A 144,179-nucleotide genomic window follows, 5' to 3' on the forward strand; every position below is an offset into this window, starting at 1 on the left:
TAAAATACTTGCCAGTTGATATTCTGTCAATTGGCTCATCAAAGTCGTCAACTATCAACTAATAAATTCAGCTCTAACAGCACTGATCTCAAATATTTAATCATTCTCATAATAACCCTATAAACCATCTTGCATGTCACTGTGGTGTTTGACCAGTTTTTAAATGTTCAGTTTGGTTCAAAAACATATTTCACAGTTCATCAAATCACCAGCTCATCTCCTTGACCTTTACGTGTCATCATGCTGCTGCGGCTGCTGTGCAAAAGGCTCTCGCAGCCTTTACACAACATTTGCTTATCATCCTGTTTAGCTGCACCCCATCATCATCACATTATGTGGTTACGTTGCATCATAGCCACTGCAATACCTCATCCCAGACACGCTGACAACAAGATAATCCAATAATTAATGCTGGAAACATGCTGTGCAAACATCACGGCCCCAGCTACAACTTCACCCAACTATTTTTATAACTGATTGATTGTTTGAAAGGAATTGTTTTGGGAAATATGCTCATTCACTTTCTTGGCGAGAGTTAGATGAAAAGATTGATACCATGCTCGTTTCTGCAGGTAAGCGGCTGGTTAGCTTAGCTTAGCATGAGGACTGGAAAAAGGTAGCCTGGCTCTGTCCAAGAGTAATATCATTTGCCTTCCAGCACCTCTAAAGCTCCTGAACGAACACGTTATAGCTTGTTTCTCTGTACAAAAACTGATGTGTCAAGACAGTATATTTTGGTTTTACAGGTGGTTTGGAGTGTTTTTCCAGTCTTTATCCAATCTCCTCATCTAACTCTAACTAAGAAAGTAAAGGAACGTCGTTCCCAAAACATCAAATTATTCTTTGAAGTCATTTTTCGAGCAAAAAATGCCAAACATTTGATTGTTCCAGCTTCTCGACGGTTGATTGAGGGATTGTTTTCATTATGAGCTAATCTGCTAATATGTTTCTGTGATCTGTAATCTATTTTTTTCAATTAATCAATTAATTAGTCTATAAAGAAACGAGTAAACTAGGAAATCCTACACTTCAGATACCTGTCCAAGTCTAAAATCCAAAGAGAAAGAGCAAATTCTTACATCGGAGAAGCCTGAACAAGAGAAAGTTAGGCATATCTTTGATAAATGACCGATTAACTGATTATGAAAGAATCTGCCAAATAATTTAATTTTCTGCTGATTGACTCATCAATATCAGCTACCCTCAGATTGCTTCAGCCCTAGAATAATCCTTGGTAGCAGCTCTGAGACTTCACAGACAATAATCCGTGTAGATTTAATGTGGGCAAATGATCAGAAAATGACAGCAAATCACTTTAAACTCGCTGTGAGGAACCACACACACACACACACACACACACACACACACACACACACACACACACACTGGGTCCCGCAGGACTACTGTAGTGATTTTTCAAGTCAGAGGCAAGTTGAGCAGACTGGAGAAGCTGCTGCTGCACAGCGCCTCTAGGGCCGTGCATGTGCTCACAGAGGAGGAGGGCAGCGGGGAGAGAGGTGGGAGCGCAGAGACAGAGAGCAGTCATTGTGCGTGAAAGCCCATGACAGTCCGGAGCGGCAGGAGTTAGAGGAGAAGACGGAGCCTGTAACCGGACCCGTCACCTGCAGCTGAAACCAACGAAACCCCGCGACGGAAACATGCGATGTGACAGAGCTTTGCGCGCCCGTGGCTCACTTGTGCCTTTGCAAACACCTTCAGGGAGTTCACATGCTCCTGCGCGTCGACGCGGAGCCAATGTTTAGGCGCAGACGAGCGGCGGAGCCCCGCTGAGTTTGGATGTGTGTTTTCGTAGCTTGTCCGATGTAAGAAGAGCGACTGTAGAATCAGGAGAAACTGCGACAAAGGGGCACCGCGAATGTAGCCTTCGGGGGAGAAAGCGAAACACTGTACCAGCCAGTGTCTTCCCGCGGTCATCCTGCCTTGTGTTTCGGTTTCTCGCAGTGCTGTGTGGGTAAAAAAAAGTAAGAGAGGATGCAGGTGAAGAAGCACCGGGACTCGGACCGGAGCGGCGGGGACATGCTGGAAGGAGACGGCCTCCGCAAAAACTCCTCATGCTTCTCAAATATCAAGATATTCCTGATATCGGAATGCGCCCTCATGTTGGCACAGGGCACCGTCGGAGCATACCTGGTGAGTGCAGCACAGCCAAAGCTCATGCAGGACTGTGGGCTCAGACCCTGTTACCGTAGACCGTAGGCAGACTCGTGTGATCCGGGTCTGGGCTTCGCGTGTGGGGTTCCTGCTGCTCTTGCACGCTTTGAACTAAATAACGTGCAGCAGAGCAATGACAGGACATAGAAACGTCTCTGCTGCACAGTGAAGTACAGCCTGCAGGACACGTTACATGCTGCTCAGTTTGTTAGTTATAAGAAAATATGCTGCTGTTTGTGTGTCGTTATGTCTTCATTTTTCTTTATCACAGTTCAAACTGAGCCCTTTTTTAATCCACCAGGCAGCAACAACTAAAGGGCGACCTTAAAGCTCTGGTTAGTATTAATGATAGTAGTCTTAGAATGTTTAAAGAGGCAGTAATTGGCTGATTTTACCAAAAATGTCATTCAAGGTCAAGGACTCCCCTCCCATCTCTTTTATTTCCTGTTTCTTTTTTAGTTTTACTGTCCCTTTCACTTTAACTATTATCCACACTGACAATATATTACATCACTTTATACAAATAAGGCTTTAAATGCGTCTTCTCTTTATATGAAAATGTGTGTTTTCATGATTCGGTTACAGGGAAAACATCAAAACAGAAAAATCAGAACGCATGCTGAGATTTTAATATAGTTTTTGTGGGACAAGGCTCCCAGAAGTGCTCCAAAATATTCCTCTAAGTGTCCCAGAGGAGCTCCTCTGCCTCCGGCAACCACTGTGAACATTTAGTTTCAACATTAACAATGTTTATTCTCCAAGAATCACTCGCAATTAATAGACTAAACCCCCAAATGCCTTGGCCATATTTGGAGTGGAACATCTTATCTTCTCTGTTAAGTGGACCTGCTGAGCATCAAGCATCCCGCAGTGACAGAGCACGGCGGTGCAGCTCAGAGTCAGCTATAGAGGACGTTCTTCCTCTTTATCAGCTGTTTCTGATGAAACAGGCAGTGTCGTTGTTCTGCTTTTTTATGGCAGGTTGGTTTTGGACACCTGTTCAAACACTTTGAACAATAAACCTGGAGCTTCAGGTGAGGTTTGGGATCATTTCCGCACACAAACACACAAGTTCTCTGGCCTCTTTCTAGCTCATTTACATTGAGCTTCATTTACATTGGGTAGGACATTAGGTGCCGAGTTCAGTGACAATCTGGTTAACTGGTGTCGACCTGCATGAGCTACGCTATTTCTGATTGGATGATGGGACTTAAGAGTTTGCTGGCAGTGAAGGGACAAAACTCAACTATCATAGTCTCCTTGCTTTCTCTGAGCTGCTTACAGCACAAGACACTTAGCAGCATGCTGGGTGTCCTGATTTAGCAGCCTGACTGCAAGTGAACAGACAGTAAACCTGCACAGGAGTGAGTGCACCTCTCTGCTTGATTTGGGGTTTTGTGACAGGAGAGTCACTTTGTGTCAGTAGGAGAGAACTGATGGCCTCTTGATTGAAAATCGACATCTGAGCTAAACAATTTCATGAATGAGTCATTTCAGCAGGTGGTGACCTGGTTGGTCTGTGCTGTGCAGATGTAGTTCGCGCCTCTGAATATTTTATTTAGTAGCCTTTTGACACCAGAGGACTCTAAAATGTACCGAAAGAAGCCGTTTACATTCAAGCATCAGTGTTGCCCAACTCACACTTCTCTTCGGTAATTGCATCAGCCTGGAATTGAAGGCGTTGGTATGAGATTTTAAGCCCTGGTAAGCTCTATTTGTGACTTTTGAGTATGCAGCACCTGAGCGTCTAAGCTCTGTTGGTTATTGTAACACTTCCATGATAAGAACCAAATCTGACACTTCAGAGCTTGAGCTGCAACGTGCAACTAACACCTGAACCTGAACTGTACTCGTCTCAGCTGAGCAAACCTGTCAAACCGTGGTCGCACTGAGTCAGCTGAGAGTCAGACAGAGAGAGAGGTCCACATTAGATATCAATATTAATACCTGTGGTCTAATAAAAAACATCTGTTTGTTCAGAAATGGCTTAACAAGTCATTTTATTCATTTATTAATGATGTTTATGGTTATATGTCCAACAATTCGTTGTTGTTTCAGGTTAATAGAAAGAATATATCAAAACATACATCATCCAGGGCCTTTATTATTGGTGTTTCAGCCTTGGGCTTTGTCCACTGAAGAGCGTGAAGGTGTAGCCATTACCAGATTACCTGACGTCAGGTGCCCTTGAGAAAGTGATGAAAGTCCAAAGTGATGAGTGAGCAGTCACATTATCGATGTTCAGAATCAATAATTAGGCAGTTTTTCAAAATCTACTAATAATTTATCTGATGTTTTTCTCACACACATATGCAAGAACTAAAGAATGTGCATGTGTAAAGTTTTCTCGTGCACCAAAAATAAGGTTAAAGGAAGCTTAAAAGTATAAAATACACTGCACGGACACAGGTTAGACTATAGATGAAGCTTCTTTTAGACTGCTGTAAAACAGCTCTTTAAAATGGCTTTTTCAGAGCCGTTAAAGTACCTTTAGCTAACCTTTAGTCAACCTTCAGCAGGTTACACCCCATAAAACTGAGTGGAAATGATTCAGAATAGCCAAGGCTTCGGTTATTAACAGCTGCTTTGCCTTCACAAATAGCACCATTTCAGCAGTTTCACGTCAGTGCTAAACGTTAATGTGCTGAAGTGAACATCGGCATTGAGCTGCTTTTTTTCTGCCAGCTGATAATACAGACCCTGTCGGTAGAGACTGATACAGTTTGTGGAAGCTGGGATTCCTGGTGCTCAGACTCGTTCCTCTGCTAGCTGATGGGATGTCACACAGCATGACGTGCTTTGTTTTGTTGCCATGCAACAGATTAAACATTTCCACAGTTTGAGAAAATGTGGCTGTGACCACTGACGAGTATGCGCTCGATTTTTCCTATATAATTTATTCTTGGTTTAATCCTCCTGGAAAGCTGCCCGTTTAAGTCAGAGTGGAAGTGGACAAACATGTTGAAAGTGGCTTAACTCATCCCGAATGTTTCCACTGCTGAGCTGCGCCGAAGCCGTCAGTCACACCGCTCGCTCGGGCCTCCCATAACGGGATGGGATGTGATTGGATTGGATGACGGCTTCTCTGCTATACCTTGTTGCAGTGTTGCTGTCTGTGGGGAGCTGAAGCCACAGTGTCAGCAGGTTGTTGGGGCTTGGCATCGTTTCGAAGAACTGGATGAGACAGTGTTGCGATCGGACCCCAGCCGGGCGGAGCCGGCCAGGCGTAAACGCCGTCCGTCCAGTGTGTTGCATTTGTGAGAAGGAGCCACCCAAGGGGCAGAGACGTCATGACTCATTCTGAAGTTTTCTATCCACTCAACTTCACCAGAGGCACCAAAGGCACGAACCGCTCCTAACAATCATCCTCCCCACGCTTTGATCTGCTCTGAAGGAGTCACTGCAGTTGTGTTCAGAGCAGCTGCAGGAGTGACCTGCTGTCACTTCTGCTTCCCGAAAGTCACAGAGGACAACTTCTTTTCAACTCTAATGACAAAGCAAACAGGATGTACAATGTTTGTTATTGTTGACAATGACGTCTGCTCATCTACTAGCCTTTTTGTGCATTAAATCAGGTCTCAAAGAGGAGTATAGAGAACAGACTGAAGTATAGTCAGCGTTGAAGCATGCGGCAAGGGTGTGATCAGGTGTATAAATGTTTGGATAGCATTTTTAGTAACAGATCATATTTTAATAACCGGTGTCAGAAGGGACTGAAGGGTACAGAGTTTCTTCTCTGCCTCAGTACAGACTGTAATGTCAGAGGAAAACTTAATCCTTTATAACCTCTTGCAGCAAAGTGTGACACTTCATGTCGAATTAAAGGTACAATTCAAGTGTAACTGCATGACAAAAACCAGTACTTTTGATCTGTCACCTCCACGTCGGCAAAACCAACGAGCTGATCATTGTTTTTTAGATAAAGGAGGTGAAGTCATAGGCCCCAGTGTATATTAACAGAGCGGGGTGGAGCAGGTGAACAGTTTTCAGTTCCTGGGAGGACCCTGTCAAGGTCGCCTCACGTCTCACGCCCTGTTTAAGAGAGCTCAGAACTGGCTGTATCATCATTCTGAAGCCCTAGTCAGCTTTTACAGAGGAGAGATAGAAAGCACCCTGACTGGAAACATTAAGAATTGGCATGGTTTGTGTCGCAGCCCAGGACAGCAGGGCTCTGCAGCAGGTGATTAAAATCGGCCAGAACATCATTGGTAGGAAGTGTCTGCTACCACCAGACTACAGGGCAGCTTCTTTCCTCAGGCTGTGAGACTCCACTCATCCTGCACTCCACCATAAAAATAGTTTTTCTTGTGTATTATAAAAAGGTTGTAACTTCCATTTTATTGTGCAACCCTGTGTTGTAGAATGACAAATACATGAACCTTGAACCTTGTAAAAGCACGACGCCTCAAAAGTCATTTCCTTATTTGAACCCATTCAAATCCAATCCAACTGTGTACATATGTTAGCATAATTGAGCAACTGATGGGAAAAGTTTCCAACAGTGAAACCACAAGTTAATTCATCTTGGAGTCCCTCTTTTTAGAAGGGCATGTTTGTGTTGGCAGGACGCTTTTTTTAGAGCTCAATCAAAACGCTTTAACGGAGCCACTTGGGAAATGGAAAATTGTGATGCCCTTTCAAGGACAGTTGGGACAGATCCAAAAATAGCTTGATAACTTTTAAAATGTGAGACAGTGCTTCACATGGCACAGATAGACTGTTCCCACAAGCAAGCACATCTCTGCTTCACAACAGATTCATGATGAAGTCTTTACTTTGAAATATAATGATGGACTTAAAGCTGTGCTAGTTTATTTTTAGCGTCACTGGGCAAAAAGTCCATAATAAACTTTCAGCATATTGTAATTCAAGTGGTCTGAGAGAAAACTAGACTTCAACAAGACTTGGAGCCAATTACAGGTCATTTCAGAGAGAGAGCATCCCTATTGGCTGTTCTGCAACCCTTGGACATCCCTTAGCCTAGTCTTGCATAGCCAGACCTATCTATCAGAATGTGAAAACCTGTTTTAACGGCAGAAAATGATACAACTTTGATAAATAAACATCCAGTATGTCCTATGTCTGCAACAGCGTATCGTACAAAATGTGTGCGACCACTCACAGCGCCGGGCTCATTGCGTTCGATGTCTATGGCGTTTGTATCGACAAGTAGCAAAGAGGCGTGATGGTGAACAGTGGGGAATAACTTTTGATGGGGAGCAGTGATGTGTGTGTGGTGTACTTCCCTCTCATGCTGCTGTTAAACAGCGTAGCGGTCGCCTCTGAAGCCTGGGGCACTTTGCCTTCTGGCCATGAAGTGCTGGAGGGGCGTCTTTGAGAAGACAACTCATGGCGAGAGTTACCGGGGTCATGTTGAGGCTCACGCCGTGGAGAACAGACCCTACGAAGCATGAGGTTTCGCAGGGCAGCATTCTGCAACCATTCGAATTTGTGGATTTGGTGGGAGGGGGTTAGCGGAGTGATGCGAGGCAGCTCAATTGATGCCTTCTGCAGCTTTAATGTCTAACACAGTTAACGTGCTCACTGCCTGAAAAGAAATATTGTCCCGTTATTTGATCTCTGACCACTGGCAGTTACAGTTGAACAAAAACCTGAACTGGGGTGAACAGCCTTTTTGTTGTGTCTGCTTCAGCTGGAAGTTACTGGTAGGCTCTGGCTCTTGTGTGGATGACAGCTGGTGAAAGAGAGGGAAGCTCCTGATGAGCCGTTCTCACTGAAGCCATGGAAGTCAGTGCTGCAGTGCCAGGCTAATCAGAAACAGAGGCCTGTTTCCAGGGAGGAGCCACAGTGTGGAACATCTGAACAGCTTGTTGTCCGGGGTATTCCAATGGAAAGGCACAGTTTAAAACGGCGTGACTGATGATGAAAACACGCATGTCCAACAGAATCAAATACAGGCTCCATTTCCACCTGGTGGGAATATGTGCTCTGTATCCGGATACATTATGTTATTATTAAGCTTCTCAACTTGCTGGACGGCTTTCTTAAGAATGTGGTCACGCTGTGCATTCCCATCCGGCCGAGGTGCCAGTCTGACAGCTTTTACATGTGAACTGTCTCATCCAATCGCAGTGTGTTCTGCGTGTATTTACATCTGCATTTAGACATGTTTTTCCTTTTCCAGATAGCACATGCAGATCCAAACTGCAGGTTATTTCCAGGTGTAAAAGTCATAGGGTTCAAATGCTTATGATGCTGTACATTAACAAACCATGGGATGAATTTTCTCATTCTTGGTGACGTTAGATTCCCACGTGTTGGTTTTCTAAATGTTTGTATAAATGCAACCATTTTTGTTTCATTCAGCGTCACTCCCATGAGCCTGGTTTGATTTTGTGTCCCGCTCTTGTTTTCAGGTGAGTGTGCTGACCACCCTGGAGCGGCGGTTCAACCTGCAGAGTGCTGACGTGGGAGTGATAGCCAGCAGCTTTGAGATAGGCAACCTGGCACTGATCCTGTTTGTCAGCTACTTTGGGGCGAAAGCACATCGACCCCGTCTAATCGGCTGCGGCGGCATCGTCATGGCGCTCGGCGCCCTTCTCTCAGCTCTGCCTGAGTTTCTAACTAATCAGTATGAGATCGGGGAAATGCGGAGGACTGACATGGGTCGGGATGTTTGCTCCAACGCCAGCAGCAGTGACGCCCAGCTGGCTGAGGATGCTGCGTGCACCAACAAGGCCAATACCAACATGATGTACCTGCTGCTGATCGGAGCCCAGGTCCTGCTGGGGATCGGAGCCACGCCGGTGCAGCCCCTGGGGGTGTCCTATATTGATGATCACGTGAAAAAGAAAGACTCATCACTCTATATAGGTGAGCCACATTCACAGAACTATATGTACAAAGTGTTAAAAATCCAGATTGTACCTACTCTGTTGGGGGAAAAAAAAAGATTGTTACTGCTGAAGGAATGTTTGAGATTCTTTGCCTGAATGAAATTAGCCTTCAATGAAATGATTATTTCACTGGAAATTGAAAATGCATTGGCTCCAACACTGATTTCTCATGTCAAGTAAAACCGGTACTGCCAAAAGTTAAACATGAACATGTCGGTACATCGTCTTCAGGTGTGATATTTGCATAATTTGTGTCAACACAGTACGCATATGTATGCTCTCCGACTGCACACCATTTCCCTTTGTTACAAGCTCAGGCCTGTTCACGTGAGTGCCAGGTGAGCAGATCTCGGAGCTTTTTAATCTCCATTACAGCGGTTTCAGTGGCGAAGAGGCCACATACAGGTTAAATGTCTCTGCTTCACTCAATCCTCTCTCAAAGGCAAGATGCTGCTGATGTGGCTCTTCGAGGATTAAAGGTGCATTCAAAGTGCTTTCTGTGCAAACTTCTGAATACACAATGGCTGTTTAGGGATATGTGTATTTGCTGTGATATGTATATTTTTCCTATTTTGGTATACAGAAGGTAGCTTTAGTACTTGGCTCATTAAGCCATGCAGAGATTCTCAGTTCTGGAGCCTTTTCTTGGAATCCACATCAGATATTTAGTGAGACGTGTTACTATGCTAATTAAACACATATTCTGCATATAGAAGACCAATAGATAGCTGCTAAAATCATTCACCAGCCCATTTTATCTAATATTTACTCTATACAAAAACCAACATGTAACAACAATAATTTGCAGTTTCACGGGGAATTACGTGCAGGACTATTTCATGGCTGGTAGATGTCTTAATCATAAACTGGCTGCATGCTCCTGCCACATGTTTACAATAAACCCCTTTCACACTTTGCACCACCCCTGAAATGTGCAGGAACATTTCCTGCATGGCGTCGGGTGTGAATGGGAGCAGGGATTGATATTCAGGGTTATTCTCTTCCACCAGTCAGACCAAGCAAGATTTCAGTTAAAATGCTGGTAGGCTGTGTTGTGAAAGAAAGCAGTAACACTGCAGGGACAAGCACATGAAGGGCTACGTCCGTCTGATGGAAGACGCTTTTAGGTGGAGCAAGTGAACCTTTTACTTACTTGATTATAAAATGAATGTTCCTGAAAATAATAAGAGGCATCTTCCGATCTTGCCCCATCTTCTTCTTCTGTTGAGTTTTATGGCGGTTGGTGTCTGTGTTGCATTACAGCCATCTGCTGGAGTGCTCCTTGCCCCATCCTCTCCGGCATTGCCATGGCATATGTAGGAAGGATCAACGTGGAAATGCTCCAGAATGCTGCATGTGTACATAGTGAACATCACCAACACTGCCTTGAAAGTTATCCCACTGAGTAATTGGTAACTGTGTGAAAGAGGCTCAACAGACAGAGTGGTATCAATCGTCTAACTTTTCACAAGAGAGCAAATAAGCATTTTTCCCAAACTATTCCTTTAAAGTTCAGCTCTCAGAGGCTAATGTTCCTGCAGTGTTGGTCATACGGGCAGAGGAGTTACCCGCGAACCACAGCCGCAAATCCATTTAATAGTATGTTTCCTTGTTTTGACGGGGACGTGCTCGTTTGTTGTCCGGACTGCTACATCAGCCTTTGATGGAGTAGATGAGATGTGTCTGCATAGTGTTTGCTGTTTGTTATCAGTGCGGAGCAGAGACAATGAGAGCCTGAATGGAGGATGAGTTCAGGCTGGCACTCACCCTTTTCTGATGCATTCACACAGCAGCTTGCTGTGTGGCTGCCTTTTGTCACTCCAATACAGATGTGACCTGCGAACAAAGGCAGCAGTGTCCTCTGTAATCTCAAGCCCAAAGCTGATTTTCTTAATTGCCATTTGTTGTGTTTATTTGTCCTGAACACGAGTGGCTTTTTACAAAAAAAAGCACCTCGAGTTTTGTTTCAAACAATAAAGTGTCTGAAAAAGTAGACAGTAAAGTAAACAGGCTTTGACGATTTGGCACCACCGTAGTGGCTTGCTAGCAGTTTACGGTGGGAAGTGGTCTGTGAGTGATTGAAGTTTGGCAGGCGTATGGGGGGTTGAGGGAGGTGGGGGGGATTTGGTTCTGTCCTCCTCTGATAAGCTGCAAGGAGAGTTGGAGGAAAAACAAGCGGTGAGCAGCGAGGAACAATGTGGTATTGAGTCGCGCTCAGCTGATCGTCCTAATCCTTCTGCTGCAGGCATGTCATGTGCCCCCAGCTGCATGAATGGAGTAGATTGTGTGAAATTCTCTGAGATTTCCTTTCACATACTGATAATATATTTGGATTATTCATCAGTTTACATCAACAAGTTCACATTGTCAAAGCAGTAACAGAAAGTTTTGTTTAAAAAGACTTTTGCTTGGCATGCAACACTTATTGCATCGCATGCCAAATATTTTTTACATGTTTCCTGTAGGTTTTGCACAACCTCTGTAGGCTTCCACTATTATAAGGCATTTTTAATTCACTGTAAACACACCTGAGGAATAAGTCCCACAACATCACAAGATCATTTGACAAAAAGTAAGATCCGTGTATCTTTATTGGTGGATTTGCCAAACGTGAAAGTGGATCAATCCGTCAGCTCGCTCGTGTTATTTGGTCTCGATTGATAGGTACTGCAGAAGGTTTGAGGGGGAGTTTAAGAGTGGTTTGAAGAAGAATCAGAGAGAAACACACCTTTCAAATCTGACACCAGAAACGTGACACATTTCTCACAACAGCTGCAGACAGATGTGCAGTATGAACACGTGAAGAGAAGCTACCACTGTGCTCTCATTTTAACGCTGCCAGATGACAAATGTGTATCTTCATGCTGTTTGGCATGTGGACTATTTCACAGCTTTAAGTGTTGAACCTTCTTCACACACTCAATGGGAGACAGCAATTCTTTAATTCACTTTAATGATGTGATATCAGATCATTTTAAGTCCAGCACAAGGTGAAAAAAACATCATGATTAACCCCGATTCATGATACACGGCACCAAGTGTAATTGAAGCTGTCCCCCCTCCAACTGTCGCGTGTTGTTGTCAGCGCACATTTTCACCGGGTGATGTGTTAGTCTTACAATTACAGTCTGAGCTAAATGGCCAGGTGAAAAGTGCGAACCTTCAGTAGTCTCAAGTCCCACCCTTTAAGAGCATGGCGGTGCCGGCAGGGCAGAGCCGAGAGGCCTGGAGAGGAGCCATAATTACAGAGCGAGGCAGGAATGCCAACCAGCCAGCCATGAGGTGGGTCTGAGTGGGCCGGGACGCACATGCATACCACACAGGCCTGTGAAAAACAACTCCTCCAGAGGCTGCGACTGCCTCTTTTTACTGTGTATGCTGCAGCAGACACGGCTTACTGCTGTTTAAACAGCTGTAAAACACACTCAAGCAACGTCGGCTGTGACTCTTCAGAGAGCTTTTTGTCTCTGTCTGGTGAAGATGTGTTCAATGTCACTGTTAGGATTTTTTCAGGACTGTGCTGCTAAGTGGTGCATGTTCTTCTTGAAACAAAGCACTTCTCAAAAAAAACATTTTGAACACCATCACCACCACTGTCAAACTTTAAAAGCAGTGTCAAGCATAAACGCATGTATTTTATGGAATCGTGTCGTTTTGGTTTGTTTCCCAAGTCTAGACGTAGGCACTTGTCTCTGGCCAAAGGAAATAAATATGATTGGACAGATTGCGTCAACAGGATCTCTGTTCCCACTGCTCCATGACCTTTCACTATCCACTGCTAATTCTGGCTCTTCCCACAGGACCCCTGACTGCATAAATATACTGTACAGGACACACAGAGACGGCTTTAGAGCTGATGTCGTGTGTCATACAGCGCAAACTCCACCCGCTGCCTCAGCACGTTTCAGAACCTTTTAAACAGCTTCAGTTTCTTCATGAAAGTATAATGTACAGTATGCAGTGCCTGTGGTACAGTGCAGATGGTGGAGAGTGAAAGGATGACATTAATTCATTCATCAGGGTCATGTATAGAAAATCCCACAGATTTGGACATGTGGACGTTTCTTGTTGCATAATAAATATAAGAAATGTATGATCAGATTCAGAAGTACTGATGGAAGCAGCTTCTTTTCCTGGAAAAAGTGAGCCAGTCCTACATGTATATGTCCTGTGCTCACGGCAGCCATGCCAGTGACTCTGTGAGACTACTGAGGCACTGTGGTGCTTTAGGCAAAATGTCAATGTTAGATATTGTTAAGATATTTCACTCTGCACCAAACGGTGGACTGACGGACCAACGTTGCCGTGCCTGCACCCAACAAACTAGTGTGGCACAAAAAAAATACAGATATCAGCACCCAAGGAAAGACATTTACATTTTACGTTCATTGTTTTCATAAAGTGCTTCCTGTCTTTGCATTTGAAAGGTCGTTGGTCCTCCGTGTGCATAGTCAAAGAATGTCTTTATCAAATTAGCTTCTTATAAAGTGTGTTTGCATAAAGCTGCCGGACAGCAGCCATCTCCTTAATACAGAAAGAGCCACCGATTTTGAGCAGTCCAAATGAGCCTTTTAGCCAATATTTCAGCTAATATAACACTCTTTTCTACAGATAAAGACGCATCTTGAGTTACCAAACAAACCTCAGGGAAAGCGTGCGTAGCTAATGTCAGTTTGGCTAGCTCGTAGCCTCATCAGCTGTGGAACGCTGAACAAACATCCCTGCTAATGTCAACGCTGCTGAATTTACACGTTAAATGTTGTGATCCTTGTTCTTCACTACCCCTGCTAACGAAACTACAGTCTGTTCACGTTGTCAGTCAAACACCAGCTCACCCACTCAGAGGCTTGAATGCTGAAGGAGCATTTCTGATATCCCCCAAAGACCTTTTTTCTTCAGTTCCATACTGAATAAATATTAACAGCCAAGAGGATGACTAATTGGGATTTCAGTCGGACTTTACAACTTGGTACAGCCTTGACAGGCAGCAGTCACAGAACGCAGCAGCAGAGAACATGAAGTGCCTCTGAGTTTTACTGTCGAACACAAGCCTGTCAGAGCAGCTGTAGCAGACATGCCTGCTCTCTCTCTCTCTCTCTCTCTCTCTCTCTCTCTCTCTCTCTCTCTCTCTGCTGTCTTTGTCTCTCTCTCTCTCACACACAGCCAAACTACCAAACTAGGAATGACAGACTGGCTGTGGGGAAACACAAAGGTCCTTTTTTTCCGTTGTGGCCTGAGACAAGATAACCGCTTCTACCTGGAAAGGGAAAGCAAAGGAAGAATTTGCCTTTCGTATCCCTGCATTTTTGCTGTTTCTATTTTATTTTCAGGCCTTAGCTTTGGCTTTTACCGCAGCTACTGTGTATTATTTCAAAGCTCCATATTCCACCAATTTCCTAATGATATATTTCATCATGTTGTGTTCACTTCAGCTCTGCGGGGATAAATTTAGTTTCAGGTTTGTTAGGAAAAACCAGTGACAAAGGTCTCAGAGGGATCCTCGAGAGACTTGTCAACATTCCTGCTAAAATGCTCCGACTCCAAACAGTTGCTGCAGTAGGGCGTTTATATAAGCTACTTAAACTCAGCGCATGTTAATGTCATCTTGAAGGATTAGATTCTAAATGGGTTTTTCCGTCCCTGCCATAAGCTGCATGCTGGGTTTGCCTAGCAACACCAGTTTGTTTTATCTCAAGATGATAAACGGCGTTGCAGTAAATGTTCACCAGCCAGCCGCGGCTCCTCTGCATCACTGTAATGAACTGTGTGCGCCATGTGTGACAGCAATCTGCTGTGCTGCGAGCTGAATGACCCAGAGACGTTCACTGTACGGCGTGCTGCAGGCCGGACATGGCGGCCGCCCCCCAGCCTCAGCCTGGTCCTAGAGAGGGCAATGAACATGAGATTAACTTATGTCCAACTGGTCAGCAACATGTTGCTCCTGTCTCCAAGTTAATCAGTAATTATCCCCAAGTACTCCAAGCATCATGTAAAGGTGTCAGACAGGAACTGAGCTGAACAACCTGAACCAGTATTTCTATCAGGTGCCGATACTGATGTGATTCACTCAGCAGATAACAGACTATAAATATAGAATAATGCAATGTTGCAGCACAAATTGATAAATTAAACAGTTCTACCAAGATATCCAGTAGTCGTCCTATTTTTTGTCTCCCAGAATTCTTGGAGAGGGAGCTTGCTCTGGACCATGACCCTGCCCCAATGTAACATGAGACTGTCTGCAACTGAGTAAGCTAGTAGCAGTTGTCTAACTCACCATGCCTTTAGTTTTCAGATATTTTAGTCTTGAAACGCAGAAAAGCAACACAGCAACTTGCTGTATCGGATCAGAACTGGAAAAAGGTGGACTGGTGCATCTCCAGCTAACGTGATCCTGAACAGAGGGAGACTCCACACTTTGCAGAGACCCCGCTTTGATAAATGGAAAGTCAATATGATTGATTAGTGACTGCCCCAAGTTCAGGTTGAATTGAATTTGAGCTGAGGACATTTTTTTGTTTTCAATCTGCTGTCCCACCTTGCATCTGATGCGGTCATCTTTCAGTCCTGCCTGTCCTGTCCTGGCATACAGGGAAAATTCATCAGCTGATAATAATTTTAGATTTTTCAGTAGCCACTGTCTGCAAATGACAAGAGCAGACTGAAGAGTTGTTTGTTTCCATGTGGTTCTGATATGAATCGGATGGGGCGGGTGTTTGTGTTAAATGAGCCTCAGAAGGGTGTGGACTTGGCACAAGCTTGATTTTTACTTTCCTAGATTTCTGCTATGTGTCAGGCCGCGTAGTAGCTTCATAAGGACTCGTCATCTGGCCACTCGTCTGAAGTGACTCACCTCCCCCAGTCAATCTGCTGTGTTTGTGGGATAGTATTGCAGTGACACCGTGATTATGCCAGTGCATGTTTGGCTGTCTGTTGGGTGTCTGGCTGCTCAGATCAGATGTAAATATTCCGCAGTTTCACTAAGTCCCCCATTTTGTTAGATTTTTGACAATGTACACGGAAAATACGTGAACCAGTTTTCTTAATGGCGCCATGAAGCAAAGACACCATAGATAGTATGTTGTCCAACTAAGAAACATGGCTCTTACTTCTCAGTTATCCGGGGTTAGTTATCTAACACTACGGACTGGTCTAAGATGTCTTTGTGAGACTGGCCTCAGCACCGCACACCCGGAGAGTTTGACCCCTTTTAAAGATCATTTCTGAGGTTCCACTGATGAACTTCTCTGGCCTGATGAGCCTTTCATCCCTCAGCTGGACCATGAGGGAACCGAGAAAGTGTGAGTTCGGAAGCCAGTAAATAGGTCAAACCTCTGTAGGAAGTGGATCAGTGTTGGATAAAAGATATGACACCCTCGGGTCGTCTCACCAGACCCCGCAGAGCCGTATGTTGAAGCCTCTTGCTGTTGCCACGAGCATGTTGTCCTTTTTTCTACCAGATCACCATCTGTAACAGTGAGACGAGGCCCAGCAGCCTGAAAGGTGTTCCATGTGACATCCTGCTGCATTGTGGCCAGTATTTTGTCCTGAACATGCTTGTGGCATCTTTTTCTTCTCCATCATGAATCCCTGTGGCCTCAGTAAACCTTACTATGCCATCATGCAGACTTCTTGAAGCAATCTGGGTCAGGCTCTGTCACTGCTGATTAAAAAGGGGATTTTTTTTTTGTCATCCATGGGGGGAGGAGCATGGGGATAAGAGGTGGGAGGAGACGGATCATAAACACAGTAGCATCAGCAAGCCGTTGCCACAGAAACGGCCGGTTGTTAGGCTGTTTTTTTTCTTTACTATTGGATTGAGATGCTCAGTCCTTCCTCTGCTCCCGCTGCGGAGGATGCAGCTGTCACTCTGCTCTGCCCGATCATCAAACCACACCGAGTTTAAAAACCACACGAATGAAGACACAAGGCCGCTGGTCCCCTCCCATCTCAGAAGCCATTCTGAATATGAATTTTTCATTCTGCAAAATGAGCAGTTAAGTTGATTTTTCTTTCTGAAAAGTGAGCAGTTAAGTGTGTGGCAAATCCTGACCTTGGACAAGGACTTTGCTCAGGAAATAGAGATTCACGCTGCGCTCATGGCTTTACCACAAATCCCAAGCCTCATTGATTGAGTGATGTGCAAGTGGTTGTTCTCTGGGCTCTTAGGATTACTCAGAAGCATGTTCAGCACTTAATCCCCATATCAGTGATGGCGGAGGGTGAGGGATAACAGTGCCTAATTAAATGGACTCTGATCAATAGGGTGGGCAGTCATTATAATTAACTGTTTGATTCAGTCAACTTTTATTTGCTCAGTAAACAGAGGTGAGTCTGTGTCTTTCCAGCTTCACGCCAATCCAGCCATGTTGTGCTCCATCTGAGAGCAGTTGGGTTTTTCCCAGCACAATGCAGCTTGATTTACACTGATGGAGAAACCTCACGCTGTAAATCAAACTTTTTCAGGTGATTTTTTTTTTTCCTTGTGTGATATGAAAGCTCGGTTTTTGATCGATGGCTCTGCAGGGCTCAGTCATAATTCAATGATGTTTATCAAGTTTTAGTGGAATCATATTGTAATACTGTGCTTGTGTCACAAAAGTGTGGTAGTTTAGGATCTGGCTGCCAGCCAACAACATACCAGGATTCACTAATCCCTGAGGCCAACAAATCTCTTATTGAATCTTTTAACAATCCTCACTATTCACCCTAACCCCTAACCTTAACCTTTTTATTGTCCAAGATCAATGTACAAAACGTTCAGGTGGCAGGCCTCTCAGTTTTAGCTTCTCCTGTCAAAATGACAACCAACATCTGCAGCTAATTAATGTTAATTCTGTAAATAACTCAAAAGGTCAAAATGAAAGTCTTGGCTGATGTCAGTTTGCTCTCTGCAAGCTAATGTTTGTACTCTGTCCAGGATCATTTGTTAGACATTGAAGACCCGCTATACACATACTTATGGCTCTTTACTTCTCATCCAACTTTTTTCCCTCATCGAACCACCTCCCACATCTGGCCCTCCCCCATTGATTCTCCTCTTCCTCAGGATGCAGCACAATTGGCACACCGTTGTAATTGGTGGCAATCGTCCTTATATTGTGCGCCTGCTTGCCACATGTTCCTGGAGAAAGGGGAAAACAGGCTGTTGGCATCTCTATCCTGATAATTAAGCCAAGCCACCTGCTGGAGAAGCTGTAACCAGCTGCTGTGAAAGAGTCCCAAACCTCTCCGTGCTCCTCATCTTCAATAGAGCAGCTGCAGCTCTCCAGCAGAGACCTACACGCTCTGGACTTGTGCCCTTGCTCCACCATGCCTTCCTCCTACCACCCAACTGCCCAACAAAGGAGACGGTGGGTAACTCTGTCTCAGCTCCAGTAAAACATCTGAAGCAGGATCACAAACAGATCACTGTAGCCGGGCAGAATGACAAGGCTTTGCTCTGTTACATTAACTCCTACTCACTGTCTACCCGCCGCTCTCACCCTCTGTCTCCCTCCCTCTCCCTCCCTCCTCTGCTGACCCGATGCTCACAGAGCTGGCAGTCTGGCCGAGTCCTCTGAGCTTCCAGCATCGCATCATTGCCCTGTTTGAAAACATGCCCGGACTCTTTATGTAATCTTATGGCACAGAAATCATCATTATTATTGTAACAGTGGTCGAAGCTTGCATTGTTTGCAGAGAAGACCTGGCAGCACTGATTCACAGGAACAGTGAATTAAAACGATCGTTATAATGGTGTGTTTCGGTCCTCACAATGAAGATCATTTCATTAATTAGCAGTGTGGATTTAAATCTGTAGAACATGAAACAAAAACAAGTGGACTTCAGTTAGAGCTAACTATTACTGATGACATTTAGGTTAATGAGGGCTTTTACTGTTTCCCGGAATAGTTGGAGAGTGATGACACAAGGTTAATTGGACTCAGAGATTAAGCTAGTGGATGTCAGGTTGAAGCAGTCTAATGCCATTGACCTACGACGTAGAAGCAGAACCTGATTAGAAGCAGACTGAAGACAACGTGAACGATCACAAGAAAATGTTTTGCACGTGTTTTGAGCTACCTTTACTTGACTAGAAAAGTAGAAGCAACACTGCATCAGCATTTTACAGCAGTGTGTTCGACACAAACAGATTTTCTCCACAAAAGAATATGAGCTTCCAATCTGTTTGATCAACGCTATGATTAAATTGTCGTGCGTCTTTATTCAGCTGGTTTTATTATGACCCTCAGGGTGCCTATTTGAAATGTGTGTGTGGACGTATATTACTCAGATTGTGGGGACATAAATCTGCTTGCACAGTCGCCTTACTTACGAGAACATAGTACAAGTCCTCATAATGTAAATCATTACATTTTAGAGTCAAGACTTGGGTTAAGGTTAGAGTAAATCAATGTGATGTCCTTTGCAGTGATGGAAATGTGTGTGTGTGCACGTGTGTGCATGTGTGTGTGTGTTAATTGGCTAAAGGTGAGTAAATAACACCAACAGGATCAAGAGTAGCTTCCATAGCAAATGACATTAGACTAAACTTCTTGAAAAAGGTTCCAGCTCGTATTCACAGCGGCGCTGAAATGTTCTTTCCTCCCATTGATAGAAACGGTTAAAGTACGACTCACTTTGATCAACCTGTTGCACAGTAATGGATACACACATTAAAGTAGCAAACCCATGCTACATCTACACAGGTGATTTGAATTATCTAGGCCTTTTTCACAGCAGGCATTTTGATTCGTCACAGTTTAAAAGCACAGGTGTTACTAATAAGGCTGCCTCTGTTGTGTTATTGTGCATGCTGACAATGAGCCGGCAATACCAAGACCCTGAAACTGAAGCATTTATATCTTCTTCCACTGTGACATGTCAAAATGTCTTCCATGAAAAACACCTATTAGACCACGTCTGAGGACTGTGCAGGGGCGTGTGCAGGCTGTGCTTGACTGACACCTCCCTGACTCTCTTGTCAGCTTTGTTGCACCTTTCAGGTCCAGACCGGTGGCACATTTATCATCCGTAGCGATTCCTGGAGTCTGGTGGCATCTTATAATTCCAGCATGGTGCTCTGCTCACCTTCAAGCTAATAATCAAAATAACTGAAAGCACCTGAGTGAGTGTGAAAGGCCATTAATGTGGTGCTTCACACAGAGCCTTGAAATTCCTTTTGGCTGAGAATGTTTGACCCAAAACAGAGTGTTGGCCCAATAAAGAGTTTGTAAGAAAAAAAAAAAAAAGCTCATCTAAAGGTCAGTTTTGAGTCTCTGGTATTGATCAACAACACTCTTGGTACTGTGTCTTGAACTCTTCATGAACGCTTTTTGGGCAGTCATTCCCATTTTTTTTTTATTTCCCTCATGTCTGTTTGTTGACTTTGCCTTTTTTCTGCTTTTATCATCAAATTAAGTGTCACTCTCCAATATTTATCCGTAAGGAGACCCATACAGAATATGAACACACACACACACACACACACACACACACACACACACACACACACACACACAGAGAGAGAGAGAGAGGTTGTTCTTTTTCCAAAGTTTAATGTGATGGCTTCACTCTGTCTTATATAATGCAAGAGCGCCGGATGTTGATTTCTTTTTTCTTTTTTTCTATTTTCTTTTTTTTTTAGATTAAAAAAGCATTTATTTCCATGACAGGGCCTCACTGTTCCAGCTCCCTCCATAAAACTGTTTTTTTTTTCTTTTCCCATCCCGCTGCAGTGTGTTTTACTTAAGTGATTTTTCTGTGTATTGTCATCCAAAGAGTCATGGGATGTGGCAGCTCGGCTGTCGCAGCCCCTGAATTATAAAACAGGACAGAGGTCTGTTGGGCACCGCAGATCTTCAGTCAGTGTTTACTGCTTTTTTAACGTTTGATATTACGCAGTTGGTATGAATATGATGAAGCGATGATAACAGTGGGGCTGCAACAAATGATTATTTGCACTATCGTCATTAAAAGGAAGTGCAAGGTTATGTTTTTAAATGTCTTGTTTGCCTGAGCAACATAGATATAAAATTTACAATTATAGAAAACTGAGAAAAGCAGCAGATCCTCATATTTAAGAAGCTGCAACCAGAAAATTTGGCCTTTTTGTTTAAAAAATGACAGATTATCAAAATAGTTGATTCATTTTCTGCTGATCTGTTAATCAACTCATCATTTCAACTAATAAACACGTGTTTTAAAAAAAAAATGGCTTTCCTAACCTGGCACAGAAGAGTTGGACAGTATTTTGATCTGTCTGAAAACATTGCTAGTAAATGAAATATTTGTGCTGTAACTTTGCTTTAAATATTACTTCAAGTGGCATTCCCTGGGTTGTATTTATACTCATAGCACACCTCGTGTAGCTGACATGACACAGTGAAGCAGTGGGGATGCTGGCATCTCAGTAGAACAATTGTGTGTTTTGTGCTAAGTTAAAGATTATGTAGTAAAACCATCTGTGTGTACATTTAGGTTCAGTAAAAGCCATCTGATTGCTGTATAAAAATAATCTTGTTATAAGCAGTCTAGACTCAAATCAGGAGTCTGTTAAAACAGACTGCAGATACAATATGATGTCCCAAAGCCTTCAGCGAGGCCCGACGTTGACCTCCCATTTCAGGCTGTGACCTCGCGGAGGCTTAGATTGAGCCAGAGCTCGGCTTAACGTGACAGGGTGTCGAGGGGAAGAGAGCCGCTGAGAAGCCGGTGTGTCGGCCGGCAGCAGAACCGGACAAAGCTCTGCAGTAACCCCACTGCTCATCCTCAGGGTCAAACTGCTAATAGTTTTAAACATGTCCTTAAGCTGCACTTTTTATATAGCGGCCATATGGCATGAGTGAAACTGTTCGAACCCTCGTCTGCTCCAGTGCAAGTTAGACACTGACTAGACTAGAAGACGTTGTTTTGGTATCAGATTGCATACGGACGTGTTTGGAGGGGTGGTTTCAAATTTTACATGATTTGACGCAAGCGGAAGTTAAAGCAGGATGATCCTGACGTAATGCCATTTGAATGTGAGTTGAGAGCCTACTTTAAGCTTTGGCTTGTTATTTAGGTCATGGCTGTGCAGAGCCAACAGGGTTACTGTCGGGTACGACTGACCAACAAGCCATCTCAGTTTTTTTTTTTAGCTTCACTCGTTCATTTAGAGCTGTAACAGTGAGTTGATCATTAATTAGTCGCTCAACAGAGAGATCATCAGGAACCATTTTGCTGGTTATTTTAGCCAAATGTTTGACGTTTTCAGGTTCACAAATGTGTAGATTTGATGCTTTACATAAAGTATATTATAGCGGGATTAAGCTGAATATTTTGGGGGTGTTTCGCTGTTCATCAGATACAATAAGGAAGTCGAATACATCAGCTTTGGCTATTGGAAAATTATGATTTTTTTTCCCTGTATTTCATAAACAAAAGAATGAATCAGGATAATACTCCACTGGTTCATTAATAAACCACAAGCTATAGCCAAATAAACCTTCTAAAATCCGTTGGATTGTCTGAAAAATGCATTGCAAAGCTGAAAACGGGGTTGCTGACATTTTGGAAAATATGTGGTTTTCGTACGACAGATAAGCCATATTCATTTGTCTAACTAAATGTACAAAAGTGCAAACATTTGTTATACAGGATTCCTGAGATATTTTTTAAGGCCCAGTAAGTCTCCCTGCCTTCAGTGTGAATAATGTTTTCTTAGACAACTGATGTTGACGTTGATACTAAAAGCCACTCAGGTGGGCTGAGGCTTCACTTCCTGGGGTGAAAGCTGCCGTCTAATGCTGTTAGTCCTTACTTATGGATCAGTGAAGATTTGGTAGCCTCTAATATCCTCTGTACCTCATCAAAATAGACTTCACCTTAGAGGCGACTTTTGCATGACTTTTACCTTGCATGAGCGAGGCCGGGTTTTACCAAACAGCTATCTAAATAAACTGATGTCATACTCCAATCACGTGGAAGGGCACTTATTCATTTAAATTGTCTCATTTCCTGTCAGGAAGTTTGTTTCTGTTCACAGGATCACATCATGGGTGTCAACTAAATGTCAGCAAGTCAGCGCGGATGAGTCTGCAGGATTAGACTGTCGGTTGTACCATCCAGAGATAAGAGTTAGATTTTCTTTGAGAAATGTAAGATAAGAATTTTCTCAGTTCCCCTTCAGAGTGCCTGAAGACAAATGACTTTGAGAATGAGATCAGATGTGACAGCAAAAAAAGGACAAAAAATAAATGTAAGGAGACAGAACTTTATAGAGGCTGAGCAGCCAGTTCCTTATTTGAAGTTTCATTTCATCCATTCATTTTTCCTAAAAAATATGTAATACACCTGATTAGCATTAAAAGAATTAAGAAATAATTATTCTGATTCTGATTATTGTGATCTCAGTTGAAAACATCATGCAGAGTCAGTATCTGTAGGTGTTTAGCAGAGTCTCACTGTGTTATTAGCGGATGTAGTAGTAGGCAGTAATTTGAGAACCACAAATTATGTCAGTTGGCTCTTATTGACGTACTAAGACCTGATGTCAAAATGCACTTTCTTATGAGATGCTCGCTAAAATGGGACACTTGCTGACGTGAGTCTTTTTAACAGCTTGTGTGCATATAGTTAAGGAAGTCACTGTAATAAGTGGAAAGTACTGGCCTGGTAAAATAAACCCACAGACCAACAGCATGAATTATCTCTAAGGTCAAAGTCTTATGTTCTGTCTTTTTCACAGTTCTGGTGATTTGCCAGATGATACGCTCATGTGGAAGAAGATGACATGCGTGGGCGACTCTACCGTTTTTTGTTCTTTAATGTGTATAATAAATTCATTTAAATATTGTTAGTTATTTTTTTCTCTTTGCAGCCAGTTGAAGCAACTTCTGCAACTAATCCTTAAAACTGAACAGTGTCCTTTGACTCCCTTAAGAACAGAGCACTGATGGACACATTGGCGAGCACTAATCACTCTGATTGTGGAAATTGTGGATGTTTGAAAAATCTTCACCCACACTAGCACATGGATGATAAACAGTAATGGTTTCTTTCACAAACTGATCACTTAAAGTGATGCTGGAAATGACATCAGTAGATTGTATGAAGTTGCTCGGCCACATACATTTCCCTCTCAAGCTTGTGAGGTTAATGCTCTTTATTATATCCAGATAATTAATGGTCATGTTTTATTAGTGATTTTGAGTTTAGAACTCCACATATATTTATTGCCTAGCTTGTGGTAGTCTGGGTACAGTGGCATGGTAAGGACAAGGCTGAAATGTGTTTGTGAGGGACTATGAAAGGTGTGACAAAAGTGCAACCATTTATCGATTAACCTGTGAAAAGTGCCAGAAGCTTTACTCTCCTCATTCAACACAGCTGTCTAAAGCAAGCTATACTCACATCACCAACTATCAAAACATGTTAAGCTAACTAGCATGTTGCCATCACTGTCAGCATGTGGCCCAGCCCATCAATCAATCTTCCCTATCTACCTCCCCTTAACACTTTTTGTCTACAGCATCACCAGCAACACCATCAGCAAACAATATGCTAACTAACACTAATCAGCTGACAACATGCTAGCCAACAGTAAGCAGCTAACATGCAAGCTAACATTAACAGCTTACACCATCAGCTGGCAACATACAAGCTAACAATATCAGCTAACACCATCAGCTGACAGTATACAAGCTAACAATAACAGCTAACAACATGCATGCTAACAATAACAAGCTAAGAACACACAATAACCAGCTAACAACCAAGGATATAATATTAAGAACAGGATACAATGTAACTGGATCCATGAAAAGCTTTGGTCATCAAATGTTAATTTAAAATGCTTGTGCTTTTTCTCAGTGGAAATGTCTTCAATCTATTAAACCCAGTGCACTGTATAGTAGTGTTTCTTTCACAAACCAGAAAACAGTTTACAGTTCCTGTGCAGTTGATGAGAGTAGAGGAAGTATTGCCAGGAAGCAGATGGATGTTGTTAGGTGTGGCGTGTGAGTGAAGAGGTCTAGTCTGAATCTTTTGTGTAACTGTCATTTTGAGTGAAACTTCAAATGCACATGCAGAAAATGGCCTGTGCTCAGTCTGACATCTCTGGCCTGTTTCCACTAGGTCTCTTCAATCTTCAAATGTCTTTACACTTTTACACGCAGAGGATGTTATGACCTGGTGTAAGGCAGAGGAGGAAGACAGAGTTTTTGTTTGAAAGCTGTAACTTTATAGAATGTAACTTTGAAATCTTGTGTCTGCTTAATGCATTTCTTCTGTCCCAAGAGTCAGTTGACCTTCTGACACAAACTCATGTTTAGGTCCCAGAGCCAAGACTCTGGCTCTTAGCTTTATCTTTAGTAATCATTTAGCTCACTCTCAGTTTCAGTCTGGCCCCTTGTGAAAGTGGCACAAGCTGTTTGGCCTCCCACATCGCACTGTCCCTCTGCTCTTATTTAGCTCAGGGGATTACTGAGCCAACTTGAGCAGGATTAATGGAGGAGAAGGAATTCCTTTTGTACAGTGAGAGCAGGAAATAAACTGTGGAGGGTGCAGGAGTAATGCATCTGACATTTCACATACATTTAACTTATAATCTCAAACCCTGGTCTACAAACTGCATTTTGCAAATTCTTAAATGCCCATAATCTTTATGGAGGACCCTGTGTCTGTGTTGAACAGCATTAACTCAGCCTCTCACTGGTTTCACCTGGCTTCACATTAATCTCAGGCGTGATTTTATGAAGAGTGCAGCCTGTCATGGTTATCATCTCCTCTATTACGGTTTAATCTTTGCATAGTGGTTTGGCTGAACCATTACGAAGGTATATAGGGTTGAAGTGCTTGTATGTGGTCATGTACTTAAAAGGAAATGCTGTGTGAAAAGTGTGACGATAAATAGCTTGACACCAATCACCTATTTCGCAAGTGCTATGTGTGAAATACTGACCCTGATCAGCAGCTTACACAGAACAAAAAAACATTCATCTGATTTCAAAGGGAAAGCGTGGGCATTTGTACATTCATTTGTGTATTTAAGGTAACTTTCCAAATGTTCATGTAGGATATGGGATGCATCTGTGGGTTAATTAATATCCGGAAAAGGACGAGGCTCATGGACAGTTGCATTCCCAGCCTTTTCTATTGGTCTCTAAACAAATTAGAGGGAGACAAAAACACTAGAGCTGAGCTTTGTTATTGAATTACATCTGACATGCTCCCCTGAGAGTATAATTCACAGGATACTAAAAGGCTCGGGCGAACTACAACATGAGCAAATTAGTTTGTTTTGTACTTATCTCGTAACAGGACCGCTGGAAGGGAAAGGGGATTTAGAGGCGGTTTGCAGAAGTAGTGTGTTACAAAGATTATACCCACGGCTGTGGTCGTGTATTGTCCTTCATGGAGATTTAATGTGCTTAACTTAGGTTTTCTTTTTTTTCTCCTTCATCTTAACTCTGTTGTGACAAACATGAAATATGTCCCTTTTACAGGCACAGTTGTCTTTTTATGTGTGGCCTGAGAGCAGGGGTCGGTTATTTGAAATACGATAAGGAGAAAGAATAACTGTGGCACTGACATGGATGGGGAACAGAGGGTTGTGATAACAGTATCCAAGTTCGTCAGTATGTGCTGAGGGAAATCCTTCACATGAAACTGTCCGAAGCAGGCCTAATTTATGGTCGCATGACATTTATGTCCTCTCCTCTGCTCCTGCCTGTACACAATAAAAATATACCTAAAAATAACCTTAAATAGGATGATTGAATGCTTATATCTGCATGGAAAGTATATAGCTCGAGCCCGAAGGTAGTTAGCTTAGCTTAGCATAAAGACAGGAAGCAGGGGCAAACAGCTAGTCTAAATGACAGTTATTGGATTTAGGAGAAGTTAGATGTAGGCCTACTAATTGCCGTCACAAAGTGCTGGACGGACAGATAAACTCTTGTTCATCAAATAATGGTCACTAAGAAACTGTTATTTTTACATCCTGTTTCTTGGACAGAGTCAAGCTAACACGTTAGCTGATTCCTCCCTTTTTCCAGTCTTTTGCTAAGCTAAACTAATTTGTGACTGGCTGTTGCTGCATATTTACCTTATTGGTAGCTAGATGAGAAAGTCAGTGTCAATTATCTGTCTGGATGATTAACAGAATTTGGGAAACCGCTTGCTTGCTACTCTTAACAAAAATGACAGGTTATGGTTTTCTGGGGAGGTAATGTGTCTGACTATTTCCTGGCCAGACACAGTGACTTCCTGGTTGCCTCTCAAGCTGTTTACCCCGCTTCTACTTTTTGCTTTTTGTGCTAAGCTAATCAGCTCCCGCCTCTAGCTCTACACTCAATGGACAGACATGAGAGTTATTTTGATCTTCTCACCTAACTCACATCAAGCAAGGAAATAAAGATATTTCCCAAAATGTTGAACTATTCCTTTAAGGCAAACTGGAAAATCTAGCCAGAGATTTGGTCATGTTTGCATGTAGCAGCTCCCAAAAAGGTAAAAAGATTGTTTTTATTTTGAGCACCTCACATTAAGAAGCTTAGGTTCCAGCTGGCAGAGGGAAAACTATACTGAAGCAGTGTTGGACTTGAGGCTTTGCTTATGTTTTGACTACAAGATCCAGTTCATGTTCATGCTAGCTTAATCTCATTGTGAGATAGCCTACTCAACTTGCTGCATGTTTTTCCTCTTCTGGCTTTGACCTTTTTTTTTTGACCAAAAAAAAAAAAAAGTAAAAATAAAAAATATTTTAGTTCATCTTTCATGTGAAGATTACAACCACACTGAAAATTGTGTTCCCCTTGTTTACCGTGCAGAAGCAGCAGCTCGATAAGGACGCACGGCCCCTCATAGATTAGTGATCTTTTCCACATGTGAGGCTCGTGCTGTGGCACAATGTTATCATCAAGGAGACAGAGTTTCTTAAAGTAACCGGTGGCACGGATCTGGGTGGAAACATTAATCCTCTCAGTGGTCGTGGACTCATGGGCTAGCTGAGCCAACATCTCCTGCAAGGTGATTTCACTGACTGTGTTTCCTCTTTGAGGTTTCCTGTGGTGAAAGCAATTGTGATGTTGTTGCTATGAAGAGACAACACTCAGTTTCTAAGGAAACACTCGAAACAGAGAGTGCACAGGCCTCATTTGCAACACCACAGGCAAATTTGCTAGTCACATAACGACTGCGGCCCTCTTTCATGAGAGTGCTGTCAAACTGCACAGTTTCATTGGTGACTAGCCACTGCAGCTCTTTCGTGTATGTCTGCATGTGTCTGTAGTTGTGAAATCATCTGTGTATTTTAGAGGTGCTTCAGCTCTGTCATTTGAGCTCAATTGTTTTAAACTTTGATTTCAGATTTGTCAGTCCGGCAGTCAGAGAGGAAATGAGCCGTAGCCTGGTCTGACCTACCTTCTTTTGTTGTAACAGAACTTCAGAAGGTAGCTAAAGAAAGAGGTAAAAACCTGTCATGCTCTGACGCCTCATGGACGCGCTGTTCATTTCCGTTTTGGTCTGAGTGTCAGCCGCAAAGATGTTTCAGCTGTATACTTGTGAAACAGTAAGACAGCATGTTCACATCCCAAGATGAAAGCCCGTTTCTCTTTTGTTTCACTGCTCGTCTCGTCTAATACCATAGGTAGTGAGCCACACCTGTCTATTTCCTTTATGAGAAGAATAAACTGTGATGTGAAAGAGGCCACAATCATGTCAACATCTTGACTCCCTTCCTATGTGGGTGGTCAAGGCAGGAAGCAGGCCCGGTATTCACTCTCAACACTAGCAGAGACGCACAGAGCTTAGTCACAGTTTCCACGCTTGTTCATTAAGTGGCTGCTCCTGGCACTGGAACAATAATACTGGAGACGCCGTGCTGATAGCAGCGCTGTGCAGGCCAACCTATAGCCAGTAAAGGGGATGTTTCTCATGCTGCAGGGCCAGAGGAGGAAGTGGAATAGCAGAGATGATTTTATCTTATTTTGATGGTAATTTGAAGCTAGCATTGCCGTTCTTGTGAGTAGCAGTGGTCAAACTTAGATCCGGTTTGTCGCTGTGTGCCAGATACAGTCCAACGCTCCATACTGCAGTCTAATAATAGGCCTACGACAGATCACAGGACTTACAGTCAGGGAGAAATTTGTCTCCCAAATTGAGCTTTGAGTCTTCATTATCTGCCTGCAGTCTGAATCACACGCCAGACTCTCACCCCACTGACAGCGCTCTAATGAGGATTTTGGACCAAGCTCCACATTTTATCTCCAGCTGCCCACTAGAGCAGATTAGAACAAAAAAACTGGTTTCTGTTGTCAGGTGTCTTACTCACAGTGTGTTTGCATTTGTTTGTTCGGTGTGTTATCCTGCGAGGATGAGAAAGCTGAACCATGTGATCGTAATGAGCGCACTGACGTGTATTTTGCCACCACTGCTGCACTCCCCTTGTGGTTTTATCTGATTCGCTTGCTGATTTGATCTTTTGTGACAGCCAAAATGTTTGCCTGTTTGCAGTATCATATTCAAGTGGCCAAGACGTTGCTTTGCATTCATGATAAAATGTTGATTTTTAAATGTGTTTTTTAAGTCATTCATGAACTCACTTACTTTGTTGGGTGCTGCACTGGGCTTTAACATGTGTTTAAAATCAAATGTGTCCCACCAGAGCAGGAAGTGTGTCTCGCCAAGACAGGCAACAACAACAATAAAACACTATCCATGTGTTAAACACAACAAGCATCACAAATCATCAGCAGTTTACTGTTTGTGCAGAAGTTCATTCAGTTTATTGAAATCATGAGGACATTGCCTGCACATGGTATAAAGCACCCCTTGTGTATGTTTTTGCTTACCAGAGATGTTTTTCAGCATCATCCAGATTAACAGTATTATACAGAGCATCTCATGATTTTGGTTGGTGACCTGCAGAACAATATTTATGTCTGTTCCCTCTCATTTTGGGGCTTGTTTTTGACGCTATGAACATATTTCTGAGAGTGTCAGGTGAATGAAAGCAACACCAAACATTAAAGTTGGTATTTGTTTTGTGCAGGAATCCTCTTCTCCACGCTGGTGTTTGGGCCAGCCTGTGGCTTCATCCTCGGCTCCGTCTGCACTAAGTTCTATGTGGACGCTGTCTTCATTGACACCAGTGAGTTTACTCTCTCTCCAGTGTTTTTTTTTCCAAGCATTTCTCTGTGCTTGAGGTGTACTGACTTCTGCTGTGCCTCTCTCCAGGTAAGCTGGGCATCACTCCAGATGACCCGCGGTGGATCGGGGCCTGGTGGGCAGGCTTCCTCCTGTGCGGTGCCTTACTCTTCTGCTCAGCTCTCCTCATGTTTGGTTTCCCTCAGTCACTGCCGACCAGGGAGAGAGAGGAGGGTGCAGACAGTGAGCAGGTTATGCTTCCTCCCTCTCTGAATTCAGACTACGAGACTCCCAAGTCCAGCAACGGGGTGGTACGCAACCACGAGCCTGCCAACAGCCCCACCTGCTGTCAGCAACTCAGGGGTGAGTGTGCAGCATCCTGGACTGTACTGTACTGCAGTGTTGTCATGCAAAGAAAATTCACATGCTGTAAATGTAAAAACCTTTTAAAATACAGGGTATATATTGATGAATGCATTTTCTATATTTCTAGATAAGAATTAAAATGTTCAACTATACTTTTTTTTTGGAATTGGTCTAAAAGCGGTCAGACCAGCTCAGTGTATAAGAATTATTCAGCTCCTTTTAATTAAATAAAAGTAGTTATACCACAATGAAAAATACTATGCTGAAAATGTTGAAATGAAAGTATTAGCAGCAAAATTTACTGTACTCATTATGCAGAGTATCCCCAGTCATTATTATATATAGATATTACTGTAGTACTATTACTGCTGATGCGTTAACTAGTATACCAATAGTACTCGTCATTGCTCTGGGAAGCCATTGGTTTATTATTTGTTATTTGATCACTAAACTAATTCAATCAAGTGCCAAAAAAGGCACAACAACAACAAGAGAGTCATATCTGTGCTGCTGATCATCATGCTTGGATATTCATGGTCGATCCCTCCTTGCTTCTTCACAACTAGTGATCCCCAAGGTGACCAAGCACCTCCTGTCGAACCCGGTGTTCACCTGCATCATCCTGGCGGCCTGCATGGAGATCGCAGTCGTGGCTGGTTTTGCAGCCTTTCTGGGGAAATACCTCGAGCAGCAATTCAACCTCACCACCACCTCTGCGAACCAGCTGCTAGGTGTGTGTTCACACAGCATTCACGCACATGCACGGGAGCACGCGTTTGTATATAACAATATAATAAACATGTTTTGGCACCATTTTATTTTTAAGGGATGACAGCCATTCCGTGTGCATGTCTGGGGATCTTCATGGGCGGCCTGCTGGTGAAGAAGCTGAACTTGTCGGCGCTGGGAGCCATCCGCATGGCCATGCTGGTCAACCTGATCTCCACCGCCTGCTACGTCTCCTTCCTGTTCCTGGGCTGTGACACCGGTCCTGTCGCAGGAGTGACGGTCCCATACGCCAACAGGTAAGAGAGAGAGAGAATATGTGGCGGCCATTTGTATTTAAAGTTGAACACAGGGTGAGGCTGTAGTTGTAAGATGAGGAAAAAACACATTTACTTTTTTCTTATAGGACAATAAATAATATTCAAGCCACAAGTAGGCATTTCTTTGTTTTAAGGAGTTCACAGTTTCAACCCGAAAAAGTTGGCAACCACTGGCTTAGGGCAGTATTATTCTGTTATATAAATATATATTTAACTAGTTAAAGTGACTTAATCAGTGAGTGCAACATAGTCACGCTGCCTGAAACTTCTCTGCTTTCAAACAGTCTCACTTCCTGGAAAACTGGTCTTATGATGGCCTGGATTTTCCAGTTAAGCTGCAACAGAATATTTATGTAAAATAAGAAGAAACAGTTGATCCCCAAAAACCAGTGAGATTTAATAACCTATATCATGAAAGAAATGTGAAGGTTTGTGCCCTGTCATAAGGATCCAGTTATTCTAATAAATAAAAATGCGCTGTGAAAAGCTGCTGCCAAGGTTAGAGGACTTTATTGGCATTGATGTGCAGACGGTCTAAATGTGTTAATAAAAATTCTTATCACTGCCAGTCATTGGGCCACAGCGGGCTTACTTTTTATTCAAACAACTTTGTGTCATCTCATGGACTCTATAAAAGATTTTCCATTCAGAAAGTGACCTCGTGTTGCTCCTGGCTGCGCAGACTGAATACGAATGCAACAGACCTCACTGAATCGCCCTCCAGGCCTCTGAAAGAGTTTAGGACCAAATTATTATTCAGCAGGACATTTTGTTGAGTTTAATAATGATTAACTGGTCGACTGTAACTACCGGCTGATTTACATACAGACAGAGGCGCTTATTAATTTTTGTGTGATGATGAATTTCACTCCTTTGTCACTGTCTGCGTTTTTGTTGTTTATTTTAAAAACCCTGTTTTTGCAGGAGCTGGGAATTAGATTTTCCAGTGTTAGTGGCAATACAACACCCGAGTCTTGATAGTGATGCCAAAAAGCTTTTGAGGAATATGAACATGTTTTTATATGAAAACACTTTCTGTTTAACAAAATAGGGCAAACTTCAAAATCAAAAACTCTATGAAGGAAAAAGTCTAAATTTGACACAAATATAGACTTTTCCATCATTCAAACAGTAAATTTCTAATTCAATTGATTGATTCATTGTCAGTTTGTTGTTATTATATGTTGGTATAATTAAATTTTTAGTGCACAAGAGCTGCAACGATTATTCGATTAATTGATTAGTCAATTGATAAATAATTAATCAGCAACAATTCTGGAAATCGGTCAAGTGTTTTGTTAAAATTTTTTAAGCATAAATGGAAAACCAAACTAAATATCCTATTAGGATTTATTGAACACATCAAAGACATGTATTTATGGACTTTTTTTACGGATCAAATGGTTCATCTGTTCATCAAAAAATAATCTGTAGATTAATTAATAATGAAAATGTCATGGTCAGCAGATTATGACACACACACACACACACACACACACACACACACACACCTAATCATATGACATAGTTATTCATTTGGCTTTAAGACAGTGAATGCTTACAGTTGAGTAACAGAGAAGATGAATAAGAAGAATTCCCGTTACAGAGGTTTTCACAGATCCAGTTAAATACAATTCATTTTCAGTCCAGGGTTAAGATACTTGATACAGATACTCGGTGTCAAGGTTTGATACCTGGCCGTATTGTTGCCTTTATTCCTTGTCAATTCAGTGTGAAAGCAGCATTTTTGTCTGTGTGGTGGTCCTGTAGAAATACTGACTTTAGGCCTTCACTGCTTTTCCATGTGGTAGCCTGAACCCAGCCTGCTCCAGAAGAGGTTTAGCAGTGCAGTGCAGTTTCCATGGAGATGTTAAAATTGGACCAGAGGCCCATAGTATCAGTGATAAAGGGCTGAGAGTGCTTCTTCGATTTTGTTTGTGCCTCATACGGATATAGTTGGTACTTCCAGCGGGAGAGGATGCTCAGCTTTCTCTCTGTGTCTCTGTTCAGGACTCTGCAGGTGGGCGAGAAGCCAGAAGCTCAGTGCATCAGTCACTGCAACTGCTTCACCTCCTCCATCAGCCCCGTGTGCGGCTCCAACGGCGTCACCTACCTGTCCGCCTGCTTCGCCGGCTGCACCCGCACAGGCGGCGTTGAAACCACGTCGAGGATCTCTCAGGTCTTTACCCTAAGACCAGCTTCTGATAGGAATCAGTAAAGAAAAATCCCAATCTCACTACGGGATAGTTATCCACCTGATTGCACCACAGAAGAACTACCAAACCAACTGCAGATGACGCAAACTTTTCTTTGAATTCATTAAGATGTTCTGTATACTTTGATATGAAAGTTCAAAGTAAAAGAGTCACAGTATTTCATAGTTCTGTCGTCAGCTATCACATGCCGGGCAATCAAGTTTTACTGTGGTTCTTTCGAGATCAGATGCCGACTGCAGATTAGTGTCCTCTATATTCAAATCACATGCAGAGAGAATTTCTCTCAGCTCAGCAGCACAAAATATCACTGTTACTGTTGTCGTGCTGCTGCAGTTACAGCAGTTTAATTTTATTGCTTTTAAAGTGCTGAAATCGAGCACAGATCACTGAGTTGTTCTGTTGCCGCCAGGCGTTCCTCCAAATGTGGGGAAAAAAAAGTGAAAGTACGTTGTTTTCCCTGTAATTTGATTTCTTGTTTCTGTTCAAACGGGTCTTGAATGGTCTTTTGCCCTCCACAGAACCTGACTGGATGCGCTTGTGTATCTGCTGAGAGTGAACTCGCCACAGCGGTTCCAGGGAAATGTCCGACGCCAGGCTGCCAGGAGGCTTTCCTCATCTTCCTGTGTGTGATCTGTGCTTGCAGCCTGGTGGGAGCCATGGCCCAGACGCCCTCTGTTATCATCCTAATCAGGTGTGTTTGTGGATATAAACCTATGTGTGTGTGTGTGTGTGTGTATGTGTGCGCGCAGCATTTGCAAGCACAGAATCTATAAGGAAAACAAAACATAATCACTTATTCTTCCTGCTTCTCTTGAAGGACTGTGAGCCCTGAGCTGAAATCGTACGCACTCGGAGTGTTGTTTCTTTTGCTGCGACTCCTCGGTAAGAACTTTTATCAAGGATGACTTACTAATTTTAGATGCTATGGGTCTGTCTCAATATTCACACTTGTTGCTTTTGCCACTGTGGAAGACTGATTCAACAGAACTCGACTTCAGATGCTTTCTTTGTTAAATGTATCTCCAAATGGAGAAGAAACAAATCAGATCAACGGCACACATTACTGTTAATGACAGTGGAAAAACAAAAGCACGTTCAGGTGTGGGAGGAGTAATGAGATTAAGTCTAAATCGAGTTATCCAGAAGCATGCTGGTAATGCAAAAGAGACCAAACGTGATATTATTTTGAATGAATCCTGTCTTTTGGAAGTGTTTAGGAAAGGAGCGTAATTCTCAAATTACTGATTAAAAAGCATGTTTAATATTCATGATCACGTCAGTTTGACTTACATCCAGATGGAGTGAGGCCAACTGTTTCCCTGTTTCCAGGCTTGATGCTAAGCTAAGCTAACAGCTGCTGACTAGTGTACATACATAAGGAGACACCAATCTTAACATCTCACTCTTGGCAAGAAATATCAAAAATATCAAACTGCTCCTTTAAGAACGATTTGAACTTTAATGTTTTAAAGTCAGTGTGTAACTGTACAGCGGTTATATAAGCTTCATTTGATCAGGCCGTCTCATTTAGACCAGTTAAATGTTTAAAACCAGCCGGTGGGATGAGATGTTCGAGTTCTAAAATTCTCTGTAATTCATTTCATTTATAAGGTGCAAAGTAGTGAAAGACAGACTTCTAAGGTTCAATATTTATCCTGGTGGGGTAACGGGAGGTAAACAGTCTCTCCTCTGGTGGGTCGTGATTTTAAACTTGAGAAGAGAAATTTTATATGCAGCAGTTAGTGTTTGGGTACAGTACACGTCTGTCATGTTAAGAAAAGACAGAGAGAAATCAGTAAAAGAGAAAGAAACTGGCCAACTATTGAATTGTTATTGACCTAGAATGAACATAAAGTCATTTTTCTGGTCTTTAAAGTTGTTTTTGTGGAATCAGAGTCTGTGTGCTCATCAGTGTTTCTGTTTTGCAGGATTCATCCCCCCTCCTCTGATCTTTGGCGCTGGCATCGACTCCACTTGCCTTTTCTGGAGCTCGGACTGCGGTGATAAGGGTGCTTGCCTGCTGTACGACAACGTCGCTTACAGGCATCTGTACGTCAGCCTCGCCATCATTCTGAAGGGCATCGCCTTCCTCCTCTACACCACCACATGGTATTGCTTACGCAGGAACTACAAGAAGTACATCAAAGGCCACGAGTGCCACATGTCGCCGGCTGAGTTTTACCCGTCTCTCACAGACGGCCCCAAACTAGTGGACAGGACAAAGTTTATATACAACCTAGAGGACCATGAGTTTTGCGAAAATATGGAGTCAGTTTTATAGTTCGTAGCGCAAGCAAAGGACAATGTGGACATTCTCTCAAAGGACTATTTTATGATTTTATTCTTCTTTTCTTGAAAGAATAAAATGTTTTTTTGATAAAGGCAATCTATTTAATGGCCCGGTCAGGTCACAGGAGATGTGGCTCTCCACTGTGCTCCACGTGCTCGCTAAACTGTCGAAAGGGTCCATTTTAGTCGTTTACGTATCAGCGAGGTGTTGTCCTGTGTTGACGTGGTGGTAGAAGACGACTACAGTACTGTCTGGCCCAGTCCTAGTTGATTATTAGTGAGTGGACATGATGCTACCACAACTATAGTTGCCATATTGTTTTAGGTCTGTCATGATTCCAGTGATTTGTGTGAAAAATGACAGTTTCCTTTCAGTCAGTGCACCGTGTGTTCTGTCTGTCGCTCTCTCAAAAAAGAGATTTTTGTGATAAAAAAGAAAAAAAAAGTTTGGGTGGTTCTTCAGTTATTCATATTTAAAAGTTGCCAAGTGTTTACAGACTAATAGTTCATCAGTTAATGCATTTTATGTCAATGCAGGAAAGAGGACGGGGGTTATTATAGTGGCCTATTAGATGTTGTAACTGTCAGAAAATCACGTCTAATAACTCTAAACAAGCTGGTGTTTTCACGTCATCGTGCACTCTTCAGTTTCTCGTCCTCTTGCTGGATCACAGGCACTGTTCTTCATACTGTTTAGACTAGACTGTGAGGTCTTGTCTCATAGGTGCAAATGTGCAATTCACATCTGATACGTCCATGTTTATCACTAGTTTTGTGTGAGACTGCAGGTTTGTTTTTCATGATAGCAGTTTTGTTTCATTTCCATGTTTGTTTTTGCATCTGCAGCCTAATATGTCTTAATAAGGGATTGTTCAGTGAGAATGTTAATTATATTTTCTGTTGACTTTTGCACCTAGTGGAAGAGCAAAGAAAGAAAATCAACAGTAATATTTCTTTGTGTTTTGACATTCAAATGAAAGAGATGAGGAGTAATATATTTGTTTCATTAGGCCCAGAATGTTTAATTAGATTGTTTATGAGAGGAGATTATAGATTATATATGATCTAATTGTCTGAGATGTTTGTGTCTGATGCCACAGAAGATTTGGGACAATTCATAGTGATGATGAGTATGTTGCATTATTGGGGCAAAAATGAAGAAACATAAACTGTGTCTCCGAACATGTAATATTTGGGATTGAAATTTACAGAAATGCTACATTAGGGAGTGCGTGTCAAACAAAGTGAACACCGAGAACACATTGAATTTATTCCCGGACACGTCTTCAGCCCAGCCCGGCGCATACGACCTACAGCTCCACTGATCTCTCTGCAGTTACAGTTTTGACATTGTCCCTTTTCTTACACTTTTTGTATGGCAGCATATCATTTATTTTACTCTGGAAATAAATTATTTTTCAGAAAATAGATTCCAATTTGAGTGTTTTTGCTTCCTTTGTATGTCGGCTTTGTCATTCTTAGACAGCAGCTGTGGTTTGGTTTGGTTTCCTTCTGTCAGAGGCAGCTTACGCAAAACAAACTTCAAAAAGTCACAAAACAAAGATGAAAAGGAAAGATTCAGTTGAAGAAGGGGCATGGGCATGCAGGAACCAAACCTACAAGAAGAATTCAAATAAACCAGCCTATAGCATATAAAACAAACAAGGGGTTTTGCATAAAATTGAAGTATGAGGCAGGATGTTGCTGGTGTTCCTCTGTCACATTACACATGGACATGAAAGAATTACGGTAAATATCACTGATTGTACAATTAGTACATTTTTACCAACAAAGTGTTTTCACCTGTTTTTAAATATATTCGCATCGTCTGGTGAACTGTTCCAATTTTTGGCTCCTGCATATTGAATGATTGACATCCAAGAGGATAATAAAAATACATTTTAAGATAAATACTGTGAATGAATACTTAGCTTTGATACACTGATATACATGTTGTATATGATCACCTTTTATGTACCCTCTTTAGCTTTGAACAAGCGTTGAAGCACCATAAAGAGAACAGCATCAGTTTTGGACTGTGGCTGTCTAGTCACAGCTCATCATGTACCCTCAATATTGCACTAAGTGCTCGCTCACTAAGATGTGAAGTATTGAGCCGAGAAATTAATGGACCACACAAGCACAGAGAGTTCTCATATTTTCATCCGCACAGCAGATTTAAAGCTGCTAGTTTACATTTGGATTTTAGCGTTCAGTCCCTATTCGTAAAGGAGCCACTGAGAGTTTGAGAAGCTGTAAAACACGATGCTGTGTGAAAGAATTTACTGAGCGTATTCTCAAGTAAATCGAGCAAGTAAGAAAGCAAAACAAAGATCCCTGGTTTGTCATGTTTTTCAAGCAGCTACTCAGACTTTCATTGTCTTTTAAAATGCTGCAGAGCTTTCATCAGCATCCAAAGTCAGGATGGTAAATGGCATTGATATATACTGATGTCTGGTTCAGACAGCAAACAGCTGAGAGAAGAAGGACAAAAGACAAGATGAGCTTATGTGTTAATGCAAAATGCTTTACATGAGAAATGAGTCAATATAAAAAGACACGTCAATAGCATTTTTATAAATAGATATATAGAAAGCATAAACAGGATTAGTATGATAATACAGAAAATAAGAATAAGCCATAATTGAATAAAAAGGGAGAATTAATGTTAGAGCGCAGCTGCAGTGCAGCACAAACTGAATGAATACACCAAAATTAATTGATTGAGTCTTGAAGCAGCATATCAGAAATGCATTTTGGCCTAAAACCATTCAGGGCTTAATAAACCAAAGTCAAGTCTTTGACACACAGGAAGACTGAGACCTGGACTGATGTGGTCCTCTCTGCTAGTCTTCGTGTCCTGAATCAGTCGTCTGCTTGACCTTTCAGAGAGACCTGTAGAAACAGCGCACCAGCAGTGGAGCCTCCACCTAAAGATCATATCATCCTTTCATTCTTGATATATTCTGAAGATGATAGCTTGCAGCTGTCCTCATGTGGAATTCATCCTCACCTGTGTCACCAAAGTGTTTTGAACCATAATGACATGAATACATTTTCATTCCATAAACACACAGTGAAAAGCAGCCGAGACACAAACAAATAGTGTGCCATTTTGTAAGAGTGACGACCTTTTTCAGGCAAAAATAAAAGCCATGAACAGCAGATTGAAAGCAGATTGCTTACTGTACTTCCAGCCACTACATTTCCTGATGAAAATGTCAAAACTTTGTGATTGTGCTCAGTAAATCATCATTTTGGGAGCGTCTATTCGGTGTACGGGCGCTCTTGAGATTGTTCCTGCCTTTTCGCTGACATACCTGACACCGTAGTGGGATGAGCAGACACCACCTGATCAACCTTTACACTGACATACTGACATTTTGGCCACACTGTATGTCAGCGACCCTTTGAATTGACGCGAACAGCGTGAACTATGAGATGGCACTTCTTTGTAGCCAACATTCGCATTCCCAAAATATTTCACAAGAGAAGCTGTCACACCTGCACACAGCATATTAGTGTCTGACCTGAGGGGGTTTGGTTTAGTGTGTGTAGGCATGTTGCTTTAACACATTTGAAGACTGATCAGAGACGCTTGTGCTTGAAATTTTAAATTCTGACTTTGTGCCGTAACAAAGCTGAAGTCACTCTGCATTTCTAAACAGCTGAGCCAAAACTAGGCTTTTTGTTTTTAGTGCAAATCTCCCACAAAAGGAGACAATTATCAAGGCACCGTTTCCTTGTTATCTTTATCCAGTGCAACAAAACACAGTCTGCTGGACTGGAATGAATCACAGTTTCATTAAATGGTAGACCTCACTGGGATGAGATAAATAACTGACACCATGTAAACAATAAATAATAAATTAGAACTTTACTCACAGTGTTCATGTTTGGCTCATGCACTGAAGCAGCCGCCCATGAAAACACGTCATAGCATCATTTCCAAGCCCTTGTGAATGTAAATATGTTATGCTTTGAAACATTAGACGTGTGTATAGTGTGTTTCTGTGTGAGTGTGGTTGTAAAGTCTAATAATAGCACAGCGACACTTCAAGACGAGACAAAAAAGCTCGTGTATGACAACAGTATCGGCAGCATCTGCCTCAGTTAACAACAGCCTCTGATACACACCTCACTCCTAATGCTCATCACATCAAAGACGCACAAAACGCAACCGCGACTCTCAGGCAAAGTGTCCTCGTTGAAAGTGGAAACACAGAAAGAGCCAACAACCAACCTTGAAATAGAAGCTGCTGCAGGCGAAGAGTTTTCTCTTTTAATCAAGAGGCGTCAATTAGCCTAATGGGTGCTTTAGCGAGACGAGCTGTTACACCACAACTGTGGTCGGAAACATAGAGCAGTAAATCCTCAGTGGAGAGCTTTGATTTATGTCTTTCTCATATTGTTGAGGGATATACTGTGTAGTTTTCAGTGGAGATTAATCTTACGGAGTGGCTGAGTTCAGCCGGCTGACATTTCGATTTTCATGCTTGGTTTTTCACAACAAGATCACAAACTGCAGCAGGCCAGAGGGATGCATGGGAGCTCCCACAATATGGTGTCACTGAAGTTATCTAAATGCTGACAGGTTAAATAGAGAATCAGCGTTAGATTGAGTTAGATATGATCACCAGGGTCTTGTCATTATGCTCACTCTCAAGGCTCCAGCTGCACTTTTCACTCCATGTAAATAGGCCCTTTATCCACATCTATGAAACACAATTGTGTAGATAATATATGCATGAAATTTGAAAACACACACTTTACATTTGCTTTGACTAATGAATGCTTGGTTGTCAAGGCTTTAGGTCAGCAATCCTGTGATAAGCAGAAAGATAATAAAAATACACTTTGATGCAGTTTACATGTTCGTAGATCATGATTGGATGAGAGGGACTAAAGGAAAGTCCTGAAGTGCTGAAGGATGATGATGAGGATGATGCACAAACATATAATGCAATCTGTAGTCACTTTAATTACAGCATACTGTTAAAAAATATGGATTTTACATGCATTCATTTTTCACTTGTAGTTATTTATGAAGTAGTGTACTGACGCATCAGCCACCAAAATGAGATTACAGTGCTCTCACATACTGCAGTTAATGACACTGATAGCTTCCAGTGAAGTTAATGTAGCTGTTATAATTAAAATGGATACTGCGCACAAACATTTGTAACTTATAGGTAATTAAAGTGTTAACATATGTTTACTCAATACTTAATCACGAGTTAATTAAGCAGCAATTTGCGAACTCTAATGTAAATCGTTGCTGCAAGTGAAATGGGGTCTTCGCTGCAGCTCCAGCATTAACATTTATGTGCTGGAGGTGTAGCAAACACTTAAGCGGGAGAGGAAAGAAAGAGCAAAGCCAGCTTTTTCGGGATAAGCTTTCAAAAATATATAATCAAAGACACAGCAGAGCTGGTGGTAGTCACAGTAATACAAAGATATATGGTCTGATGCATTTCTCTTCCCAGCATCAGCAGTCCTGCCATTTCGTACAGAATAAAAAAAGAACTAAAATTCCCTGAGCAATGCAGAGGAATTGAGAGATGTAAGCAGCTTCAGAAACATTTTTTTGGGGAAATGAGAGCTGTGTCCAGCATTTCTTACTCAGAGGGAATATCTCAGCCTCAAAATTAAAGAAACATATTACAAAAAAATGTAGTCATCTAACTTTCAGCTCAGCCTTCGTCCCAACTACTACTCCAAAAACATTAAGCCTCATTCATGTGGTTTGGAGCTGCAGGATTAAGACGTATTTAGATCCTTCACTAAGGAAAAATGTAAACATACTGTGTTACAAGTGAAAGTCCAGCATTCAAAAGTAAAAGTACAAAAGTATCATCTGCAAAATGTACTTAAAGTATTGCAGTAGTGCAGAAAAGTGGACATTGTGACTTCTACCTGCTATTATTAGACTGATGCATCAGTGCATAAGCAGCATTTTACCGTTGTAGCTGGTCAGTGTGGAGCTGCTTTACTAAGAGTTTGGTCATTTAGTTCAGTTGTTCCAAACCTTTGCATTGAACCCCCTCTAAAGGATCACAAGATAAAGCTGAGGGCTCGTGAGATGATTGATGAAGTTGAGGCAGTCTTTGCTGGAGCTGATGTCTAGTGTGGGATGTAAGTACTTTAAGTACATTTACTGCAGTATTCTACTTAAGTACAACTGTAGTTACTTTCAGATTATTAGCTAATAAACTAATTAATAAATCATAATGTATTACTACAGGTTAAGATGTCCAACAGAAGTTACCTCCCTCTTTACCAGTATTTCTACATTGTGGTATCACTTCTTTGAGTTTATTGCTATTTTTACTCAACATCTGAAAATCTGAAACGTGACAATGGACTTTAAGTGGGGGCACACGCAAAAAAAAAAGGGTTTCATCGCGTGATCTTAAAATAAAATGTTAATCAGAAAAGTAACTACAGATAAATGTAGTGCAGTGAAAATGGCTGTATTTTCTCTCTGAAATTAGTGAAGCTGAAGCATAAAATGCAAATTAGAAATACATATATATACTTGCTGTACTTCCTTACCTTCTTCCACTGGTGGCCAGAGCTATAAAAGGATGTCCCCATTACCTTCAGTGGGTGTCTGATCTACTGATTCTCCCTCACTGAAGCCTTGACCTTTATTTTTGAAATGTAGGCTACCAGACCAACGCACCCGCACTGGCTCACACTGCGCGTTCCGCGCTCGGAGTCTGCTTGGCGCAAACCTGCCTCGCACACCTGCCTGACTCACTGCGGTTTTCCACCTTCACCTCCACCTCTCTGCGAGCCAGCATCACCTGGAGGGTGAGATCAAAGTGAGTGCAAGCAGAGCTGGACAGTGGTGCCCCTGCGCCTTTAAGGCTGCATGTGGTCTCCATCTCGCTGCTCCCGTGGCAGGCGCTGGAGGTGCACGCTTTCAAAGTTTGACTGGGGAATAGAGGTAACAGTGGAGGCGGCGGCAGCGTCGCCCCGTCGGGAAACAGACACAAGGCAATCATCATCATCCTCCTCATCTGAGGGGGGAGAGACAGGACCGCAGCTCGTGTCCGGCGATAAGAACAATGCGAGAGATGACTGAGCGGATTCTGGATTTCTAAATGGAAAACACAAGAAGGTTAATATAAGCCAGTGTTTGGAGAAAGGAGGGACTCCCGGCTGCAGCTTGCCCCCCTCCCTCAGCCATGCCGCTTGTGCTCCGCACGCTGTTGTTCGGCTTTGTTACGCTGCTGGCTGTGGTTCTGATAATAGATGATATTGCAGAAGTGGAGGAAGAAACTGCGTAAGTAGCCCACCGTGGTTTATCCATGCATGGCGTGCGTGTGTGTGTGCGCGCGTGCGTGTGTGTGATCCATTGTTTTCTTGTCCAGCAGGTTTGTTTCCTCCAGGCTTTCCTCTCAGCACTGGATGTGTGAAGTGGTGGTGGGTGAAATAAATGAGTGAAATAAATGAGTTTATTTGAATTGAATGGAAGTTTGGAGTTGAAGGTGGAGTGTGTGTGTGTGTGTGCTTTGTTTCTGCCTTTGTAACACTTGGGTGCAGCAGCAGCAGCAGCTGCTCCGACAGCAGCCTGCCCGGGTCTCCAAGGATTAGGCTATTTGTCTTGCAGCAGCCTGCATGAGGGATAGGATACGTTTACACTACAAGAGAGAGAGAGGAGTGTGTGTGTGTGTGTGTGTGTGTGAGAGAGAGAGAGAGAGAGAGAGAGAGAGAGAGAGAGAAAGGGGGCAACAGATTGGAAACAAAAGAGGCTTTCCTTTCTTTTCTTCTTCATTTTCACACTTTGAAATGTTGAGCAGTGCAGCAGAAATCTTCCAAGTCTCTCTCTCTCTCTCTCTCTCTCACACACACACACACACACACACACACACACTGCCCCACGTGCATTTGGCCTGCAAGAAAATACATCTCTAATTTAGCCTGAAAATACTTGTCTCACACTGGAAAGCATGCAGACCTCAGCGGTGCATCCTCCTCTCCTCTCGCTCTCATCACGATCATCTCAGCTATAAGATGCTGTGTTACCTGAATGGCAGAAACCACTTTTGTTTTCTCTGTGAAGCTTTTGGATTCTCGCATTTCCCCTTCAGCAAGAACATTCTGTTTTGAATGCAATTACCCGGCTGTGGCTCACGTCGTAATGAGGTCATATTGGTGTGTGATTCGCCGTGGGAGAAGAACCAGAACCAATTCCACTTGTGCATAAATGCGGCTTAATACAATTATATATTTAAAGCCACCAGGATTGTAAATGAGTGCAAGCAGCCCACCTGTGTGTCAGAGCAGCACTCTCCTGATTCAGTTTCCAACTCCGTCTCTCACACAGCTGCTGCCTGCTTGTCACGATTTTATCAGATGTGACCAAGGTCATGATTGTGAAACAGACTGGTGCTTAAAAATCTGAATGCACGTAAAGGGTGTTTACTGTAAATGCATCTCGGCTGGCGTATTCAACACCAACCGTGTAAAGAAAACCTCCTCTCAGTATAATGGGGCTCCATTAAGGCCACATTTCTGCTCATTACATCAGCAAATGGGCCCACAGTGGATTGCTCTAAAAATACCTTGATGTGCTTTTCACCTTCATTTTGTCTTAAAAGACAGACGTACAGTATGCCGTCTGTTCAATACACTGGGTGCATTATTGTTACATGATATGATTGCAGGAAGGATTCAAAGCTTCCGTCCATTATCAACCAAGACTTCAAGCTGTACAGCATGTGATTCAATCTAAATCTTCCATTTTTTTTTTCTAGAAATAATGGACATTCAAAGAAGACAAGCTTGCATAGGCTCATCCCCAAACCGCACAGGTCTGAAATCCAATTATCTACACACACACAAGCATAGATACATATAGCTGTACACCTCCAGAGCTCGCTGGTCTCTCTATATTTTCAGCTGACATTGGTCATTTAACTCCTTAGCAGTCTTGAACGCAGTGAGTCATTCGCAGTGAGTGTCTCATTACTATTTTTCAGAAAGGAGGCAGCTGCTATAAATACCCGTCAATCTGCTGGTATCTATGTTGTGACAAAAAGAACGTCTGCCGTCAGGATAAAACTGAATTAAATTTCAAATAAAATGCTGTTTGTCAAATAACGTCACTTTATTGCATTGAGATTATTCTGAGCCTCATTCAAGCCAAGTCAGGGGAAGTCACTTCTGTTTGTATACGCTCTTTAGGAGGATTGTATTCAGATCCTTAAGTGAAAGCAGCAGTACCTCTATGTAAAATACTGCGTCCATTATGATTGTACTTAATTAAAGGTACAAAAGTATTGTATTTAATGTGTCAAAAGTGCTATTTATGCAGGCAATGGCCTCCATGAGTGTTATATGATTTGTTATTAAATCACTATCCCTGATGCATTCATGGGTAAATAAGATTTAACTGTTGCAGCTGGTTGAGGTGGAACTAATTTTAATTGTATCGTTACATTAATAACTATTATAACTGTGCTTTATGTGTATTATGTTGAAGCTGCTTCGAGTTGAGTGTGTCTCTGCATGTAAAATCGTTCAGTGTAATTAGAGAAGAATGAAGTAGCTGATATTAGGTGTCTGTATTTGTATTCGAGTAAATGTACTTACTTTCCACTACTGTTTATACCCCTGTAGAATACACAACCCAGCCACCAGAAGAAATGTTGCCATTGTACGTTTACACGAGATGAAACTGGCAATGTTGTGTTTAAGGTCTGGTTAGGTTTCCGCACAAAAACCACTTGGTTAGGGTAAAGAAGGGATTGTACCTTTAATCTGAACTAAATCTCTTTGTTACCTTTTGAAGCAATTTTGGCATCATGCATATGAAATATTAATTTAACGTATGGACGGTTTGCAGAAACACAGAATGCCAACATTTTATTCAGGCGTCTTGGCTGACCTTTAAAGAAAGCATTTAATTGAGAAAAAAAGAGGGACCAAAAAACAAAGCCTTTGTTTCTTATTGATCAGTACTTAAAAGATGAACACCGTGTGTCAATAACAGGCCTCTCTGTTCCCATTTAGAAAGGCTGCAGCACACGTGGATCCGACTGCTTTGACAAGACTGAGCAAAGATACAAATCGCCTCAGTCCGAGCTACAATAACACTGCCAAGCTCTCCTCGAACAACTGGACCTTCAACAAGACCCTCTCCAACCTCATCAGGCAGACTCATCACCCTCCACAATTATCTCAGCTTTTTCACACTCGACCAAGCAGAGTCTTCCATAATAACTACGTTTTCTCTTTTCCACAGGAAGAATATTCTGAGGTTTCTTGATCCCGAGCGAGACATCTCCATTCTGAAGGGCACGCTGAAGCCGGGAGATATCATCCACTATGTTTTTGATCGCCACAGCACCACAAACATCTCAGAGAATCTCTACCGTCTTCTGCCAACTGTGTCCCCCATGAAGAACCAACATCACAGGCGCTGTGCTATTGTGGGAAACTCCGGCATCCTGCTGAACAGCAGCTGTGGACCCGAGATTGACTCTCACGACTTTGTTATCAGGTATTATTTTGTTCCGCACAAAACGCCGAAAGTGATTTCAGTGCTGGAAGTCTTCCACTTGAAATCAATCATGAAACATGCAAGTAAAAGTGGACCGTTATTGAAATTGATTAGCACATTAGTTTCAGTGTTAGGTTTATCTCACTTTGCTGAGAGTATAATTCATTCACATTCTGGAGCTCTCAGTTTTAATTCGGGTTTAAGAGTCAGTGCTCACACAGCTGGAAATATATTAATTGCACTTTTGAAAAAGCTGTCAAAGCTTTTTAAATGATTTAAAGTTGAAAACAAACTGCCAGACGGAGAGCAATTAAATGCATGATTATACATGAAACTGACGTTTTGAAAAGCTTTTGCAGCCAGCAGAAACACATTGTGCTTGTCAGAGAAACACTGACACTCTCAGGGGCCCTGCTCTCATTTACCGGAGAATTCTGTTTGTGAAGCCATCAGCTGCCTCTGTCTCATGTTTGGGTGTAAGCAAAGGAGTCACCGAGCGGGTTATTTATCACTTTTCAGACGTGTCACTGGAGGACAATAAATCAGTCTGGGGTTATATTATAATAGAAGATGCCAAAAAGAGGAGTACTCTGGTTGGGATGCTGTGTACAGTGAGGAATAATCTAACAAAACGCAGTGAGAAACATGCTCTCATGAATCAGTGACTTTAACGCTGTATAAATGGAGCAGGAAGTAGCTGTTTGGTAGCACCTCATTGATCTGATTGAGCCTGGAAATCCTTTTTATGTCCCTTTTTTTTTTCAGTTCAATTGATTCTGCTGTCTGCGTATCTTGTCTTTTCTAAGTGCTGCGATGTTATACTGATGAGGAAGAGGTCATGATTTCTAGACTCCAGCAGCATGATAATAATGCCTGGGCATGGCTTTAATGGTTGGCTGAAGGCAGACAACAGGCGATGTGGCATTTTGAGAAGCTGAGGAATTTGCTCTGGCATTCACGTATCGGATAGAGAGATAATGTCTCAGCTAAATATAGTCCCCTGCCCTACGCTTGCGTTCCACAAAATAGGTTGACAGGTTTGGAGTACAACTTATCAGCTTATGATAACTTAATGGAATCATGTGGTGTACTCCAGCTTTCAAAAATACATTTTTGACGCCACGTTTTTCATGTGTTCTTTGAACCTACTAAAGCAGGTGCATTAGCTGTGATGACAGCAACCATTCAGCTATAAAAGAACACATGCATCCGTAAATTCAGTGATTCAGAAGGTTTCAAATAAACCAAAGAATTCATTCTCCTTTACTTACACTGAACACACTGTTAAAAAAACCTCCTCGAATTGTCTGAAAAGCTGATGTTTTGGAGATACGTGGTTTTCACTGCACAGCGACAAGCGTAGCAATGGATAAATTAGAGCGTGCGAAGTTATTATGAACAAGCACTCCTGTGTGTGTTTTTCTGCCGCACACTTTCTTTTAGGGAATAGAGATGCTTCACCGTGAAGGTAATTATGTGTTTTCTGGCATTTATTTTGAGGCAGAGGTTAACATCAATTAACAAAATGCCATCCTCTGCTTTTCTGCTGAATTTCACTTGTGTTTCTGCTCTGTTTCACTGCCGGCGCACATTTCTGCAGGGAAAATGGTTTGAGTAGCTTGAGGACAAAGACAGACGAGTGAGAAATGAAAGGGGAAAGCATCACAAAAGTGTCTTAAACCTCTTTCAAAAATAGCTTCAGGTAAATTACTGGGATTTGCCGCTATTAATTCTCACTATTCACACATGTAAGTACATTCAGGAACATTTCCATCTTGCTCCTTTTCACACACATCATGGAAATACTGGAACAGATGGGGCGAGGGACAGTCCAGCAGATGGCGGTATGAATGCTAACCGCCATGAAACTCAACAGAAGAAGAACAAGATAGGAGCTATTCCCGGTGCTCTTGTGTTGTATTTAATATTCAACAAGTTTGTGAGACAAATCGTGTTTTTTTCATAATCTATTAACCATAAAGAAGTCGCGGATTCAAATATGTCATCAGCAGAGCCTTGTGATTGGTTCGCTTGCTGAAAACGTCTTTCGTCAGAGGGATGTTACCCTTTACGACTTTCAACACAGCAACAACACAGTCGCACCAGCGTTATCTCTGAAATGTTACTCGGTTTCAAGGTGGGAAACTGGTCGTCCTGCCTGTCTGACATTAATATTCAAGAATATGAGGATAATGAGGTGTCATTGTAACGTGTACATTTAGTTTTGTCCTGTATTGAAGCATTTGCATTTATGTTTCTCCACTGATTTGTTTCAGTGATCCCTTTGATTTGTCTGCATCTATACCTGTAACAAAACAAATAATGAACAGGCTCTGCTCGCTGTCTTTACATTAAGTCTCTCGAAATCCTTTAGGATTGAAGTTTCCTCTCAAATCCTGTTCAATTAAATCATTAACAGTCCAAGATGCTTTGGGCTCTGCGCTCCTCAGCGCACTTGTTAAAAAAAATGTGACATGGCGTGTGGGATGTCAAAGCTTTAACAGTCTAAAAAGGGAGAGGAAAGCTTGTGTTGTCTGTCTCCTCCAGAGAATTTTTTCTTGTAATGTTTACACCAAGCTGGTGTCAAACCTTGTTGGTCTTACACTAAATGAGAAGCTTAACATATAACAATTTGCCTCAATGCAAAGCAATGTAAAAAAAAAAATGGAAGAGAGGTTCAAAACAAAGGATCTTTCTGTTTAGGAAATCATTTCACATTTGAACCTGAGTGACCTGTGCCTGTTTGCCCTGAGGTGTAACCTGGCGCCGGTGGAGGAATACTATCAGGACGTGGGGTGGAGAACCAACTTGGTGACCATGAACCCTTCGGTGGTGCAGCGGGCCTTCCAGGACCTGGTCAGCGAAGAGTGGAGGGGTCGCTTCTTGCAGCGGCTTCGAAGCCTCAGCGGCAGCGTTTTGTGGATCCCGGCCTTCATGGCCAAGGGGGGAGAGGAGCGCGTGGAGTGGGCCCTTCGGCTCATCCTGCTGCACACTGTGGACGTCCGCACCGCCTTCCCCTCACTGCGGCTTCTCCACGCTGTCAGAGGGTAAGATGCAGCTCAGGCTCGCAGCTGCTGCTCCTGGTGTGCTGCGTCTCATAAGAACACCTGTGAGCAGCATAATGAAGGGGTTGGCATACTCTGATCTGCAACCCAGGTGGCTATTTTTAAACAGCGCATTAAAGCTGATAACCAGGGGCAGCGCTTTGCTCTCTCCTCACTCAGGGCGCACCTCGAGTCGTCACGCCGAATCTATCTTGATCAAGTGTGAAATTTGGCTTTGTGTGTTTGACTGTCTATTTTAACAGTCTGTTTTCTGTTTGATTTGGGTGCTGGGATCAATCATTGATGTCTTTGTCTCTCTTTGTCAAACATTTTGGGAAATGTCCTTATTTGCTTTCTTGCAAAGAGTTGGATGGGAAGATCAATAGTAGCTTCCTGCTTGTGTGGCTAATAAGAAGCAAGAGCCAGGAGGCAATTAGCAGGACTACTAAAAACAGGGGGACACCTTGTCCGGCCCTCTTCAAACTTCAAAAATATACCCACTAACACCTCTAAGGCCCACTATATCACATCATATCTGTGTTTGATCCACACGCAATCAGAAATGTAACAACAGACTGCAACCATGCCAGCAGCTTTGTGAGGCTGTACTGAGGCACAGTGGTGCTTTGAGCTAAATGCTAACAAGCTCATGATGACTGCTAGCATCCTGATGTTTACCAGGTATCATTAGTGCATTCGTTATTTTAGTTTAGTGTGTTAGCATGCTAACTGAGGCTGATGGGAATGTTATTACCAGCTGTAACAGTGTGGCTGGGAAATTGTTCACTTTGTGAGTGTGTGTGTGTGTGTGTGTGTGTGTGTGTGTGTGTGTGTGTGTGTGGGTGTCAGTATCAGTCATCAGGGCAAAATGTGGTGCTGGAGGCACCTATTTTAGCAGGAACTACCACTCTGTCTGTCTGTTGTCAACACGGTAGCTTCACAGCTGTGCAAAATGCGGCCACAAATCTTGACAGATCTGTAGTTGAGATCAAAATGATGATCGAGTTCAAAGATAGTTGCATTCTAAGCAAGGGCGCCAAAAGGGGGGGTAACATTTATTTTAAGTGGTGGTTCACTGAATCCAAGGTTCAGTCATTCCCATCCACTCTAAGATATTAAGTGAACCAAGCTATGAAACAACTTGGCTTTGATCAGTGCATCAAAGAAACAACTGCAGACAGTGGACCTCTTCATTGATCACATCTGCTGCAAAAGAGTGTGTCCTGAAATCCTCACAGATGTTGTCAGCGCCTTCTACTCAGACCAGGATTTCACAGCAGCGATGGTTCATCAGGATGCATGACAGCTTTTTAGCCGTTGGACATTCGATGTTCATGATCTTGCCAAACAACTGATCATTTATCTCTTAGCAATAATGATGTATACTACACTCACAAACGAGGGAATATTTCAGCAAAACACACGGATATGTCAGTACTAACAGGTTAAAAGCAGAGCACGGGAGGATGATTAGCATATTGAACAAATCTGGTGCAGTTCACCTGTTCCACCAAAGTCACTTCTCTCATGTCATGTGTTCGATTGCACCATACGTGCTGATTTGGGGTCGTGGCTGGTGGGATTCCATCGCTTTAGATAGTTTTGCAGGTATTTGCTTCTAAACCAAACCAGTGACTTCCCAGAGTCTTGTCTTCACGGTGAGGTTACCAGGCAACCAGCAGAGACGCTGTGTGTAAGTGCCGAGCAGATGGATAAACTGCTCTTCATCGTATTGATCTTCTCATTAAACGCTCTGCAAGAAAGCAACTAAGTGCATTTCGTAAAATGTCGAGCTATGAAAATGCTCTCTGAGGAAAACATTCATTTGCGAGGACATCAGTCTGCCGCACGATTCAGTTATGGACAAAGTATTTGTTAGCTGCAGATTGTGCTGTTTAGATACTGTTGTGGACAGGCTGGTGCAGTTGCTCGGGAACAGCGCAGATAATAAGCAATGCTGTTAAGCTGCTGTATAACAGGACTTGTATATTTTGTTAATCCTTATTATTTGTTTTTTATTAATCATAGAGCTGGCCAAGGATCTTTTTTAAGGAATGCTTTTTTGTCAGATCCAGCCTCTGCTGCCTTCAGGCTTTTAAAAAATCTCTCTCTCTGCAAATTTTTCTGCTGTCCTTGCCTCACTGTCATCACAACCGGGCTCTGTTCCGGATCTTTCCTGCGTTGTTAAAAGCCTAACAGCCACTGTGGGTTAGTGACCAAATTATGCCATTTTGTATGCCCCAACTAACACTCCGTATTGCAAAGAGGTAGAACTGGGCCATGTGGTTAATCGTCTGTAAGATCAGTGTTTTACAAGAGAAAATAATTAGCCTGAAATTTTCCTGGAGATAAAACATACGCCTTTGTCCTTTTTATAGTCGGGTCTGATAAATGATCCCCCTGAACGTGTCCTTTTCTCAGTAAGGCTGAACCTTAAATCTCCATCAGGTGCAGTAGAGGACAAAGGATCCGCTCATAATTCCTCCACCCGAATGCCACACCAGACCGTTTGGCCAGTAATTAGACCGCCTTCCTTTTCTACTTGTTAAAATGCTCATCACCCGCTGACTGTAAACCTGCCCACTGTTTGCCCTTCATGGTGCATGAGCTGCTTTAAATAGTACAACTTCTGCATCTCAACATGACCTTCCACACTCACCACAGAGTGCACAGCCGTAGGAGGCAGCCGTAGCCTCGAGGCTGGAGAAGTGGACAAGTGGCTGGAGAGGAAAAATGAAGTTTGGGCAAGTGAACGTCTGACCAGCTGTCCCTGAGGGCAGCATGTGGCATCTCGCTGTTATATGAGCTCCTAGGTCACCTGAAGAATGCCATTGTGTGCGACTGTGTGCTGTGCTGTGTTAACAGTCTGCTGCAGTGGAAGATACATACAGACATATGTGCTCAGCAAACACGCAACAAGTCATTTAATCAAACATTCAGCCATTAAGAAAGATAAGAATCGTGCACTGAAAGCTCTGCCAATGTGGTGAGAGACATCCATTTTTCACACGTTATTTCAGGAGCGTCTTTGTCTTGACTCTAGACAAATAGAAATGATTGTTTCCTGCGCAGATGGCAGCAAGGAAATGGAACTAGACTCAAGGTTTTTTGAGCCAGTTTGTTTTGAATTGGAAATGTGTGGAATGATCTTGTTTTACTATGTTAAGAAAAGAGGCTGTAAGAAGAAAAAAAAGTCAGAAAAGAGTGAAACATTTCTTCTGATTGCTTATTTTGTCTAATTGGCAGTGCAAAATCCAAAGAGGAAATCTTCTCATTTGAGAAGCTGGAATCAGGAAATATTTTTTTCTGGATAAATGACTTAAATGTTCAATTTTTCTATCAAAATTGACCATCAATTAATTGACCAACTGCTTCAGCATGAGTTAAAAAATAAGATTTTCAGACTGTTGCACTAAATGGCATGTTAAGAGTGCGAGTTTTGCACTTCATCCACTGACCAAGCAGAAGGAAAGAAAGGTCACTTATTGATTATCTGTGAGCAGACAGCTCTTGAGGGGGCAATTTGGTGGTCTGCAACAGAGTAAACATATTCAGCAAACACTAAATGTTTACTTGTGTGACTTTTTAGGATTCAGCTCCACTCTCCGTGCGCCAGCATGCTGAATATCCGGCTTAATATCAAAACCCAGAGGGAGAAAGGTGTTAGCCAGTGTGATAAGAAAAGAGCTCTGGAGACCTTGAACATGTTCTTACTTACGCTGTATTTGTAGTCTAGGAGATAGTTAAGGACTCAGTGAAGCAGCTAATCACACACTGCATGTCTTTGCCAACAGGTATTGGCTAACCAACAATGTGCACATCAAGCGTCCGACCACCGGCCTCCTCATGTACACGATGGCCACTCGCTTCTGTGAGGAGATCCACCTTTACGGCTTCTGGCCCTTCCCACTCAACCCGCAGGGCAAACCAGTCAAGTACCACTACTACGACACTCTAAAGTACGAGTACACTTCCAGCTCGAGTCCTCACACCATGCCTTTGGAGTTCAGGACCCTGAGCACATTGCACAGACAGGGGGCGCTCCGGCTCCACACCGGGACCTGTGATGTCGAGAGGAGGGCACAGATGGAGCTCCAGAGCAAATAGCTTCATGGGAGAGGAGCAGACTGTGGAAACAGATGTCTTGTGACAGTACTTTTATGAAACTTGAATTAACTTATTTCCAGGTATTGGAACAAACTTTTTCTATTTGGAGCCTTTTGGTGACTTGTTTCAATGCTGTTTTACCTTTTACTGAGATTTCTATGGCAACCTTTAAAATGATGAGACCCTTTTTGTCCAGCTGGTGTAACTGGAGATCCTGTCATGACCATCTGTCGGCCCCTTATAGCTGCCACAGCCCACCCAGGCTCTCAGCATGGTTTAAGTTATGTATTAAAGATTCAGAACACATACAACCTTTATTCCAAAAAAGTTGGGCTGCTGTATAAAACATAAATAAAAACAGGATGCAATCATTTACAAACAAACTGTTTATCATCAGCAGTTTAACAAAGTGTTCCTGAGCCCATGTTCTAACATCCTTTATCCAATCATGTGTTCACAAAGTGGTGAACCTCGCTCCATCCTCGCTTGTTAACGACTGAACCTTTCCAGGATCACCTGTTACCAATGAACCTGTTTACCTGTGGAATGTTCCAAACAGGTGTTTCTGGAGGTCAGACCTTAAATATATTGTCTTTTGCACTTTCAGGTGAGTATATGTCAAAAAGGATGAGCAAGTTATCACATTCCCAACTTTTTTGAACTAGTGGTTGTAACTTTTTTCTAAATGACTCAAGAGACACCATGTATTAATATTCCCAGTTGATGGCATGATAGGGCTCCATTAATAATGTGTCATAACGTTCTCAGCACGTCAGCAGCATGAAGAGCTGTTAAGACAACAAATGGCTGTTGTGAGTCACTGGTTGGGCCACAAGATGGAAGCACTTAATAATCAGGGAGACGAATGTTAAAAGGATGTCTGTAACCTGCTCAAACACTAGTTTTTATGATGACGAACCCTTTTGATTATGATCTCCTTAAAGACTTGATGTGGCGTTTCAAACTTGTGATAAGACATTTTCCTCTGATGGAGAACATTTTAATGCTTTTGTAGCCTCTTTTAAAGCACCTTAGCTGGTGTTCAGACAGGTCATTCACAAGAGTCCAGTCTACCAGAACTGCCGTGCGATACCTTTCGGTTCCCCTGAGAGTCAAATGAAGGAGTGGAAGCACGCTGAACTGTATTCAGCTTCTGTGAGGATAAAGGAGGAGTGTCCCAGCTGCTCACATAAGAATGTTTACACAGACTCACACAGTAAACTCGCTTTGTCAACTTCTGTCAAAGAACACCAGCCCTGTTTCTGCACTGGAAGTGTTGAGGTCAGACTAGTTGCATCGTGGTAGCAAGAAGAGCTTTGCTTTTTATTTTTAAAGAATGTATCGGTGATATTCTCGCAAACACTGTGAGAAGTGAACCCCGTAATGTGCTTTAAATTCATTCCTATAGTTTCAGTGCAGCAACACAGAAGCTGATAACTTGACTGCCTTTGTTCATTTGAAATAATGTACTTGTATAGTTGTATGTTTGGGCTTGTACTGAACCCATATACTGTAGGTTGATATAGATATTTGTGGAATTGACTGAAGTTATCAGTATTTTGTGCCTCTAATCAATAAATTTGGCTATTTAAAATTGTACCATTAACACACCCGGAAGTATGTTCAGGGTTTATTTATGTCATTCTTAACAGAAAGGAGATGAAGAGGTATGTGTCACTCACTTCTGAAACCTGTATATGAATACAAACGTGCAAAAAGGAATAATTTTTTGGAGACTTCAGGGAAGAAACTCAAGATTGTGTTTATTTTAAGGCCAATACTAGACTGATTTCTCAAAGCAATACATCCGTTTAATGCTAATTTGCTTTATATTTTTGTACGTCCAAGCTCCATCTCAGTAAAAGCGGCAGTAAAATTCAGTTGTTGGTTAACTTGATACTGGGCTTTTTTGCCAAACATTTCGGATATTTTCCCGCAACGAAATGACAGAAGTATCTGAAATATTCGAGGAGCTCTGCAGCTAAACAAGCAGCCTCTCAGGCGCTTCCAGTCATGTGATTTGTCTATAAAAGAGTTGTTTTGACAGGATGCATGTAGGCCCGCACTTGACTTCAGAATAAACATGAAAGTTGTACCAGAGACGTCAGCAGTCTGAAGCAATGAAAGACTTATTTGTGAAAGCTCATCTGAGCTCGGCAAAAATAGAGCCATTCTGTGACCAACACAATTAAGTTTATTAAACCAGAATCTGGAATTTAGAAAACTCTGTGCGCACACGGAGTTTCTGCTCTGCTGTGAAACAGTCAGGGTTGTGCTGTATAGTTTTACCTTACTTTTGACTGTGTATATGTATGTTAACATCTGTTTAATGACAAAAAGGGGTACGTTTTTGCATGTTTGTCTTGCCTTGATTCAATTTTTTGTGTTTAAAATATTCAATGTGACTCAAGGACACTGAAATAGTGCAGTTGCGACAACCTGAATGTACTTTTCTGTCACAGTAAACACACAAAAGACCAGAATGGAAAAAAAAAATAACACTTCAAGCCTCTCCCTTAAAACGACTGAACACTTCAAAGGAAGCAATTTTATTTCAGTAGTGTTTTCAGACAAATGGAAACTGAGGAAGCAGCCGTGGGTACACACACTGTAACATCTCTGTGTCAAAAGAAAAGAAAAAAAGAGCAGGGACTTGTTTTCAATAAACTTCCAAAACAGTTTGAACATTGAACTTCTTTTTTTGGTTTAACTGTGGGATTAGGCTGATTAACTAGTCTGCAAATAGCTTCCGCGATGACTTTGATTCATTTTACAAGAGGAACTTTCTGCAGCTGATGATTCAGTTCTAATAAAAGTCCACAATTAGCATCTTTAAATGAGCAGGCTTTTTCCACTTTTTCGCAGCTCGTGATAAAATAAAAGACGTTGCCAGGATGGGAGAGGATAACAGTGCCAGGCTGACAAACCCGCCTGAGACGAAACTGCAGGGGCACAAACCTGGATCTGCAGTTTCCTGCACATACAGTGAAAGACTGAAACTAAACATGACACAATACCGACATGAACAGTGTTCGTATGGTCTGCAGCCAGCAGTCTGGTTAAGAACACGACATCAAAAAAATACGGTTGAAAGTTTGATTCACATGTGATTCAATGTATGATTCAAGAACCTGGTCAGACATTCACACACACTCCTGCACAGGGCTTGTACATCGATGACAATAAACATATCCAGTTAAAAACAAGGGAAAACACACAACGTTCTTTCTCCTGGAAAGGAAATGTTCAATAGGTTGTACAAGATTGCCCGCAGCCGTTTCTCTTCTTTTCTTCTGTCAGCTATGGGTGGAGGTCATTTGGAAACAGCTGCACCTGCAGGCCACGGTGCACTTTGGATTAAAACAGAAGGTCACCCACTCTCACATTTGCCGCAGAAACCTAATCTAGGTCTCTTCTGCATTGTTGTTTGTTTAATTACATTTAAAGTGCAAGGAAGGTCTTCGTTTCATTTACTTTAAATCAGATTTTTGGTTCATTATTGTGTCATGTAGTTGAATGACAACAAATCCAACAAACCAAATGTCAGACGTCCATCAGCAGTCACAGCCAGTGTTGCCTTCACTCAAGGAGACATACTGGGTTAGAGTTTGGTTTAGTGGCTGGCAGTGGGTTCTGGTTTTTACCTCTGCAAGCTGCTACTTCATCTAAAATAATACATTTAATACACTGACAGCAAAGGAAAATCACATTAGAGGAGAATAGCTTACATGTTTTAACTGATTTCTGAAAAATTTGCTCAGTTCTTCCAAAATATTACATCCAATTGAAGAGATCTGTGTGGCACAGAGGAGCCCTTTTTAAGTCAGACATTACAAGAGTCAGAGACTTCACATACAAGCCGTTCACATGCGGTCTCAAATATCAGATAGCACACTTTGGGGATCTTTTTTTTAAAATGAGTTATTAGACATTATGTGGTAATATAACATTGTTTTGATTTAGAAAATAAGACACTGTGGGTGCGACGACACCGCTTCCGTCTTCAAACCTGCTTTTCAGCAGTGACTTGGTTAAATGCAATCGTCACATGATTGGACACACCTGATCACAACAGATTACAGCGTTCACATTCAAAGCTAATGGATTTATTCCATAAACACCTCACAAATATGTCCTGGCAATCTTCTCTGAGCTTTTAATCAAATTTGAAAACCTTACAACTCCAGCTGAGATAGCAGCAAAACAGGAATGTCAAAAACAAAAACAAAAAAAATGAAATAAAATACACACTTACTCTGTACGTAAGGACAGAACGCCTTCAGTATATCTGCACATTAAAGTGGTTAGTAGATAGAGATATATTTGGTATGAAAGTATACTTAAAATATAATTACTGTATATCACTAGAATGTGCACAGATGCAGAAAATTTTTTTTGAATAAAATATTTTCTGCACAATATTTGTTTCATGTCATCGTTTTATGCATTAACTGACTGAAGTGTGATTAATCCTAGATTTTAATATGAGCAGGCTCATTGCTTCAAAGCAGGCAGTGGTTCCAAGTATAACCTCGTCAGCCCAACGAACCACAGCTCAAGTGTAAAAATTAAATGTAAACGACAAAAACAAGACTTGCCATTGATGACTGAACTCCAAGTCAGCAACAGCCTGGTTACTGAATGACTTCAGGGAATAGTCACAGCATGAAGCATCCTGATTTAATATTCCAAAGAACTGTGCAGGCTATTTGGGCCTCATGGTCGAAGTGTCACTAAAGCAGCAAACAATGATATCTATGTGGCGCCAGTCCTTTAAACACAGATAAAAGCCATGCACAGGCAGCATATGATTCGGTCAGAGTTGGCAACACAAAAATACAGAGAATCACTTGAGTTGTCTCGGGCAAAACGGGAGCGATCAAACATTGATGTCCAATGCTGGGATTCACCTGTAAAAAAAAAAAAGGGAAAAAAAAAAGCGAGAGCTCACAGTTACTTGACAGAATCTTATCTGGTGTAACTATCTACACACTGAGGCGGAAGCACGTTGGCCTGCAGAGTCCTGTCTGACTTGGAAGTGAAGAATGTCAGGTAAACAGGACTTGGTATCTTCCTTTGAGGAAGTGGTTGTGTGTTAAAGAACAATGGAAAGGACGGAAGGGTGAAACCTAATGTCAACATCGCATGAACTAAAACAGTGCTTCTTTAAAATAGCATGTTTCTTGGAGAACGGCGAGCAGCTCGAGTTTCAAATGCCCGCTTTGAAATAGCTGTTCTGCCTGTGTGGTGCTGTACAAAACAGAGCCACAAAGGGCTTTACCTGGAGCAGTTTAGGGACATATACTGTAAAGACACATCCCTGTAGAAATAAAGGGCCAAAGTGTGCATTATGGACTACATTGTAATGGCCCTATCATGCTTTATAGTGGTCAATATCTCCACTGTTACAGTGTCTCCATTGCGTAGGTAAAACAGGCTTAACTTGTCTGATATGTGTACAACTTCAATGAGATAAAGCCTACAGTCTTATTCAATCAGCAGAAACAGAGAGAAAAGACAAGTTTTCCCAGTTTTTCGAAGGACAAGAACTTCTTACTCCTTAAGTAATTAAAAAGACCAAACCTGTATTTGACGTCAAAGAGGGTTGAGTCATCCTCATCGTCGTTGTCCTCATTAAGAGGGGCCATCTCCACACGCTCTGCAGGTGTCGTTATAATGTCATATTTCCGTGTTTTTCTGATTCGTCTCCCAGATCTGTGTGAAAGAGCACGGAGGCAAACATGAGCCGAGCAAGAAGTAAAATCACACCATTCGGGCTGAGATAGGGGGGTTCAGATGGGGAGATTTGAGTTCTTACAACCATGTTAAAGCTCAAACTGGCTGCTGAAAGGATTATTCGATTGACCAAATGACACCAATTGTGAGAACTGATTAGTCATTGATCACATTCTCTGGTGATTTGCTCCTTTTTTCTGTTTGTACGTCCACCTGAAGAGACCACACTGGGCTCTGGGAACTTGTCATAGGCGTTTGTCACCTCCTGAAATTTCACAGACAAAACGATCCACTGACTAATTGAAAAAGTTTGCAACAGATTAATCAATCAATGTGAAATATGACAAGAGTGAAGCTAAAATAAAGTCTTTGTGATACATGTAAAGATGCTGGTATGATCAGAAGTGTTAAAAACTCATTGATTTAGGCTGACAGACCACACACATTGGAGAGAGCAGGTTGCTCACTCAGTGCCTCCACTGTACAGCTCCCTGTAACAGGCCCAGACCTTTCCTGAAGGCTTCCGCCGTCACATTGAGGCTAACCACACGCTCCTAATCGATTCAATCACCAGGATCCCTACTGAGACTTAAATACACCGTAATGTGACTGCATCACAGTGCTTACAGCTGCAGAGAAACAGTGGCATGGCGCTGCCTACCTGACCACTTTGATGACCAGGCATGTGATGAGAGCAGCTGTTAACACGCAGATGAAAATAACAATGTTTTTCAGAGTTGGGAGATGCGTCATTAGAGATGAAATCCGGGATCCCACGGCAGCATCTGTCACGTTGTGTGTCAGCTCATCTTCGCTGATGATGGATGATGATGATGATGATGATGATGATGTTGAATTTATCTGCGTCGCGGGTGAAGAGAGAGTTTGTGGTTCGCCGCTGACCCGCCAAAGAGCCGCGATAATGAAAGTTAAAGCCAGGTTGTATGTCATCATGATGCTGGAAGAAGAAGATGCAAAAGCGGGGTGTTCTTTCAGTAGTTTCTCCAAACTGGGTGAAGTGCGACAGCAGCTGTCACATCATAGACGATCGGATTACTCAATGTCAGATTTGGCTATTTACACAATAAAGACAGTGTGAGACGCAAATGTCCATCTCTCCGCTCCTCCAAGCTTTTCCTAATAGCGGGCTTCTAGCTCGTAACTTACAGTTTGCTTCCAAAACGTGTTTCCTTGAGGTGGGTTGGAGCAATTCCTTCCTGATTGCATTAAGAGTGCGTGTGGGGATGAGGATTATCCGCCTCCGGAAGGGCTCTGCAGGCTGGCCCGCTGTTCCTAGTGCTGAAGAGGAGCATTATGTGGGCTTGTGCTGCCTTCAAGGCACCCTCGTGTTTTCTAAAACTTACAGACCTGCCGTTTTTGTTTTGTGGCACGTTTGGTGACTCCGTTAAAGAATAAATTCTAATAAATACAAATAATTACAATTGTAGTTCACTGAATAACTTTATAGTCAGGACCAAAACCAGGATTTTGCATTTACTGAGATTGGGGGTTTTATTTCTCAATCTGTTTGGAAATTTGAAAAACATATTAATCATAAACACTGCATTTTCCTTCTCATGTCTATTGAAATAAACTACTGTTATTCGTTTAGTTGTGCGTGTATTTATTGATATTATATTCTGCATTAAAACAAACATTTCCAATGACAAAATGTTAAAATAAATAAATACTGCTAATGGTGATATGCGGACTAACTGGACTTCTAAACAAAATAAAAACACAATCCCACATTACCGTTTCCTTCTTGAGACAGTTAACCCGCATCACCACATCACATCTAACACTCTTAGGACATATTATTTTCAAACATTTTCAAACTGCGCTGCACATTATTGAAGTTGACATTTCCGACAGCAATCGAATGCAGCATTTGTCTGTTTACCAATGAGACGCAGCAAAAACAGTTTGCCAAGGACAGCAGACGAATGGGTCACGACCACAGATTCTAGGGAAAATCTTTGACCAGACCAGACGTTGATAAGCAGCCAGTTGATCAGTGACGGTGAAAATCATCCAACAGCTCTGAAGACATAAGGCAAACACAAAGTCAATCTCTGTCTTTGTCTCACTCACTCACTCACTCAGACACACTGTCAGACATGAGTTATGTCCAAACTAGATTCTCTGTTTGCAGTCTGCATACTGAGAAAGCAGCCCAACACTTAGATTTAACACACACACACACACACACACACACACACACACACACACACAAAAGCGCCCATGATGGCTTGCCTTTAAAACTATTTTAGACATCACACTCATATATCAGACCAGTTTCTTACAGTGTGCAAACCTGTAGGGGCTCCCTTTATCTGAAAACAAAGACATGACAGCCTGTTGAGTATGGTCTGGTTTGATGTCACTTATTTCCACGCACCTACTGCTGGGAGTGAGGGCCCTCTGCTACAGAGCTGTTTGATTTGATCAAAGCCCACCAGATGGCAGCACAAAATAACAACGGAGCCTGCATTTCTCTTCAATGCACAGGGTGAAATCCAGAAGAGACTGCTTTGATCTGGAGCATCTTTCAATTAATAAAACACACTGTCGCTGACATTTGTTCCTATTTGAATAAATCAGTTATGAAAGGCCTAAGGTTTCAGGATTAAGATGAGCTCATGGTGTGAAGGACACTTGCATGCACGCAAAACAAGACACAGTGAAGTGTAAGGTGCCCATGCAGTAGCTTTATCTTGATTTGATCATATTTTGAGTTATGCGGCTGTGAAGCAACTATTTAACCAAAGGGGGTTGTTTTCACATTCTGAGGGGACGGCCTGAACTTTGCACAGAGAAAGCAGCTCTGCAGTGACTGTCACATTGTTTTAAACTGGCTTTCTGTACAGTTTGGCTTTTATGCACACATATTAGGAAAAAAAAAAAAATTTTGACAACAACACACGTTGAAAATAGAGCTGAGGTGATGATTTTGAAACTGGCATCCAAATTCTATTTGTTGAACCACAAGACTTGTATACAGAATGTTTGTCTTGCCAATTGAAAAGCAAACATAAGAACAAAGCCTACCTGTTCTTAAGTCAACTCTCAAAGGTTACTACCAATGTAACATGAGAGTTGGTGTCCATTGTTTCACCTGGAGTTACACACCTGTGAATGTAAGCCTGCATGTTATGGTACTGTGTTCAGGCACGCCCTGTTCTTTGCTTTTCTTTCTTACAAAGCAAACAGCTGCATTTCTGCCTTCCCATTCTGACAGACATGTTTCATGTTCAGTGATGATCCTTGTTGCAGGTTAATGTGAGCTCATAGCACACTCCTGTCATAGCTAGTGGTACTATACTATTCTAAATATGAAGCCCTTTCAAAAGCTCTCAGCAATCTGTTTAAGCAACAGTATTTCTCAAGTGCATTTCAACATATGGCACTGGTAGATGGTGAAACTCTTTTTATAATCTGTACATAATGTACATAAACATAGTTGATTTTTTTATTTTTTATCCAGTATCCTTTTAATCTTTGGTCCTTCTGCTTCTTCTGTTTTTGCCTATTTTTAATACTTGCAGGTATCAACTCAGTTTCCCCAGCATGGGATCAATGAAGTTGATGTAATGTATGTTACATTAATGACCATTTGTTTGTACTACAGTAAAGTCCTCCGATGACTCGATCGTATCAAGCACATTTCTTTTCCCTTTTTCTTACATGCAACACTGGTCTCAATAATATGCTCCGTGCATTTAACAACCTGCCTTCATTTAAATCAAACTGGTGTTCTTAAGAGGATATTCTGCTACCTTTATGCTGCAACAGCACTGTAAAATATATTTCCAAATTCTCAACCTCTCAAATCACTGTTTTTGATTACAACATTCAGTTGACTTGCCAACACACAAATGACGGCAACAGACAACCACTATAAGGCTCTTAGAAGATCTGGTGGACAAACTCCTCCACATTCACACCCATCCAGCTAATCAGTCGATGTGAGACTGCGTGCACTTCACTTGCAGCGTCTGTGCTCATATTAGACTTGCAGGGCACTACTGTTGCTAGGCCGAGGATCTTTTTAAAGAAATCTTCCAGTGCACAGAGCATGCGCAGTTGTGTCAAACATCTCATTGGTCAGTGATGGGGGTGGAGTGCATTCCACAGACTCTTCAGCTTGTCCAATGAAGGCTGCGCCGACCGAGCAGCCGAACTTCGCCAAGTTTTCCTACCCGTAATGGCTTCTATGTGTCATGTTCAGACGTTTTTAGGCGTAATAAGGCTTCTGTCAATCATCTGCCATTGTGTTCATGATTAGTTATTTAGAGGGGCCTAAATGAAGCTTCACTTTCTGTAATGTATTTTTTTTTTAATATATATGTTAATATCATAAAAACAAACTTAAAAAGTCATTGGGTTGTTTAAGGCCTCAGTGACTCTTTCGCCACTGTGAAATGGTGAAAAACAGGTAGCCTGCATCAACACGATGAACTGAGTGCTGTCTGAACTAAGGTGTAGGCCTACATAAACCAGAGAATTAACATGTTATTGATCATTTATAAACAGCCCTGTACACACAATACATGGCCTCTCAGGGCTCTCCTTACGGAAGAGGTTCAAAGACGGACTGTGTGGCTGAAATTAGGTTATTACACCGGAAATGCCGTAGATCTATCTTACTTCAAAGTGTTCATATATGGCCGATGAGAGGGAAAATGGAAGCAGACAGCGGTGCAAATAATCAGTTTTTTCTACCTCTTAACAAACATGTAGACCTATAGTCACACTTACAGTAGCATGACATATACCACGTTTTATACGCTGTATATAATGAATTCATTTCATATGAGGTTGCACGGGTTAGCCTACTTGCTTTTAGTAACCGTTACCGTTTACTAACGTCAAATCCTAGCTTGATTTGATTGGCTCGCTGCTCACGTGACTGAGCAGTTAAAATGTGTTTTATTAACGCTACTCTAAAACAAACATTTTTGGTTGTATAATTGCGTTTTCTCCCTTAAATAAATTATGTTTCGACGGTTTTGGGCTTTAGTGGGCTGCTAGCGTTAGCTGGACGGGGCTGGAGAGGAAGTGGAGTTTGGCTTACGTTGAGAGGAAAGTGGGCAGAGCCGCTGAAGGATATCAGCTCAGGCAGAGAGGACGACACACACAACAGAGGAGCAAGGCGTCGAGAGCGGAGAGGAGGAGGAGAGGGACGATGCGGCCGAAAGACCCACCAAAACGACGAAAATCGCCCCAAAACGCGACACTGGCCGGGGAAGATGACGGGGGATAGACGCGGCCTGGGAAATGGGTAAGAACTTACGAGTAATCCAACATTAATAGCTGTAAAATACGAATCAGGGGTGTATGGCAATATGGTGGATAGAACGACAGTTAGACGCAGTGTTGTAAAAATGGCCATGGTGTGTTGTCAGCGAAGAATAAAACTATCGATGCGGACAGTGTTAACTACAAGTAAATGTGCTTTATTTGATGGAATTTGCTTGTTTGCTAACCCTGTTTAGAGTTAACTTAGGTAATATTTGGTCAAGCACATTTCTTCTCGACCTGTTAGGAGTTATTTCAACCTACGCATTTAAAATTTGCTTTGTCCTTGAAAGGGCAAATGCCGTTATGTGAATTTGCTCGACTAAAACAACAAAATAAAGCAAATGTTTGGTTTTTTAAATGCTGTATAGACACTGAGAGACATCAACTGAACAATATTAAGCAGTTTTTTTGTTTATTTTCCATATAGTTGTTTTTTGAGGTTTTTCACCGAATTATAAATCAAAAACATATTTGAAAATCGATAATTTTTCATAGTAGTTTACCACAGTCTGCACAAATGTAGTTTATAAGAAGGTATAAGTAAGTGTGAGATGCTTTATGCTTGGTATTTAAAAATAGTTGAAATTAATAGTGACAAGTTGTCAAAATGCTCAAAATGTGAGTATTAAACACAGTTCTTCCATTGTAGACTCTGTACTTAAACTACACTTCATTTGTTTATTAACTAAAGGTTCTATATGTTTTAAAAGCTAGATATACTTCGAAATACAAAATAGGGTGTTGGCTTTTAACCCTTTGAGGTACTGAATAGAGAAGTAATATAAATATGTACATTAATTTTGTTTCTCCACCTTACATTATACCTGTAAGACGTGTAAAGAAAGATAAGATTTTTTAATGTTGTAAAGCTTCTCTACAAGTATGTGAATTTAAGGAAACTTAAAATACTGTATTAAAATTAAATAAAGAATTAAATTCATCTTTCTGTCATGGTCTCATGGAGAAGGTTGTTGATTTATCCACATATCAAGGCAAGTACTACACATTAAAAAGCAGATATGTGCTATCCTTTATCATAGATATTTTTGTATCTTTAACTATAATATTAAATTCAAAGGATTAGTGCCACCCTTCACGTAACAAAATGGCCTCTTATAGCTATTCTCAATGGGATGTTACTGTTGAAGACAAATTTAGTTGCATTTTGAGCCACTAAGACACGCAGAGATGAAACATTTTCCTGACCAAATATGCAACGACTTATTTGTGATATTTGTGATATGTTAATGAGCTCCGAAACATTCTTGAAAACAATCTTTAGATTATCTTGTAACACAATTAGTCAATTCATGTCTGATTTTATGCCAACATATGTTGTGATTTTAAAAAAATGTAAGTACAACAAAATGATAATAATCGCATTTTGTATTTTGCAGGTCTCCCTTGTTGTTTCACAAATTGTGTCAAAGAAGAAAGAGGACCACCTGACCCGGACAAAATGGTATGTGTTTTTAACCAGTCCAGGCTTTTAAATGTTTTTTGCAGTCTGACTAGCTTCTTTGACTTTCCTGCTACATACATGTAACCAGTAGGGTGTGCTGTTAACACATTTCCTCTCTGAATCTGTATTTTTCTATTTTAAAGGGTTGATACGCAGTCGTCATGGAGTCGCGAATTGAAGGATTCGAGTGAATAGCACAGCAACAGGGAGTTGTAAGTATAATATTTCTGATTGATTAAACATCTGTATGAAATTCTTTGCATCGTATCTGTGCATCGAACTCTTCAAACGTCTCAAATCAAATTGACCGTTCTTATTGACCACTAAGATAACAGAATAGACAGCAGAATGAACAGTGAGATTTTTTTCAGTTTTATGTGAAAGGCATTGCACACAAATGCCATTAAACGAAATTTGTTATGTAGTTCATGTGTAATGTAGTATGCGTCGTGACAGTCTTGACTAAAAGCAATGACAGTCCCGTCTGACGATAGGGCAGTTCTGCCATCTAGTGTATGTTGTGACTAAGATGTACACACCCATGTGTAAGTGATCAAATACCTGACTAAGTGAGGCATTTTGTGGTTCGTTTCAAATAATTATTTAGATTCAAGTTCAATCCATATACATTTTCGAGTGTTTTGATTATTCAGTGGCTCTGATATATCATTAAAAGTGTTTTAACAGCTGAGCATACTGCAGAAATGTACGTAAGACTGTAGGATGCGTCCAAAAGATTTTTCAAGAGTTTTCAACATCAACCTCTCTCTTTACAATCTTGTGTTGTTTATTAAAGGTGTTAAGATTACTGATAGAGTTTTAGAGTTAACAAATAAAATTTATTTAAAGCTGGATACCTACATACAATTTATTATACAGCAATACAGCAAGTGACATACGGATTTTTAAATGTTCCGTGATGATCTGTTATTTAGCTAGGTAACCTGTGAAGCACGTAGCATTGTTATTTATTATTCTTTCTTTGTCATAACAGTGTGCCATGTAATTAAAAAATACTGATAGTCATCACATTGCTCTCATATCAATCATATGCAGAACACTGAAATTTCACAACACCAACTGTGGCACCTACTCAGGAAGTGATTTTGGTGGGTTTGCGATCTCAAAAGATGCATCAGGCAATCCTTCAAAGACACTGACCATGCAAACCTGTGACTTGGATGTTGTGTCTCTTTTTGAGTGTTGTAGTGTTTTACCCACAGAGGTGAATTAGGAAATCGTAGTACAACTCAGCAGGGGCATACCATGTTAAACGTGTAGTATAACACATGGGTTGCCCTAGGCACATTTTTCGCTTTTTTCAGTTACATTTTAGTTCTGTCAAGTTGGCAAGATGGTGACATTTTGCAAGGCAAGCATGATCATAAAAGAACTACTATCCAATTTGGCTATGCAGTTGCACTATAAAAATACAATTATAACCTTGGCCCATAGAGGGCATCACAACAATTGAAAATTTTATTAAGATACATGTTTTCACCATAATTTAAATATAAGGTGCCATGTTGTGCAATTGATCTGCATTGTACAGTTTTTCCTCATGGCACTGATTTCGGTTTGTGTCACTTAGAAAAATATTTGTAAATAACCCCAAAACTATCAGCCAAATGAAAGTCTTAGTATGAACAGTGCCTGTCTTAATTGGCAGTTGTGAATGTTATTTAGAGCCTAAAATTGTAAGTATGTAAGCACTGAAATATGAAAAACAAAAGCCAATTTTGAAATAAGAGAAATGTCTTAACTTCACACATATCAACAGAACCATTTCTTGAGATAATGGTTGCACCAACATGGAATTTCTGAAAAACAATAAACAACAACAGATAACATTAACTACCTGCTTGTAATCTTTACTAATAGGTATTGGTCAGATACCATTTTGCATCTTGAAAACATTTGCATTAATTCACAGTTCATGGTTGATGAGTAAGAGAAAATGTGAAGACATTGTTTAACTAAATTGACAAAGCATGTCGCAGTGGACACAGAAGAGCTAAATTGGGCTGCCCCATCCAGATGTATTTTTCTCATATCACTGTTTTTACTATTAAGAATAAGAAGGGGCTGTAGGAATAAAGAGGAGCCCATACAACAAAAAAACTGAGGCTAGAAAGCCCCCAAAAGAACATCAAGGCAAAACCAGACAGTTGTCAGAATGAGATCCATGAGTTTTTCAAGAGCACATGAATGTCACACAGTAAAAGAAATGTCAGCCTTACATAGAGTGATGCCTGTTGGTTCTTGTCTGCACATGCCTTAGTTAAAAATGCAGGATGCTTCCCTGACCATGTACTACATTGTTTTTTTCTTCCCTGAAAAAAGACTTTAGGAATTGACTTTAAGTTGTAATTGTTACTGTAATCAGACACGATAATGAGTAGTGATTATAGTACAGATCATATTGGAGAATCGATTTTGATTTTGAATTATTTTTTTTTGTTTTGTGTTTTGTTGGCTGTATTTGGCCTCCCATACATTGTTTTTCTTAACCACGCATTGATCATGTAACCAGCACAACAGCTGTTACATATAAAGGTCTTTTTGGTAACATCGGTAAAGCTGCAGTATTGGAAGGTTTTAAAAAAGTAAAATGTGAAAAGATACATGTTGTTTAAATTTAATGGTTCTGTTAAAATAGGGTTCTTAATAGAGTAACAGAGTTCTTTCTTATCCTTAAATCAGTTTCCAGCAAAGGCATTTGCTGTGTAGAACATCAGCTATTGATTAATGGTTGTAATTACTGCAAAGGTTGGAAAGAATTGTGCATTTTCTCTCAGATAAACTCATTCCTCAATTTCAAATGATTGCTTATTTGTTAAAGCAGTGTCTTATCAGTCACCATTTAAAACTAGAAAATGGCAACACTTCAAAATGGTGAACGTCAGCCATGTTGAGTGGTCCACTCATTTTCTATTTCAGTGTGGATCTTGTGTATGGTAATACGAGTATCATTCATTGTTCCTTATCTCTTCCACAGTGGAGACCTGCACTGATGTGAAGATCTCGAAATTTGAAGAAAAAGAAGACAGCTCTGTAAGTTTTTTATGTTTGAGCTGACGAAATCCACATGCCTACTGAGCACATTACAACAACAACTAGAAAATTTTACTCTCTATGAAGTATATGTTCCCTATATCGCAATTGAATATCTTGAGGTTGAGGATATTGCAGCAGACCTCACCCCACTTGGAATATTTATTGCCGCCCTTCTCTGTTAGTTGTGAAGGCTAGCAAAAGACCTAGATGTTACAATGTAGAATGCATACATAAAGGGTAGGTTTTTAAACATTATGGTAGTACATGATGACAATTTTTATCATGTGGATACTTTCATTATTGATAATGATTTAAGCTATTTTTACTCCAGCTTTATATGGATATAGGCTGTGTTGCCTCCTGTTGGTACATTATAAAAGTGGCCAAATTTCTCCAAGAGTTATTATATTCTCCATTTCTGTGAATATCTTTGATAGGTTTTTGGCCTAAAATTTGAAAACATCATAAAAAAAAAAAAACTGAACTGAACTGAAATATTACTCAAATATTTCAACATTTTAAGAGCTATGAGGGAAATTTTTCCTGATTTTTAACAATCGACATATAAATTGTCATTGTATGAAGGGTGGCTTCAATACATATTGGATGCTGTTACTGTATGTTGTCTATCTGTTGGTCAGTCACGCCTTTGCTTTTGTGACTCTCGTAAGCATTTTGTCAGATCAGTCAAGGGATCTCAGTTTGCATACAGCATTGTTTGCTCACATGCCAGTGTTTTGTTGTTTTAATCGCAATTTATTTGAACATCACTATTGCTGCGTAATTGCGTAAAAACGATTCATGCATAATGCGTGGTGTGAATTGGGCTAACTCTAGACTCATACCCCTGGTGGTCAGTTGAAGAATTTATTTGCAAATGATCGGAGCCTTTATCCAACTTGGACTTCGTTTTGCTGATTTCTTTGAATTCACCACACAGTATATCGATTCAGCATCACATTTGACAGAACACACATTATCGGCATAGCTTGTTGCACTTCTCCCTGTATAACTCAACACTAAGGATCCCCATGACGGAGCTTTTGCCAGATCTGTAAATTTAGGTGTTAAATAAAAAGTTGTATTGAATGTCTGAAATGAAATTTAATACCATGAAGTTTGGCTATGAAACAATATTTAGACAGCTTTGGTCCAAAAATGGAACAACAGGCATGACTCTGGATTACAAACACCCCCAAATCTGTAGCTTGTATTGTATACATTATGTTGATATGACTTAGATTAACAGTTAATGAGAATAGCTGAACTTTGGTAAATATTTTTACAATTCTGTTACCTTACAAAAGCTCACATTTCAGATCAACACACGCACATACACAATGCTAGCTAACGCAACTGAAGGCTAGCCATGTATGTGACTTAACTGTCGTAATTTTAGTCTAGTTTAGCATGCCGTCTTAAACTGCTGGACAGTGAATCATGAGTCATTTCAGTTGCACTGTGGGCTTACAACCTTTCCTTCTTTTTTTATCCTATCAAGACCCCATTCAACTGGATATTGCTGAAGTGGAGACAGCGTTGTTTAACGTGAAGATTGCAAGTGATTTGGCAGTTAGCCAAATATTGACAAGATGAAAACCGTTTTCTGACTGGACATTGACATTTTGGATTTTTATTTTTTTACAACAACATGGACACTGGAACCCCGTTGCTGGCTATATAGCGGACTTGTTGAAAAATGATATTGTTTTTGGGAAACAAAATCCGCCTTTGTACATTTGATATTCAAATGTTTTTAAATAAAGTGTATGTCCTCGTATTTTTCCTGGCTTTGTTTCATTAGCTGATTAATCAGAAAACGACTAGAGGATATTGGCGTAACATTTTGATAACGTTAAAGTCCATTGGCTTGGCTGTTGGTTTTAGTATTTCAGCTGATCCATACAACAATTACTTAGTTTGCAATAACTCTGTCGCTTGTCAGTATTTGCCCATTTCTTCTATAAGCTAGCTAAGTGCTTCAGGTTCGCACAGGGTTGCGGAATCTCCTGAAGTAATGTTCTCTGTTTCGGATGATGCTATTCAGAGGAAATTATCTTTCAGTCTGTGGAAATGGGAAAATGGCTGATGAAAATGCACCATTGTGCTTCAATAAATATTAATCTAAACAGTAAACTGCACTCATTTTTGTAAGTTGACATTGAAAGTAGTTAAAAAGGCATTGGTCTGAACACAAATGGTTTCTAAAGGCTCTCTAAAATGGCTCCTGGTCGTCCTTCTTCCTGTCTGAGCAGGAAGTGATGCAATTGGTGAAAAAAAAAATTATATACACTTTTAACAGCCTCTCAGTATTCTTACCTTTTATGAAGTGGGAAGAAACGTTTCAGCTGAAAGCTTGTGTTATGGGGCCGAAAATATATGTAAGTTTTTCTAAAAGTAAAATTTAAACATAATAAAAGGGGTGGGACTTAAACATCACCTGAGTGTGGTGTAAATGGAAATAACGTCAATCAAAGGCAAAGCTTTCAGAGCTAGGAAGGAGCTCTAGATGGCGGCTGAGCCTTGGGAAGGGTGCCATGGGCTTTCGTCAGACCGTTTCTTTGCCTGTTTTTCGACCGAAATCGCTTGAATCTGGTTTAAAATCAAGCGATCTAATGATACGATCGGCGTTTTAACGGGAATATATGCGTTTTTTTTGGTTTTGTGCTGATTTTTCGAGCCGAATGAGCCGTCTGTGCCGGGGAGTGCTTGTCGTTGTTTTCCATACTGGGCTCTGGCAGCCATGGCGCGCCTCCATTTTTAGTGTGCTGCTCGCGTCTGTCCCTCTTGAGTCTGACAGTAGATGAAGACTGTAAAGGCCTAGAAGCGATTTGAAAAAAGCCTCTTTTTTTCTAATTTATTGTTAAGTTATTATTTTTACGGTTTGTTATTTTTATTCGAGTCGGATAAAAGCCTGTGAAAGAGCGAACGTGAATCTAATAGTTCATTATTAGGTTAGCACCTTTCTTCACATTGAATTGGACTGTTTACATTGTGTAGTGTATAATTTCCTGATTTTCTCATCCTTAAATCTTATTTTTCTAATCCTTCATGTGATGACGCAGTTAGAATTAATTGCATGCGGCTTGATCCGTGGGCTATATTTAAAGACACAACTTGGATATTTAACTTAATGTATTAACACCTGTCATTTTTCTTCGGTATATACACTAGCGATGTAAATAATGATCCTCAAATCTGTCGTTTTGATGCCTTTTTCCTAACTCGTGTCGCACCGCCTGGGTTTTATCTGCCACCTGAGCAAAGGCAGTCTTGTGGGACTTGTATGATAGTTCATGCTTACTCTAACTTTTTGACAGTAAATACCAGGACAAAAGATCATCCGATCACAGATTCTCAGGATAATACGATGATGAAGAATAAAAGTAAAAAACAAGAGGATGAAGGATCGACTCAGAGCAATGCATCAAGGTATGATCATTATACTTTTTTACCTTTTTCATATCTGCCTTGATTGTTTACCTTGTCAAGCATGGTTGATCACCTGTGTGTACATTTGCGACGTGGTTTTGTTGAAGTGCACCACTGTCATGAATGACCTTGCTATTGTTTAATAGCCACACCCTGATTTTCCTTCCATTTCTTACACTCAATACTGAGGTTTCAGGCCTGTGTTAAGACATCATTGCCCACAAGATGTATGTGTTAGATCACATAAAAAGTCGCTTGTCCTGTATTATGTTGCACATGATTTGTCACAAATGTTTGATGTCCCAACGCTTTAGTAACATGACCTTGTCTTACTAGTTGGTACTGCAATGCACCATTTTATCAACGTTGTTGTTTGGTTTTTGTTTGTTTCAGAAGCAATGTATGACTTTAGTGTTCCTTATGGTCAGTAACATAACCAGTCTATTAGATGGCTTATATTTTGTCGTCAGTTCTTTGACCTGAGTACACTTTGCACGTGGCTACCATTTTCATTTTTGACATCCTTCTGTAATCTTTTATCTGTACTTTTTGATCAAGTTAAAGAGTTTTAGGAAATTTGGGTTTTCTCATGCTGAATTATTTCTGCTAATTCAAATCCTTTATACCTTAGATTTCAATACCTGGTAAATCATTTTCTGTTAAATGGATAGTGAAACTTAAACTGCTTCTTAACTATCATGACTTATGCCACTTGCTTATGTAACGTACCCTTTTAACCTCCAACTTTGCATTTGTTTTCAGGGGAAGGTTTTCCTTTATTCTCTGTTTGGGGTATTATTGCAATGAAGAGTTTCAATTCAAATGTTTCTCTTGACACATTGATTGATTGTTAATTCTTCTTATAGATGTTAAATGATTGCTATCAATTGTCAAGCAAGATAGTTGATCCATTGATAGTCTATTGCCTACACCTATTGTCATTTTTAAGTTTCAAACAAGTTTAAAAGGCACTTTTTGTATTTATTAGTATTTGTTTAATTGAGATTGATGTGTTACTTGAAGCATCTGTTTTGAACTTGTCTGGTGATTGTGAAAGTTAGATAAAAACACTGTTCTTTTCTATTCAAATGTGGCTTCATGTGTATAACTTGTCAGGTAGATTATATTTAAAACTCTGTGGCCAAGAGTCACAGAGCTTGACCCTAATATATTGTTTACAGTATTGTCTGGTTTTCTTTTCACAAACATGCAAAATTTTTAAAGATGGTAAATGGGCAAGTGTGTATCTGTCACCCACAGGTATCTGAATCTTCAAATATCAAAACGAGTGGAAACACCATTTTATTTTTGATCAATAAAGATGGTTTTAAAAACTAATACCAGGTCATTTGCATGGTGTCAGAACAATGCAGATATTCAGAAACAACACAAGTGGCAAGCTATTATAATTACTATTAAAAAGATGCTATTTCTCAACAGAAGTTCATAGTATTAGAACTGCTGCTGTGTTTTCACAGTAAATAATGCAGCCTGATCTCAACAGACTGTTGTGTTTGTAGATAAAGACACAGAGAAGTTTGGATGCTAAATGCAGGTAATCACCCCCAGCATTTTTCCTGACTGTTCACTGCACCAGGTTACATCACACTTGTAGTTTTTCTGTGTGATCTTGTGGCAGCCATTTTAGTATTTTCAGCTGTGAGTGAAATATGTCCTCTGCCACTGATGACAGCCTAACCTTTTCATTTGGACAGATGAGCACTCTGGACATGCAAAGCAACAGAATGAGCAGGAGAAAATCTGGTGTTTTTTGTGCCATTACATCCTATTAAAGTTACTGTGTACATGCTTTCCTGAGTCACAAAATGGCCCTTGCTTTGTGTGCCCAGCTTGCTCACTTATCTGTATTAAAACTCAGCTCAGAACTACATGGAGGAGGAACAGGAAGAGTTCAGGCCTTGGAAAGGCTGCACACTGTGCTGCTATAGGCTAGACTTCCACTTAGCAACACGCCAGCCAATAGTAATTTGAGATTATTTCCATGTCCCACCCACTTTTGACCTCACTTAAAGCGGAAGGAGCCATGCACTTCCGAATTTAGTCACTGAAACAGCTCAAGGTACAGGCCGTGAAATCTCAGTGACCGCGTTAATATACGCGTTTTAACACCACGTGGATTATTATTTAGTTCCAGTCAGTTAATTAATGTTCCTCATCAGTTTTACTCTCATGTTTGAATATATATATATTTATAAATGGCAGACTAGATAGACAGCAGTACGAATTTACTTATTAGAAATTATAACCGCAATGTTGTTTTTAAAAAACACAAAATGTATGAAATAACGATTAAGCCTGCGTATAAAATGTAATCCTTAAAAGACAAAAACCTGGACGTCTTTCCAAAACGATCCATGCAAAGCAGTGCTTCCTGGACATTTACTCTGAATGACTGTAGCGCCCCCACGTGTCCAAAACGAGGTGTTTCACATAGAAAACGCCAGACAGGAAAGGTCATACCAAGCTCGATGTTAAACATATGGATGATCCCCATCGCATTCAGGTGCTGTCATTGGAATTAAATTGTATCAGGACAGACCCCTTGAGATGGACCATCCTGTTTTTAAAGAGGTCTCAGAAACATTTGAGGCTCCTTGTGATTGGTGACACTGAATTATGTGGCAAGCTTTTCTGAAGAAATTACACATGCAGTCTGTTATTAACCGGGTGTTTAGACCTTGAAAGAGTCCTAAAGATCTTTTATTTTTATTCTTTTAAGCACAAAGTATTGATTATTTTTCCCACCTCTCATTTTTTTTCTTTTGAAATACTGGATACATTCGTCTCTTTAGGCTCCTAAAAATCCTTTGAATCTGTATAACTGCTCATGACATATGTTCAGCTAAAGCAGGTTAGCAACCAGTTGCATACGCTCTGGACTCATTCTTCCATATTTATCAATCAGTCTTTAGATTCTTAATCCTCTGCAGGCTCTCTGGCCATTGTAGTGTTCTTTTCTATTATTTCACTGCTGTACATACACGTCACAGGTAATTGCAGGTTAGCAGGAGCAGAAGCTTTCAAAACTTAATTACAGTTTAGCTCAGTTTTATTTTAGTGGTGAAAGCTGATCTTAGGCTTTTCAAAATGCCTGTAAGAGGATTTGTGTGGCCTAGAAGGAATGAGGTTATTTAAGACTGTTTGCTGAGTTAGGAACATGCTGAATGATGTAATGAGGTTTCTGTTTCCACACCTTCCTCATGCCATTAAGCTCCTGCACGTTCTCCATGTCCGTGTGAGAGTGGGTGCACGTTTTTAAGTTGCTCAACAATGATTTGTACATAATTCTGTAAATAAATGCATTTGCACCACAAATCCTAAGAATGAACATATTCTTGTTCCCGTAGCAATTCAGCTTCAGAAGAATCCAACCGCTCTGCGTCGGAGTCGGGAAGTCAGTCAGAGAGCGAGCATGGCAGTGAGAGGAGGAGATCCCACAACTCCGAGTCGAACAGCTCCTCAGAGTCAGAGAGTCACTCAGAGTCAGAGAGCGAGTCTGCCGAGTCCAAGTCACAGCAAACCACAGCGGAGGTCAAAGACAAGCCAGTTAGAAAGAAGGAGCGCCTGGCAGATGTGAAGAAGGTAAAGGTCGCTGAGCATTAGAGGGGCGGCTAAGTCTTCTGAGGTGACGTTCTGGTTCTAAAGCACATTAAGGTTTCTGTCCTCTAATAATGGAAGATTGTCTTAACTTTGTGTTCTCAGGCTGTTAATGTGATTATGAGGGTTTTGCATGCAGGACACATGTAGTTGCAACTGAAATTAAGCAAGTTTTACTCCAACTTGTCTCTTTAGCCATGTAAGACTACAACTGGGTCGCATTTCCAAACTACATCCCAATATTAAGCAGGATATGAGTGTGTAGTGTTCACACTGGAAAAGTGACAGAAAGCATACTCACAATACTAAGAAGGAGCACTAGAAAACACTTAAAACATGCTGTTGATGCACACCAGTGTTCCACGAAGCAATGCACAAAGGAAGTGGAGGAAGTACTCAGCTCGCAGCTTGTAGTAGGTGGTTAAGATGGCTACAGAAACATCAACAAAATAACCATCAGATCTTTAAAATAGAACGACAGCCAGCAAAAGGCCTATTAGAGCTGAATCAATCTGTGGAATAACTGGGGAAGGGACAGCAGAATGCCGACCAAACCGAGTTCGAGATTCTCATTAGTGAATACTTGCTGGGACTGTTTGTTGGTTAACAGTAAGACATTTGACAACGTCACCGTGGGCAGCAGATTGATCGATGATGAAACCAGTAGTTAGTCGCAGCCCGATGCTTTTGAATTGAATTGAAATTAGAATGTGCAAAGGAATTAGGACACGTTATATTTGTGTAGTGAGGCAGAAAGTCACTGGCTCTCTGATAGTAGTTGGTGTCTGTTTACAGATGTGGGAAGAACATCCAGATGTGTATGGGGTCAGGAGGTCAAATCGCAGTAGACAGGAGCCGGCTCGCTTAAACATTGGAGCTGGGGTAAGCAGATGTTTAATGAAAGCTCGAAGACAGACAGTACAAATGTGTAGCATGGCCTGGTTCCACACAATTATGTCCATTGGTGTCAGCTCCTCTGAGCAAACCGCTTGTGCCATCTAGTGGCTGTGATGAAGAAGTGCTGCTGTTCACATGGAAACGACACTCTTACTGTATTTACAGGGCAGCAGCGACTCAGAGAGCGAAAGCCCCAAGAGAAAAACATCACGAGCTAAGAAAAAAGAGTAAGTACCAAGACTGAACAAATCTCGAGGGATTTGTGTTATTATTATGTTCTTTATTTCTGATTTATTTATTTGTATATGTTGAGATGCTTATCCTGAACTCTGGTCAGCGAGGTTTTTGTTACTTAACACTGGATCCATACAGTAGTTCTGCACAGCTCATGTCTTGTCATTGTGTTTCCAGTCTGTGTTCATACTGTGATTTTATCATTTGTAACTGGGTATCTGTTTGTTCCAAATGGGCACCGTCAGTGTCAGTCAGACAGGTGATTTTCTACGTTTACGTCAAATTTGATTGGTCAGATCAGCGGCTTATCCCTGATCAGATTGGGTTGTGGCGAACACCCCGTGGCCAGTATTTCGTGAGATTTGAAATTGGTTCTAGCTGTCGTGGGCCTTGAGGGTGAACTTGTGGTATTTCTTTGTTGTAAGAAATATCTGGAAAGATGATGACTCAAATGATGACGAGGAGGAGGAGGAGGAGGCTTCCGACATTACAGACAGTGAGCAGGAAGAGAAAAAAGTTAGATCCAGACGACTTCCTGCTAGAAGGTAAGAGCGTAGCGAAGCCTGGCTGCCAGACAGCTACCCACTGGTCATCTCCAAATCATTCCATACTGTGTGAGCACATGTTTGATTGCATTTTTTCCCTTTGCTTTGGTGTAGACCTGACACACACGCTGCAGCCTGATAAAAGCTCAGTTTACAATACAGCATCTAAAGATTTTAATGTAATCAATAAACATGATGCAGATATTTAAATATTTTTTTGTTAAAAATCTGGCTGCACCTGCTGTTTGCTGCAGCCAGAAAGCAGAATCACAGTGACGGTGATTCAGGAGGTTTGGTTCCTGCACTTTAAGTGGTGTTTGTGTGTGTGTGTGTGTTTGTGTGTGTGTGTGTGTGTGTGTTTCTGTGCTCTGTGTGTTTGACAGACCTCAGACCAAATCATCAGTCAAAAAGCAGCTGTCCCAAAAGGGAAGAAAGTCTAGGAAACAGGACTCGTCTGCTGAGGACGACGACGATGAGGACGACGACGATGAGGATGACGACGATGAGGAAGATACTCCGAAGAGACAGACTCGAAGACGGGGTGCAACTAAAGTGAAAAGGTATGTTTCTGAACCCAGAGGTGTCAGCATAAGTTTGTCCTTGTGTTGAATGTCTTCTGTCAGGACGGGCTTTTGCATATTGATGCATCACCTTTGTCCTCTTCGTCCTTGTCCCCTGCTGTGTGTGCGCGTCACAGTTATAAGGAGGACCAACATGACTTTGAAACAGACTCTGATGACCTGATAGAAATGACGGGCGATGCAGGCGAGGAGCAGCAGGATGATGACAGTGAGACCATCGAGAGGGTTATGGACACCAGGACAGGAAAAAAAGGAGGTGACACATTTTCTTGCGTCCCGCTGCTTTGAAAACCACGTTGCTTCTCATCGAAATATTTGGCCACATGTATTCAGCCTATAAGGTTGTTTTTTTTTCTTGCTCTCTTAGCCACTGGGGCTTCCACTACTGTGTATGCCGTGGAGGAAAATGGGGACCCCTGTGAAGGCTTTGACCCCGAGAACGATGAAGGGGAGACTCAGTATCTGATTAAGTGGAAGGGCTGGTCCTATATCCACAACACGTGGGAGAGCATGGACTCTCTGACGCAGCAGAAGGTCAAGGGACTAAAGAAAATGGACAATTATAAAAAGAAACATGAAGAGCTAACTTCATGGTGAAAGTCTTCGCCGTTGCATTTACACTTTATTTGCGAATGTGCATCTTTCAAGTGTTTTAACTGTTTGTTCTGTCCCGGTTTGTAGGCTGAGGAGGGCGTCTCCCGAGGATGTGGAGTTTCATAACTGCCAGCAGGAGCTCACCGCTGAGTTGAGCAAGCAGTTTCAGTTTGTGGAGCGTGTTATCGGTAAGAATATTACCAGAAGTAGTTGCTTTTGTGTGATGGTGCTGCCGATAATCTGTTTTAGCACTTGTACTAAAATGAATTTTGTTCTTACCAGCAACAAGGACAGGAAAGACCCCAGGATCCTCAGACTTCCCCTGTAAGGCCCTTCTCAAAGTTTTCACCAGCACTGTCACGGCTTGTTCTGTTCTATTTATTCGTCTGACAATTTGCCTGCTTTTTTTTAACCAGCTCACAGTCACAAGACACCATCCTCCAACGAACCAGAGTATCTATGCAAGTGGATGGGCTTACCCTATTCAGAGTGCAGCTGGGAAGATGGAGCTTTGGTCAGAAAGAAGTTTCAGCCCTGCATTGACAGCTTCATGAACCGAAACTCCTGTAAGACCGTCCCCTCTAAAGACTGCAAGGTCAGAGTCCAGCCGTCATAAGCCAAATGAGCTGTGTTATGCAGTCGCCTCTCTTTCTCGTATTATTGAAAAATGTTTCAAATTGTAATGTTTTTCTCCTCGTAGTTGAAGAAATTCGCTCCTGTCATTTCAGGTGTTAAAACAAAGACCAAGGTTTGTTGCTCTGAAGAAACAGCCGTCGTACATCGGAAATGAGAACCTTCAGCTGAGGGATTATCAGCTGGATGGTTTGAACTGGTTGGCTCACTCCTGGTGCAGGTACTGTGTAAATGAATAGAATAATTTTCGCTGGTTTTGATGATGTGGAAAATGGGAGAAACCGTTCCTTTTCTTGCTGTCCGTCCTCAGGTGCAACAGCGTTATCCTCGCTGATGAGATGGGGCTCGGAAAGACCATCCAGACCATCTCCTTCCTGTCCTACCTGTTTCACCAGCATCAGCTGTACGGGCCCTTCTTACTGGTGGTGCCTCTGTCCACGCTGACCTCCTGGCAGAGGGAGTTTGACACCTGGGCCCCCGACATGAACGTTGTGGTCTACCTTGGGGACGTCATGAGCAGGAAAACGGTAGGTGGGATCTGCAGAGGTTTCCTCGTACTCTCCTGTGGCGTCTCCACGGTGGCTTCCATAAATTTCCATTGTTGCTTCTGTTTTGTGTAGATCCGTGACTACGAGTGGGTGAACCATCAAACAAAGAGAATCCGTTTCAATGCACTATTAACCACTTATGAAATTCTACTTAAAGACAAGGTAGGTGCAGTGATCAGTATTATAACACAGTCTGTACATGAAGTGGATCGGCCTCTTTAGTTGACAAGGACTTAACGTTTGTCTCCAGGGGGTGCTTGGGAACATCAACTGGGCTTTCCTGGGCGTGGATGAAGCCCACAGGCTGAAGAATGACGACTCCCTGCTGTACAAAACATTAATGGAGTTCAGGTCTAACCACAGACTCCTCATCACTGGCACTCCGCTGCAGAACTCCCTCAAAGAGCTCTGGTCACTGCTGCACTTCCTCATGCCTGACAAGTGCGTCCTGGTTTCGGCATTTAGTGTGATACTGAGCAAAAGCAGGGAAAATGCCATCAGTTTGAATTCAAGCCACATACGAGCGCCATCTGTTATCTCTCAATGCAGGTTTGATTCCTGGGAGGATTTTGAGGATGTACATGGGAAAGGAAGGGATAATGGTTATCAGAGTCTCCACAAAGTCCTCGAGCCGTTCCTTCTGCGACGTGTCAAGAAGGACGTGGAAAAATCTCTCCCTGCCAAGGTGGAACAGATCCTCCGTGTAGACATGACTGCACAGCAGAAACAATTCTACAAGTACAGTTTTATTTTTGTCTTTCATAACCTTTTCCAAACATCTGCCTTGTACAGTCGCTGCATTCCTCTTCTCCTTTAACTTAATTTGTTCCTCAATATTTCCAGGTGGATTCTAACAAGGAATTACAAAGCTCTTTCCAAAGGCACCCGAGGCAGCTCCTCTGGCTTCCTGAACATAGTTATGGAGCTTAAAAAGTGCTGCAACCACAGTTTCCTCATTAAACAGCCCGAGGATGGAGACACAGAAACACAAAAGGAACACCTGCAGGTATGTCTCCTCATGAGCTTCTCCTTAGCTCCCAGCAACACCTCAGGAAGTCTGCGTTCTGCAGAAGAAACGGGTGGTGACATAACAAAGATGAAAACATGACGGTCCCAACAGAGGGCTCAGTGTTCTTTAATTTTTCCTGAATTCTAGTGTTCCCACCCAAACTTTTGTACGTTTTAGAGTCTAGTGAGGGGCAGCGGGAAGCTGGTGCTGCTGGACAAGCTGCTGACCAGACTCAGAGAGAGAGGCAACAGAGTCTTGATCTTCTCCCAAATGGTCAGGATGTTGGACATCCTTGCTGAATACCTGGCCAAGATGCGCTACCCATTCCAGGTAAGATTTGCACCATATCAGGGCCACGTTGTGTATTTCTATACTACACAGGACCTTGGTTCACATGCAAAGTGACCTGCGGTCTGTTTTGCTTTTTGCAAGTGTTTGTTGGAACAGACAAAACTGGGCAGTGTGTTTTGAGTGCCTTATGCGAAAAACGTTACTTCCTGAATGAGTGAGTGATGAAGTTTTACCATTGGTTGGTTGAGCGTTTGGGCTTCCCCATTGGCTGTTGGACTTTCAAAATTCATAGGCATGACCTTAGTTACATACTGTAACTCCAGATCTTATGAGTAAAGGCCCTCCAAGGCTATTGCTAGTGGACAATAGGCTCCCAAAAACAGCTGTTGCTACAGATAAAGGTAACAGTGCTGCCCTGTGCTCACAGACTCTGGAGTTACACTACATAACTAGCGTTCTGTTTTGTATATGCTTCGCCCTCTAAGGCTGTCACTAGTGGGATAAGGGCGAGCAGAATACCAGTCCGTCTGATACCCACAAGCACAAACACACACCCACCTTTCACGACAAATCACTAATGAGTCCATACTCACAACAGCACATCATATGAGCACAGATGGTGCAGAGATTCACCATGAGGGCACCAAACTGAGAAACAACAGAAAACCCACTGCTGCAAGAAACAGACGATGGTTATGCAGTGTATCAGCCCAGCAGAGAGCAGAGTGGGAGAGAACAGCTCTCCATGTGTCGAGAGGCGTGAGGGGGAGAGCACAGTGAAACGGCCACTCCAACAAAACACTCAATACAGAGTGAATCATAGGAAAACGAGAGGCATCCCACAGACAGAAAGGCATGAAGCGGGGGGGGTTCACAGATCATTCAAATCACAAGAAATCCTCTTTCAAATCAAACATCTGAAGATGTGAGTGGGAAATATTATTCTTGCAACCGCATTTCTAAAATCTGATCTGACTCAAGCATAGCTTCAACCGTGTCATGTGATATGCTACTACGATAAAATTGAAGATGATCATTGAAAATTAAGGAATTGGCATTATACACACTACTGCTAACTATACACAGTCCAGTCATATACTGGCTTTCTGTCCAGTCATTTCATTATTAGCCGAACAGTTGTTATTTTTGACCATAAAATCAGGTTTGCTTGTTTTCTTCGTCGGTGTTTACAGTGTTTGGGCTCTCGGGGTGGTTGTTTTGAGGTGGGTGAGACTCTGATGGGGATCAGATGTCAGTTGTTGCTGCACACATACCCCACCAGGCTGAGAGTCCATGTGGTTATTTATATCACCAAAGTTATTTTCTGCTGAAGACCAGCCGAACTTCTGCAAGTCACTTGACTCGGGTTGTTTTTGCTGACTTAGTCTTCGGTTGTAGACTGTTGTGATCACTCTGAGTGTATAGACGGGGGGTACTATGGCATGTAAAGCGAAGTCGCGCCAAGGTTATAGCAGAGAGCTGCCCGGGAAGTCTTCACGGGTTTAATGAGTCTGTTTGCCTCCCTCCTCTTCAGCGGCTGGACGGTTCCATAAAGGGAGAAATCCGAAAGCAAGCACTCGACCACTTCAATGCTGAAGGCTCAGAGGTGCGTATGCTAACGACTTAATGCTGCTAACTGATAGATGGGGAGAGTCTATCTTTCAATTTCTTATCTTATAATAGATTAATCGCAGTAGCAGGTGAAACGTGTTTGATAAATGGTCCAAAAATAATCCAATTTACATAATGACTTGAAAGAAAGTCTGTTGTCTATGTTTTTTGAATTTGATTTGTGATAGCCATTTCCCATTTGCTCTTATTATTCATAATGCAAGACATATTTACAAGTGATGCATTGCTCGATGAGATCTGCATTAACAGTTTCATCTGTGTTCCAGGACTTCTGCTTCCTGTTGTCCACCAGAGCCGGAGGTTTGGGCATAAACTTGGCCTCGGCAGACACTGTAGTCATCTTCGACTCAGACTGGAACCCTCAAAACGACCTGCAGGCACAAGCCAGGGCTCACAGGATTGGCCAGAAGAAACAGGTAACCCACGGTGCCACGCGATGACATTCGCTCCTGCAGAGTTGGTTTGTTGTATAGCAGGTAAGAAAATGTACGCTTTCTCTTCACAGGTGAATATTTATCGACTGGTCACCAAGGGAACGGTGGAGGAGGACATCATTGAGAGGGCAAAGAAGAAGATGGTTTTGGACCATCTCGTCATTCAGAGAATGGACACCACTGGTCGAACTGTGCTGGACAGCAACTCAAGAAACACAAAGTAAGATGTCAGAAATGAGCTACACGCTTGTCGCTGATTGATTATGTTTAATACTGAGATGCTGAAACCTGCTTTTTTTCTTACAGTTCAAACCCATTCAATAAAGAAGAGCTGACTGCCATCCTCAAGTTTGGTGCAGAGGAGCTTTTCAAAGAGGCTGAGGGAGAGGAGTCTGAACCACAGGTGCTACGACGACCAATTAACTTCTGCGCATTGAAAATACTTATGACATATTTCTAAAAATTGAACCAGAATTTCTTTGTTTCTGCAGGAGATGGACATTGAGGAGATCCTGAGGTTGGCTGAAACAAGAGAAAGTGACCAGGGCTCAAGTGCTACAGATGAACTTCTGTCTCAGTTCAAGGTTGTTACTGTTATGTACCTGTTGTGTTATTGTGGAGTACCTCAGGCAGGCTTCCGTCTCTTTCAACTTCAGATCATTTCCTTACTTGCTTATCTCTGCGTGTTGCTGCAGGTGGCCAATTTCTCCAGCATGGAAGAGAGCACTCCAGAGTTTGAGGGGAAGCACACACGAGAATGGGACGATATCATCCCTGAAGAGCAGCGACGCAAAATTGAGGAAGAGGAGAAGCAGCGGGAGATGGAGGACATCTTCATGCTGCCCAGAAGCAGGAGCTCAAACAAGAGGGTAAGAGGAGAGGAAAAATGGTGGTTTGCCCATTTCCAGCTGTGATAGCTCTTGGATTCTCTCAGAAGCATACTTTAAAATGCTTACTATCCTCCAGCAACGTCTCAGCGTTTGAATCAGGTGGTGAGATATCGCTCTGGTTCTTTCAGGCTCAGGCCAATGACAGTGATAGCGATGTGGGCTCCAAGCTGAAGCACCGCTCCTCAGGCTCCGAGAGCGAGACTGACGACAGCGATGACGACAAGAGGCCAAAGAAGAGAGGCAGACCCAGAGCCCGCAAGAACAACGTGGAGGGTTTCACCGACACAGAGATACGCAGGTGAAATATTTACTGAGCATTTGTTTTCATTGGTTTCCTTTCAGGAACACAATTAAAGTGTGTTCATCTTAATACCATTTACAGGTTCATTAAGGCTTACAAGAAATTTGGATCTCCTCTTGAAAGGTAAGCACATTTTTAACCGATACTAATAATGAACATATGTCTGTGTTCTCTGATGAGCCGTGCAGTCAGCTGATCTTTTCTGCATCCAGGTTGGAGGCCATCGCCCGAGACTCTGAGCTGGTTGACAAATCCATAGCAGACCTGAAGAGGCTCGGTGAACTGATTCACACTAGTTGTGTGGCTGCAGTGCAGGAGCACGAGGAACAGCTAAAAGAGAACCCAGTTGAAGGTACTGTTTGCTTTGGTCACTCTTTATATTAAAGTACACATATTCACCACTAACAGGTTGCTTGTAAGTATTTATATTAGTAGCATATTGACTCTTAATTTGCCATCATAAAACACTTATTAATTCCTTATTCTCTAGCAGTTAGGATTATTAAAGGTTAAGTTATTAAGATGGTAATTCATGTGTAACATCTTCCTTACAATCAATAAGCAGTAATTAATTAGGAGGTTATTGAGGTAAAGTAAGTAAAGTAAGGCATCTAAGCATCTAAGTGCTTTACAATAACTAATAAATGGCCATTATGCGCACTAATGAGCAAGAGTTCTTTGAAATTAAAGCATTTTTCAAGCCTCAAAAATGATGCGTGTCTCTATTCCAGCCAAAGGTCCTGGGAAACGGCGAGGAATTAACATCAAGATCTCAGGAGTGCAGGTCAATGCCAAGTCCATCATCCAGCACGAGGAAGAGTTCGAGCCTCTGCACAAAGCAGTGCCCTCCAACCCTGCTGAGAGGAATAAGTAAGATACCAGTGCTGATAGCAGAAGGAGCACAGGCGTTGTGTTCAAGATGTTTAGAAAAGTGCATCTGTGTGGCAGATTATATATGACAAATCTCTGTTTCCCACAGATTCAAGCTGACATGCAGGGTGAAGGTAGCCCACTTTGATGTCGACTGGGACCTGCAGGATGACATCCAGCTCTTGCTCGGTATTTACGAGCACGGCTTCGGCAACTGGGATCTGATCAAGACGGATCCTGACCTTAAACTCGCTGATAAGGCAAATGTCAAATCTCTCACTTTGGCACTAAGTTGGAGAGCGTTTTTGTATGAAGGGCAATAATGAAGGGAAACCTAAATCTAAAGCACATGCTCATACTAAATGAATCTGAACCAAAACTGACCTGTTTGGATATTGTAACAGCTTTGAAAAATACCTTTTACACATCAGGAGCCTTAATCTTTACTTCCTCTTCACAGATTCTCCCAGACGATCCAAGCAAGAAGCCTCAGGGCAAGCAGTTGCAGGCGAGAGCCGAGTATCTCCTCAAGCTGCTGAAAAAAGAACAAGACAGCACAGACCTGTCCAAAACCGGGGAGGAGGTAAGCTGCTACTAATCACGTCCATCACATCCATACGGTTAGTTAGCGTTTGATCTACGCAAAGCGACCGACCAACCACGCAGCTCATCCACTGTCTCCCTCTGAAGGTCAAAGTGAAGAAGAGGAAGCCTCGGGTGAAGAAGGAGAATAAAATTCTGAAGGATGAGCAGGGCAACGACATCTCCTCCCCCCGCCTGTCCGACAACCCGTCAGAGGAGGGCGAGGTCAAGGTGAGATCGCTGCAGTGTCACCTGCTTCTGCGTCGAGGTTTTCCACCTGATGTGTTGATGTGCTGATGTAAAAAATGTTACTCGAATTAGCAGCTATGTTAGTGTTTTCTCTAAACGCATGTGGCTGTTATTGTGCCACATTTCCATCTCGTATTGCATTGCACCAAACTATAAATCAGACCCTGAGAAGGAGGAAACGAGACCGTAACCACTGCAGAAACAAAGAGATGTATTCAGCTTTCATTTCTTTACATGGAAAGATTAATGGCACACATAATTATGGTGCACATGGTAACCTTCTGTTATATTGTTTAACATAAATCGTCTTTTCTCGTGTTCGAGCAGGATGACGGAACAGAGAAGTCTCCCGCCAAGAAAAGACAAAAGAAAAAGGACAACAAAGAGAACAAAGAAAAACAGGGAACTCCTAAAAAGGAGAAGGACGGGGAGAAAGACAAAAAGGGTTCCAAGCCCAGAAAAGAAAAGGTATTTCAGCAGAGAATTCATGCTCTTATTTTGGTATTTATCCTCATTAGAGTTAGTTTTTCTCATGAAAGCATTAAAATGCCACATGGGGATAAATGAACGCAGCTCGAATGCTTGTCTTCGTCCTGTGAATGAGATATTTAATGTACGCATGGTGGATGTGGGTGAATTGTCTCGATTTCTGGTGTTTTTCAGGGTAAAGGAGCCAAAGGGAAGAAGACTCAAGGTCCAGTCCACATTACGGCTGGGTCTGAGCCCATCCCCATCGAAGGAAAGGAGGACGATGAGCTCGACCAGGAGACGTTCAGTATCGTGAGTTTCTTCCTCAGTTCTCCTGCAAAGATGAAGCCAATGGACTTTGAGTTGTCGGCGTTCAGTTAATCAGAATCATTTTTTTGCACGGGTCTAGTGTAAGGAGCGCATGAGGCCAGTGAAGAAGGCGCTGAAGCAGCTGGATAAACCAGACGAGGGTCTGTCTGACCAGGAGCAGCTCCAGCACACTCGCACATGCCTACTGAAGATTGGAGACCGAATCACAGAGTGCCTTAAAGCCTACAGTGACCCCGAGCATGTCAAAATATGGCGAAGGTGAGATGATTCGACATGGTCTTTGTGAAATGAATCACGAGGCTCTCCTGCTCCACTCGGCTAATGGTTATTTTGTGCTTTTTTGGGGGCAGAAACCTCTGGATATTTGTGTCCAAGTTTACAGAGTTTGGTGCAAGAAAGCTTCACAAGCTTTACAAAATGGCACAGAAGAAGCGATCGCATGAGGAGGAGGCAAGTTGTGCTCTGCTTTATCAAGAGTTAGGAAGAGAAGGTAATCTTTTGCACATAACCAACAAAAAATATCCTGTGACTTTTCCAGAAGGAGCAGAAGAAGAAGGAGGATCCAGCAGGGAGGATCAAAACGTTCAGACCAGAGCCGTCTGGTTCCAGTCGGGACTCCACGGGTACTCAGCCATCCTCCAAATCTGCATCTCACTCGTCTCAGCCAGGCCCCCACGGACACCACAGAGAGCCGTACAGCACGGCTAACAAGCGGCACTTTGGCAACGACGGTGCGTGTTGATAGGATTAGTTTAGTTAAAGGCACAGAAAGTGAGCTTTAGAGGTGCTGGAAGGCGGATTTTGTTATCAGTGTACAGAGCTAGGCTAGCTGTTTCCCCCCGTTTCCAGTCTTTGTGCTAAGCTGAGCTAACCGCGTCCTGGCTGCAGCATCATACTCTCCATAGTGAGTGGTATTAATCTTCTCACCTAACTCTCACAAGGAAAGTGAGTGTTTCCCCAAAATGTTGAACTATTCTTTTAATTGATGTTATTTAAATGTAGCAGAGATGTTCAGCTCCTAGAACATTGTTTGATATTAGCTTTTACATGTGTCATCACAGACCGGGGAGACTGGCAGAGGGACCGGAAATACAGTTACCCGAGTAACAGCAACCAGTCGTGGCAGGGAGACCGACATCATCCCTATGACCCGCATCGCTACAAGGATCACTACAGCGATCGACGTTCACACGGGGACCCGTACCGCAGCTCAGGCAGTTATCGCAACAACAGCTCCCCTCGAAAAAGGCCGTACGACCAGTACAGCAACGACCGGGACCACAGGGGTCACAGACCCTACTACGACAGGTGAGCCACTCAAACTGGTTTTTGGTCTAAACTGTTATGTCAATACATAATAATAAAAAATGCTGTATGTGATATTTCAGGCATCCGGACCCCAAAAGAAGACGCGGTGATGAATTCCATAGCAACTACCACCAGGGAAGAGAAGGCCCTCTTCAGGACTTCAGGAGGATGCCAGAGCACAGGCCAGCAGGTCCGCCCGGGTCAGAGCACTATAACAGGCCCTTCCACCCCGACAAACCGCCTCCACTGCTGGACCCTCGCTCCCCGCAGGCTCAGAAGTCCCCGCAGGACTCCCGCTCTCCGCCCGAGCGGCCCGTAGATCCCAACGCCGCTGCAGATCCGAACTGGAACAACAGGAAAACATAAATAGTGGCTCAGAAACTGATCTGTGTGTTTTGTCCAGGTTCAAGGCCACACGCTGCTGATGGACACGTCTGGACTCGCCAATCATAAGCTCGCAGTTGGAAAGGGAATCAACTTGTACCCTCTTTACCAGCAAGACTGTTTTGCTCTTTTCCCACAGTGACTGTGGCTGTGAATAATTTGTGCCCTGAAAGAAAGAAGTGTGTTTCCTCCTGTCGTCTTTAGGATGGAAAAAAAAAACAACAAAAAAAAAAAAACGTAAAACGAGCATCTTTATTTAAATGAATTGACGCGATCAGTAAACCATGACATAGACTGAGTGGAACGCTGATGGATGCTTAGTCCCATGGACTATTATCTAAGGAGAGTTTAGGATACATGAACTGAAGACTGATCTCAATCCTAAAAGTGCCTGAAGGTTTGCTATATGTATGGGAATATTCCCAGAGGACGCATGACGTGGACATTATTATTATTTTTTTTTTGTGTTTAGCTTTAAGTCTTGCAAATGATGTCACGTAGACGAATTCAGTACAAAAGAATGTGTAATGTGTTATCATCCGCACCTTCAAAATGTTTCTCTTGAACATGTAGCTGAGCTGAATCATGGAGCATCACCATGCGGGTTAAACTGGTGGCGCGATGGAGGCGGCCTGATTCTGTCAATCGGTGAAGCCAGTATGTTTCCTCCAAGCACTCACCGAAACGTTAGAAAAGGTTTTTAGCTAATTCATATTTCTCACGTGTACAAATCATCATCGTTTCTGTAAGTGTGTAGCTGTAGAAATCATCGCAGTCCTCTTGCTTTGTTCACTTTAACCACTCATCTGTGTCGGCCCAGCGCAGTGGAAGCTTTGTAAGCAGTATTTATTGCAACAACTCGTGCAAAGGTTCATAACACTATGACTTCGATCTACCCTTTATTTTTGCTTTTCAGTATTATGAATAGTAACCAGCTTTCCACCTGCTGTATGTAAGAACTCAATTATGTCTGAAAATACTATGTGATTAAAAAAAAAAAAAAAAAAAAACGTTTTCTTTCCAAATCTGTGGTTTGGCATTATGTCTGACTCACAGAGGTCGTGCTGTTGCTGGAAGGTTGTTAAAGGGTTATCAGGAAGTTGCTCATGACATTTCGTTCGACATTTCCTGTGCCAAATGTGGTCCCGGTCTTTTTTTTTTTTATTTTTTTAAATGCTTCTCCATTTGTGCCTTATTTATGTGTGTATTATCATACTGTGTGTTGGTCCATGGACAGTACTGGGGTCTAACACAGGCAGGATGTGTAGTATTACAGTCACATTTAAAGGAAATGACTAAATAACAATCCAGGGGGAGCAGGTGAAGGGACCATGTATTCTGGTAATCGTCATGAGAGAAGCCGATGATCTGAGGGGAAATGTTAAACATTAATATACAGAAATCATGTGTGTTTCGTCCAGGGCACTGAACCTGTTACAGCGAACAGCCAGCACATCTTTTGTTCCACTTTAAGCAAGCTACAATTCCTGTATCATATGTTCTTTAAGAAAATCTAAATAATTTATATTTGTGACAAAACCACTCTTCATGAGAAATGTGCTGTACATATGTTTGGACATATGTAATAAACTTTGTTACACAATGAAAGCTTGTCTTCTTTCATTCGCATCACCGTGTCGCTGCTTCAAGAAATAGGTTTCCTGGGAAGGTACGTATGAAGAGTAAACTTTTAGGTCTTTAATGCATTGTGGTTATTAGAAATGCTCTCAGTCTTGCAGGTACGAGTTGCATTCATAAGTGTGACCAGAGGAGGCAGCAGCTGCACTCTTTGCGTAGTGCACAACATGAAAAAGTTGATGTAATATTCAGCATGAAGACAATGTAAGAGGGATTCCTCTGAAGTTCATGTTTACCACATCTTTAGAAAGCATTAAGTTTTCAGACAGACCGACACGCTATTTAAGGCCTCCACCGATGGCTCTCACTACATCAGGTTACCCTGTTGTCCAAATCCGTGAAGATGTTTATGAATAACATCTAAACATGTTTTCAGTTGCTAGTTTACTGAAACATACAGTCCTGCATACAAACCACGAAGCTGTGAAGACGTGACACCGTCGGGGGTCTGCTATTGGCTGACTTAGTGCTTGTGGGCAGACATGTTTGTAGTCATTTAGAACTTTTCTCTGTACTGGTGAAGTTCACTTACAAAGAGTTAGTTTCAGCCTCTTAATACAAACTTACTTGCAGTTTGTTCACATGAAGCTTTTTACTGAGTTTTTTTTAAGCATAAGTCAAAGTTCAGGATCATTCCTGACCATTTCTTATCATGCACATCTGCTCACCTTCACCACTCCATCTTTACTGCAGGGGGCAGTACAACACTGCAAACTGTGGCGAGAAAACAAGCATGGTGATTCTACCAAAAAAAAAAAAAAAGACAGGAAAAGAGACAGGAGGACACCTCATTAACAAGACATTTTCTTTTATTCAATAAATAATTTACATTATAAACAGCTGGCGTGTGGCACAACATTTGCTTTACATACAAACACAGTTTGATCTTTCTGGCATTTCCCATTAAGCTATTTTTTTTATTTGATTTCTTATTTATTTTACAATTTTTGAACCAGTACAAGTCTGACAGAATTTCAAACCAAATAAGAGCTAAATGAAAAAGAAAACATAAAGTGCTTTAAACTCAAAAACACGAACACCCCAGAACACGTTCCTACATTCCCTTTGTAGATGAGGTGGGCGGCATTTAGGAAGCAAAGAGTGATCCAGCGAGTTATCACTCCCTCCACAAACACTAGGTGAGCGCGCTGTATTCAGCAAAGAAGATGCTGTTCTGCAGTGTTCATGTTTTTGCAAAAATCCCTTTTCAAATAAAAAAAAAAAGGTTCACATTCACCAAAACATCGGATGTACAAAAAACTGGAGTGATAAATTCAAAACACAACTGGTAATATACAAATTTAAACTCAACAACTCACAAAACATATGTACAATCTCACATTAAACGTGTAGAACCGGATACTGCAAAAACTCACAATACAAATTACATCTATTAACACAAGATTCAACATTACAATCATTTGTTTGTATGGTTTTCTTTTTTTTTTTTGTCGTTGCACCAATACATGTTCCAAAGAGCAGTAGTAAGGCCTGCCGAATACTTCAGTGTAAAGGATAAATGGCCGTAAAACTGCGCCCGAGTAGTAACAGTATCTACAGGGATGACTTACACATTACCAGATACTGCAGCTGGGAGCCAAAGTTCAAATGGAAACCTCTCGCAGTGAGGAGTGCTATCATGAAACACAAGAAAAGCAAAGGTGAGGCTGCAAAAACAAGAGAAAAAAAAAAAAAGCTGCTTTTATAGCGCGTCACTGTAAGTTTTCAGGAATCCGCAAATTCACCCACAAACACAAGTTATATACAATCAAGAATCCCCTGAATGTGAACTGTTCAAGACTGGAAGATGAAAACTCAGTTGTTGGGGAAATGTTGGCACAAGGGCTTGTTCTTTGGCAATGACTTAAGCCATGAAATCACGTCTACAGACATATGCTTATCATTTACGTACTAAGCCACAGTCAGGTCAGCACACTGGCTAGTCTACGAAATGCTAAACGGACTAGAGGTGACGTCTTTACAGCTCGCACTAACAGCATCTACGCCGCTGCTGGCCACAGCTGAGACTTGAAACGGACAGTTAAATTCACAAGATGCTATCAAAGAGGTGCCGTCGTTTGATTGGTTGATCTAAATTCTGTAAACACTCGAGCGCCCTTAACTAAGGTTGTTCTTTTGCTTGTTAGCTACATTCACATTACAGACTTAAAATACAAACACTGTCTGATCAAACAATGGCGTGAAAGGCTGGGTGACACTGAAAATGACGTACAGATGAAAAGAGATTATTTTTATCGGTTCCCTTTTGGGATTTGCTACTTGGCTGATCGAGTCCATTTTAAGAGACTGCGGAGCGTCTCTGCTTTTCTATTTCTGAAATTTTGGGTGCAGCATAAAGACATGGGAAAGATTTCTCCCACTGGAGGTTTGTTATCTCATTTCTGGGAACTCCTGCACCCACTAACACACAAAATTAACCACAGACGCTGAATTCTGCACACATATTGTACTAACACGCGCGCACACACACACACACAACCTAACAATATGACCCATTAATCTCCACAGCAGACAACTGGAGACGCAGCTCTGACATCCTTTTGGCTGAGTGCTTCCTCCAGAAAGGCTCAAGCTTTTCCAAAGCTGGAAACTAATCAAACATAGAGCTGCTTCTGGCCTTAGGTTAACAAAAGCCCCTGTCAGGTCCTCTCGCTTCGCCACATGAGCCACAGAGAGCTTCACTGGCTTGGCACCAATGACGGGATCAGGGGAGGGAGGATCAGCAAACTCCTCTTTCTGCAAAAGATCATCTTGTCCGGCTTCCCAGAGGCATGCAGCCCCGGTGAGAATGTGGGATTTAATCCGAGGTGGATATCCTGAGCTCTGGAGTGGCCGGGTTCTCTCACCGCTGCCCTCTTCAAAGACCAATCTCATGAACCAGCTAAATACATGTGATGAGAGGTGGGAGCACGGTGAAACTCGCCTCGCCTTTAGCCCAAAGTCCAGACATGACAATACACTAAAATGAGACTCAGGGCTGGGACGACCCTACCAGCAAGCCACCGGTCACGTCACAGAGCCAGAGCAGATGTCAGCAGCCAATGTACGACACAGCGATGATACTCTAACACTCACTGACACATACACCATGAGGATACTGTTGTAAAGGGACTATAGATGAACTGTACAACACTCAATCCACAATAAGACAGCGAGGAGGTTGAGGAGGAATAGTGAAAGTAAATCTTTGCCCCTCTGCGCTGCGTTGCTCATAAAAGCATCCTTTTCAAAGATGTGGTATCGCTCGCTGTTTGAGTGGAGCATTTTTACATCCTCAAAGGCGTAGTAGGCTGCCATGGTGAAGTTTATGTCTCCAGAGGAGAGGAGATCAAACACGCAGGACTGAAAGTACAGGTCCTCCACTGGGAGCCGCTCTTTGCACTTGGCTTTGGCAGACTGGTAGGTAAAGCCTTGGGCCCCGGCGCCACTCCTGGTCCTTCCTGTGCTGTGGGCCTCAGCTGCTCGAGCCCCGAAGTTCCTGAAGTCGATACGCTGGTTGGCAGGACAGCCGTGAAGACACAAGTACAAGTCCTGGTTGTCACCTTCTTCCACTGAGTTCACAACTTCCTCCGGCATCCGCACGGCAAAGGTCAGGTAGCGGCCTACCTGCCGGACCACTATGGTTGTTCCAATGTACCTTGCCTGAATCTCCACGTGCTGCCCAGGAACCTTCTCCACCACGCGCAGAGTGTTCGCCCCATGCCGATCCCCTCCGTTCTTGGAGCCGTCTGCGAATGCGGCTGGCAGCTCATCTGTCTCCGCGTGGTACATCTTCTGGTCCACACATTCCTGGAAATTCTTGAAGATGATTGTCAGCTGCAGGAGGACACAAGAAAAAGGAGAGATCTCATTAGCGCTCAGCAGAAATGACCACATGCGTTTGCCTTTCAGATCCTCATAAGTACGCAGTCATGAGCGGCTGTGTTTTTCTGGCCACATGCAGAATCCTAGTAAACGGCAGGAAATGTAAACATCAGATTTAAAAAGGGAAGTGCTTATGCTTTTGCATTAAGAACAAGTTTGTGCAATATGTGCCATCTACCCCACCACCCCACTTAAGTGTCACATTTCAGCACTGGCTCAACATGGGGGAGGCCAAGGTAAACGCCCTCAAAAAAACATGAGTCTCGGCCATGTAAAATCAGGCCTCAGTTTGCAGACACAAAGACGAGCCATTCATAGCACTGAAAAACCTGCCTGTGAACCCCAGAACTATGCTCCAGGGAGTGGCGTTGGGCCAGGACAGAGCGATATACTCTGCAGCTAATTAAGTGAGACTGGTCAGGACTCTGCAAGCTTGGTTTCATCAGGACACCAATGAGCCATTGTCAGAGCAGCGATATCAGGGCGGCCTGGGGACTCTGATGTCTGCTCGCTTGGGACAGAGGACTGGGGGAGTCTGCAGAATACTCTATTAGCTCGACAATTCATCTGTTGCACCACTTCTGTCTCAATCCCCCCTTCCTTCCGCTTATATTTCCCACCTACATTAACTTCTTTTTTTTTTTTTTGTCCTGGTTCATTTCTTAAGCTTTTAATGAAAACAAACAAAGGAAAAATGCCTCTGTTATCCCTCCCTCAGAATGAAGATGGAAATAACCAGACAGTTTTATTTGCTCTAGCGAGAGCAATGTACCAAACACAGAGCTCTGCTAATGCAGATCTTTTACCAGAGGGGCCTTGTTTGCACAGGTGGCATTGGCTGCTGCCTTGTTTTCCCTTTGTCCAGAATCAAGATCTTAAAAAAGCTGTCTCATTTGCTTCCAAGAACAGCAACATGAAAATGCCATTACTTTAAAAGCTAAAAAAACCCCCACGAATGCTTAATAGAGCATCATTAAGAAACCTTGATTGCAGAAAATTATACTTTCTACCAATGTGATTAATTACAAGGCCCTCTTATTCCTCAGTCTAAACAGCTCTGGTACTCTGCAAAGTGGCTGAGGTCCACAGTCATTGCTGTCAAAACTTTGCTAAATCTGGACCAATTCTCTAAGTGAATTTGCCAACTACAAATACTCAGACTTCTTTGTTTTTGACCTCAAGTTTTACTGAAAGCCATTTCAGGAACTGCCAACCAAACCAACCAATGTACCATGAAACAAAACAACAACCAGGAGGAATGCGCTGCTGATACAGCTGTGAACGAAAACGTCTCAGAACGTAGAGACAATATTTGCAGTTTTTAATTTAATGTGCTCGGTGTGGACTGCCCTAGAAGTAGGCCAAACATCAGCCTGAGCTTTCCACTGTGAACAGTGAAAATGGAGCCTCATGTTAACATCTGATACAGCACTGCTGTTATAATACTAACATATCATTTATAAAGCTTATCGAGATCTTTGCTATTGAGCTGGCTTTGGCTTCTTTATCTGTTATTATGGAACTCATCCAAACACTAACCAGAGTCCACAGTTTGACAGAAAAGCAGCCCCACAGCACAATCAGACCACATAACCACATGAGAAGAGGCTCATGGACACAGAAATATAAACAGCAACATGTTCTGATGCTAACATGCGACAGCGGTGCAGCAACAGGTAACTAACAAATAGTGGAAAATCCAAAACTCACACATGTTCAATACGAAATGACAGAAAACAGACAAGATGGAACCAGCTAATGTTTTGCAATTTTTGCTTCATAAATGACTTCAGTGATTATCACAATTGTTGCTGAATATTTTTATCTGCAACTTTTAAATAACACATTAATAATCAAAGTCACATTATCAGCATCATGTAGCACAATAACCCCACTCTCTGTGTATCATGATGCTGCAGTGTCTAGTGGATGTGGACTGCATTTATTGTACCGCTGGAATGTTGGTACAGACTCATTTTAGTAATTAGCCTGTTTGGAAATTAGCCTCACAAAGTGTTCAGCTAACTGGCTAGCCTGGCTAACTTGGTCTGTATTATTGTGAGTACACAGCTGACGTGGTTTCAGTGTAATGTTATAGCACTGGTGGTTATTCCAACAGTTGATGTTCAGCATTCACACAGTCACACAGAGAGTACGCTGACCTCATTTTACAGTCCCTAAATGCTTTTAGTAACTGCTGGCAGTCAGTAACAACTAACAGATATGCATGCATTTGTTTCTTTGTGCTTTCTTTCACAAACTACAAAAAGATGCACCACTCTGCTGCATGGTTGTACTATTAGTACTTTTTCTATTCTGCAGTTGTGGGGAACAATAATCAGCAGATGAATTGATAAATTAAATCAATTGTTAGTAATAGTACCACTTTAGCATGCATACAGGATGAACAGAAAGGATCCCCACCTTGCTTGTGGCGGTAGCCAAAGACCCCGGCACCACAGGAGTGTTGGTCACCTGGACAGACAGGTATTTGTTGTGGATGAGCGGCCAGGCTCCCTCCACCTTACACGTCTGAAAGCTGTCACCAAAGGTTCGGAGGTGTGGGTCTCCGAAGAAGCCACAGTGGGTGTAGTTAGGTGGCGCTGTGTTCCGTGGAAGACTGCGCTCATAATGGCACACCTCTGGGCCATCGGAGCGTTCCTGGCTGTCAGGAAGGAGCGGCGGGGGTGGAGGGGGGAGCGGAGTGCGGGCACGCGGTTGAGAGGTCGGCCCCTCCTTGGAGCAGTTGTGTTGGCTCATTAGATCCTCTATGCCATGCTGGGCGGAGTGGTACGCCAAGTCACCCCTGCAGGTACGTGCGGTCCGGCGTACACAGCTGTTGTATGCTCGCAGCGCCGTGCAAAACTCCTCCTCCGGTCCAGAGTTAGAGGTGGAGGCCCAAAATTCGGAGTTACACTTAAGGATCTTGCACTGCAGACTCACTGTCAGGGAGGAACAAGATACGGTTTGAACAAAAGAAGCAAACCAGAGGCCACCACGTCATGCAGAAACATGATCCTGACACAGATAAAGCTATAAATACACTTGGGCTCTGACTGATGATAGTTTAATTCCACAGATTTACATGATGCTGGATCTAAAACAAGAAGAATAAAGGACTTTTCCAACCAGTCATGAATGCCAACTTATGTCTAATACCCACAGCCATTTTGTTGTTGGGCTGCAGTGCCAAATGTAGTCTTACTTCACTTGCATACTATACATCAAATTATTAACATTCTACTAAAGCAGTAATTCTTATCTTTTGCACACGTACTTGGTTTTGTCTATTATCTAGTTGGCATTTGGTTAACATTTTGAAAACACCCCTATGACAGAGGAAAGAAATAGAAAGGATCATTGTGTGTTGCTGCTGATTTGTTTCAGCACCGTGAAAACTGACAAATAACATGTATATCTATACAAATCTGTACCTTTTTAAAGCATGAAATATTGTGTTTTTGAGTAAATACAAAACCTCACGAGGAAAAGCAAAAAGGAGCTCTGAACCTCCTTGACCTGAGAGCCACGGCCAGTGACTTTTGGTTTATGTACAAGTAAAATGCCACTCGGGATCCTAATCTACACCTTTGATGATAATGATAATAAACACTGCTCGGCCGTAGATTGTTGTCTCCAGCTTTACTGCCACATCCGGCAAACTCTTTACACAAATGTTCTTCAAACATTTCTCAGGATGCCCTGTTGCGACACCATGTTTGACTAGTATTACCTTTGACTAATAAAGCATGTATTTGAATGGGCTGTGAGAAGTTTCACCCAGTTTCTTGGAGGGAGGGGGGGCATATCAACACTTTGAAGTCACACTTAAAACAATATCCCTCCTGAAAGCCTTGCAGCCGCTCTCTCCAACCCCCACATCATCTCTCCATTTACCACCCATTTGATAGATGGCAATAAACTAATCTTGATCTCAGCTATCAGTGCATTATCACCTTGTTGTTGGACGGTAAGTGACTTAAGAGGGAAACTGATAAGGGTTTGGCAAACGTGCAAGGTGAGCTGAATGAGGTGTCCCCACTGCAAAAAGTGACCCACTGCAATCATCCTATTGTCAAATCACAAGGATGTTGAGTCAGTTTAAATGCAAAGATGCAGGTTTCTCATACAAAATTTCACTGCTGATGTAGTGATACATATTTATGGGACAACTTTTCACTGGAGCGTTTGAAAAATATGAGCAAAATAGCTGTTATGGTGAGCTTTAAACCATTTTCAACAGGCACATTAAAACCATAAGATCAACACCATAAGCTGTACAAAAATAACAATAATAATGACAAATATTTACAATTGAAGGGCAACAATTAAAACATCCCATAATGCAATTCTTTGCTTAATCAACGACCAAACTTAAGGTTGGGGGGAAAACTAAACTAGTGGAAGTTCATGTGAAATACTGAGGCATGCCCCATCCCCCAAACAAAACAAGAGTTGGGGGCTGCAGCAGCTCCAAAAAGACCTCTCACTTTGTCTTCTCTTTCTCGAGTAAAAAACAAGTTTAATACAGCTGATTAAAACTGCTTAAACTAGTCAAATTCGGCGCTGTAATGGCACGGTTGTTCACTTTCAAGCCTGTAGTAATATTTTCCAAACCCTCAAACCATTTCCAGACGTCTGCACGGAAGCACTTCGCCTTAAATCTCTGTAATCTGCTAGATTTTAATCATTTTTCTATTGAGTTTGATACGATAGCAACTACTTTGCTACGGCGAATTATACACACTTAGCAATTTTAATAATAATTTAGGGATTTCAACTAAAACCGCATAATTTCGGGTGCACTGAATAACTCTTGTTCAATTTTCATATCACAAAAATATTTCGGATGATAAATAGAGAGCAAACCTGGCAACTTTGACGGTCAAAGTGATTAAAAAAAAAAAAAAAAAAAAAAGTTAACTTAGGGACCGCTGAAGACGAACTCAGCTGAGTTACTTTGTGATAGACAAAGTTCAACATGTTCATAGCGTTGTTAACCATATCGGAGTAAAACACACCAGAGGGTTTTGAAACGGTTTTAAAAGTAAAAAGCAGCATCTTACCGGCGGGGAAGAGTGAAAGAAACACGGCGAGGACTCTGCACACGTCAAGCGCCGAGGGTCTTCCTCTTTTCCCCATAACCATCCATCCAGCTCGGGGTCGCACTTCACTCCTCTCCCTGGTCAAACCGGATTAAGGAAGGATAGAGAAGAGTTAGAGCCACCGAGTCCTCGTTGGAAAAACACTAAAAAGTCCATAAAAGAGATCTGGAGTCTGTCTCGTCTTCTCATCACTGTCTGGTAAGAAGTTGTTTTTTGTTTTGCCCTCCTCGGTACGACAGTTAACGGCTACAGCCGAGTTAGCTAACGTTAGCTAGCTAACACTCCGTGCGGGACGAGCGGCTGGAAGCAGGCAGGCAGCCTCTCTTCCTTTTAGGGAGTGTCGAGAAGGTGCTGCCTCCGAAGGGCCAGCGGACATACTGAACCAATCACGGCTGCCTGTCCTGCCCTTAAACCCCCCTTCTCAAAGTTTCAAATTACATCTCAATGTGCCGACTTGTTCGACGGCGACCGCGGCATCACGGCCCGCAAAGTGGTAGTCCACAGCGTCATGTAAGAAAGGTCACAACAATAAGCTCACTGTGAGGGGAAAACCTGAAAGGTAAAACTGTCATACCTCCACAGAGCACGTGTGCAGACATTAATACAGAGTGGAGGGAAACCAGCGATATAAACAAACACCATGTTGATTCTCTCAGAGATGTGTGGGAACTGCTTTCCCTCTTCATGGCGCCAATCAGTGCCATGTTTAAACCTACTGTGTTTTATAGACACCACCTTAAATGATGGCTAGAAGCCACTGTTGGCCAGTTAGTAGTCTACAAAGTCATGTCACACAGAGTCAAGCCAAACAGATCCACATAAACGCACAGTATGTAAAGATACCACATCTGTCAGGCCTAATGTTGGATAAATGTGCACAAAATGATGCAAAAGACATCAAGATTATTCCCCCTTTTTTTAAACTGGAGCAGCCATAAAAAACATGGCTTCCAATATTTCATATTTCACACCATGGAACAGGCTGATACCGGATATATTTAACTTAACTGTAACTAACGATTATTTTCAGTATCAACTGATCTTTTCTTGATTACTTGTTTTGTCTATAATATGTCAGAGCATAGTGAGCATTATCCCTCACAGTTTTCCAAAGCTGAATAACCAGATGAGTTTTACCCAACCAACAGTCGAACATCTGAAGATATTTATCATACATGACAAAGAAAAGCATCAGATCCTCATGTTTGAAAAGGTGGAAGCAGCAGATATTTGGCACATTTGCTCAAAAAAATACCGGAAATGATTAACCAACTATCAAAATAGTAGACAAAAATTTTCTGTTGATTGATAAATTGATTGATCACCCAATAGTTTCAGCTCTGCGTGATACTGCCAGACATACTATGGTGAGAGGGGACATGTAAGAAAGGGGGAACTGGATTTTAAAGGGTCATAAGGTAATTTAACTCCCAAAACATAAACCTATTAAATCAAACAGAATATCACAGGGTGAAAGTAAAGACAGCACATTTCGAGTCAGCTTTTAAAAACCCACTTTGTGTAATATGCCTGTAATCATATGATATAAACTCATCATCAGGTTCTTAGGTGACCAACAGTCCCAGAAGAAATACTAGAAACATGAGCTGCATGTTCTCACGGAAATATTGATCAGCAAACAACAGACCATGAGCTCATTAAACATGAGAGCTTCCTTAAACCGCCCCACAGCACATGAAGTAATCAAAAGCAAAGTGCCTGCTCACAGGTTAACACAACAACAGTGAGAAAAGGAGAGCAAGGAGGGCTTTGGCTTTTGATTCATGTGTACATTTTCTGATAATACTTGTTCACTTCAGTAAATCTAAGAATGTAAGGCTTTCACTTGTCATAGTTTTTTTTCCATGCTGGTTTAAAGGATTTGAATACATTTCCATTCCTGATCACAAGAGCAGGGAGTGATCCCCTCCTCTAGAAGGCATGATACCGCCTCCTTTGATTATCTTGTGCAAATGACTTATCACGGGTGTCTTTTGCAGCCATTTAAACCAAAATACATCCAGACAGATGGCTGCGTGTTCTGGCCGTGGCTGGCGGTACAGTATTTTTCCACAGCGCGCTGCATGTCTTTGTGATTGCTGTGCCTCTCATGGATGATGGATATGTTCGTATACAATGAGGTCTGAGCCTACACATGTTTTCAACAAGGGTGGCCCTGTGCAGACTGATTTCCAGCTCTAATATGCCAGGCATTCACACCTGAAATGACTGACTGCAGCTGAATGGTATAAGCTGCTTGGCGATATGTTTTGATGAATGGTGGAACATTTTTGGCTTTATAGCAGTGAAACTGTGGCTGTAGAGGCAGTCTGAGGCGTGAAACTGTCCTGTGACACTGTCAGGGCTTTGATGCAGATATCTTTAATGGTGACTGATGTCGAGTGTTGGTTAGAAAACCCTAAAATCTTTGTTGTGTCCATCACATCTGACAAACAGATGGTGCAGATTGTACATTTGTAATCTTCACCTGTTGCAGCGACTTTGAAGACAAAGGTGCACCATCGCACATCATTTACTATTAGGATGTTAATAGGCTGTGTTTTGACATGGTTTGCCCCTGCTCATATAATTAGTCATTTAATTAGTCATTTCTGCCTAATTTAATAAGAAATCTTCAGCCGATTACTAATTTTTAAATGAATAGTAAGCTAATAGTCATTGAAAGATTAAAAGATTGACAGATGGTCGCATTTCTGGCATCACGATTGTAAGCTGTGGTCTTTAATAATAGATATTTAGAGATACAAGCGCATGACTGCATTCATCTGCAACGTGACAATGACGCTGGAGAAAGGAGTTCTTCTGCAGATATTTCATATGTGTCATTGGATATTATTGTGAAGTCCACAATCCATTTGTCAGGACAGCCGTATACATTCTATTTTCTGAATCAGAAATATCTAATTAGTCTAATTACTGGGTAAATGATTAGTCAATTAGTAGATTAGTCAGTGGACAACAATGGCACAGAAGCATTCTCTGTTTCATATCACTGCTAAATGAACATCTTTGTGTTTTGGAGGTGTTGCAATCTGAAGACATCACCTCGAGCTCTGAGAAATTAGGATGGCCATTTTATTCTTTTACTGTTTTCTGACATTTTATAGACTTAACGATTAATCCTGAGTGAAAATCATCATTAGCTGCAGCCCTAATTCCATTCATGAAGTCTCATTTTATCAGTTTGACGACACCGCCAGTCAAAATGAGGCTGGGGCCTCGTCTCGTCAGTCGCCTTTCTTCATCGAGCGTTTGCTATCAGCTCCATTTTGGCTCATGGTTAATAGTTTTAGTGATTAATCAACAGATTGTCTGATTGCTTTTCATGGAATGAGCTTTGGGTTTGACATCTCCCTGACATAAAATGACAAAGCATCTATGAATTCGGAAATATCCCCACAGAGACATCAGGCAGATCATGCGCTCCGCATGCTGTGACAGGTAAAGGTGACATAATATGGCAATAAAGCATCTCCATAAATCCAGTAGGCATAATCAAATCACGTTTTATGATGTGCTGCTGTAAACCTCTGATATCACCTGTCCAACCTGTCATCAAAGGCCTTAGAGAAGACACAGTTTTGACATTTCACACATCCTAAATATGGCATAATGTAAGTAATCTTGTGTGCAGTGTCACATTTTGTGCACTAGCCTACTTTTTTCTTTCTGTGCATCTTGTCTGGAGGCTCACAGAGGACTGATCCCCTTTTCCAACAGATGGCGCTTGTTATGAGCTCTGATATGAAACCTCAAATCATGACACAAACGCACATGGCATTACGAGGACAACCAAACCTGTCATTAAATCTGAGCTTTATAGACAGCCCGGTTATTGGTCTAATTACAGCTGTCATGCAATTAGGATTGTGAAAAAGGTGAAAATCTGCAACCAGCAGGCGTATTTGTCCTGTTGCACTGCTCCGAGGGGGATCATCCTTTATTCCCTGTCAGATATAAAGTGGCCTCAGCGGTGTTTCTGCTGTAATAAACGGTGACTATAATATGATAAATAGCACAGTGCTGCGTGATGTTGCTGTCTTCCCTTAAATATTTAGTTGTTATCATTATGGATATCGTCAACAGCAAAGGATCAAGTTCTTAATGTTGCAGAAATCCAACCATCTGACTGTGCAGATGGTTGAGAAGCAGACACATTGTAGCGCATAGAGATAGAATCTGAAAAGCCCCCCAAAAAGCGGACTGTGTGAGATAAACTCAGATAACGTGGGTTCAAATTCAAAATAAGTCTCCAACTAACAGACAAACCGACCTTGGCGACTGCATGGGCTCTCCGCGGCTCTGGAGTCCTGCAGGAACCCGGAGGACAGCGAACAGGAGCAAGAGGAAGCGGACTCCTCAAAAAATCTCCCCCCTTCAAAGAAGTCGTCCGGCGTTGTCACAGTAATCCGAAATCAAACGCACCCAGCGGCTCTCCGAGTGTAAACCCCGCCGATCTGTGCATGGTGACCACCGATCTGCCTCTCAGTGAAACCTAAGTGCTTTTTCTTGGAGTTGGGATTCATTTTAACAGCCGCTTCTCGCACCCAGGGTGGCGGTGTGTGTGTGTGGGGGGGGCTCAGATCTCTTCAGCCATTGCTTAACTCATTTGACTATCAAGCCGATCGGAAAGGGGACATTATGATAGATTAAGTCCAGTAATTGCCCTCATCCGTGCGGTGAATCCAAATTGTTAGTTATGGTCGAAGGGAGGGGAAAAAGAAAGCCTGAGGGCAAAGCTGCTGCTGCTGCTGCTGCGAACGGCCCGATCCGCTGTCTGGATGTTGTGAAATGGCTAGTTAGAAAGTGTGAGAGAGACAATGATCGGCTCTGCATGACGCCGCTGGGAGCCCCACATCTCAGCTGTGAAGCTCCTCTATTCTCTCCAACTTCTCTGAGACGCTTTGGGAGGCAGGAGTCCTCAGATTAGGTCGCAGCTGCATTGAAAAACAAGCTAAAATTCAGTTGTGCAGTGTTGTTTTGTGTTAAAGCAACTGAAAAGAAACTGTGGCGCTGTCAAACGTCATTCTCATGATAGGGACATGTGCGCTATTTTCCGCCTTATTTGAGCGGACCTGCTGTCCTTTCTGCAGGATTTGGATACAAGTTTCTATATAAGAGTTTAAACCTGAATTAATTCATGCTTTATTCATTTGCGACATTGATTTCCAAAAGAAAAAAAAAATCCCACTGTCAGATCTACACCCTCAGCAGATAACCTTTAGCAGCGCATCGTCTTTGCAAATGACAGGTTGGAAAAAGACAAATCCATAATAATCAGGATTTAATGGAGGATCAGATGGACAAACACTTTGCAGCCCGGGAGGAGGGGGGTGGGGTATGCTCAAAGGCAGAGAGGACTGCATGGAGGCTGCACCTGTGTTTTAGGATCAGACTGCATGCAGGAAAATACCACCACAACCCCCCCTCCTACTCACCCACCCCCCCTTCCTCTTCAGCTTTTTCGAGCCTCCACTCCTTACAACATAACTGGTTCTCTCTCTGCTCCAGTTTCCCTGTGATCAGGAAAATCCACCACACCAGGGAGGGCAGAGACTTACAGTATCTGACAGAAGCAGCACATTGACCGGTTCAGCGTTCTCACACTGTGCCAGGAAGATAATTGGAGTGCACAATCCATCAGAAACACCGAGCCAATTGTTAAAACCTTTAAAAAGGAGCCTCTCATTTCACCTTCTGTTAATGCTGATGCAGGAGTTGTTACTTGCATGCGGCTACCGGACCAGAGCTGTCACATTACATCATCCCTTTGTGCATCCAGCAAGAAACTGACCCCTGTAATCCACTCGTTTACTATCTCAGCCCAGGCCTGCCCTCTCCAGATGGCCAGTGAGAGGCAGCATATTTTACATTGATGTAACATAAGAACATGAAAGAGTGACACCCCAGTGTGAAAGGAATGGTTTTAGAGGTGCCGGATGCCGGCCCCATCTCAAACACAGCTGGTGTACTCCCTGCCTTGCAGAGATATTATGGCGAGTTAACACCACAGATCTACTTTACATATGACTGGATTAATAAAACGCTTTGATTTTTTTTTTGTGTGTGTGTGTGTGCGTGTGTGTGGCAGTTCAGTTCCTGCTTCATTTTACAGAACAAATCAGTGACAGTCAACCATGTAACTATTACAGGTCCAAATGGAAGAAGCCTTCATAATGCTCATCCTCGCCACTCTCTGTGATTTCCTTTAGTAGCCTGTGATTTAGTCCATTATAAAACTATAAAGCTCAGCCTGCCTCAACAAATAAAACAGAAGCTGTATAGAGATAGAAACTGCCAACAAAAAAAATCTGCCGGAGCAGAAAATTCCTGCAAGACCAATGTAAAAAAGATTACAAGCTACTTGATTTTGACAGAAACATTTATTTTTAAAACCTTGTGATATAGAAAGATTATATATTTCCAGAAAAGACGAGCTCTCTGGTTGATTGAGTCAAACTTTCCTGACACACAGAGTCATATGAAATGTCTGCACGATAAATCAGAGACCATGTACTGTAAGTTTGGTAAACTTTCTGGTGATTTCATCAGATAATCACATATCACATGCTGTACTTCCCTGCTGTGGAGTCAAAAGTTCCCCGTTATCCTCTTGTTAAAGGACACTCATCATCATCAGTTCATCATTAATCCTACTGATGACAGATTTGGTTTCAGTGCCTGTTTTTATTCTCAGTTAAACCTTTGCATCTTGATCAAGATCATTTTGGGTAAAACTGTGATTATGTCGGACTTTTTCTTTTTCTCTGGGCACACACATTCATCAGAAATGCGGATGATATTACGAAAGACATGCAGGAAACTAGTCAGCGATTGCAGTTTTTCTGAGTCAGACAGGGATTAGTAAACATAGTATGCTCTTAGTGACCTTCCAGTTGGCTTTTGAACTCCTGCAGCATAACAATTAGCTCGTCACCGTGCGCTCTGCCTCACACACAGGAAGATTTGACAGGGTCTGTTTGAGATCCTCTTGTGATCATTGTGTCACCTGAAAGAAATATATTATTTTGTCTTTCAATTGTACACCATTTAAAAGGATATTAGTCCTTGTCGTGTAGAGTTGATTAAAAATTCATAAACTTAACCTGTAATAGAGCTGAAAAGATTAGTCAGTTAATCAATTATAGCAATTATTTTCCGTGTGGTTCCATCCTCTTAGTTGTGAGGATTTGCCTTTCTTTTCCTGATTGAAAGCATCCTTAAACAAAGAATCCATTGATACAGAAAATATTAGTAAGCTGCAGCCCTCATCTTCAATAATAAAAGGTGCTTACTTTTGAAATAAAAGAAACCCAGATCTAAATTTGTTTCTTCTAAATTACAGCCTAAGATAACCAAAAAAGTTATTTAGCTTAAAATGAATATTTCAGATTTTCAAGAAACCCATTATGTTACAAACAAAAGCTCTGTTATTTGTTTTGATTATCAAAACGGAATACTTTTCTTTGCAATGCTGCCAGAGTAATGAGGTTAAACCATTTTTAAATTGAAAAATACACACAGAATATGGCAGTATGCAATGTATTATCAGCACATATATGTTTACATTACTGTGCCATATCAAACTGTAGCTTATGCCATTAACCCCCATGTTGACTGAAAATGGAATTCCTAACAACTGTAGCAAATGCCAAAGCCGATCTGCTTCTTGAAATGACCCTTTTATTGTCGTCTTACACACACATCAGAACACTCAGTGTGAAATAATATCCATTCATTTATAAGTCACACATATATACTAAACATGCGTATCCCTCAGTGTGGACCGCTGCGTTGCAGACATGGTGTTTTGAACTGAAACGCATGAGCGTATCAAAAAAGACTGATTAGCAGTGTTCAGCGTTAAAAATGACCCTCTGTTACTGCCAAAGGTTTCTCTTCTTCCTAAGGCTATAAAATGAGACAAATGTTAGCGAGTTAACCAGCCAGAGTCCCTTGGTATTCAGTGATTCATACAAATAGACTAAGATGTATGTTGCATGTACATGATTGATATTTAAAAAGAGGGGGTGTTTCCTTCCAGCAGCACTGTCTTTGGTAATAAGGTGTGAGCATGAATTCAAAAATTATATTAAGAGGTGATATGTGGGACTCAGACACTGTGTGGAATTACCGCCACAGTCAGTGACAATATGAATGCAGGAACCTTGCAAATTGGCCCGTTCCTGCACACAGAGGAATGGGCTTGAATGTGTAAACCCTCATTACAGAATCTCCTTTCTCATTTTAAACAGAGAAGGTGAGTTTCTTCTTTTTTCACCCTTTTTTTTTTCTTCCTTTCTAAAGCCAGACTGCAATCCAGCGAGACTTATGCACACTGTTTAATTCCAGACATGGACAGAAGTAGACAGAGTGTGTACAGACTGCAAGACAAATAATTAGCTGCGTCGCTAAACAGAACTGATCTCATTGGAAGACGCAACACATCAAGCCAAATTTTAGGGAGCAACATTACTGAATGAATAACTGTTTCAGACCATGAATGATCGTCACAATTTTGCACCTGACAGGGTTTAAAAAAACACATGTTGGTGAGCAGCCATGACTCCATTAGCATGCAAGATGCCATGAATGCATGCAAGAAGCGAGAGGCTTATCTCAATACAACAGCTGCCTTTTTAATTTCCTGCTTCTGAAATTCTGTGCAAAAAGTGAAGGGCTATCTAAACATTCAGTTTATGAATATAGAATTAGATAAGGTTTTTCTCCACACGGTGTGAAATGCCTTTCCAGCAATTTAATTTATAATACTTCACAACTAATCAGTGTCTGAAATAATAAGCAAAATTGCCATTATGCCTTTATTTGTTTTTACTGTCATAAAAACAGTTATTATTGTTACTATGTTTTTGTTTTTGTTTTGTTTTTTTGGCATTTTACACTGAATTAGGTGCATCAATTTTGACTCACATTCATTCTTCAGGCTACATGATTAATATTATAATTCTATATAAGGAAACCTGTTATATTCTTCATTGTCTGTCAGCGCTGCATTAGCAGCACTCTGTTTAATGTGCTTCAACATTATGTGTCTCTGAATATTTTCCAATCAGAACCAATATTTTCCCTCCATCTGATCTCTGGTTATCCATCCTTGATCTTTGTAAATGCAGAGTGATGGTAACACTCACAGGAATACGAGCACAGACAAAATGTCGACTTTTATAATGGTGAATGCTGCCAGTGTCTGGGTGTTGGAAAACTGAATTCTTCGCAGCTCTCTCATATCTTGGCTTCTTCTGCTTGGTTGTGGAACTTCACTAGTGCTCTGCAGTGTTGTCCTGTATGCACAGCTGCAGGGGCTACATCCTGCCCTTCCTTTTGTCCCATCTTGCCACAGTATCGCTGCAGCAAAAGCTCAAGTTTTTGCAGGTGCAAGCAAATTATCCGCAGCCCAAAATCACTTCGCAGCTTTCATGCTCTGCCGATAGTGAGAAACCGGAATCAGGCCGATTCATTAAGCTGCACAGGGAGTGTGATGCATGTGACGTTTGCTGTTACTTCCTACAAAATAACACTTTCATCATATGAATCATCCTGCATTTTGCTAAAATTCAATAAGATGTGATCCAAAATAAATTCCTAACCAGTCTAGCCAGTAAATCTTCAGCATTATGGCATGGTTGGCTCACAAGTTTTTCATTGTTCACCCTCTAGCTCTCTCTCTCTCTTTATTACTTTGACCACACACATTGACTTCAAGGTTCTCCCAGCCAGGATAGCTGCTCCTACAAATCCCACAACTCGCTCCATTTCACCTTTTAGTACTCCTAATTCCATTCAAATTGCCGTTATTTCAAGCAAATATGACCGTTCTTGGATGTTTGGAAGTGGGGGATCATTCCTTCCGATATCTGTGCAGACAGTAAAGTAGATATAATTTGCAATATAAATTGGCAGTCCTATTTAAGTTTTAAACCATTGTCACGGGTCAGTTGCTCAATAAAATTTTAGAGCAGTTCCATCCAACAGCAGTAATCTTACCCTGAGCCGGTGGAGGGAAATGAATTTGCAATTCTAGGGCAGTAGAAAAAGATCATTTCCATGCTGAAATATTTATAGTCTCCTTAAAACTGTTGAAGAGTGGAATTCAGTGGTGGCTGAAAGAACAGATTAATTTGAAACTCATTAAGATGTATGTTATCTCCTCAGCAGGCCAAAGAGGAGCTATTTAGACGCTCCAACATATTTGGAAATGCTTCTTGCATTGTTGCTGAAGAACGAAAGGCCGCAGCTACTACGTGTCATCCGTGTTCATACCCCTGTGCAGGCTTGTAGTCCACTCCATCTTCGTGAAGTGTGCTGTTGTTCATTAATGAGCTGTGGAAATGTCAACGCTTTGGGTTCAGATTAATTGAAGAGACCACAGACGTCTAATTACAGGAAAAAGACTTACAGCTACCCCCAGCCCTCTGAGACAGTGGATGTTTCCCCTGGGCTAAATGATGCTGTTATTGATCGTTATATGTAAAATGATACAGTAATTTCTCTGTCTCGCCTGTTGCAATAGAAGCAGGTTAATTGGATCAGACCCTAAAATGAAAAAAAAAAAAACATTGGCGCTGAGCGAGCTATAAAGGTTTGATTTGTTATGTAGATGCCTTAGCTCGAGGATCGTCCTTAATATGCAATGAGGTTAATTAACAGCGAGTTGAATGGGTTTTGGAGCTCCACAGTCTGGCCCTGCCCTCACAGCTCATAGCATAGAGACCTGCAACAGAGAGGTGATGGCGTCTTGTGTTTGGTCAGGTGTTTGCTGAACAGTGGAATGACGATGGAGGCTGTTGATGTTTTACTGACGGCTCCTCATTGCGAGTGCCTCACACAGTGTGGCTCTCCTGAAAAGTTGTGAAACAGGAGGAGACTCGAGCCCCCCTCAGAAAAAAAATCCCAACACCAGAGCCAAAATAACATCAGTGAGTCATAGCTGCCTTCAGGCCACGTTGACTTTATCTCCTCTGTCTCAACATGCAGGCTGGTCCTCTCACCGGTAACTTTAATTAAACCTAGAGTAGGAGTCGCCACATATTGAGCCTCGTCGTAATATGTCTCTAAAACTGTTCGATTCCAAAAGTCTCCCACTTCCTTTGTGATCCACGGCCTGTTTTTAAATCAAGATTTAGATTCACGTGACTAAAAACTATATTCAGATAAGGTACCACCATTGTGTAACACAACTGGAAGTGTATAATGATTTGCAGCCTCTCCTTGTTACCTGGCAGGTGAGTTATGTTTTGTAGTGAAAAGTGAATGGTGGTTTTCATTACTAATATAGGAAAAGTCTAGTTCAGCCTGTGTGCCTCTACTTGCCCATGCATTGTCTATATTTCCTCTCGTTTGTGCCAATCAAAGCAAAAGCAAGGAAGAAACATACCTTTGGCTGATGAAAATTCAATGATATGACAAATGACATATTAGGTAAAATAGGTTACCTATTATGAGGAGCTATCACATGTCCTGACAGACATTTACTGCAACTGTCAGGGCATGTAAATCACTGAAACCTTTGACTGCAAAAAGAAAGAAGACAGCAGAAGAATCTTGATGAAAAGCACTTAAATACCCACTTTAAATCACTTGTTCAGATGAGTGTGACATACTATAATTTGTGCAAGATATATATAGATATAGATATTTACTATCAAACAAAAAGCCCCCTCCTTAAACAGCATGCACTGTTGTTGACCTGTGCAACCACTGAGACACTGAGCTGCCAAATTAGCTTTGAGGGAAGAAAGAGAGTCCAAAAAGGCATGTAGGTACAGTAACTGAGAATATCCATGACAGGAAATTGAGATATCACAGGCCTTGCACCATCAGTTCAAGGTACACTATTTTAATAAAGCAGCGTAACCACATTAGATGGTGTTCATGTCACGAACAGGAAAACATGCCCAATTAAACGGTTGTTTTTTTAAAAGATCAAGTGCACAGTTTCCAAATTCCAGATCAAGGAAATAAATTTTGCCCTGCAGCCACAGTCGACAGGTCTTTGCCAGTGGGAGAGCCCAAGGCCGTGCTGCTGCCTCTTGTTAGTCTGCTGGAAGCACCCAGCCGTCCACTTAGCACATGGCTATTATGTCCAGCACCCTGATAGGAGCTGGAGCTGCCACTTCAGCTTTACTGAAGGTGTGAGGAGCCAGGGAGAGTCTGAAAATTACCTCTTTGTACTTCTGAGCTACACTTTCAAAGACAAGGAAGTTGTTTTCTGTGCACTAGCCCAACAAGAACATGGAAACAAACTTTCTTTTCATTTCTGAATGTGATTAAATATCTTAGCCCTATGAGTCAGTAGCACGTCTAGGGAGATATCATATTAATAATCTCCATGTTGAGCAGGAGATAACATTTGTGCACTTTTGAAGGTTTCTGCTTGCTACAGACTAAACCAAACTAGCAGCAGAGAGGTGAGGAGATCAAGGCTACATCCACACAAATACATTTTCATTTTACAAGCATAACTTTTACTGGATGTATGCCTGGAGTCCACACTATTCTGTCATTTTAGAACCACAAATCAGAGACTTTTGGAAATGCTGCTGACCCCGTTTCAGTTAAAAAACTCTAGGGGTTGCTCTGTAGTCTGCACGGTGGAAACAGAGACTTTTGGATTGCCCATGTTCACTTCCTGATTGGGTCGTATCAGTCACTACATGTCCTATGTTTTGTCACAACCCTGTCAGATGACCCTTTTCTGACATTAGCCTGTACGTATCGATGAGCCTAAACTACCAGTGGTTAATTCAACATGGATAGCAAACTGCAGGTGTTGCTATAATAGCAGTTGAATTTTATCATGCTATTCCTGCCTACATGCGGTCATGTGATCTGCATTTTCAGGTGTGTTAGCCTGGATGGTGATGATGATGGTTGTTTTAAAATGTCCTTTAAAAATGAAAACATATTAGTGTGGACGTAGCCCTGAAGTTCCAAAGTTAGTGATAGATGAAACGACGGACTACAGTCTTATTGGTGGCCAACTACAGTGCGAAGGAGGAAAATATATGACCTCCCTGCTTTCTCTGAATATCAAACCACACCTGGATGAGCTCAAGGTCCAGCCCAAGTATAGCTGGTTTCTGCAGCCTCAGGGCCCTTTTCACTCTGACAGGAATACTGTAGTAAAAAACCCTGGCTTCCTCATTCGTTTTAATGAGACCACTGTGTTGGTACAACAGGGATTCACATTGAGGAAGCCTCGGGCACAAGGTGACACATCCAAAAAGTTGGGTCTGGCTCATCTTTTTTTGGGGAACTATGCGGTAACATCGTGCAACACCCTGCACTGACCAATTAAATGGCAGCCAGCAAGCCAAAATTCTGAGTACCTTTAGATGGGGGGGGGGGGGGGGTTGTGCTGTGATTAGCTTCCACAAGTTGTACTTTAAAAAAGTCTAAACCACTCTGCTTTGCCTTAGCTTTTTATTTGCTTTAATCTTGACTTGTGGGTTCAGGTTTCAGCTTCTAGCTGTACCCTGCAGCAACATGCCAACACCTTGAGTTATTTTGCAGTAGTGAAAGTCTCATTACAGAGCAAGTGAGCGTTCAGCCTCAGTCATCTGAAATAAATGGTTGTCAGCAGCCCACAGATCTCAACTGAGGAGTGACTTTTAACGCTGCATTCACACAATCGTCTGAACAGGACGCTGAGGAAAACCCTCCGTTATTCAGACTTGGGAGTGTTCATGCATGATTCCGAAATGGTCACCCCACCGTGTGTCTTGTATTAGCTTGTTTTGTTCTGTGACATAATTGCAGCAAGTTGATTAATGAGTGAAAGCAGATACAAACTGTGTTTAGCTCCTTTGAAATGACCTCCCTTGATTGTGTTATGTTGAATGTTATTTGGAGGTAACTGTCAGTGATGGAGACTTTACAGCCATAGTGCCAGGCTTTGTTGGCACTTAGGTTATTGCTGTTCTTCCTATCGAATTATAGCTTGTAGGCTGACATAAATGGTTTTTCCCACTCAGACACTTGTAAGTCTGAAAAATATAGCATCAAAGCAACAAAAGCCCTATAAAATATGCTGTTCAGGTCTCTCTGAGGAATGGTGATTTTGACCACGGCCAAGCGATCAGTCCAGGGGAAGAGTTTGAAGCAGCAATCAGCCTCATAATCATCAAAGAATTAGCTGTTCTAGATAGCTTTTATAACCTAGCTTTGTTTGCTTCAACTCAAGGGCTTGTTGGATGGTCTAACAGTGTCTGAAACCGCCTCCATCCACATCTTTTTCAAATTAGGAGGAGCTGCATCCAACAACTTTTTTAACTTTCTGAAAGCAGTAATCCATCAAGCAAGACCGGTTCATGTAGCAGTCGGCCAGATGTGTAGAAATAAGAAAGTAAGCAGTGTAAGAACTTCTAATTCAAGCTTTCTTTTTCCACACAAATGCAAGTGTAACACAATGACTGCTTTTTGATGAGAGACTGTCTGAACGTGTAGACCGTCTCACCCCTTTCTATGACACTGCCCAACCTTTGAGCATAGCTGTTCAGAAGAGCCATAGCTACATTTGGCTTGGACATATTTGGACAAGACGTTATAGCACTTTTCTAGCCCCACCTGGGGAGAGCATTCAGCCACAATTGTCTCCCGACTAAAACTAATGCTTACCACACAAGATGTCAGCAGCCAATGCACCACATCTAAGCCAACTTAAAATTTTGTTTCAGTTTGGTCAGGGCTGAGCAATTGGTTGGTGGGAGAATTTGAAGTTGTCACCAGTCTGGCCTGGCAAACACTCATTAAAGACTCCCTCCAATGTAAATTAAGGAACCAATCAAGTCACCTTGTGGGATGGGGCAATGGGGAAACAGAGGGTATCAGAGGAGAAGCCAGGTGTAGTTATGTATTGGTATTTTGCAGCTTTCAAAACGCAGAGACGTGCTTTCTTTTTGGTTTCAAAGTTGCAAAAGGAGAACTGGTGAGCCTTCATTATTGCCAAAGGATCTGAAAACTGCTCTGAGCCAAACTGTAGCCTGCAGTAGCCTTTTGCCAGACCACTATTTTGCCACAAAACTTGTATTGAAGCCCTACACTGTTCCATCTATTTACTCTGGGGACACAGCGAGTACGAGGCAGCATGGTGGTCAACCAGTGAGTTAATTCTTCTCATCTTTTATCCACTGACAACAGAATTTGACTCAGAAACCCAACAATTCCCCCATGAGCAAACACTTGGCAGCATTACAAATATTAAAATGCCCAATTTTACAACAGAAATGAACATGTTTATAGCCTCATACACTCATACAATTTTCAATAATTCTCCTGTTCATGACCACTGCACAGGGGTTAATTTTTATTTAACTCATTATGGGCATGGCTGCTTTGAATGGCAGCTAACTGCTAACACCTCTCTGACCATTTTTGGATTAGATGAGAGTCAGGCACTTCTCAGAAGCCTATGGGTGACATCACAGAGACTACATCCACGTTTATATAGTCTATGATTTGGACTGCAGAACGATCAAAGTGCAGCTGAGTCCTTAGGAGAGGTTTAACTTATGTACATCAATATGTCAAACTGTTTCTGAGGAAAAAGGAACTACAGTTGTCTGCTTGCTCTGCAGAGGGAAAAGGGGAACAAGTCTTTTCATAAAGTAAAATGACTCCTTTGTCTCAGCACAGAGGACGCACAGTGTTTTGGGTGACTTTTCCAGATGGCTGACACATGCTCACTTGCTTTCCAGCTGCTATCAGTCTCTTTTTCACAGTAAGGTGATCTGCAGTCATGATCCCAGCTGTTTCTTTGCCGTGAATTCCAGGGTATCAGCAGTCAAACGCTCAGCGTCTCTCGTCTAAGACCCAACTTTGCCCCATTTGGAAAACACTACCACACCCCATACATAAGACAATAAAGCAGTGTGGGGTGGATAGATGTGAATGTATCAAAAAGAAATAAAGGTGAGACAAAATGCAGAAGACAGAATTCATTTGATTTGACCTATAGTATCTTTAAATATAGCCCACTTTAGGTTTTATATCTGACACATTGGCATCACCATCAGTATTCAGAGAAATGGAAAGAAGCCGTCAATGCAGCCTACGCAGAGGAACTCTGAAATCACTCTGCCATTTTAGATAAGACACTCTTTTCTGTCAGATCCCAGAGCCAAGAATTCTGCCGCGCAAAACCCAGCGCATCTGCCCGTACTTGTCCTCTGTTGCATTTTAACAGTATTGATTGACAGTATCGACTGCTTTTCCAAGTAGATTTAAAGCAGTAGTCGCAACAGAGCTGTTCTATAATGGAGAAGAATGGGTTTTCCTTCTTTTTTATGTATGAATTATCCTCACACATTTCTAAAAATCTTCACCTATGACCAATCCAGATCCAAAACAATTATGTAGAGCACCTACAGGACACCTACAGGAGAATTTTCTGAAGCTTGGTGTTTTACTTCCTCTTGCTTTCCGTCTGTCTCTCAGAGTCTGTCTTCCTTCTGCATGTGCACTCACATACCTCTCCCACAATATTTCTCTATTCATTTACCAAGTCCTTCTTTTTGCACCTGCGAATCTTCTGTCACAATGCAGCAGGCTGACAAAGAACTGACGCCCTGGTTTCACCGAGGCAACTGTCAGCCAGTGTAGTTTTAACACAATGGAGGGTAGAAAAAACCTCTTCTAAAGCATCCAATTGGAACGACACAGGCAAACGGCTCAAAACTAGGCAGAGAAGACGCAGACAGATACAGAAAGCCTGAAGGGTGTGTGAAAAGGGAGCTGGAGGATCCAGAGATGAGCATAGACAGGCCTCACAGCAATCTACAATGCTACTGACACCCATGCAGCTGGATTCTTGCTTTTATCAACACCAACTGAAAGCAAAGCAAATACATCAGACAGAAAAGGTTTATTTGGCGTAGACATTAAAAATCATCCATTATATGAACAGCCATGCACAACATTAGTCATAATTCTTGCCTACTATGTGTTTTCATGGCAAGTCCTTATTTTAAAGTTATTTTTCCTCTTTTCACATCAGAGATTGATGTACAATCAAGCAGAGAATGATGCATCTTCCATAAAACTGTGAGAACAATTGCAAACAGTTTATTTAGTGAACAAATAAAAGCTTTGAGAAAGCAAAGACCCAGAGATTCAGACACCATTTAGTTCCAGAAGATGATTGGATCATGGATCAAGAAGGTTTAGTCTGACAATTTAACCTATTTCTACAGTATACTGCTAACAACCTCAACATGCCTCAGAGGCCTTTAATCCTCTCCTGCTGCTCTCAGTCCGGCGCTCTGAACCTCTGGGTTGCGACATAAGAGTGCAACACTAATTGGACTTGATGGCTCGTGCTGTTCTTTGGTTGAAAACCAGTTAGAAACAACTGGACGTCCTTTGTGCTGTGCTGTGAGTTCAGTGATAAAACCCTTAACTTGTCAGGCTAGTTAAATTACATTCTGACAGACTACTTTGTTTGCTAATAACACTCCAGATTATCGGTTTAACTGTTTTCCCTCATGGCAACTCGCTAATTCCATGTGCTGTAGTTAGATTTCACTTTTTAAAGTCTGACATCATCGGCTGCTGGTGATGCCTTCACTGCTCCACCTGAGACAGTCCTGTGTCGTATTGTCAGGAATTTACCATCTGTTTCAAATGTGAGGGAATGTGAGAAAGCGGAAGCAGCAATTTTGAATGTGTCTCTGTGGCTACAGCGTATCTGCTCTCCTAATCTTCAGCACAAAGCCTGGATGAGCAGCACTTTGTGTGTGTCAGAATGGCAGGCTTAAGAAACAGGCCCCGGCATGCACGGCTCCTCGCACAGCAGCAACACGCTGGAAACTAAGCTGACACTGAGAGCATCTGCAGTGATATGGGGAGTAACACTGGCAGGGATGAGGACACATCCATACGTACACAAAATATACGCCTTCTGGACAAACATGTCTGTTTACTACTGAGAATATTTTTTCTGAGCAGTTATCTCGAATGCTTGGGGTTGGTAGAAAATGAGAAAAAGAAGGATTCATAGTAAATGGATGTGAATGTGTTTATTCCTGCATGAAATTGTGGGTGAGGGTAAAAATTGCATCATGTTGTGGAGAAAATGCATGAATTTGGTTCAGTCTTACTGGTTATAGAAACAAAGATGTTCTGAGGGGCAGCAGTGGTGAAAGTGACTAAGTACATTTACTGACCAGTAAGTATTTCTGTTGCATTCTACATGTGCTTAACCACATTTCATAGAGAAATATTCTACTTTTTACGTCACTACATGTGTCAGACAATAGTTAACATTTGAGAATAAGATTTTACATTACAAATAAATTGTTCAACCAGTGGCTTCCATCCAGGGAGGGAGAAAGTACTTATTTACTTACGGTGTAAAAATACTGCATTCAAAATCTTACTTTTACTCTTAGTTTTAGCATCAAAATATACCGAAGGAAACAAAAGCACTCATTGTGCAGAAGAGTGCATATTATTTTGGTTATATAATTTGTGATGCATTAATGTGTTCATCACTTTAATGTTGCAGCTGGTAAACATGGGGTTAATTTGAATTAATTTATGTTCTGCTGGGTAGCTCAACCCATAATAATGTCAGAAAAACTATCAGAATTTGTTTGTTGATTGCTGATTACTAGTAACTAAAGTTATCAAATGAATGTAGTGGAGTAAAAAGTACAATATTTGGCTTCAAAATGTAGTGGAGTAGAAAGTAGAAGGTAGCATAAAATGGAAATACTCAAGTAAAGTGCAAGTACCTCAAAATTGTACTTCTTCAGTAAAGGTACTTTCCACTACTGCTCTTAACCTTTTTGATTTTTGACCCATTACAAAACAGCAGTATCTATTCTGTCCCCTTGGCACATTTTCATGACTTTTTCTTGTGATCATTTTACATTATTTTACTGGTACGTTAACTTAAGTAAAAGGGTCTGTGTACTTCTTCCACCGCTCAGATGCAGGGAGCGTTTTGTTGGATACATTTTTGCTGGCTGATGCTTCTATGTGAAAGAGTTCAATACAATACAGAGTGTTGAGTGACAAATGGTCCTACGCTTGCAGACACCCACGGAAAGCCTTTGCTTTAAAAAAGAAACATGTTCTTTGCGTGTTTCGGTGCTCGCATGTGTGTCAATCTTGTGCTGCACCTGGGGGTGTGTGCTTCTACTTCCTGGAACCTATGAGGTATTTGGAGCAGCTGTCAGAGACCTAAAATCAAACAGAGGACATCAGGCTGGAGCAAAAAATCTGAGCACTTCACTGCTGGTGCACAGGAGCCACTTTTTCTTTGTTTGATGGAGCAGCACTTTCACATTCAGTTCATCTACAAACATCAGAGTGAGTCTAATATGTGCGCCTAGAACGTCTGTTTTAACCTAAGATTCAGTTTAATCACTTTCAGTGTACAGCTAACATGATTTGACATCATATTCAGAAATAGATCACAGACAAAACTGTATTTAGATGTTAAGTTGGAGACTTCAAAAATTGTGTGAAGAAACTAAAGTTCAATTCGGTCCACAGGTCAACTGGAAAAAAGACCTCCCACTCATGCAAATTCGTGCATTTCTATTTCAATGTAAGGCTTTAAAAAAAAAAAACGTATCCTAACCTTGGGATGTGCTGTTGTGGAGCGTAACACATTTAGAAGCTGCCATTTTCATTAACACTGTCATGTTTCTCCGGAGCTCCCACAGGCAAACTCATTTTGGCAGCCTGGCGCTGGATCAGACCAACCACCTGTCATCTTATTTCTGCACATGGCCTCTTCTGTCAAACACTCCCTCACATTCCTCCCTGTGCCCCACACAGCACCTGTGATTGGCTCGCCTATTGCTATCACAGCTGTCAGGCTCACCCTCAGCGTTAATTAAAGTGATAGACCTCCCAAAAAGCTGTTTATTCCAACAGCTTGGTGGTTTTTAGCCGAACCTATTAGAGCAAAAATGTAAAGTGTGAGGAGACCAAATATTAAGGATATGACCTGATGCATTTAGATGTATATGCAGCTCCAGTTAATAACTGTGTTCTAGTGGACAGCGGTGTGCTGACATTAACTTGTGGGGATAGACACAAAGTGTAGGTTTTAAAGCTGAAATAATTAGTCGAACCATCGATCAACTGATCAACAGAAACTATTAGTCATTTCAGCCATTTATCATTCATTCATCAAACGCTCAGTTAAAACAGGACATTTTAGCACAGCACTTTGCATAAAGGGTAATGATAATGGTCTCCCTTTTTTTTTTGCCATTTTTCTGGACTTTAAACGAAACTATCATTTAATTGAGAAAACAATGAGCTGATAAATCGATAAGCACCATGAGTTGAAGCCCTGTGGAATGTCATCATTTTTGGATGATGGCAGCAGACTTTCCATGCACTTTCCTCTCGGAGCTTACGTGACATCAGTCCAACATGTTGAAGCTCCAGTCGTACAGACACAGCAGACTGAATGAAAACACAAGTGTGCAACGTCCCTGCGCGATTGGATTCATGTCAACTTCATCTCTGAGGACTTTCGTTCCCAGAAAGCCATAATATTCAGAACAGTGAGAAAATGTCAGTTACAGTGCTTTGATCCAATTCATCCAGGCGCTAGAGGCTCGTTTGGAAGTGAACACGAGCACATATTTTTGTAGATCATTTTCAAAATGATTTGCTACTTGATGTAATCTCACTAAGAGGAGTCTGGCCAGGCAGTAGAATAAAGGCTTGTTGGGTGGATTTGTCAAAAAATATTTCTTAAATTAAAGAGCATTAAACTATTTAGCAGAAAATAAAGATAGCTGCATTACTAATTTTCAACATCAGACAACATTAATATGTAAAGTCTGTGGGTGGTTATGCAACAGCGTTATTGAAAGCCTCCCTGCCATCGCTGAATAATGTCATTAGATGTCTTTTAAGTGTGATGCTGAACAAAATTGAACAGAAGCCAGCAGGAGGGAAAAAAAGCAAAGAATCCAGCGACAAGAGAGCCAAGATAGATTTTGTATTCAAAGCCAACCTCCTACAGTCGTCCATATCTGTGCATGAGTCGACATTATGCTGCACCAGCAATGCCTCTGCAAATATCATCCTTTGATCCATTTCCTAGTGCTAATTCCTTACCGAAAATAAAACCGGGGCATCAGCAGAAAATTCTTTTCTTTCTTATGAGTATATTCAGCTTTTTTATCAATAGAACTATGGATTCCAACAGTAGCATACAATTGTTGAATTGTTCATGAAAATATGTGCAAATCAGATGCAGAGAGGATGCATGTAAGGTTGCATGAGGGATTTATGTGACAAAATATGTTGAGGAATAGAAAAAAAGTCCCATAAATGAATGTGTTTTAAAATTAGATGAACAAATTAACCCAATAACCCGTGAATGCAATGCATTATTCATGTCTGTGACAGTTGAACTGGTCCTCATGAAAGCCAATTTGATGTTGAGTTTAAAGGGACTTTCTGGATTTTTTTCCCTTCTCTGTCCTTTTCTCTGTGATTCGACTCCGACAGCGACCGACTTTGATGTTTTCAGAAAGTGTAAATGGGAGCGGAGTTGAATGAAGCGGCTGGGTATCACTGTGTGACTGACTTCTCTTTTCATTTCTGAACACCAGTAGCTAAGCACAGCCTCGGCTATGGATAAAGCATCTGATCCGTGCCCTCAAAACATTCTCAGGCCTCTAAACATGTTTACTAGATTGGATTGTTACAATTATTATCCTGATATGACAAAACAGAAACAACAGAAGGGGTGAAAGACTTTAAATGAAACTCAATCAAATAAGCCAGTAATTAAGCTTCGCTTTTTCCTGCATGGCAGCAGTGTTTTGTTCAGCTGACAGAGGACGAAGCCTGTAGCTGAAGGAGTTCCTGAAAAAACGTCCGGTTTTTCAAATGCCCCCATTCAGGCCAAAGGAAGGGATTTTTCCCAAGCCCAGTGTTCTCACACTTGTGCTTGCATCTCAAATAAACCTCCTATGGATTCCTAACTTCAACAGAATGGCAGTGGGGGGAGGGGAGTCAGGGGGAGATGGAGTTAGGAGGAGGGAGGGTGTGTGTGTGTGTGTTTGGGGGGGGGGGGGACTGTGTGCCAAAAAGAACGTTTTATAGAGATGCTGATTTCTTATTCACTGGCCCTCTGTAAGAACAGAAACCCAGAGGAATGCACATTGAAAGCTACGATTCTCATTCAGAGGCCATAATGCATCCATCCTATATGAGCTGAAAAAGAGTTTCCCCGGTGGGAAAATAGTGACCCCCCGAACCCGGTGAAAAGATAGCTGCTGCGCGGGGGCCTCGCACTGCAGAGGTGCATTGTGGAGCGAGCGCTGCTTCTCACCTGCGCAGAAAGAGAGCGAAAGCCCTCTGTAGGTGTTTACAACAAGCCCACCTCTGCCTTCCCAGTGGAGCGAAGGAATAACAACATAAGCCGTGGCTGAAAGTGCAGAAATGTGCTGTTGCTAGATCTTAATCAAGCCATTCACAAGAGGCATGGACGACATATCATTCCCACTTATTTTGCAGATATGTTCCCTTTCATCCTTTTTTTTTTTTTTTTTGGCCTGCGGTAGATTACACTGAAGACATTATGAAGCATGAAGATCGTCACGACAAAGCGCTGTCACACCTGATAAGCATCGAGAAAACACCGACCAAATCCAAGAAGTCAGAAGGAGTATACAGGCTGAGCAAACACAAAGAGGTTTTAAATGTGCTGAGCGTTTCTAACAGCCATTTCTGCTACATCTGAAGTGACTGACAGCTTCAAAGACAACAAAATGTGGGCTAACCCAAAAATAAGATTTCAGCCAGTAAATTAAATATAAGCTTCGCTGTTTATGTTTTGGACTACTGGAGGCACAGCGATACTGTAAAATTCAGATAGGACCAACTGAATGCATAAATAAGAGCCAGTTGCACTTAATCTATATCCTGGCAGAGCTGCTTGGATGTGCATTTATTTTCTTATATTCCCTGACTTGAAGCCAGCATTATGTGCAACTTGTGCCACATTTGGAAGAATTAGAGATTATCCACTGTTCCAGCTGACAGGGCTGCTAAACAGATGTTGAATTGGAGACAGATATCCTCAGCGGAGCGAAGCCAAGAATACCAACTGGATTTACAAACTGCACTGATGGACACATGACACTTGGGCTTGTGTGTGTGTGTGAGTGTGTGTGTGTGTGTGTGTGTGTGTGTGTGTGTGACAAAGAGAGAAAATACAGAGTACATGTTTTACATATGAACAAAGCACCTAAACAGGGCCGTGAATGTGGCGGACTCATCCTGCAGTCTGGATGAAGAGTAATGACAGCTCATTGGCAGTTGCACAGAGAATGAGTTTCCTGGGTGATATCAGTATTTGCGGTGAGTTGTGCATGGCGGTCACATTAGAGATGCTCTTTATATAAAACCTCTGAAGAACCTCAGTTCAATGGGGCCATAGTCTGGGGAATGCTTTGCAGACAGGCAAAGGTCAGGGGTTTTCTTCTGCCCCCCCCTCCTCTGAATGTGTGGTTTTGTGGTTGAGGCCATATGGTACATTTGCACTTAGAAGACCTCCACAATGTTTATGTATGAAATGCTATTAACACACACGTGCATCTATTTCTATAATACAATCATGCATTAATTTACATATCATCATATGTTAATCAAATGTTACTCAGAAGGAAAATCAATACAGACCGCTAAAGCGATGTTACCAGAAACAAATTCATGTAGCACCATGAACTACATCACCATCTTCATCATCAAAACCACCGTCATCATCACCACATAAATAAAACTATGACCAATGACCGAAGAGTTGGGTTTTTAATGCAGAATGTAAGCGATGTTAGCAATGCAGATGTTCTTTTGAGTGACTGATAGGTCCTGTTGATATCTTATGGTTCACACTGGAGTTCAGTGTTGTTGCTTTATCACACGCCACATCTCCTCTATGTTTCAGGCTGTGGCTGTTGAAACTCTGCAAGCAAGTCAAGGAGGTGGAGCACCTCTCAAAGGTGAGTGTGAGAGCAGAGGACTTCACAGGCTTGCATCAAAGCCACAGGAACAATCCAAGCCGCAGTAGATCGAGCAGAAGCCATTGAGAAGAAGTGCTCTGCTTCGTCAAGGTTGCAGGTCCATGCAGCAAGGACTAAGCGTGTAGGAAATGATCACGGCAAGAAAATTTATGCCAAACAAGGTTGGCCCTCTGTCTCTTTGAACAAGGAGTTCACAGTTTTTTACTATCATTTTTATTCCGTCCCATTATCATATTAATGAACGCTGCCATGTATACATTTCTAGATAATGAATATTAAGTACTAATTCTTATATTTGGTAATAATATTAATATTTTGCAGCTTAAATAAAACAATCACAGAAAATGAATTTTCATTTTGTGGCGATAACACGGCAACTTAACGTTACAAGTAGCCGTAATATTGTTGTTGTGAATTGCACTGTTAAGCTACAGCATAACACTGTCTACACTCATCATAAATCTGCCCTCAGCAACCAAAATCCAGACCAATCAATAAGCAATTTAGGCTTGGAAATTATTCGAAAACATGTTGCAAACGTTCATAAATCTTATAGCAGCTGAACTTGAACAGGCTTCAGGTGGCATTTTGCAATATTATATGCCGAAACAATAAAATAAAGTGTGATGTTTGTCATAGTAGGTTGGTTATGTGGGTGGTCTTGCTCCATAAACACTTGTTGCAGGAGACAGACCACAAGTGTTTTTGGTCTGTTGTGAACGGTCCAGCTGTCTTCAGCTCACTGTTAGTCACTCATGTAACCATCTCCAGTTGACTTCAGTCAATAACATTTTATTTTTTGCTAGTTTGTTTTGCAGATATTTTGTATGTGCCTTGATTTATTTCCCATCTGAGTTACAAGACTTTGGCATGTTATTTGTGCCAGATGATGTGAAAATGTGGAAAAAAAAAAAAAAAATCTCCTCCATCTTCATTGCTCACAGCTTTGACAAAGATACTATTGCAGCTGAGCCCGGCATGGATTTTAAAGTCATTCTTGAATCTATTATACAAACATTTCAAGTTGAAGCCACATCTGGTTAAGTGTCTGTTGTCATCTTAAGCAAATTAAGGTAATACTGGCAAAGCTGTTCAAGCGCAGATTTAGAGGCACCGCATGACCTCAATTCCAAAAACGTTGGGACGCTTTGCAAAACATAAATAAAACAGAAAGTGATCATTTGCTAATAATTTTTTAACATATAATCAATTGAACAGTGAACAATGAACATTGAAGACAATATATTTAATATTTGACCTCATCCCCTTCATTGATTTTTGTAAATATGTGCTTATTCTGAATTTGATACAGAAACATGTTTCAAACACGTTGGGATAGGAGCAACAAAAGACTGGGAAAGATGTGGAATGCTCCAAAAACACCTGTTTGGAACATTCCAGGGGTAAACAGGTTCATTGGTAACAGGTGATCGGGTATGAAAGGGGCATCCTGGAAAGGTTCAGTCATTCATAAGCGAGGATGGAGCGAGGTTCACCACTTTGTGAACACATGGTTGGATAAAGGAGATTACTGCATGGACTCAGGAACACTTTGTTTAACTGTTGTCAGTAAATACAGTTAATTTGCAAATGATTGCATTCTGTTTTATTTACGTTTTACACAGCGTCCAACTTTTTCAGAATCAAGTTGCATAAAGGGAGAAATAAAAATGAAAAGACTTATAAAAATAATGATTTTGCCAATTAGCTGAAGTTTGGAAGTGACAGCAACATAAACAGTAAAACAGAGCTTGATATGGACACAGTGGATGATTGTTCCGATAGAGGAGCCTGTGTTATTTGTGGACGACCAATTAATCAATTCAGAGACAACCATAGAGAATTAAAGTATTTAGAGTCCCGGGGTGACGTGCCAGAGAGCTGCTAATGATTTCAGTGCACATGGCAGTGCTTGGCAACTGGGTCCCCAAAACACAGAGCAGAAAATAAGCCCTCGGGTCGGTCTCGACCTCTAATTGGGCTCTCACCAGTGACAGCCTTGACTAATACTGAGCACTAGTCAGATACAAATAGAGAGAGAGAAAGTTTATTATTCTTAGAGACCGAGGAGAATAAAACGTTGCCTCCTTTAGGAGGTACCTCAACGGGATTCGTGCCAAACTGGAAAGACACATCCGTTCCCAACAGAGATGGCTGACATTCAAACTGACAACAGTGCTCATTGCTGAGACACTCCAGTGCTATTGACGTTATTGTTTTCTCAGGCACGCTGCTTTATTCTCTAATAAACTGAAAACAAGATGGTAATCAAACCAAGATGTTCTTCTGGGAAAATTAAACAATAAATAAAAACAGATATTGGCGATGTACCTTCAGATCTTGGATCAGTATTGTTGTTTTTTTGTGTGTGTCAGAGTTAACGAACGCCGCCGATGTGACGTCATGTCAAGAGATTTTCCAAGAAGTCGAGTCTCACAGAAAAAAAAAAAAAAAAAAAAAACTGGGAACACGTGTGAACTAATTTCACACAAACCAGAAAGTAGTTATGTGGCCTCAATATGCAGTCATGTTGTTGTGATGAAGCTTTATAAAATTCAGGGTTTCCCACAATGTTTTCTAGCAGAGATGGACCTCATTACCCGAAATAACAATCTGTGCTAACGTTTGTAAGTACAACAATAAGCTTTCGTGCACAGGTGCTATTTCACATTTCAAAAGCTGTTGTATTTGGCGTGGCTCGTGTTAGCTTTGTCTAATAATTCAGGTTATCGTGACGCAGGATGTGTCAGGATCTGAGAGACTTCAGCTGGACAATTTCTTAAAAGAAACCAATCCGTCACTGTAACTGACTGAACTGTACATACCTAACTCCTGTATAACAATAGCAAAAGTTCATGTTATTATTCATGTAGTGCATGATAACAGATCTGTGAATTAAATGACTCATTCTACAAATAATTACTGGTATAGAATAATTCATAATGGGTCCACACACACTGAAGCGAGCATGTTTTTAATATAGCAATGGCATATTTAATCCTGTCATTCAGTAGCTGCTTTGACAGGGGAGAGCAGCCTCATTCTGCACAAGAGAGTGAATACTGCAGATATGTTTGGACAGTCTGTAGGTCATTTACGAAGTTTTGTCCCTGTCAGCCACTGTAGCTCAAAGCCAAAAACCAGAAATAGAAACTGGAGCAGAGTGAGAAATTAGATATTTATTTTTTCCTCCTTTAAATAAAGTATAAAAGTCTCAAAGACGTGAGACCACGCTGAAAAATTAAATGACAAAAAATCACTTATTTGATTCTTTGAGAAAATTTTCACAAGATTTTCAGAAACCAAATTCAAGATAACTATGACATATGTAAGATGCACAATAACAAGAAAAGTTCATGCTTCTCTTATGGGAGTTGTTGAAAGTCAAAGAAGAGATGAACACACTGTATTTCAGGCTGATGCCATCTGCACACTTTGTGTTTTTCCTTGAATCCACTTGTTTTCTCTGTGTGTGCTGGTGGTCAGCCCCCACAGATGCAGATGATTCCCCTGTTAAACCTGCTCAGTTTGTGGAGGTGAAACTCCAGTAATAGAGCCAAACAGATGGTCTAACACGATACCTGTCAGCAGGCATGAGGGAGAGCGGGGAGCCCCGCTGTGGAGCAACTGAGCACGCTCAGACCTCCCACATTTGTTTGCAGTGCTGAAGTCATTAGCAAAGAGTGTTTGTGCTGTTTCTGCAAAGTGACACAGTCACACATATGGAACACAGACAGGTGGAGCTTCAGACATTTTATTTCAGACAAAATGTGTTTTTATGTTTTTAGGTTGGCCAACGGTTAATGATGCACATTAATGTGTAAGTGTATTTCACACGAGGCTGGTCTGTGTTCCTCTTTCATTTCCTCTCTGGTTTAAAGAAGGTTGGTCTGTGTTTTTATACAACCAGAATTTAAGAATTAAAAATTTAGTAAAAAGACATTTGGAATTTTTCCTTGCGGGACTAATAAAGGAATATTGAATTGAATTTCATGTCACACTTAGAGAAATAGATTTAAAATCAATTTTAGGTGTTTACATGTTTTAAGTGTTTTCTTTGCTTTTCCCAGAGCTTTCGACCATGTGATGAGATCCACAGTTATATTGGCTGAAGAAGGCCCCGAAATATCTTCAAAAGGTCAGTGGAAGGCCAAGTAAGTGAAAGATGACTTTAGAATATTTTACCACAGATACGCGTTATCAAAATTAAGAACAAATCTCAAACCTTCAAACATTTTAAAGGGGTTTATGTAAAAATGCACGAAACTAAATGTAAAAGTCATAAAATTAAATATATCCGCTGCTAAAGGCAATTGTGATTTTGTCCAATCCAGATTACTGCAATTTGCCTCTAATATCTGATAATTACCGTATCATGTATTTTAGTAGAATAGGAGACATTATTCCAGGGAAGATGATAAGGGCTTACACAGACATGAAATTATGCTGGAAACTCTCATATTTACTTGAACAGTATCTCCTCTGAGGCCAGCACAGCACTTCAGGTCCTCCACAGTGAACCTGTTCTCGCGTCTTTCTTGCAAAATAGCCGACAGCACACAGGCGAACAGCACATGCAGATCAGTGATGTGATAAAGGACACGCAGCTGCAAAAGATCACACAACACCTGTTGCTTTCACCATGAAAGCTATTGACAAAAACAGTACGTCTTCTTCTGTCCTGGACTCCTCTCCAAGTAAGAAAATGAATCAACCATTTGCGTGGAATTCATCATGACGTGCTGTGCTAGGCACCGGCTGAACTGGCTTGGTGAGATTACAGAGAGATGTGAAAAATAATACAAATGTCTAATCAAACATGACATCAACAGCTTCAAAATGTTTGGTTCACGGAGCTCTGACTGTTACATACCTGACATTACTCTGATGAGACACGGTAGGGTTTTTTTTTTTTTTTGTTTTTTTTTTTTAAACCGCCTGCTCTCTCAGCTTGTGTCAGTCTCACGAGTTGATGGATGAAACAAAAGCAGGCGAGGAGGTGGTGGTCCAAAGGCGCAGGCCTCAGGTGTGAACAGGTGTGTGGGTTCACTGCCATGCTGGAATGGGAGCAGTTCCAGGTGCACAGCTGCGGGGTGTGGCTCACAATCGTATATACACCCAGCCTCCCGGCCTGTGTTGAAATACTGAGTCCCTGGGAAGGAGGGAGAGACGGGCTGGGTGGGGTTTCTGCGTAAATTTAATCTCACACTGCCATAACTTTGAACAAGGAAAGTTGAGGAGGAACAGAGTGTGTGCGTGGAGCTGAGGGTTAGAGGGCGATAGAAGGGAAAATCAGGAGAAAAGGAGCAGAAAGCGCAGGTTTTTAACATTTTTGCTCCAGTTTGAGCACTTGGTCTGTTTCTATGTGTTCGTCTGTGTGTGTAGGCGTGAGTGATCTGTGTATATTTAAGAAACGCAGGGCCATAAGCAAACAGAATGACAAAGAATGACGTTTGGGAGGTTGCATGTCTGGGAGCTAAATGCGTGGTAGTCTGGTCTCCTGGGAAACTATTGTTCTTATCAATCCGCGATTAAACAACTTTGGTAATTTGCAGTCCTGCTGTAACACATCCTGACGCATTTCTGTTGCGAGAACATGTCTGTATTGAACTTCTCTAAGCCCTGGACGGCATCAATCTCAGCCTCAGGACAGATTAGGTTGGAGACAAGCTCTCTGTCTGCAGGGTACATGATCTCTTAGTCTTCTCCATCAAAGGTCGGAGCAGCCGAGTGAAGACGAGCATCGGGGCGTTGCGCGGTTGGTAAATTTGAAAAAAGAAATGGGTCAGTGGCTCACAAATACAAGCCCACACATGACGTCAGGGGACACATATGTAAGCGGACAGAGATGCAGGGAAGCCATCACAGATTGGGTGTATGGATTTGGAGTTTGCCATTCTGCAGCTTTAATCCCTGATTTTTCTGTACAATGTAGTCCCACCAGTCCCATTGACTGCTAGACAGCGTGCCAGACGAGCAGTCTGACCTTTCCTGTCCTTGGAACAGTTGATGCTGTGTAATGTATTCTGCAGTTGATTCCTTTTTTCGTCCTATGAATTTTAACAACTTTTTTTTTCCTCCTCTCCGCAGAAGCACTGAGTCTTTCACTCTGTGTCTCTGCACTGCAGGATATTATTCCACCTATTACCTTTCAGAACTCCAATCACCACACGTCCTGTGGAGAAACAAAGCTTCTAGACACAGTAAAAGACGGAAAGAGCGGAGGGAATGTCAATTTCCTCCGACTGGCTCTGAGGAGGGGTTTTTTTTTTTTTCCTGTGGATGATGATTAGTTTGATGTCAAATCTGAGATCCAATGAGCTAAAATATGCTGATGACAACCTGTGCTGACTGACAATGGCAGATGAAAGATCAAAATGTGCTGAATTCATCACGAGACAGCTGTTTTAAAATTGATGTCAACCTATTTTAATTCGTCTACAGTCCCATGGTATGAATTCGTTTCTTAGTCACAGCTGCTGTTGAGATTCCTCTTCGCATCAAATCAGCCGACGATAAGTCAGAGGATGCCAGGAGTGTCCATCAGAATCCATTAGTCGTCTGTCACTAATTACCAGTGACTCCGGGGTTGATTAAAAGAAATCACCAAGCAGCAGCAGCAGCACACACCATTATGCTAATGAAAACTCATTTGGAGAGGCAGAGCGAGGGCGCCAGCAAGTATTTGGATGACTTTGCTTCGCAGCAGGGCTGGCTGGAGTAAATGGCTTCTTGGACAGCATATCATTACAAGACTGGAGGAGGAGGCCTTGTGATGATGATGATGATGATGATGATGATGATGATGATGATGATGGCAGAATTTTAATCATTTTTATCTTATCCAAAGACTACACTGATGGATTTATTCCCACACTTTTTTCCTCCTCGCCTGTCATTAGCATATATATTTCTCCGCACTTGCCCGGTGGCACAAACTTCCAAATAACTACCTGGCAAGTGAAGATAAGACATGTTTGGTGTGTTTTAGTCATAATTGATTTTCTCATCTAATTAGAAACTCTTCAGGGGAAAGAACGAGGCACGCAAAGCAGCTGATTGCTTTGGTGCCAGCAAGTTTCGATACAAAGATGTCAGAAGACGCGATGCTGCACATGACAACATGTTACAGACACGTGTTCACTTAGAGACATTGATCATTCATTACACAAGCAATGTAAAGGTCAATACTCCATCAGTGAGCTCCATAACGCCATTAACCCACAACCAGCTCTCTGTGAGCCACATGGAGCAAACTCAGATACTTGACCTGCCTTTACAATGAGAACTAATGGATCAGAATAATGTTTGGTACATGAGGCCAGTATATGAGCTCTTTACAGGCCTTGAAAACCTGCTTCTTAATCAGCTTCTTGCGATGATGACAGGGTCTTCCAGAAATACATCTTTCTGCCTGCATTGGAACAGTTTTTCTAATTTCACATGAGAGATTTCTGTATTTTGTGTTTTTGGCATCTCTCACTGGTTTAAAGTAGTTGTGGAAAAGTTGGAAAATGGAAGGAGGTGATGTCGCATATGTGCGTGAATTAATCTGATGACAGTTGTTGGACTGTTTGCTTAGTTTTTGAGTATTAAACTCAGAATGCTTTTCCCCCCCCAAGGTTTAACTTTGATTTTTGCTTATTTAGTCGTAAATATTTGATGATGGAAAAACTTAAGATTAGAAACCAAGTTTTCAGGGGCTTTAAGCTTCATATTTTAGTCTGGCAACATGAAAGTCCAAATATTTCAAAGGAAAGTTGCTCTCTTTTTTGTTGTTTTCTCCTGCCTCATCTCATACCGAAGACTCTTTAGAGAATACAACATAGTACATTCTGTTCAATCAGTGATAGAGGATTTAGATCATTTACTCAAGTAAAAGTAACAATACCACAATCTATCTATCTATCTATCTATCTATCTATCTATCTATCTATCTAAACTACAATATTACCCTCTTAAATGTAGTGTAGTAGAAGTATAATGTAGAATAAAATCCAAATATCTCAAAACTAAACTACAGTATTGGAGTGGATATACTTTCCACCATTGTAATTTATAATGCGATGGGTAAAAACTGACTTAGTTTTTTCATTGTTACATCCAAAAACATAATTTTCTTTTATTATTTTTGACATTCAGCAAGAAATCCAGTGGATTTTGTAGCAACTGGCCTAATCCCCTGCTTCCTTTGTTTGATGAAAAATAGCCCGGGGCTTTGCAGAGGTTCATCCTCATGCAGTTCAGCTCCAGATCCACCATTCAGCCCCTGAGCACCTGTTAAAGGCCGCTTCTCCACTGCATCTAATAAACAGCTCCAACTCTTGATCCTCTCACATGGCGTGGAGGCCACTTTTCATCCCTCACATCTGTGATTTCCCCGAGCATTTCCAAAAATCCCCTTGGCAGTTCAGTGATCTTTCTCAGCTGTTAGCGTACCCTCGGGCCAGGGCAGCCTCGCTATGTGCTCCAGCTGCAGGCTTTTGCTATGGTCATGGGGCCCCACTGAAGGGCACTATTGTCCATTCATGGGGTTCACTGTGTGAGAGGTCAGCCGAGGGAGAGCCCGCGCTGGGGCCTGGCAGGAAATGAAGGTGGAGTGGCAGTTTGGGCGATAGTGTGGAGCCGGAGCCTGGATAAATAAAATAGTCCAAATAAGCACAGAATTAAGTCGAGTAACTATTTTGTTGTTGTTTGTGAGAACTTTGAGGATTGATGGATGAAATCTGTCTAGAAAGTAACTTGTGCTTGAACAAAAACCTAAAATGTGCCGTTGGTCTTCGGTTGGTGTAGGAGTGAGAAGTGAGAACCCAGAGCGCCTCACAGATGTGCAGATAAATCTTCATTTCTCACCCAGTTAAGCAATTCAGTCGGCCTCTGAGGCAGCGCTGCTCCAAGCCAAATGCACCTTTCAGGATCCAGAGAAACTGCAGAACAAATTGGAGAACAAACAGTCACACTGGGTCATTCACATCATCTTTTATCTGAAAAGCCAAGGTCCTCAGGAGGTGGGCTGCCTGCACCCAACAATGAACAATAACGCACATGTTGCGATACTTTGCTGACACTTTTTAAAGTGGCATTTCTCACATAAATCTTTTATAATCCCTCCATCCAGAGCCGGCTAAAATGGTTTTACAGGGGACAAAGCCATCATCAAAGACAAGTCGAAAGACTTTGTGCAGAGACTGCTAATATTAGCCCAGCCTCAGTGAGAGCAGAGGACAATTTCGGCGTCTCTGGCTGTGCTGCAAAAAAGATGTTTCCAGTCGTTCCGACCTTTTTTTTGTCCAATGTGCCCTCACAGCCCAATCAGATGCGCTCAACTACCCCATTGTCTTACCCATGTGCTAGAATTGATAGATAGAATTCAATTGTTCATCACTACTTCACAGTGCTACACATTATTCATTACTTCAAGTCGTCAATTTTGCTTTTCTACTCACCAAGTTCTCGCCAACCGGTTTCTAGGTACTGTTAGTCACAACACTCACTCTGAAGGTTTTAAAACTGACTGAGGATGGTGGAAACTGTCCTGTGCAGTCCAGCCTGTCAGAGCAAGAAAGTTGCTGGTTATTGTGAAAATAAATCACACAGATTTGTGATCCAATTTGGGTTTTATTTTCCTCCTAGACACAAATATGTGGATATACAAGTATTTTCCATCAAAATTACAATTTATATTTTCAAGCTTATCATTCTAGGTGACTGCTGGGGCTGAAGAAATATCCCTGGTTGGGATTCAAATGGATTAACCAATGTAATAATCTCCCAGAGTGTATTATCCTCTGCCACAATTCACAGTTTTCATGAGCTATAAATACAGAAAAAATGTTTAATGTTAATATACTAAAACAGACAGACAGACAGCAGGAAAAAGAGACAGAAACATGCACAGGCAATGTTATACAAGTAGTCAGCTCAGTCATTTTATTCCAAAGGATCTGCTGCACAGCACCACAACAATACTTCCATGATATTCAGCTGAATATGCAGTTGTACAACAGATAGCACATATGCAAAATGTCTTGAACAAAGCCGGTGGAATAATATCAGATTAACTCAGTTTGCCTCACACTCTCACTGAATTCACCCATGATGCAGTAAAGCCTTCACTGCTGACGAGCTTAAGTGTAGAGATGCATTGGACTTTCATGAAGTAAGATGAATTGGAGGATTTTCACCTCGGAAGGAAGATGCCTGTATCTCTGCACATAATGCAGCTAATTATTTCTGTACAAGCGGCTCCATTTCAGCGGGCAAACAAAAGCTGGAATTAAAAAAACAGAGAGGGATCCCTCTGTTAGGGGAAACAAACCCTGAGGAGGGCTGAGGGAGTTTTTCAAAGCCCTCACAAAGCTTAACGAGAGGCGCAAATGAGAAAGACACAGTTGCTTTCATACAATGCACCATTACTATGTCAATTTTCTTGTGGTACAAAACAAGGTCGCATATTTTCAGCCGCAGATAATGAGCTACCCATGGTTCTGTCTCTGAAAAGAGAAACACAGACCACATACACGGAGGTAATGCTTCGCCATCAGCTGCAGTATTTCTTTGTTTTCTGTTTTCCATCTACTGAACAGTGAAGGGGAAAGAGTAACAATTAGGATTCAGACAATAACAGACAAAAGTGATGATCCAGTTCTCGCTGGATGCTCAGAGGTGTGGAGGGGGGAGGGGGCGACACAGACTCCGGGTGTTGAGGGATTATGGGCCCATAGGGTGTCTGAACAGCAGACTAACTGACCTTTCTCTACACTGCATTGGCAACTGGTAATCAGGGGCAATTATAAAGGCCTCTTGGCCACATATCACCTAATCCTGTTGTGGGAGTGGGAGCCAAATGTAATTATGGCACTGTGGTACGCTAACCCTGCACATAGCGGAACTAAGCCCAGAAGCCAACCATAGCGGTCCAAACTGCCAGCTTTAGCTCAGCCCAGGGCAGGCGACCAAAATATTCTCATTTGGTCAGAAAGAGAGAACCACCTGTTTCCTGCAGCCGCTGCTTCTTTATTCCCCTGACATCGAGCTAATCAGCGTTCTGCATAATGTCAGTATGTGTACATGTGATGTGGATGCCGCATTTGGGTGATCCAAATCAAGATCAAGTATAATTATTTTGTGCATGAACATAAAATGTTTGGGGTTTTTTTGTCTTCATTACTGTTTTCATAGAGATTTAATATTATGTGGTTTTTCTGCTACTTTTTTGGCACATCTTTAGGACTTTCAGAACAAAACCAATTATTTTTAATGCTACTTCAATATGCTAATTTTTGCCAAACTGTCTTGACGGCGCTGACCTTTGAAAGAATTTTGGAGTCTATGGTTGGATAGGACACAGGCTGTGATGCACCACCCAGTTGAGCTCCACAGAACAGACATGATTGTCACTGACTCAGTGAGTCGATGGTACAAAAACATTGCATGAAAAATCACTTTTTAAAGGGATGAAGCATCCAATATTCCATATTTTTCTTGTAGACAAATTACACAAAAACACCAAAACCAACCAATGATGAACTGATCCCACTAACAAGTATCATCTGTGTAGCCATAGGCTGATATCCCTCCCTATCCCTCTGCTCCATAGTGCGCCTTCATTGCTTTAAACTATTAAAAACACATTTGTCACACAGTACTGAGAGATGCACTCTACATCTCTATCTCACTGTTTTTGGTCTTTTCATGAGATTTGTTGATAGTAGCAAAAATATAGAACGTCACCAGCTTCTTTACATTTTATCTACTTATCATGCATGTCATAGCATGCCATCTAGCTTTGTGGGCTAAAGAAAGCTGGCCTAGCTTCTGTAACTCAATGCAATCTCTCATTCAGCAAAAAATGAAGCATGCTCCCAGTGTTTACTTTCCATATTCTAAGACAAATTGTCATCCACTGCAGGAGTTAATATTAGAGATCGAAGCCGTAATCATTTTATGTCAGACAATTTTTACTTTGTAAGCACAGAAAAAACTACAGCTCCTATGAAAAAACAGAGGTGCAGCACGGAGGGTGCTTCCATCGGCGTAATTTGGCATCCATATTCATAAAGTCCTTTTTCAACTTTCTATCTGTAATCTCTGTTGTCTCAAAACTTCTACAGTCTTCTCCGCTCCTCTTTTACTAAAACACATGACTGCACGGATCATAGATATTAGTCTTTAAAGGATAAAGTGTAAGTGTAGTGCAGTGTAATCTGGTGAGCAAAAATCTGCCATTTTGTCGGAACTTAAAGAGAATTTATACTGTCAGTATGATGTTGTACCCCAGGAGTTGACCTAACTACCAACATAAACAGTAACATGTAGGCTGCAGGTCTACATTGTGTCCCTGACTTCTCATTTACCAGCTGACAAAGATAACGATCAAACTTACACATATACTCCTCATACAGTATCACGTAAGGTAGTAATTGATGAGATCTATAAGCACAATGACGTTGCCAAAAAAAAAAAGTTGTAATAAAGTAGAATGATTCTTTAAGCTGCAGTGAGTTAAGTAACCACAGTCTGCTCATCAATATGTGAGTCAGGCTGCTGAGAGTCGGACAGCCAGCTCCATTACCAAGCTCCCACCAATCCAACTTCAACAACAGATTGATCACTCTGTGCAGTGAACTCTGACATTAATAATGGCTGCAGTTTTTTTTGTCCTCACTGACTTCCTCACACTGGCTGCAAGTTTCTTAATGCACAGTGATACTAAACCGCAACCTCACAGCAGATGTTTACCAGCAGATTGAGGTTTAATTCATTTACATTTATTCTCACAACAACATGTCAGTCGATAATCAGTGTTCCTGTCTCATTTGATTGCTTATTTTGTATTTAATTAGAAAAGTAACCTCATGATTGATGGATGAGTGTGTTATTGAAAAACGTGCATTTCGTATATTCAGGTGCAGTGAAAAGGCTCAGCTTGGATCAGGATCAGTTTAGAGCACCGCCAGCAGCAGCAGCGGCACCTTGTCGGATTAGATTAGAACTAATTCCAACATCAGACTTAACACCATTTATTTAATGCGCCTTTGACTTAACAACATCATTTATTTAACACATCATTGATTTTACCTCACAACATAATCATTTGATGGATTTCTTTGGCATTCCACCTGGAATGACCTGAAATCCAGCAACACCACAGCTGATGCCATCAGTGGTAAATCACTCTTCCTCTCATATTTGTTATACTGTTATTATAATTCTGCTGATGAAAAATGTTCCTGGTGTTTCAAAAGATTTTCATTCAGCCTTTTTCCCTGTGTGGCACTGAAGAGACTTCTCTTGATGTTTCATTCTCCCCAAATTATCTTGAAAAAATACCAGGACTGCATATATTTTAAAGTAAACCTGAAATGGTAAAACAATTTGAAAAAAATGACAAAGTAATATTTATTTTCCAGAAATTTAGACATCCATTTCTATTTCCTTGTGTCTCAGGTGTGTTCAGATGTCGTCTGCGTCAGAATCAAACTGAGCTGAGCTCTGGGAGCGACGCTAATAATTCTGGTCTGTCAGGTGAAATAATGCCGGGGTATTAAATGTCAGTCAAACTGTGATAATTCATATGTCGTATTCAACACCCCACTCATAGAATAGATGCACCCACCCACAATTCATTTACCTGTTCTATGGTCTGACTCCTAAATGAAATAGAAATGGCAATCAATCATTGTGGAGCAGGTTGAAAGCCTCTGGGGACAAACAGGCCGAGTCTTTGAGAGGTGGAATAGATCAGGCAGTAAAGTACAGAGAGGAACCATCAGCCGGGCAATTGAGTTTTAGCTGTTAGTGGTGCAATCAGACAGATTTATTTAGTCAGATGTAAGCAAGGCAACTTCTACAGCCTCTGCAATTGATTTTTTAACCTTTGAAGAGGTTTTTGAATTCGTTTTTTTAACTCTTTAACTGTGTTCACATCGTAAGACCAATAGCTACTATATGTACGTTTCCTTCATCCGTTCTGTTGTTGGAATATGTGCAATGCTTTTAAAGTGACAGTAATTTGATATATCCTTGCCTGTGTACCCAAAGGTAATATTAGAGCTGACCGTAGCTAACATGGCTATTGCTAGCCTAGCCACTGTAGCTGACTAACCCATAACAGAAAGTTACAGCTGCCTAACCAAATAACTGACTTGTATTGTTTTTGAAATCTTTATTATTGACCAGAAATACTTTGAATGAGCAACCAGTTTCATGCCTCAGACTAAAACATGGGGGCACCTCTGAAACAGTGGGCAGGTATGTCTGAAACGGTGGGGGCTCTCTGGCTCTGCAGGGCAATGTTTGTCAATGGTCTGATGCAGAAATGCCCTGTACAGCTGAGGAGATCCACAGTCAGGTAGCTCTCTGTGGGTTCATCCCTACGAGCGACACCTTTCACGTACAAGTAGTCATGTTTTTATATCAAATTATTCATTATGGCTGCTTTAACAATCACCACGTAATTGCCGGTGCAATTCCTGTGTAGTAACATCTGTTTTCCCCATTTAAAGGACCAATGTGTAGGATTTTGTGGCATCTTCTCATGAGGTTGCAGATTGCAATCAGCTGAATACCCCTTGCCTCACCTCTCCCTTTCCAAGAGTGTGGGGAAATCTACTGTGGCCCCTACAAGCTATCCAGAAACTGGTTTGTCTGTTTTGGGCTACTGTAGAAACATGGTGGTGCAACAAGGAGGACTCTGTGGAAGACATATTGCTCCCTCTGTAGATATAAAGGGCACATTCTAAGGTAATGAAAGCACAATGATTCTTATTTTCATGTGATTATACGCTCATGAAAACGTATTTATGAATTTTACATTTCATTTCTGCCATATTCTGCCAATAGATCCCCGTCAATCTTACACACTGGTCCTTTAAAGACTTTGGGTGTAACGTCTAATGTCTTGACAGAAATTAGACAGCACAGCTCACAGTGTGACACAACAAAGAGTTAAACCTTTCTTTCTGATTGCAGAATCTCCTGTTTCCAGCAAAGGTCTTTGAGGGGTAAAATAATGAGGGATGAAGATGCAACGGATGCATCTAGCATTACAGAGAAGTGCTCCCCTGAGCGAGCAGGGCAAGAGGAGAGGGACCAGGACACGTACAAGTACAGGCAGAGGGCAAACTGCCCCGAACTCAGACTGATGACTGCAGGGAAAACCTGATGAAGAATGTCGGCATTGACATTCATTAGAGAAATACAAAGACATCAAAGAGTCCTCAAGTCAGAATTTGCTTAATTCAAACAATTGAAAATATGTTTTGATAGTATGTCCAAACAAGATTTTTGATTTCCCACACACACACTTACTTAATGACCTTGTTGATTTATCGGAGTAAATGATAAAAGGCTCAGTCATTGTTTGCACCTCAGATTTATTACTGTCAGTGGAAAGTCATCTAGATGTCACAGCACATACAACACTGTTGTTAAGCATCATATGCTGTACACAGAGTGTATTTTGGATGTGACTACCTACAATATAATCAGGGGCACTAATATCATTACACCTCGGGGAAATCAGAAGCTTTTTGTTCTCGCTGTCTCTGTAAGAGGATTTCGAATAAACTCCTCTGAAAGGGAACGTGGAGGTTATCAGATGACTGCAGTGATTCTCCTGCGAGAATTTCCAGTCAACTGACTCCTAATGAGTTTTCTGCAGAAACAATTAGATATCAGCCATGCAAGACATAAGAAACTGGGCATCATGCCACATTGATTCAGTGCAACAATTCGTAGTCATTACATTTCTGATAAATGCCATTCTTTTGTTTCGCGCTGACAAATAATGGGGCAGTTTATCGGACATTATGTTCCATTTTTGCATCTGCGACACAAAGCGCATTAAGGTGTTGAAATAATGGCTGTCAGCTATGAGATCATAGCTCTGCATCCGTCAGTTTGAAGCTGGAATATGGCACAAATGTGGAAATGACAGTTGGAACCACGTGCGCTTTTTCTCATGCCAGCGCCGGCTTCTTGCGCTCTTGTTGTCTTTTGTTTTGTTTGTCACACTCCTCTGCTGCTCTTTTGAAGATTGTATCAGTCAGAACTTTAGATGATATCTTCTTCTTCTCCTGCTGTTTATATCAGCCGAGTCTAACAGGCTCACAGGAACATTTGTGCTGCTTCACAAGCATATTTCTAAAAGAGACCAGCGTGTTCATCAGAGCAGCGGCATTTTATGAGGTTTGCTCGCAACCTGGGAGCATTTTTGAAATTACTGTACCACCGCGTTGTTTCAGGTGGCAGCTGGATATGCTTATCAATATCAGTCATAAAAGACAAACAGGAATTCACCAGGAAATTTGCAGTTTGAGATGAAATATTGATATTGTCGAGCTGCAGCATGTATGAAGGTCAGGACTTCTTCTTTATTGCAGTATTACAAAGGCAGCTGTCTCAGTGAAGACTTTGTCACTCTGAGCCAAATCAATATTCTTTGACATTTGTAGTAAGGTGCAGGGCAGCAGGGGTGAGACTGAAGCAGAACGTGTACAAAGGATGGGCTTTGGAGAGGGCTGACAGGCCCCGGTGTGACCATTAGCTTTGTGAGAGACCCTGTGGTGCCTGAGTAGTGGGAGGTTGGCGAGGCGCTACAGGCTTTTTATTTAGGAGACGCGACAGGAGACCCAGATGAATAACTCAGCCAGGGAACAGAGGATAATGGTAGGTTTCAGTTCTTCAATGCAGAATTCAATGGGCATAAACAAAACAAGGCTTAGTGAAGCATTTGAATTGGGGGCAAATAAAACATATTTTCCGCGCCATGCTCCCCTGGCTCAGATCTACCCAAGAAGATCCAGTGTAGACTGTGAAATATACGTGTTGTTTGTGCTGTAATATAAGCGCTCGGGGTAATGAATTCATGCTTGTTTTGACTTGAAAAGTCATCAGTCACAGGAACAATATCCCTGAGTGACACATTCAATGAGGCCTATACAGTAAATGTCACAATGATAGAAAAACAAAGCACATTAGATGAATAGAGCAAAAAAAAAAAAAAAAAAAGCCCAGCAATCTGTACATTGCATACAAAGTTGATTGTTTTCACTTTTGTCTTAAATAATAGGTTTTTTGCTTTGTTTCTGCACAATAGAAACAGAGCTTTTGTGCTTATCTTCTCTCCCAGAAGATTCACTGACTATTGACAGGTTCACATTTAAAATTCATTAAGAACAATGAATCTGTGATGAGTGTGGCGACAACAGACAAAACTGCTGTTTGCTGCAATACCATTTGCATAATTAGATGGCATAAGATAACTAGAAAAATTACAGTATATTTAGGAAGTTGACAATTATACAATTTGAAATGGTAAAGTGTGTTACTATCCTCAAATTTGCCTTCAGTACAAATCAGACGCACCGAGATGATGCAAGATATTTGGAAAAATCTTTGTTCTCAATGAGACTGATTGCAGAAAAGGACATTTTCTCTCTGTACCTGCTGTGTCTAACTCAAGTGAGAGAACAGCAAAAGTGACTCATGGATCAGAATATTGATTTTAGCTGAACAGAGTTTCATCATTGTTATCATGCACGACGCGTCTCTGTGAGCCGGTCTGCTGTGAAGACTCTGCCGTCACGTCTTCAGGGACTGTCCTCTAACAGGTACTATGAAATAATGAGGGATTTGAGCCAGCAGATCAATATTTCAAGAGTGTTTTTTTTTTTCTTTTGTCATCGTCAAAATGTTGGCGTCCCAACACGTCGCAGTGATGCTGCTGTCAGTTTGTTCTTCCCACTGTAAATCTGACCACAGGGCAGCCGCAGGGCAGCAGCACATGGGATGACTGCATTTCCATTTAATGCAGTCTATACCCACCTCATCCATAAACCTGGTATTACATGCTGCTTCAGGTTCTGCCACATTTTCTATTCATTCACCAACAAATGAAAAGATTAAATCTAAACAGATTTTTGTATCACTTTGCACAAGTTATTTGTTTTCAAATGGATCCGATTCTTTGCGTGTGAGACTGTTGAGGCTACAATATTTCACTCTCACCAGTGAAACCCAGGAGATAATCAATATGACATGCCAAACAATAGAACACAATGATTTGAGTTTAATACCCTTGGCTCGAGAATCACTAATGTTCCTGTTGCCGAAAATCGATCTCCTCCACATCAGAGCGGCTCTAACTCAAACGCACAGAGCAGCAAGGAGTGAAAGTACATCAAACACATGCGCCGCTAACTGAGTGCTACACATACAGTGCGACATCAACATGCACCCAATACACACACACTGCTATTTGGTGTCTTTCTGGTAGTCATGCTGTGAAAAACTGAAAGTAATACACTGAACAAAGTCTCTAGTGTGGTAGAATTTCTGGCATTTCAGTTACTGTAGTGGACCAGATGAACAGTTTTGGGGGTTTTCAGCTCAAGTTAACGTTGCAGTTTTGAGTTGTAACAGACCGGAGACATGTCTCGCTTTGCTTTCGTTCTACACAACTGAAACAGTGGCTTAAACAACAACTGAGACGTTAACATTTAATGAGTTTGAATAGCTCCACTGATACACCTACATACTGTATTTACATATACGCTTCCATCCACACACTCTCACAGCTCTTCCTATATGTTATTGTATGCACACCACACACAGACACATGCATATAGCCATGACCACTATCTGTTTTATCTGCTCTTTTATTTGCTGTAACTTTTGCACCACCGCTTTGGAACTGATCAGGAATGAGTGGTTAGTAGATTGTGCCACTCAGCAGCTGGTTAATCAGTTAATCAGGAACCATTTGTGAAGAAATTGGTCACTATTTCAGTACTTCTGAAATAAGCATTATCTAATGATTCATTAAGCTAGCAGCCAATCTCCCAGTCTGTTCTGTAGTAACTCATTATCTACTGTACAACCTTTTCCTTATCGATTGATCTCAACATCAGCTGGATGCTTTGCCATCTTCTGTTCAGACATTCATGGATTGCAGATGATGAATCCTGATGACTTTCGTGGTCTCCTGACTTCTCAACTAGTGTCAAGTATTTGTCCAATACTTTGGTTAACAAGTAAATATCTGCAAAGATAATGACATTCCCATCAGCCTCAGCTAGATGAACTTTATTATTATTGTGTTGTCCCATATGTTGTCATGCTAAACGCTAAGAAGGTGAACATAGTAAACTATAAAGAGAGATAAATTATAATTGCATAAGCTGTCAGCGTTACCTGCCATTGTGAACATGTTAGCATGCTGGCATTAGCATTAGCTCAAAGCACTGCTGTACCTAAGTAGAAGAGCTAAATCTAAAGCTAAATCTGATCGATCCATTGGTTTGTTTTGTTGTTTCAAGCTAGATTTAAAAGCCTAATGAGCGACAGCGTTTGCAAAACAGCTGAAGCTACATGGCCTATATAGAGTACATCCAGGCCTATGGTATTACTTTCTGCCCTGTAACAATGTTTTGCCTCATTCCCAACGTCTTCACTGGTGTCAGTGTGTGCATTGTGAATTCTCCATCATCTGACTGATTTGTTTACATTAATAATGCTACACAGATAAATACTGTATGCTGGCTGGCAGTCAGAGGAAATGTTCAGGCTGCTGTGAGCCTCTTCTCAGGATTTGGGCTGCATTTCATATTCTCTCAGATAAATACATACAGTATTACACTGTACCACCCTGGCAGAGTTGGGGTAAACTTGTGAAATAATGCGGAGAGGTTTGTTCAGAGAGTTAAGTGTAGAGGGCAACATGTAATTAATTAACCATGTCCCAGAGGCAGAAAATGACAGCCACATTTTCGGGCTTCTATTACAGGGTGTTGAGTTGCAGGCCTCAGGGGGATGGGGGGGTGGGGGACTACCACATCTCAGGAATCTCTCCCCCTCAAATCAGATACATGATAAATATTCAATGACACATGGGCTTATGGGTAACAACGGGCTCTGTTTCCCTGAACTTGATGGAAGAGGGGATGACGGAGCAACGTAATACAGATCCTCAAACCAAAGCGCAAGTCTGCATCAACACCCCCTCGGGATTCACCCTCTGATCTCCAAAACCGTAGACGCCAGTGTCAGTAAATGATCCCTGCAGCACACTCCTCTCCTTACAGGTAAAAGCATGCTGCAGTACCAACCCAAATTCACACACAGCGAGAGGGGAGTGTGATGTTATGAAAGCAAACCATACAACACTTTAATGTTGAGGTATCATTAGTATCACCTTGTTGCCTTGTTTGTCTGCCTCCCCGGCCTTCCTGTAAAGGGTTAATGTTCACTGTGTTTGCTTTTGCAGTTACTGAAGTCACTCTCTGACAGCATGATCAATAGAGCAGATTACTTCGCACTGTCAGCTATCACCTTTCTCTCAGTGCTGGGTAAATGAGCTCAACACAGCGGTGATGGAGAGTGCAAGCTGAT

General features: G+C 41.7%; 5 protein-coding genes and 1 long non-coding RNA gene across 9 annotated transcripts; 4 read left to right on the forward strand and 2 right to left on the reverse strand.

Moving 5' to 3' along the window:
- The first annotated feature begins 1,410 nt into the window (after positions 1-1,410).
- slco3a1a (solute carrier organic anion transporter family member 3A1a) lies at positions 1,411-37,487 on the forward strand. The gene is made up of 10 exons (XM_076733730.1): positions 1,411-2,151; positions 8,550-9,006; positions 30,046-30,144; positions 30,231-30,503; positions 31,073-31,237; positions 31,333-31,531; positions 33,563-33,731; positions 34,287-34,459; positions 34,586-34,650; positions 35,697-37,487. The coding sequence occupies exons 1-10, from the start codon at positions 1,993-1,995 to the stop codon at positions 36,047-36,049; spliced, it is 2,112 nt and encodes a 703-aa protein (XP_076589845.1). The 5' UTR covers positions 1,411-1,992; the 3' UTR covers positions 36,050-37,487.
- A 5,451-nt stretch (positions 37,488-42,938) lies between these two features.
- Positions 42,939-56,413, forward strand: st8sia2 (ST8 alpha-N-acetyl-neuraminide alpha-2,8-sialyltransferase 2). 2 transcript variants are annotated; one of them, XM_076732687.1, is made up of 6 exons: positions 42,939-43,348; positions 44,823-44,879; positions 46,081-46,221; positions 46,313-46,570; positions 49,324-49,617; positions 53,409-56,413. In XM_076732687.1, the coding sequence occupies exons 1-6, from the start codon at positions 43,251-43,253 to the stop codon at positions 53,719-53,721; spliced, it is 1,161 nt and encodes a 386-aa protein (XP_076588802.1). In that variant the 5' UTR covers positions 42,939-43,250; the 3' UTR covers positions 53,722-56,413. The 2 variants fall into 2 exon arrangements, with proteins under 2 accessions (XP_076588802.1, XP_076588803.1); XM_076732688.1 differs by lacking the exon at positions 44,823-44,879 and having other exon boundaries at positions 43,135-43,348; positions 53,409-56,194.
- fam174b (family with sequence similarity 174 member B) lies at positions 56,238-60,743 on the reverse strand. Its single transcript, XM_076732689.1, has 4 exons — positions 60,625-60,743; positions 60,119-60,415; positions 59,305-59,436; positions 56,238-58,631 (listed from the first exon to the last, which is right to left on the reverse strand). The coding sequence occupies exons 2-4, from the start codon at positions 60,409-60,411 to the stop codon at positions 58,628-58,630; spliced, it is 429 nt and encodes a 142-aa protein (XP_076588804.1). The 5' UTR covers positions 60,412-60,415; positions 60,625-60,743; the 3' UTR covers positions 56,238-58,627.
- Positions 60,744-64,327: 3,584 nt separating this feature from the next.
- Positions 64,328-71,060, forward strand: LOC143322307 (uncharacterized). The gene is made up of 5 exons (XR_013077281.1): positions 64,328-64,741; positions 66,159-66,223; positions 66,367-66,435; positions 69,222-69,277; positions 70,782-71,060. It is a non-coding gene; the product is annotated as an uncharacterized LOC143322307 (long non-coding RNA).
- Positions 71,061-71,759: 699 nt separating this feature from the next.
- chd2 (chromodomain helicase DNA binding protein 2) lies at positions 71,760-90,718 on the forward strand. 3 transcript variants are annotated; one of them, XM_076733422.1, is made up of 39 exons: positions 72,007-72,234; positions 72,601-72,712; positions 76,081-76,315; positions 77,126-77,212; positions 77,393-77,454; positions 77,887-78,006; positions 78,390-78,566; positions 78,704-78,843; positions 78,955-79,180; positions 79,269-79,369; positions 79,464-79,505; positions 79,598-79,776; positions 79,910-80,034; positions 80,125-80,341; positions 80,435-80,524; positions 80,613-80,803; positions 80,912-81,100; positions 81,206-81,368; positions 81,549-81,701; positions 83,197-83,268; positions 83,561-83,710; positions 83,800-83,948; positions 84,035-84,131; positions 84,220-84,312; positions 84,424-84,597; positions 84,747-84,916; positions 85,001-85,042; positions 85,132-85,271; positions 85,651-85,789; positions 85,899-86,049; positions 86,250-86,372; positions 86,480-86,602; positions 86,948-87,088; positions 87,284-87,400; positions 87,498-87,676; positions 87,769-87,868; positions 87,957-88,149; positions 88,480-88,726; positions 88,807-90,718. In XM_076733422.1, exons 2-39 carry the CDS (start codon positions 72,651-72,653, stop codon positions 89,090-89,092), a joined length of 5,445 nt encoding a protein of 1,814 aa, XP_076589537.1. In that variant the 5' UTR covers positions 72,007-72,234; positions 72,601-72,650; the 3' UTR covers positions 89,093-90,718. The 3 variants fall into 3 exon arrangements, with proteins under 3 accessions (XP_076589538.1, XP_076589536.1, XP_076589537.1); XM_076733421.1 differs by having other exon boundaries at positions 71,763-72,712; XM_076733423.1 differs by lacking the exon at positions 77,887-78,006 and having other exon boundaries at positions 71,760-72,712.
- Positions 90,719-91,539: 821 nt separating this feature from the next.
- rgma (repulsive guidance molecule BMP co-receptor a) lies at positions 91,540-104,703 on the reverse strand. Its single transcript, XM_076733572.1, has 4 exons — positions 104,033-104,703; positions 99,700-99,815; positions 97,058-97,575; positions 91,540-94,585 (listed from the first exon to the last, which is right to left on the reverse strand). Exons 1-4 carry the CDS (start codon positions 104,044-104,046, stop codon positions 93,881-93,883), a joined length of 1,353 nt encoding a protein of 450 aa, XP_076589687.1. The 5' UTR covers positions 104,047-104,703; the 3' UTR covers positions 91,540-93,880.
- Between the last annotated feature and the right edge of the window lie 39,476 nt (positions 104,704-144,179).

Source organism: Chaetodon auriga, chromosome 6 (assembly GCF_051107435.1).
Source record: "Chaetodon auriga isolate fChaAug3 chromosome 6, fChaAug3.hap1, whole genome shotgun sequence".
In the NCBI taxonomy this organism is placed as follows: Eukaryota; Metazoa; Chordata; class Actinopteri; order Chaetodontiformes; family Chaetodontidae; genus Chaetodon; species Chaetodon auriga.

Bases quoted from the DNA above. Each gene is read 5' to 3' on its own strand.
- slco3a1a (XM_076733730.1), top strand. From the start codon at position 1,993: ATGCAGGTGAAGAAGCACCGGGACTCGGACCGGAGCGGCGGGGACATG. The intron at 2,152-8,549 runs GTGAGTGCAGCA...TCTTGTTTTCAG, and splicing joins GCACCGTCGGAGCATACCTG to GTGAGTGTGCTGACCACCCT. The intron at 34,651-35,696 runs GTAAGAACTTTT...TCTGTTTTGCAG, and splicing joins TCTTTTGCTGCGACTCCTCG to GATTCATCCCCCCTCCTCTG.
- fam174b (XM_076732689.1), bottom strand. From the start codon at position 60,411: ATGATGACATACAACCTGGCTTTAACTTTCATTATCGCGGCTCTTTGG. The intron at 59,437-60,118 runs GTAGGCAGCGCC...TCTTTCACACAG, and splicing joins CTGGTCATCAAAGTGGTCAG to ATCTGGGAGACGAATCAGAA.
- st8sia2 (XM_076732687.1), top strand. From the start codon at position 43,251: ATGCCGCTTGTGCTCCGCACGCTGTTGTTCGGCTTTGTTACGCTGCTG. The intron at 46,222-46,312 runs GCAGACTCATCA...TCTTTTCCACAG, and splicing joins ACCCTCTCCAACCTCATCAG to GAAGAATATTCTGAGGTTTC. The intron at 46,571-49,323 runs GTATTATTTTGT...GTTTGCCCTGAG, and splicing joins TCTCACGACTTTGTTATCAG to GTGTAACCTGGCGCCGGTGG.
- rgma (XM_076733572.1), bottom strand. The intron at 97,576-99,699 runs GTAAGATGCTGC...CCTCCCTGACAG, and splicing joins TCTTTCACTCTTCCCCGCCG to TGAGTCTGCAGTGCAAGATC. The intron at 94,586-97,057 runs GTGGGGATCCTT...GTCCTCCTGCAG, and splicing joins TGGCTACCGCCACAAGCAAG to CTGACAATCATCTTCAAGAA.
- chd2 (XM_076733421.1), top strand. From the start codon at position 72,567: ATGATAGTTCATGCTTACTCTAACTTTTTGACAGTAAATACCAGGACA. The intron at 83,949-84,034 runs GTAAGATGTCAG...TTTTTCTTACAG, and splicing joins AGCAACTCAAGAAACACAAA to TTCAAACCCATTCAATAAAG. The intron at 86,373-86,479 runs GTAAGCTGCTAC...CTCCCTCTGAAG, and splicing joins TGTCCAAAACCGGGGAGGAG to GTCAAAGTGAAGAAGAGGAA.